The sequence below is a fragment of the Gopherus evgoodei genome, chromosome 4 (genome assembly GCF_007399415.2).
Source record: "Gopherus evgoodei ecotype Sinaloan lineage chromosome 4, rGopEvg1_v1.p, whole genome shotgun sequence".
NCBI lineage: Eukaryota > Metazoa > Chordata > Testudines > Testudinidae > Gopherus > Gopherus evgoodei.
The window spans coordinates 66,339,907-66,482,764 of record NC_044325.1 but is presented as its reverse complement, the minus strand read 5'-3'; the positions used below and the strand labels follow the sequence as shown (position 1 = coordinate 66,482,764).

Here is a 142,858-nt window from a genome sequence, read left to right as displayed (position 1 = left end):
TTGACCTTTGAGAAGTCTGAACACTTCCATTTTTTGCAGTAGTCTTTGGATTTCCACAGGGAGAGAAACCTCAGGGTAGAGAAGTGCTTTTTCTTTGTCCCATTATGATGGGGTGTACTAACCCCATACTGGCCCAGCAGGGGTTAACTACTCACTGGGGGCTCAAGAGGCCACACCTTCTCACCCTTGCTGAGCATGCTCCAGCTGGTAGTAGGGTATAAAAGGAAGCGGCTCAGCTCAGTATGGCCTGACTGAGGAGGTGAGTGGATGCAGGCTGTGAGTTCTGCTAGGAATTCCCTAGATTGTAAAGGCTCAACACACTGAGTCCACTGCAGGACCCCAATCAACTGGAGACAGGTGGCTACGGCCTGTGGGGGAACTGCTGGAGCTGGAACCAAGAGTAGGAAGTGGCCTAGTGAATTTGTTTGTTGAGATAGGACCCTGAATCTGAAATCAGCACTATTGGTTCTACAGGGCCCTGGGTTGGACTTGGCAGAGTAGGGTGAGCTTGGGTCCTACCCTTTCCAGCACATACTATGGGTTGTGGTGACTGCTTGAGGAGTTAAGCACTATTGCCAGATACAATGAATACAAGGTGCTAGTATCTGAGACTATGGCCCTGGACAATTGACTTAAGCTGCTAGGCCTTGCCTCCCAGAAGGTGAAGGGCTGTAGTCTCTGAGAGGGGGCAAGGGCCCCCCCTCTATGGTCTGATGCTCCATGATAGCCATTAAATATTCAGGCTTTGCTGAGATGTAAACTTTAGAAAATCACCATTTCTCTTCTCTTGCTCTCATTCCTCAGGGAAAATTCTGGCAGCATGTCAAAATAACACAACCATTCTGAAGTGCCAGGCTCATGCCACCACCAAAGCAGGTGGAGGCAGCACATACTTTACTGGCAATTAAATCTCCAGAAGCTGCTACAGCAGCTGTATTAGGGGTGTGGGGGAAGAGCTTGGCCTGAGATTCCCCCATTAACACCCCCTGCAGACTCAGGAAATGGCCCAAACAATCCATCTCTCCCCTGCCCCCCAGCTGCTCTCCTTCCAAACACTTTCAGGCCTGGCAGATCATTTCCTTCCTGCCAAGAAGTCATCTTCTGCTGCCAGCTATTGTAGGACTAGATTCACAAAGGGATTCAGGGATGTAACTGTTTAATTGGGTGCCTAAATCCAAAATTTAGGCACCATTGACTACCAAGCAGCTGCCACCTAAACCTGCAGGGGCCTAAACTTCTGCTGGTGGGCGTACACAAAACTGTTTGTGTCTTGACACAGCAGAGCCGCTTAGCACCCAAGCTCACGCCTAAACCCCAGGAGGTTTCTCAAACTAGACTTTCCCCACTTATCTCCCGGTGGAGCCAGATCCTGTAGGCATGCTCAGAGCACTCATAACCCCACAAATGAAAGCTGAGATGAGGTCAGGAATTTTTCAGGCTAGTAGGTGTGTTTGTATACCCTGTGGTTAGGGCACTCATCTAGGATGTAGAAGATCCAGATTTGAATCCTCCCTCTGCCTGTTTTAGAGCACAGACTTGAATCCAAGTTTCCTATATCCCAGGTGAGTGACCTATTGGCTATAACCAGGTGAGGGCTGGTCTCTGTCCATCCCCCATCTTCCCCCTTGCCCTGAGAAAGAGCTTCTGTGCCTATCTCCAGGAGAAGGCTCGCAGCTGTGAATCCTCAGTGGCAGTAGGCTTCTTCCTCTGCCCTGTTAGTTGGGTACCAAAGGCCTAGATCTGTGGTAGGTTGATGCTTAAGTCCCTTTATGGACATGGGTCTTAGCCCCACTGCTTTCCTCTGTGTGTTACTGCTGGATAGCTTCAGTGACTCCTTGCTGGCTTTTGTAAATCCCCTTGCTGGCTTTTTGTAAATCCCCAGTCTGCCTGACTGTCCTCACAGAAGACATGGGCACCTAAGCCAGGCCTGGCCCTGTAAATTCCATTGGGAGGCAGAGCCCTAGGATCTGGAACATCTAAGTCCCCTTTGATAGTCTAACCCTTATTTCTTTAGCTCAAGTGGTAGAAGTATATACTAATTTGTTCTGGTTCAAACCCTGATGGTGATGCATGAGGGAAAGATTCTTCCAGCTTGCAAGGGTTGGGTCAAGGCGCTCGCTTCGGGCGGTGTGTGGATGAGTCAGTAGGTCAGCTGCATGTTGTTGGGGAGGCCTGATTTGTGGTTGCGGCACTGCCCACTCTGTACTTCCAATCTCCAGTGGAGGACCCAGCACTCAGCCTGTCAGCTGATAGCCCGGGCCACTGGATGGAATAGGGCTCAGGCCTCCTGAGTGCATGCTGAGTATGGCCCACAGCCTCCTGGCTGGGGCAAGCAACAAGAGTCTGGGCATAAGCAAGCAAATCTATAGTCCTCGGCCTCCTGGTGGAGGAAATCAACAATAGCCCGGGGCAGGCCTCCTGGTCTAAGGTGAGGATGCAGCAAGTCTCACGTGGGGGCCAGCAACTGGGGGATAGGGAGAGCTTTGTGCATCCTGCTCCACCAGGTCCAGCCCAGTGCCCTAGCCATGGCCCGTGATCCCACCATGGTGTCAGCAAGGGAACATAAAATTGCTGCATCATGTCCTGACAGCACAACTGTACCCAAATCTGGTTTCCCTGTGCTACTTCCCACCCACTTCTGCTAACACTGCTCTGTTGCTGCCAGACTGGCTCACAGCCCTTCCTCTGGTATCTCCTTAGTGCCTTCCATTTCCTGGGACTGTAGGGTGCCGGTTTACTGTGTGGCTGGTCCTGGACCTTACTGAGGATTCACCACTCTAGTAAGGATATCTGTCTGTAACTGAGCTGCAGGGCTCTACTCTTATACTTCCTGCTTCACCCCTGCACTTCCTGCAAGGGAGGTGGGGTTGGGTTAGCTGTGCCCACCAGGAAAAGTGTAAGGCAATGGTTCTCAAACATTTGTACTGGTGACCCCTTTCATACAGCAAGCCTCTGAGTCTGACTCCCCCATATAAATTAAATATATCATTTTTTATATTAAATGCTATTATAAATGCTGGCAGCAAAGCAGGCTTTGGGGGCAGAGGATGATAGCTTGAGACCACCTACAGAGTAACCTTGTGACCCCTTGATGGGTCAAGACCCCCACTTTGAGAACCCCTGATGTAAGGGTTCCTCCCTCTTGGGGCAAGAGGGAGGCCAGTCTGCCTCACTACACAGCTGCGCACAACAAAATTTGTTTTTACCTTTTTCCTTTAAAAAAAAAACCAAAACAAATAACTTAGGAAATTACATACAAAATACACGTTAAAAGAACATTCTTTAGGTTCCAAAGTCAAGCACTCAAAAGTTAAAATTAAGCACCTAAAGATGCACATGCCTAATCTGATTGCTGTCACCCTTGACCTTTTCCATCCTTCCATTTCTCATTCTTTGTAATATGACGAAATGGGGTATCATATAAAATTGGATTGTAAACTACTAGGGCAAGAGCTGTACCATTCTATGTGTCAATTCCATGAAAGTGGACCAATTTCATTACCAAACATACTTTATACATATTCAATATATTTAGACATCAACATGGAAAAAAGTAGGCTTTTACCAATCTAAGTGTCAAGTTTCTCCTTACGTTGTTTGCTAATGTTTGCCTGCTATTTTCAGTGCCTTATCAATATTATTTTGTAAATATTTGATCCATAACTTTTCTTATTGTATGTTAAAGAAACAATGTCCTCAAATGATGACAGCCGTTGTTTGCAAAGTAAAATTGAAAATGAGGCACTTTCTTCTAGCACACTCATTCTCTTCTCTCCCCTCTCTCCCTTCCTCCTCAGCCAAGCACTATCCTGTCAGCTCAGATGTGTACGTAGCAATCGCACAATTATTTGTGTTTTACCTGCTTTCTTCTTCCTTAGCTGGTTCCATTAAACTCAGTGTTTTTTGTACTACAGTGCTCTGACTTGATCTGTCTGTCCGTAAATCTCTCCTCACCTTCACTACTGATCCTGCAGTACCAATCACAGAGGGAAGCCTTCAGCCAATGACAACGTTTGACTCCACCGTCTCTGAAAGGACTCTGGGAAATTGAGTTCTTCTTTAGTCAGCGGTTGGTCGGAATGCCAATTTGCTTGTAAAGATTAACTGCAAAGGACAATATGGCGTGACATGTTTATTAGTGTGATGCCCAGAGAATTGCTGTCAGGGTGGGGATGGAGAAGGTATTTGGAAAACAAACAGCTGGCAAACATCTACAAGCCTGCATTTTTTATTTAAGTGCTGGCAGTATCACCAGAATGGTAGCTGACAATCCTATGGGCAAACCCACAATTTATTTATAGAGCAATTACACTAGAGGCAAACTTTTCCTGCCTGCCCTAGAGGTCCCTCCTTTACAGTCAGATGGGAATTGAGTTCACATGATCATTCAGTTATTAGTATCTCTACTGTGATTACCAGTGAGTTCCATATTTGGTAGTAGTTCTTATAATGTGGTCACTTGTTCACTAGGAAATGGACTGTGTCCCTACCAACAATTCATTTCATATAAGCCACAAAACCTCTTTCAGAGTGTAACAAGTTTGGTCATCACTGACCTGGGTTAGACTCAGTTCCCTGGATCAGGTTTATACTTTAAAAAAAGAAAATGTGGTGGTGATTGGCAAATTTCTCCCACCTTTTAATGGTTTGACTGACTCCTATGACAGTTTCTGATGTAATCAAAAGCCTCATAATGGGATCTAAAGTTAGATTTCATCTCCTCACTCTAAGACAACTAAAACTGCAATCCTTACTCTTTTGGAGACCATTTTCTGTAAACAGACCGACATATGGAGATTTAATATTTTAACTTATTATTAAGCTTTGTTGTTCTTTGTAAAGTAGGAAACCAGGCACTGTTTAGTGAAATCTAATAAAAGTAAATAAATGTGTCAATGCTATGCCCCCATACAATCTGACAAAGGCTGGAAAAGTATGATGATAAAACCTGCACAACCTATTTTTAGATTGTGTAGTTAGATTAACTTTTACATTGCCTCATCATGTGCCACAATTAAATGAAAGGGACTGTCTATAGCACAATGTTCACTCTTTTTACAAAACTATAAATTTTGTACAAGACGTGCATTGTGAGGTATCAGCTGAAAACTCACAATCTGCTGTGCATTATTGTCCTGATAAAATATGTGTATCAGCATTGGATGCAGCATTATAAGATTCTTACGCCTAGGGAACTTCTGTATATAAAAATTCTACACACGTTATTTTAAACGTCTGCATGTTTTATGTCAAAACACTATATATTCATGCCAGTTTCAATTATTTGGATAATTTATTTCAAAATACCTGTCAGCGTGTATGTCTGTATCAATTTAGACACCTGACATGATAGAGTAGCTCATTGATGACGTTCTGGTGTAAGGATAGCACTGTGATGGCCTCATGTCACAATACAATGAGGTGAAGTTCTGTCACGACATCACCGGGATGATGCAACAAGATGATGTCACCTCCGCCCACCACCACAACCGGCTCCAAGAGTGACGCCATCTCTCTGCCCCGCAAGGTTGTAATGACGCGTGAATACTACGTAAGAGAAGCTCCTCCCCCGTTCCCTTCCCCGACGCCGGAGGCAGTGACACAACTCAGTAGCCGCGCCCTGGCGCGGAAGGGGCGAGGTCAGCTCAGCGCGCGCTCGCTCCCTGCTGCAGGATGGCTGCTCCGCGGCGCTGGTGGCGGGGACTCCGCTTGGTGCCGGTGGCGGCCCTGCTGTTGCTGCTGCTCCCGGGCCCAGACCCGGCCGGCGCCGCCCAGCTCTCCAGGTGGCGGCTGCCGGTGCCTATGGTGAGAGCGGGCGCGGGGGGGGGTCGCTCCATCCCGGATCCCGGGGGAGGGGCAGATCCGGGAAGCGGAGCCCGGGAGGGACGGGACGTTGCCCCGCCTTATCCCCGGGCGGGAGGGGGCTGCGGTGCGGCGGGCCCCAACGCAGGGAGAGGCGGAGGTGTCGCTGGGGGTGTCCCGGCGAAGCGCCGCCAGGAGGGCAGTGGGCTTGCGCGGGGCTGTCTGCTCGCTTGCTCGCTCCACTGTTGGGTTTTTTCCTGGGGCAGGAGAGTCTTGCCATTGTCTTTGCTCAGGAACGTGTTCCTAGACTTAAAGGTGACCTTCAAAAGGGAACAGAGTTGGGCTTGTTGGGCCCCTTTTTCTTTCGATTTGTGTAGAAGGGCCGAAAACTTAGATTGATTTATTTTTTGGCCCCTCTTGTTTTGCATTTGTGTAGCCCGGAAGACACTCCGATGCCTTTGGTGCTAGTGAAATGACCTCAAAAGAGTCTAGAAAGCGGAAACTGCATTTGAGAAGAAGAAGGTTTTCTTATCAGATTGCTGAACTGTGTTTTATATCTGTTTAACGTTAGTGATTAAAAGCTCTTGGTGAAAGGACATTTCTATTAAAGAATCAGCTTTTCTCCACTGTCAGCCAAGTTGTGAAAACTAACAGTTCATATCCTCTGAGAAATTAGAGAGGATCACAGCTCCTGTTAGTTTTAGGGCTAAAACTCTTTTTTAAAAAAACAAAACCTAGACCCTTTTTATAGATCACAAAGAAGCAAAGTCTGATTTAAATAAAACACCTTTGCACGAGCTCCTTTGTAGTTATGGCTGGATATGTTGGAATTGGGGGTGTAAGAATCATAAATACTAAATCAGTTAGGCTAGTTCTTGCAAGAGTTTGGGTTCTCTTGACTGTTGTGCTTGAAATTCTGGGTGAAAGAAAGCAGTGTTTACTTAAATGATCTAATGCTATTCGATTGTCTTCATTGTCTCTCTACTTGTTTGTCTTTGCAGGGGAAGAAGTTTTTTCATTTTGGAAAGGTTCTCTTCAGCAACACTACAATTTTCCTGAAGTGTAAGTGCTTTTGTTGGATGAGTCTGTTATGCTAGTCTCTACTCAACCTAGTAGTCGTCACAATGTAGTAATACTTGGATGAAAGTGCTCATAAAACTGTGATCTATTTCTATTAATATCTAGAGATATTAAACTGGTTACATTGGTAGATGATCTGCTAGCCATGGATTAAAATCTTGTGCCCATACTGATACTGTTAGATCTGTTAGCAGCTTTTGACACCTTTGATTAAGAGGTGGTGTTAACTTGCTGCAAATTGCAGTAGGAGTGGATGGTGCTGCTCTTGGGTGGCTTCTTTCTTTCCTGGCTAAATATTTCCAGAAAGTGATATGGGAAAGTTGCTTCTCTTTCCTTTGGGTATCATAATATGGACTTCTGCAGGGATCTGTCTTGTCTTCCCTCCTATTGAATGTGTGGGGCTGTTGGGAGGGTTAGTCAGAAGATATGGGCTGCTGTGTTTTCAGTATGCTGATGACATTCAGCTCTGACACTGTCTCCTGATATAGCCATGATAGGCCAGTGTCGGAGGAAGATTGGGGTAGTGGTGGAAGCCAGCTGGCTGATGCTCAATTTAGATAAGACAGATACAGTTGGTGAGTTGAGGGAAGCAATTGGATAATATGGTGAAGATGATTTCTCTTCCTTTGACTGAGTGTGTGTTCCTGCCATTTGTTTACCCGCCTTCATTGGGAATAGTATGGGGTCTTCAGGTGCTGTTAGATGATCAAATAGCAGCAATGTCCAAGAGAGCTTTTTACCATCTGTGTGTGGCCAGGAGACTAAGGTTGTTTTTTTGTTTTTGTTTTTGTTTTCAAATGCAATTCCTCTTGCAGTGATCTTTGTCAGTTCAAAACTGGATTATTCCATTGACTCTGCATAGGGCTATAGTTGAGGTCAATCTAGAAATGTAAGATTGTGTAGAGTGCAGCAACCTGCATATTAACTGGTGGTACTTGGTGGCAGCACATGTTACTGTTGCTCCAAGATGTGCCCTGGCTACCTACTGGTTTCCAGATGGAAGATGTTGGTTTTGATGTAACAAGTCTTGTGACTTGATACTCTGATACTTGAGAAGACCACCTCTCCTTGTGCTATATTGCTACATTTGCAATCAATGGATCCATTTGATTCATAGATTCCAAGCCCAGAAGGGACCATCATCATCATCTGATCTGACCTCCTGTATAACACAGGAACTGTGGAACTTCCCCAAAATAATTCACAGATCATATATTTTAGAAAAACATCCAGTTTTGATTTAAAAATGGTCATTGATGGAGAATCCATCACGACCTACGGTAAATTGTTCCAGTGGTTAAATTATCCTTAGTTAAAAATTTACGCTTTGATCTGACTCCACTTTGATTTAAATGAGATGGCTGATGATAGTGTTCTTTGTGAGAGGCCATCATCTCAGGAGTAGGCTTTCCCCACTAATCTAAAATGACCCAAAGTTCTATTGAACTTCATAGCACCCTGCAAGATGGTTGTTACGCAGGCTGCTGTGGAGGCAAGCCTTGGAAATAAATCAGATATGTGGGTGAGAGGAATGGCTGGTGTTTTAAAAATTTAAGGCATGGGGGTCTAGAGCCTTAGTGCTTGACCCTCTTTATTTCTGTATAAATCTTATTATAATTATTATTTATTTGCATTACAGTAGTGTGTAGAAATCAGGGCTGGAAGTCAGATTGTGAAGCATTTGCAATTGCAATAAATGAGCAGGCAAAAGGCAGGAGGGAAACCAGAGGCGTATAGGAATGAAATTTTGTCCATGGTCACACAACAGGTCAGTGGCAGAGCTGTCAATAGAATCCAGGATACATCTATCCTGACTCCAAGTCCAGTGCCCTGTCCGCTGGACCATGCTGTATCTTCTCAAACACAAAGTAAAGCCTCGCAATTCCCCAGTGAGGACTCTTGTCTTACAGATGGGTAAACTGAGGTGTAGGGAGCTTACCCTGAGCTATACTGTTTGTACCTAAGGGTTAAATTTTTGTGTATTTTGAGTGTGTAGTCTTTGTGAGGGGTTAGTACTGCTGCCATTTAGTTTGGTGCTCGCAGCTTTACAAGAATTGTCTCATTTGCTTTAACACTCTGTTTCACTGTGTTGAATAATTTCATACGTCTTCAGTCACCCAAATGGAATCCTGTAACATCAGAATGAATGGAATTCTAGTCTCTATATGGGTCACTTTGTGTTCTTTTGAACAATAGTTTCTGTCTCAGAAGAACTCATTTTCTGCTCTTCTGCTGCTGGTCCCTTGTTTGAATAAGCATATTATTCTTCATTGTTTATTGTAGCTGGGCAGAGGAGTAACATTATATATGATACTAGTCCATTAATAGCTGGGGAAAACCTGGCATATGAGGACTTGTTATGTTTTTTTCTGTCTTGTTTTTCTTGTAGTTGAAGGAGACGAGAAGGCTTGTGATCCCTTGCAGGGTTACAATGTTACCTGGTACTTTAGACGTTCTGATTGCTACAATGAAGTCTCCAACTTTGGGGTAAGAATCATATGGAACTGCATGGTTTTTGTTTTTGTTTTTTAAAGTCATGGTGGCTTAGTACAGGGGTGGCCAAGGTGTGGCTTCAGAGCCACATGCGGCTCTTCAGATGGTAATATGCGGCTCCTTGTTTAGGCACCTACTCCGGGGCTGGAGCTACAGGCGCCAGCTTTCCAATGTGCTGCGGGTTGCTCACTGCTCAACCCCTGGCTCTGCCACAGGCCTTGTCCCCACTCCACCCCTTCCAGCCCCTCCTGCATGCCAAGAAACAGCTGATCAGGAGGTGTGGGGAGGGAGTAAGGAGGTGCTGATCAGCAGGGCAGCCACTGGGCGGGAGGCACTGGGAGTGGGAGAGGGCAGGGTGGAGCTGATGTGGGGCTGCTGATGTATTACTGTGGCTCCTTGCCAATGTACATTGGTAAACTCTGGCTCTTCAGGCTCAGGTTGGCCACCCCGGCTTAGTGGATTTGAGCTTGGATACTTCATTTATATCTCATTCCTGTCAGTCTGCTGTTCTGAGGAAGGCATCTGTACTCTGGTGGTAACAGACTCCTCCGTAACTGGGAAATGCTGAGGGCATGATCTAAAGCTTATTGAATTCAGGGGGAGCCTTTCTATTGACTTCAGTGGATTTTGGATCAGGCCAGTAGCTCTTGAGTGCTTACACTAATTTTCTTCATCTAGATGCAGAGGATAAAAAAGCAGCTAGAAAAACCCAAACAAACCCATCAACTCTGATTAAAAACTCAAACACTTAATATTCAGTACAAAAAATTATTAGAGAATTTAGCACGCCAAGGTCAGCAAATACCTAAACTGAGGTTTTATTCAGCCTTAATTCTTCCCCCATTGCATATGCTACTTACAAGTCTGTACATTATATAAATGCAGACTGTTTCTCAAATACAGTAGAATATACAACTTTCTACAACTTAGATACTACTTCGTGATCGTTTTCTTGTTTACTTAATTTTCATTCTCAGGTTCATAAAATGTACTGAATATAACTTATGTTAAACTCTCTCTTCTGTCTAAGGTATTTTAATAATTTAGGCTTCCGTGTTGCAGATTTATGCTTCTCCTCTAAATTTAAGCATATAAGTAATGCCACTGATTCCATCCCTATTACTCATGTACTTAAAATTAACCACAGGTGTAAATGTTTGCAGGCTTGAGGCCTTAACAGCCATGTTGACTTTTTTTTTTTAAACCAGTGGTACAACCTTATTTCAGGTACAGTTGATTATTAAGCAAGTTAGCTCTGAACTTAGGTTCGTTTTATATGGTAACAAATGGTCACTATTAGTATTATATAATATATGCTGTATATTTCTAGTTTACAGTGCAACTTTCATGAAAATAACTTTGTAGACTGACTTGCATTCAGTTCTGTATATATATAATTGTGTAAGATTGTTTAAAAAATCATGGAACAACTAGTTGCCACTCTCTGGTTAGAGACTGGAGAGTTCAATTCTGAAATGTGTTTTGATCCCCGTTCTAAGTTTACATGGAAGGGGTTTTTACTATAAATATCTTTGTAATTAATTTGGGTGGATTAATTTTGTATGGACAGGATGGGAAATACTGTTTTTGGTTTAGATGTCCTATTCTCTTCACAGATGTTTGTACATTAAGAGAGATTGTCTTGCTTTCCAGTTTTTCTAGCTGCTGAGAAAAATCATTTGATATATCAAATGCCAAAACATACATTATATTATGTCTGACAGGATGATCAAGCCGCGTCTTATTTTGGAGCCACTGCTGAAGCGCATACGGGTTGGTCAGGATCCTACGCCATGGCTTCACTCTTCTTCCCCAACTGTTCTGAGCTTTTCAAACCACAGGTATGATGTTGGTAACGGCTTTGTAATCCCACCATGTTCTCTCGTACCACATTCAGAGGAAAGGATTGGGATGATTCTTACTGGAACAGTTGGCCTTATTGCAACTACAGGTGCTGCCTTAGCTGATGAGTCCATATCCCCTGTCTTAAAGAGGAGATTATGTATCTTTGTGTGTGTATAACAAATAACAAACAACCAAACAAATTATAACCATAATTTTTGTTCTGGTTTATTTAATGTTTACGGTTCAAAGTCTGCGCCCAAAAAGCAGACCTAAATGGTGGAGTTTTCCATATTGGCAACACTGTGTCTACTTCATATTGGGGAATGGCAGAGCTCACTGCTGGGAAGGTTGTGGGTGTGTCCATGCACAGTCAGAGTGGGTGCTGCTTTTGGGGGGCTATGGGAAATACACAGCAAACTGGGCTTTGCATTCGGTGCTGAGTAATGCCCTCAGCTTTTTTGCCAGATGAGTGATCAAGACTAACATTTAAATGAATGTAAATTTAAAGAGTAGGTGGATAGGTAGATTATATAACACATTGTCAATAAATTAGACACTTAAAGCAACTAAAGTCCACGTAGTGAAAGGGCAAAAGAGTGCTTAAAGCATAAGACCAAACAAGGGAGGGGAAAGAGGAGGGCCCAAGTGGGCAGTGACACGTGGCGGTATGTGCTCGTGGAAATGAATAAAGGGGGAGTGTACAAATACATGCCCTACACCAGTTGTATCTTGCCACGGGAATCTGCACAACTCTATTAATACCAAATGTTAGTAAATGTACTGTTTGTTTAACAGTTTGTACATAGAGATTTCAAGGAGAAGTGTGCAGCGTGCCATCTGTATTAGACTGTTCCCAGTTGAAACAAAGGACATTCTAAAGCGAAGTTTCCTGGTGTTCACTAAACTGTTGAATCTGGCATACAAATTAAGCAATGAGGCATAGTTAAAGGCGACTGGAAAAGGATTTTTAAAAAATCATTTGTGCTCTTTTAACTACTTTGATGTATAAAGATGGCTTGAAACACATTTTAAAATACATTGACAGTTCTGATATTTCTAAATGTAAAAGCAGGCAACTGTTTTTTCTGCTTTTACTGGAAGAGCTCTTATGCATCTCAGCTGTGTATTAGGAGGCCATATATTAATTGAATGGCCAAGGTGGTAAGGTTGGGATTTTCAAAAGACCATAAGGGTATGTCTACATTACAGTAAAACACTTCATCGCTGGTCTATGTCAGCTGACTCAGGCTGCTGGGCTTATAAAATTGCAGTGTAGATCTTCAGGCTTGGGCTGGAGGCTGAGCTTGAATGTCTACACTGCAGTTTTGTAGCCCCGCAGCCCAAGCACCCCAAGCATAAGTCAGCTGACACAACCAGCCATGGATGTATTATTGCAGTGTAGACATATACCCTATGTGACTTTTCCTTCAGTGCCTTTGAAATCACAACTGAAATCTTGAACAAAGACATCCTTTCTCCCAGTGTGTATCACCTAATAAATGATTGTAAACAGTCTGACAAAGACTCTTTTCCCACTCAGTTGCTTAGCTTTCAGGGTCTTCTAAAGTAGTAGTTTCATTAGTTCTGTAGTCGCTGTTCTGTCTTTCTGGGTAGTCAAGATCGGAATTTCTTATGTGAAAAACAAGCAGCAAAAAAAAAATCTGCAAATACAACCCAACTAAACACACCCTTTCAGGACTCTTTTATGCATAAAGAAGTAAAACGGCTTGGGTCCACCTTTTTTCTTCGTGAGTTACCTCTCATTGGGAGGTGCCTAGAACTCTCTCTAAGTGATGCACATTTTATTATCGGAATTAACTTCTTTATTCCCCAGATTAAATCTGTCGGTCCATTTCTAAAAAATTAAATGTGTTGTATTTAGTAATTCCATCTCCTGAAAGGGCTAGTCTAAACAAGTGCACAAAAATTTATCTCAGCTGTGGAGAGAGTTTAGGTTAGGGAAATGAGAGAAGGGCTTCTCTCTGTAAGTTAACCCTCTGTTGCAGTTTTTCAGAATGTGCGTGCTTTCTTGTAATCTAATTTTAACAGCAGAAGCACTGCTGGTATAACTTGTCTTTATGTTTCTAAGAAAGTGTTTATATATATATATAATTTTTTTTTTATCCTAAAGATTTTCTATAAGGAGTATATTCCCCTAGAACGCCTCTCAGATGAAAAACAAGAGGTAATTCTTTTTCTTTGGTGTACATGATTTTTAAAGGGGATTGATGATATGGGTGGATGGGAAGCTTTTGGAATCTTGATTAATATGCCACTTTTTATGTCTTTAAGAGTTTAAAAGATAAGGAGAATGCAACAAACCACACAGTGGTGGCGGAGAAAACTGTAAGTATCTGAGGATTTTAGGCATAAGAGTAGTGTGGAATCTAGGAGCTCTAAATAAATTTTTTTATATTTGCACACATTCTTTTTAGTGTGTATTAATAATAGTGCTATTAATTTTGCTACACTGAATTTTATAGAAGCTAGATATCTTTCAGCCTTGTTACAGTGTAATAATTATGTGGAACGTAGGTAATTTGTTCTAGGTGTTTCACATTCTTCATATGAAATGTTTAGTTCTTTTAAGTTCATGTTCTCTCTGGATTCCATTAAAGGTCAGACTGGTTTTATCAGAAATAAAATTAAATACAGTAGTTAGATTTAAATTTTTAACACGCTAATATTGGTATATAATCTGTGTCAGCCTTAACAGATTTTATCATTGATAATTTTGTCTTATCAGATATCTGATTTATTGGCAGATCTGAGTTGTAAGCATGAGGGATGTCCACAGCCAATAGTAATTTCTACAGCAAATGATCAATATGGAAAGTTCTTATTCCATCTCAATAACCTTTGCTGTTTAATGTTATACAATTTGAATTGCTACCATCAAAGCCAAAGAACTTGGTATAGTTCTGTTGTTGCTGTTGCATTCGGAGAGTAAGAAGCAGAATAGTCTTGGTGAATGTGTTAGTTAGTGGAGCAAAACCCAGGAAAGAGACTCTTTTCTGACATCACTGTAGCTTTTGTGATAGTCTGTCTGATTAGCTTTACTAACTTTTAGTGCACTGCATATAAACCACATTTTTTTTTTTAGAAGCCTGGTCGTAGTGTATTACAACTGTGAGAACAGTTTGGAGATTGAATGAAAAGTATTAATATATGTCCACTTGGTGGACATCTCTCATCATGTTATGTAGTCATATTCATATATTTCCCAGCATAAGGGCTTTGGGGGAGAACATTGTGGTTGTAGCCTCATCTGTGAATACTGTGCTTGCTTAAAATCTTTTCAGGAGTCTTATCAGAAGATGTTAGTTTTGAATTGAGCTGATTTGCTCCGTGTACACATCTGGAAGCTTGTTTTTCAGGCAAGGAATGCTGTTATCCAAACCCGGAAAGATGGGCCATATATCTTCATTGTGCAAATTGGGATTTCAGCCTTGAAGGAGTCTAGTATCAACGTGAAAAGGAGGGAGATAATGGCACCCTCCTCTGATCCAAAAGAGAGTCTCTTTACAAGTAAGCTGCATATAGCCATCTTTCATTCTCTTATTTATTTTTGACTTATTGAATGTTCTTATCAGACATTCTTTAGGTGCTTTTATGTAATATATACGATGCAGCCCACTGTCAGTTTAAAGACTTCCAACTTCTATCTCACACACAATTACATTCTCCATTACAGCTCCCCTCAGCCTAAGGCAATAGATGAGCCATGCATGGTATCAGGAGGATAACAGCTTTCGGCTTTGTCAAACTAATGGTGGAAACTATTGAGTTGTCAGTAAGACCCAGGGTTGTGAGTTCAATCCTTGAGGGGGCAATTTGGGGATTGGTCCTGCTTTGAGCAGGGGATTGGACTAGATGATCTCCTGAGGTCCCTTCCAACCCTAATAATCTATGATTCTATGATTCTAATTCAGTTCTGAGCGGCAAAGTGTCCTGTGGCACCTTATAGACTAACAGACGTATTGGAGCATAAGCTTTCGTGGGTGAATACCCACTTTGTCGGATGCATGTGACATGTATCCAACGAAGAGGGTATTCACCCACAAAAGCTCATGCTCCAATACTGCATCTGACGAAGTGGGTATTCACCCACGGAAGCTCATGCTCCAATACATCTGTTAGTCTATAAGGTGCCACAGGACTCTTTGCTGCTTTTACATGGCTACCCCTCTGATACTTCAGTTCTGAGTATTGTCCCTCCATGTAAGGATCTTGGAAGAACTCCCAACTAATGTAGTTGTTTATAGTAACACACTTAAGTAGCCAGGCCTCAACTGATGTGGAGCATTGCAAGATCAAAATTAACACCTTGCAGTTGCTACTAGCAGTGATTTGGAACCATGTGCACACCTTTGAGGAAATGCTAAACTCTTTAGCATATCTTACATTAAAATGTTATTGGCATAGCAATTGTTTTAGAAGTGGCTACAGAGCATAGGCAATTAGGAAAAATAAGGAAATTCAAAATTAAGGCTTAAATGTAGTCTTGAACTTGCCCTAGTCTGCACAGGCTCTTTGTAGCACAAATTAATATAATTTACTTTTCACTAATGAAGACTACTATGTATAGTGGGCATGTCATTTTGAATATACCTCTACCCTGATGATATACTGGCCCCGGGAGCCAAAAAATCTTACTGTGTTATAGGTGAAACCGTGTTATATCGAACTTGCTTTGATCCGCTGGAGCATGCAGACACCCCCCCACTCCCCCGGGAGCACTGCTTTTCCACGTTATATCCAAATTCGCGTTATATCGGGGTAGAGGTGTACAAGCATGTAAAATTCATTGTTTTATATAAGGCTTAATCTTTTTTTGTGATTTGAAGTACAAATTACAATTAAGACATACATGCTGCACTATTTGGTTCCTGTTCAAACCAGTTGGATTGTCTTTTGACAGTGACTGTGGAACTGAAGGGTCCATATGAGTACCTCTCTCTTGCAGACTATCCTCTCATGATTGTAAGTAAAGCTGGCTTTCTTTAGTTCGCCTACAGAGTTGACATAAATCCCAGTAAAATTTTTTCTTGAGCAGTGTAGTCAATCATGGTGACTTAGTGGCTCAGCATGAATAAAGAACATTGTTGTTCATGTATTTTCCCTACTCTGCAAAGTTCAGGAATTAGCATGCTCTAGTATTTTTTTTTTTCTTATCGAAGTGCTATAACATAGCTGCTGTAGACTAGTCATGCCACAGGGCAACAGTATCATTAGTATAGTTATCCACTCATGAATTGCAACTTTCAGTATATACTCTCCTATCTTAGCTCATCTGGGGAAACTCACTGTTCTTTGTTTTTGCTTAATGTTACCATTTTGTGTGTCATTGCTTTCTCTGCTCTTTAGTGGTAGGCACTCCCTACTGTTCTTCGCTGCCACCAGTGACAGAATAACAGCTTGTAGCTGACTCAGTTCTTAGTTGTTTCTTTCCAGGAGGTGAAGTGATTTCCTGCTGGCTGAAGAAGTAAAGGGACTTAAACAAAATTTTCATCCCCCTTTATAGAGACCTTGGGAAAAGACTGATAAAAAGTAATGTCTTTAGTCTGATTGTAGTGATCTCTGCTACTGGGTGGGGGTAAGCAGTAGTCTCTGGTTGTGATTGAGATGCTGCACGCTTCACATTCTGCAGAAGTAGAAAGCATCCAGCGGAACTTTCTAAGGCTCATTTAACCTGTGTGAGTGAACCAATGTGAGAGATCCAGGAAAAGGGCCTTTAAGTCTAGAGGGCACCTGTGACGGAGGGCCTTGACTGAAGCTGCTGTGGCTAGGTCCTTCTCTTTGAATTGTATGCCTAACCTGGACATGAAATCCTATCCTGATCAGAAAGTGTGTTGAGGTTCTGCAGTTTCTCTCTCAATGGCCTAGTTTAAAAACCAGTTCACTGCAGGGAGAGACTGCAGTTGTCCCCATGCTGTCCCACTTCTTTGTTCTGGCCATGTAGCTGATCCATATTGAGTGGCCATTTGTTTTATGTGTTTTATTGTCTTCATCCTCATCTTTCTTGCACATTGAGCCTCAATGCTCTATTTGGAGTTTGCCAAGATCTGGTTGGTGTTCTGAAGTTTCTAATCCATCAAATAACTTATGAAATCTGTTTTTCAACCTGTCAAGTTTGCTTCTATGCAATGCATGTCTGAAAGATCTTGATGACTTTACTTAAGTCTCTTAAACAAGTCACTTTGGAAACATAGCAGAGTGTTAGTTTGAACACTCTTTTGTGATTAATTTCTGAGGCTTTTTTTAGGTCCTATGTCTTACTCGCCTCTTTTGAATGACCTCAGATTTGGTCAAAAACTGTTTATTTGCTGGCCTCATGTGTCAAAAGGTGACTTTGGGACTGGGGGAAATGATCAGACAGATCTGTAATGAAAAGCAAGTCTCTTTCCTAACTGGGAGGGAAGAGTTCCAGTAATCATCCCATAACTTGTGCTTTACAGAATGGTATGAGAAATAAACCTACCTGTTACATTAAATCTTTCCAGGAAAGTTTCTGAAATGTCCCTTAAGGGTGGCAGAGAAGTTTGAAACTACAAGAACAAACAGGTTCAAGGGGGTAATATTTCTTGGTGTTTGGGGGATGATTTGTACAAGCGCAGATTCTAATAGCAGTTTTTGTAGACTAGTGATATGTGCTTTACTCCTTTGGCAGAATCAGCCGAGAATAAGTTGCGAAACTCTTCTTGTATAAGAATGGAATCCTTCAAACTCAATTACATTGATTCCATCTGCTGGCAGTGAGAAATTAGTACCATGCCTCCAGACTGCTACAGAACGCCAGGAAAGAAATGTGAAATGTCTATATCCAGCTACTGTGGAAAGTTTAAAAAAAACAACATAAAAAGACTTTTTTTTAACTTTCCACAGTAGTTGGATATAGACATTTCACAAGCTGCTGTGCTTTATCAAGAAAATATAGCTGTATTAAATCCATGCACTGTCCTTCCATGGAAATGGTTTTGGGTCTAACCATTCTATTAATCCCTTCCTTGTTTCCCTCCTGATATAATAGTTTTTCATGGTGATGTGTATCGTGTACGTGTTCTTTGGAGTTCTGTGGCTTGCATGGTCAGCCTGTTATTGGCGGGACCTCCTGAGGATCCAGTTCTGGATTGGTGCAGTTATCTTCCTGGGAATGCTGGAGAAAGCAGTCTTCTATGCAGAATTCCAGAACATCCGCTACACAGGAGAATCGGGTATGTACCAAGGACAACTTATAATTATGGATATATCTACACTGCAATCAGAAGTGTGACGCAGCACATGTCAACATCCTGAGGCAGCTTTGATTTAGCCAGTTGAATAATTCTAGCAGTGGAGCTGTACAAGCCCTTCTGTGACCCTAGATATGTATTTGATCAACCAGTATGTGCTGCTGTGGCTTTGCTGTTCTTGTTTGAGCTAGCTAGATCAGACAGTAGCTCTACATATTCTGCAGTCACTCCTCTGATAGTAGTGTAGTCATACCCATTGTCATGGGCAGGGTAAGGTGGTAATGATTCAGTTGAATATATAACTAATTAGGTAGTGTATATTCAATAACTATTTGATTAGTTGGGCACCTCAGAACAAGGAATAAGTAGCCAATGTTTTTGGATTCTGTTCCTAATTGTGCCTCGGGCTCTCTGGATGAGCTCTGGAAAGTTGTTAAACTGAAGTCTTCAGTCTTCATTGTCTCATCTGTAAAAAGGGTATAATACCCACTTCATAGGGATAATTGAATCCTGTTTCTAAAGTGCTTTGATCTTCTCTGAGACTTAAATTCAGCATGCTACGTAGGATATGTCTGTATAGGAAAATCTTGCTAACAATAAGGATAGTTAAGCACTGGAGCAGGTTGCCTAGGGAGGTAGTGGGATCCTTGTCATTGGAGGTTTTTAAAAACAGATTAGAAAATATCTGTCATGGGTGGTCTAGGTATACTTCTTCCTGCCCCAGTGTGGAGGGAAGGACTAGATAACTCTGAGTTTCCTTCCAGCCCGACATTTCTATGACTCTCTAATGTAGTGTATTAGAAAATACTTCAAAAACATTTTAGGATCTGACTTAAACTAATTTAAAGCTGATACTTGTGCTGTTCTCTAACACATAAGGATGTAAGGGTGATCAGAAGTTTGTGCTATAGTACATCAAAAAGCTTTAAAACACAAGGTAATAGATCACAAATGCCAAATCTAGATGCAGCAAGTTGAGTTATAGACAGAGCTGGCTTGTGAATTAATGGGTTGTGTGACTTGCTTTGGGATATGACATTTCACCTATCTAGATCACTAATTATAATCTGGCTCAGGCTGGTAGCAACCAAAATTACTGTGCCAACTCACTGTCAGATTGCAGCTGAAGCTGATTGGAGTGTGTTGGGTTCTAGGTGGGATGTGCTAGCACAGGGCTTCCCACCAAGATCTTAAAGAAGCATCTGAGCGAGTGAAACTACAACATGGTCTTAAAGAATTTTTACATGCAGCTGTCCTGATCCACGACCTAGAGCAGGGGTCTCAAACTCAAATCACCACGAGGGCCACATGAGGACTAGTACATTGGCCTGAGGGCCGCATTACTGACACCTCCCCCCGCTGTCCTCAGCCCTGCCCCCACTCCATGCCTTCTATGAGGCTGTGACTGTTCCCACCCCTTCACTGCCCCCATTTCAACCCCTTCCCCGAAATCCCCACCCCATCTCACCACCTTCCTTCTCAGGGGGTACAGGAGGGGTGTGGCAGAGGCTCAGGGCAGGGAGTTGGGGTGTTGGGGGCAGGAGGGATGAGGGGTGCGGAAGGGGGTCAGGGTGCAGGAGGGGTGTGGCAGGGGGCTCAGGGCAGGGAGTTGGGGTATGGGGTGCGGGAGGGGTGAGGGGTGTGGAGGGGGGTCAGGGCAGGGTATCGGGATGTGGTGGGGGCTTAGGGCAGTGGGTTGGGGTGCAGGAGGGGTGCGGCAGGGGGTCGGGTGCAGGGTGCGGCAAGTGGCTCAGGGAAGGGGATTGGGGTGCAACGGGTTCAGGGCAGGGGGTTGGGTGCAGGGTGCAGCAGGTGGCTCAGGGAAGGGGGTTGGAGTGCAGCAGGGGGCTCAGGGCAGGGGTGCAGGGTGCGACAGGGGGCTCAGGGCAGTGGGTTGGGGTGCAGGAGGGGTGTGGCAGGGGGTCGGAGTGTGGCAAGGGGCTCAGGGCAGGGGGTTTGACTGCAGGAGGGGCATGGGGTGGGCTCTGGCCCGGCGTGCACTGGGGGCAGGGCAGGCTCCCTGCTTGCCTGCCTGCTGCTGCTCCGGGAAGTGGCTGGAATTGCTCCAGGAAATGGCTGGCTGGAACGTAGGGGAGTAGGGGCACATGGGCGTGTGTTGCTGTTGCTTCAGGCACTGCCCCCAGCAGCTCCCATTGGCCGGGAATGGGGAACCGTGGCCAGTGGGAGCTGCTGAGGGCGGTGCCTGAAGCAACAGCAACACACGCCCCTGCGCCTCTCCTGCCTGCCCTGCCCCCCAGTGCGCGCTGGGCCAGAGCTGCTCTCGGTAAATGCTGGGGGGGCACGAGGACCTCGTGGGCTGCAGAAAATAACCTTGCGGGCCAAATGCAGCCCGTGGGCTCGTGTTTGAGACCCCTGACGTAGAGGATCTTGTTGGTTGGTTACTTGGGATGCTATTAATGCCTAGGAGATGCTTAAGAGCTATATCCAAAATATTTGCAAGAAGGAATGGGAAAGGGCATTAGCATATTTTGGTTTCCGCATGAATTAAGATCTTTAGGTATTCAGTCTGATTTAATGACTTGTGTATACCCTCTGGTGAGGTATGGGACTGAAATAACATTCTCTGCTAGAAGATACTTAAAGGTAGGTTCTGTCTTATCTATCTTATGTAGACCATATGCATACAAACATTTTTTGAGGGGAAAAAGGTGTCTCAGTAACTCCTTTGGTGCTGAATGAAGTATTCAGCTCTTACTGGAAGCTTGCTCCAGCAATAGATAACAAAAAGATTAAGAACACTGATACATTTTAATTTGCCTGCGTTTCTAGGAATAGTCTTGACCACTGTATTGTTGCTCTTACCTGCAGCACTTATTCAGAACCTGAATTATATGTTTACTAACCAAGTTTCTTGTGCTTTGTGGTTGGTAGTCCAAGGTGCACTGATACTTGCAGAGCTGCTTTCTGCAGTGAAACGTTCACTGGCTCGAACTCTGGTCATCATTGTCAGCCTGGGATACGGGATAGTTAAGTGAGTAACAGCCTCATCTCATGTTACAGGCTGAACATGTTTCTTTAAAGTGGTTAAATGACATTTGAATGTTGTTAGCAAACTTTGAAAATGGATGCTGCAGTGAGACAAAATGAAGTAAAATGTTAAATAAAAAAACTATTGGAACCAAGAATGGAAAGAGAATTTTAGAGAGAAGGCAGAAATCTTTCTGTAGTTCAACACTCTTCTTTTTTTAAAATAGGCAAATTAGAGACCCTGTCAGTGAGGGAGCTGACCTATCTACTGAAAAATGACATTTTGTAATGCATATGATCTTAATTAAATATTAATGTTAAAAATTAACCCTGTTTAAAAAAAAAAAGTAGCTGCTGACAGCACTAAGTAATGGATTCTGTTAACATTGTTACACTCCATGCTGTAGTCAGGTGCGCGCGAAGGCTGTGTGCATGCGTGATCAGGAACTAATATGCAGTGAATATAATTGAGTACAAAGGGCTCAGTGTCCAGGAGAGGGAAAATATCGGCAAGTGGGTGAGTTATGGGGAATGGTAGAAGTGTGATCATTAAAAATATTTTTTTAAACGCTTTAAATGTGGATAGTGACGGGACTAAAACAGGTGGAGATAACTCTGTTTTGTGCATTTGCTGAATCTTCTTGGGGTGGGAGGAAGTATGGAGATGAGTGGGTGGGGACAGCTTTAGATACCCACTAGGGGGAATATGCAGTTCTGGTTCTGATCTTTTTTAAACTAGAAAGGATGCAACAAATGCAAAAGGATTAAATAAGACCTATGATGAAGGACCAATGGCACTGAAATGCAGGGCTTTGGAGCTGTGCTGCAGCTCCGCTCCAGCTCCGGGCAAAAACCTGCAGCTCCACTGCTCTAGAGCTGCTCCGGGCTCTGCTGCAAAGCCCTGCTAAAATGAGTGTAATCTAGAAGGGAGAGAACATGGGAGACAAAGCTTGTCATAGAGATCAGAATAACTCTATACATTAATAAAAGTATTTCAGAAGATGGTAGAACCAGGATTAAAGGAAGCCAAGAAAGGAAAACGTTAAGCTAGATTTTGGGGATGTTATGGTTCTTAGACTAGACTGAAATTAATCCATTATCTCTCACAATGAAAGAGTCTAAAACTCTATTGAATGTTCAAAAAGCGGTTAGAGAAGACTACTTGTGTATGTATATTATAAATTCCCATGAAGTATGAGACAAACTTTTTCTGTCTGAAATTAAGTCTGTCTTGAGGTGGTTTTTATCTTGCACATAGTGTGTGAAACTTTCATTGTACTGTACTCTTAAAATCACACCTTTAAATTCAAGCCTGGACAAAACTATGAACTTAGAGCACCGTGACAAAATAACTTCTTAGATCTATAACTTGTGATGAGAAACCTTGAATCGTGTGCCTTTTTTGCCCAGGTGTGTGTGTTATCTTCTTTCACTTTTTTTATATTTCCCTGCAGGCCTCGTCTTGGAGTCACTCTTCACAAAGTAGTTACGGCTGGAGTGCTCTATTTATTATTTTCTGGCATGGAAGGTGTCCTTAGAGTCACAGGGGTCAGTAGACTCATACCTGTGTTTTCATATGTGCCATAGATGTAGCAATTGTTGGTCTTGTGTGATTACATATACTGTAATGTAGTGAAGGATCCTTGGGCTGTGCTATAATAGGGAAATTTGGAGAATGAAGTTCCCAGTGCCTTAGGTGGGGAGAGAGGACGGTTGTGGAATGTTGTTGAGAAGGCTTTATTTTTCCAGCTGTTTTCCTGCCGTGTCTACTCCCCAAAATTTAATTCTCTGCGATGGAAAATAATTTTGGTGCTTTGACGATAAGTGGGTTTTTTTGGGTCCAGAATTGACAAAGTTTTGTATTTGTGCCTAGTAGTCAAGGGAGGTTTCACTGGGCCTTGTGCAGGGAAAAAACCACGCTGGCAAATAGAAATGGCAGCTCCTTGCAGATTTTTCAAGGTGCATATTTTAATAGCCCGATGAAGACTATTTTAATTCTTAAAGATTTTATTGCACGTAGTCATTTTTTAGGTCAATGGAGTTCGGCTTCACAAGGGCAATATCAGTCCTGCAGTGGCATTGCTGCTTTTCACACTCTAAAACTTATCAGAAGAGTCTCTGGCTTTGGTTTTGCACCTGTGATTGAATTCTTGGGACTGCTTATTTTGACTTTGTCTCTCATTTGGTACCCTTTCAGCTTTTCTACGGCGCTATGGCTCTGATAGCTAACTTCGGTCTATCAGTGATTGATGCCTGTATTATTTTATGGATATCCTTTCAGAAGTTGCCCAATATGACTAATTTTTCTAGGAAATGTTCAGTGCCTGGTGCAGAGACCAGTACAAGTGAATTTAACAAAATAACATCCTGAATGAATTTGTGTATATGTGAGAGGATTGTTGATCACATCTTGTATGTTGTCTCCTAGTGGATTCCATCAACTTGTGCCATTTTGTTTAAGTTTGGTGCTCAACAGTGGAATATGTAGTCTTTGGCACCAACACAGTATCTGCAAAGATCTATAACAAACTTTTTGTAAGAACTGTTGTTGCAGCGCAGCACCATCAATGAGTCCGCTCATTAGCGGTGCCTTTTCAATGAGTTACTCGCCTGACTCTAAAAACTTATTCCTTGCCATATCAGTCGCTTGTGGGGATCAGAACTGTGTGTGGCCTTGTCTGCTTTTAACTCTGCTACAAAATACTCTGTCCCTTGTGGTGAACACTAATTCAAACCCTCTGCTTCAACAGCAAAGCATATAGGGGCTTCATAGCTTTCCAGTTCTGTATTTATGTTCTTTGATGGTAAAATGATAACCTGGAACTGAATGCTTGATGATTTTGGTGTGTGCTTTTCTTTCCCAATCATCTTGTTCTCACTGGGTCTTTCTCTTTATCTCTAGGCACAGAATGATCTTGCCTCCTTGGCTTTTATTCCCCTGGCTTTCCTAGATACTGCCCTCTGCTGGTGGATATCCTTCTCCACTGTTTAATTTGGTGCAGTGTTTTTTCTTTGGAGTTTGGTCTTCAGGGAGTCTTTCTGCAGCATACATTTTTGCCATCTTTTTGTCGAACAGCTGCCGTAGGCCCTGTGGCGTAAAGGTTCAGGTAAGCTCTATTTCCATAACTCGTGTAACAAAATTTAAATTGCCAACAGAGGTTTGTGAATTGGTTTTGAAACAGGTCCTAGTCCTTACCATAGTGAACATGTAGTTTTTGTGTTATGGTGTTCTCTGATTATTTATGTGATTTTACTCTAAAGTTGTATAGAAGCAGTAGTCAGAACAGCAGTTTTTGGACTGTGGTCTGTCTTGACCTTACTGAGGGTGTGTTTTGGTTTTTTGGGGGTGGTTTGGTTTTGGGTTTTTGGTTTCGTTTTAAACTGTTAGAAAACTCCTTTATTTTGACAACATTAGTGCTAAAATGTCTTCTCAGAACTTGCAGATCTTGTGCAGTAGTTTTGGGGACAAGAAAGAGTTGAGTTAACTTTTTAAGCAGTTTTCTGAATAATTTTTCTAAACCTCTTCCCAGCCTCCTCTTCCAAGTTTGCCGTTTGTCTTCTGCTGCGCTGAGACCCCTTTGAGTTTAGGACTTGGCTAGGTTTAGTATAAGCTCCTGAAACTACCAAACCTGAAAAATTAGGATATGCCAAAGTTCACCATTCTCTTTCCAGGCCAGGGCAACCCCCTTGTTCCTCTTACAATTGTCAGTTTTTTGTCTAAACACATGTTTGATTATTGTACAATTAAGATCGCAGGCAAGGTAGGTAAAGACAAACATGGATGTGCTGTCCATTTATATTAATCTCATGAACAGGTTTTAAACTTATTTTTCTCTTCTCAAAATGCATGTAAAGTTTTCCCGCAAGTATGAGCTACTATAGTGTAGTTGCAGTGTAGTTGTGGAAATTTTGCATCAGGTTAGCTTACTGATGTGGTGATATCAGAGTACTAGGCCTGGCTGCCTCTGTATGACCACCTACTGCTGCTGTGCGGGAGGGCTGGGTCACTGTGGTTGTGCTGTTGTTAGAAAGGATTGCCGGGGCGCTATGTCTGCATGGCATGACAGTGTTGCTTGAGCTGTGTATAAAAGCTGTATCCTACTTGTTATCAAGAACTTGATTCTTAAGCTTGCTTTCCTTGACTTGCCATACATATTCATCAGCCTGACCCAAACGATGAAGCTGCTGAAACTTCGGAGGAACATTGTGAAACTCTCTCTTTACCGGCACTTCACCAACACTCTTATCTTAGCAGTGGCAGGTGAGCTGTGGATTCCATTCCTCACTCAATAGTCCACTTTCCAGGTATTATCGGGCTGGTTTTGTTTACTAAAGCTCTTCTTTGGATCAGTTTATTGGCCTTTGGCATTTCAGCGTTCGCTCTTGAACACTCAGCCTTGCATAGTGGTGGGCTTCTGCCAATTTTTTTCTCTCTACCCATAAACAGTAGCTTCAAATTAGCATTTATCTGAATAAGCTTAAAAGTATTTTGGAGTTTTTCATTATGGTTCCCTTTCCTCTCTCACCTCCTCTCCCCAGACATCCTCATGCTTCATAGCAGCTGCATCCCATTCTGAAATCTGCTGCTGAGATAGGGAGTGGCTTCCTCCAAAACTGCAGTACCACTTTGTACTGGTTATTAGGGGATTTTAAGATGTGTTATGGCTCTACCATGCTGACAGCTTAATCTTTGAGCAAAGTGGTTTCATGAAAAAGAACATTGCTCATTTTAGAAAGGAGGGGGATGGGAAATTGCAATTTAAAGTTTGTACCTATTTGCATCAAATAAAATCCAACTAACATCAATAACATACCTAATAATGCTACCAGACTCCCTATTTTTCTCACCCACCATAAACCCTATTCAGGCAGTCAGCAGATTACTTTTAAATCAAGTGTCATAAGGGACTGAGATTTTGAAACCTGTTTTACAAAATGTGACCATTAAATAGATGGGTTTGGCTGACATTCTTGGCAGCATCTGAAACTAAGTCTCTCCAAAGTACAACCAGTATGAAAAAACCCAACCCATTCTTTAAAGCCCACTATGGGGAACGCTTAGCTTCTGCATTAAAACTTGCTTTTGGTCCAGGGTGATAAGATCTAAATTCCAAGAATGGTGGATGGCAGGCTTGGTTACTTTAAAATATTTTGTACTTGTAATTGATCATAGAGACCTGATGTCTTTGAATGCCAGTATCCTAATCTGTCTCTCTAGAAGAAGGAAAGTAACATGAAAATGGGAAGTGGAGATTTGAGGTTTAGCTTAGACTTTTTTATGTGAGGTATATTTTTTTCATTCTTGAAGAGATAGCATATAGTACTTGAAGCCTCTGAGCTGAAATATCTTGACTTGTCATAAGGTCAGTTTCCGATTGGGTTAACCTAACTTTTAATTTTTTCCGAAGGCTGATAAATTGAGTTACGTGCAGTTCACTCTGAAGGTCTTTGAAATGAAACTTTTTAAAAACAAGGTTCTGCTGATACTGTATAATCATTAGATTCCTTGGCCTTTTTCAGAAAATTGAGGGGTTTTCTTTGTGTAAGTCAGCAATCTGTCATGCAGTGTATTGTGTTCTAATTGATTGCAAGTATGCTTGCTTCAGGTGACTAAAAGCAGCAAAGAGTCCTGTGGCACCTTATAGACTAACGGATGTATTGGAGCATGAGCTCTGACTTCACCCACTTCGTCGGAGCTCATGCTCAAAACATCTGTTAGTCTATAAGGTGCCACAGGACTCTGCTGCTTTTACAGATCCAGACTAACACAGCTACCCCTCTGATACTTGAGGTTACTATTCACTGTTGCTGTGGATGTAGCTTCTAAAGAACTTTAGATTTCATAAATGTTAAACTGTTACATTGTCTAGAATGCTGCTAGAAGGAAGTTACGTAATTCTTCAAAAAATAGTCCCATGGGGAAGAAGGAAGTAGTGGGAATCATTCCCTGCCATGTCTTGGACAAGGTGTTGAAAGCATGCCTTGGGGGAGACAAGAACACTGAATTCAGCTCTTAATTTCAGTGGCTGAATTAACTGATGTGAAATGACTTCCGGAGAATCTTTGTCCCTTTGTGACTGGAAGAAAAGGATGTAACAGGAAAAGTTACAGTAAATTGTTGATGATTTTAAAAGACTTTTGTCTTTGAAGTCCCAGGGGAGTGATTACTTAGTTCTTAAATACTCTAGTGATAGAAAAACTAAGAGGTAACAAGCTTCATGCATTCACATCTGACTTACCAGTTTTACCAAGTGTTCTTTTTTTGCCTTCAGCATCTATTGTATTTATCATCTGGACCACCATGAAGTTCAGGCTGGTGGATTGTCAGCTGGTGAGTTTGCATCTTATACCCAAGTGGTTTCCATGATTACTACTTCCTTTCTTAAAATCTGGATTTAGAGGTAAAGGAAGTGAGGTTGGGGAAGCTGGCAAATGCGCTTCCTGTAGAGTACCTTTCATGCGGAGGAGCATATAGTGAAGTCTTAATACATGGAAATTTGCACCCTATGGGAAGCCATTTAGTACAAAACAGCAACTTTACTCCTTATCACAGGTGTTTCTAGTTCATCAGTTTGAAAAAAAGAAAAAAAAAGACTAAGGGCCTGGATTCTCTCTGTTCCTGGCATATTTTACTTCTCGTACTTTTCTTGACAGGACTGGCAGGAGCTGTGGGTGGATGATGCCATCTGGCGACTGTTGTTCTCAATGATCCTTTTTGTCATCATGGTTCTGTGGAGGCCGTCTGCCAACAACCAAAGGTTTAATGCGTCTTATCTTTCTTAAAGTAATCTTGAATTCTTAAAGTCAAGTCTGTCCAAAGAAAGCATTTCCAGCAGTCCTGGTGTACTACATGGTCACTTGCTAAACTTTTCTGCAGGCTCTGTGAGCCATGTGCGTGTGTATATAGGGATTGAGAAGGAAGTATAGTTCATGTTGTCTTCTCCTGACCTCAAAAAGTGGAATTGGCATTTGTAGATTTATAGGCTCTCCTTAGTGACATTTATTTGAAAAAGAACGGTATGAGTACTTAAATTACCTCAGCTTGTGGTTGATCAAAAATCTAACTTACAATTAGAGTGAACTGTCCAGAATAGTCAACTGCTAAAAATGGCAAGATAATCAGTCTCTTCAAAATGACATTTATGTAAGACATTTTGACTTTGTGCATCTATCTCATGGTTCCGTCATTCTTTTCCTCTTCTCCAAAGGTTTGCTTTCTCACCGTTGTCTGAGGAAGATGAAGATGAACAGAAAGAGCCCATGTTAAAGGAAAGCTTTGGTAATGTTGGAATTATTAATATGGGAGACCGCCAGACACTAATTTAACCATAAATTCCTTTATTAAATCCAAAGGCCAAATGGTGTGTTATACAATTGCTCTAAACATACGTAACAGCCTAAAAGTAAGCAGTCACTACACCCAATACAGTAACAAAGTATTCATAAGCATGTTATGAGTATACTTACAAAAAGGCCAGACCTAGAGAAAATGGTTTTATCCTGTTGTGCTCCTGCGTGATCAGGTAGGAGTCTGACAAAGATGCTTCAGATTCATAGCTTTTCTTTATACCCTTCAGTTAGTTTTAGCAAAAGTCCATTTTGAAGCAGTTTCGCCTTGCTTCTTTCCTTCCTCCAAGGCCTTCCTTTATCTCCTTCCCGCAGTCCTTGCTCACCAGCAGAACAGTGGGAAGGTTTGTGTTTGTTTCTCTTAAGACTTTTTTTTTTGTTTGTCTTGTTACTGCAGCTCTTTATTTTATTAGTTAGTTTTTGAACCATACTTCCTTCAAACACTACGAGTAATACTATGTATTATTCTCATGGCTGCCTTTTACTTGCTGATTAGAGCCCCTTTCTTACTGGTCACAAACCTGAAAGCAAATCTATTATTTTTTCAACCAAACTTAAGCTGACTTTTTAATTCTTTTAATTTCATAACTATCCCTAAAAGGTAGGAACAGAATTTTTCAGATTTTCCTTTCTGTGGGGTGGGGGGGAAGGAATCTTAATGCTGAATTAATCAAGAACAGGTATAGCAGCACTGTCACAAGCAGTGTAAACTTCTGTATGGTGCCACTAAACTTAACCCTAGCCTTCGAGGAACCCACCCACTAAATGCTCAGTCTCTACATGGCCTGTTCAGTCTTTGACTTCTTAGATTAAACTGCCAATAGGGGCACTCGTGTAATCTTATCCACTAGGAACTGGACTGAGATGAACAACTTATTTAATGTAGGCAGCTAGCCTTCAGATGGTGGGGACTTCCAGATGCTACTGCTGGACAGCAAACTAAGATGGGTTTGAAATGATGATTGAAGCCCTGAACCCTCCAGTCCTAATCATTTTGCATTTCAGAAGGCCCACAGAAAAGGTGGGGGAGCTGGTTCTACAGGAACAGTGAAATGTATAATGCATAGAGTAGACTGAAAAAGGATCCTTTTATCATTGTTATCGTAGGTGTTCACTGAGCTTCACTTTGAGCTTGCCTAGACAGTGCTGCAATGCACAGTAAGGGGAGTGATTTCTAAAGTGTGTGAATGCGGTGTGCACTAAAGTTCCCTGGAGCGCTTTTAATATAGTGCTGTTTTCACTCCCACCTAGGGAGCATTGTTACACCATGCAGACCAATCCTTAGTATTGTTTGTTAAAAACATATATGAATTTTTCTGAGAAGTTACTTTTGGTACCTGGAAAGGGACTCTCCTTTTAAATAGGTAGCATGCCCTTTCCTCTAAATAATGATCTTTGGTTTCAGTGAAGTATTCCTAATAGATATGCAATCTACAGTTTACATACTGACCTAGTTTAATCATCCCATTTCTATCTTGTCTCCCCTTTGCAGAGGGAATGAAAATGAGAAGTACAAAACAAGAACCAAATGGAAATACGAAAGCAAACAAAGCTGTGAGTATGCTCTTCCCACCCTGGCCCTATCACTAGGTAAAGGTAATGACCGATCACTCAGTTGCCACTTAAATAGGAGCTCTGTAACAGGATCAGACTAAGTATCTGTGTTTGTCCTTTCCAAGAAGTGTGAGTGATTTGAGTGAAAACATGGTAATTATGGTGCTTGTGAACAGATTTTGAGTCTTGGCTTTCTGGTAAATCAGAATTCAGTATGTGCTTTGAGAACTTGCACATAATATATTAGAGACAAAACTGTTTCATATTACACCAAGTTCTCTGAAACTGGCTAATTAAGCCTTGTGTAGTGAGTCTCTCAGGTTCTGAGATTGCTTCAAAACAGAAAAATACATGGAAGCAGAAATGGATTCAAAGGGAATTGACACTACTTACCCTATGTCTTCAAATTCTGTATGCTTTTCAGTCAGATTCATGACCACCTGAGGTGCATGTATATCTTTTGAGTGCTTTTAAGTCATCTGCCTTTTCCACATGTGACCCTGTAAAACTCAGGATTTATTCACAATGAGGAGGCAGAAAATGCATTACGAAGTTTTCTCAAAAGCCTTTTGAGTGGAGCTCATTTTTGTCTAAAGCATGCATAAATTGTAGAACGCTGATGCCCCCTGAAATCTGTTTTGCTTTGGCAATAATAATGAGTTCCTCAAACTCTTGAGTCAGCAGCAAGGACATTCAAATAAAGATGACTTCTAATTCACAGATAACCTTAATGTTAGGATAAAACTGCCCGTTGTTTTCTGTTCTGCAAAAAAGCAAAGTAGAAATATATTCAGTGCTCAAACATCCTAAGTAATATTACATATCACAGATCAAAATGTCAGTTCATACAAATGAACAATCCTACTAGTGCTATAAAAATGCTAATAGTCTCAACAAAAATTAGGAAGATTACATTAACATATGGTATACTCTTTAATCTTTTAAATCCAACATTATGAATCATATTTGTTTTTTAATACAATGTTTTATTAATTATTGTAGCATTTTAAGTTAGTTCTTGGCTGAGTAGGCACTGCTTAAAATTGCTGAAAAATATGTTTAAAAAATATATTGTGACTTCCCTGATCCTCTGAACTTGATTCCTTAATTCAAAAATAACAGTTTGCATTTCTTGTGTGAGCAACCACTGTAGTTAATGCTGAGCTTTTCGGGTAGGCTAGAGGAAATGTATTCATTTGCAAACTCCTTCAAAGAATCTTGTAATTTGATTCATTTCTGTGCTTCTAGCAGGAAGATGATCTGAAGTGGGTAGAAGAGAATGTTCCTTCTTCAGTGACTGATGTGTGAGTATCTGTACTGTGACAAGCAGTAGTAGCTGCATTGGAGTCAAAAGCACTAGAAGTATAGTTAGAATGTGGGCAGTTCTGATGCTGGCTCTGTCTGGGCAAGTGCTGAACCCTTTCTGGAGCTGGCCTCTGACTTTAAGGGTTTGTCTACGCAGCATACTAAGTGTAAATTTTTAGCCATGTGTGTACTTAAAGTTTATAATTTTTTTTTTTTAATCCAAAACTGTACCTCCTTTAAATCTTGGTGTTTGTCCTTCTCTTGCTGCTGTAGTGAAATTATCCTTAAATGTAATGCATATGCTGAAATGTAGACTCGGAACTTCTTAAATGTTCACTGTAGTTGGTAATGGTAGGTACAAACAGTCCCTTATGAGGATTTGACCTCAGGTTGAAAATCAAGAGTACTACAAGTGAGGTTACATGGAACAAGTAAGTCTCTGGTTCAGTATTTTGGTTTGATTTTAAGCATTCAACATTTTTTTTTTTTTTTTTTTAATCAGTAGAGGTCTCACACACAGGTAAAATCCTAGTTAAAGGACCAAGACATTTAAAAGATATAGGGCAGAGCTGACACATTCTTGTGCTCTCTGGATGGAGAAATCTGTGATTCTGACAATGAGTAGTGATACTTGTATGATAGAAACTTGTTCCTATTTTGGCTTCTGTATACCACCTCATGACTATGAATAATGAACTGAAGTCACTTTTAGCTGCCTGTGATTTGAATCCCATGTCTAATGACTTATTTGATTTTTTGGGGGAGGGGTGGAGGTGGGGGGGAGTTAAAACCAGATTAGCTTCCCTCAGTAGTGTGCTCTGGATGTACACTTGAGTGTTTTTCCTAATATAATATAAATTGTGGATAACTTTTATTCAGTTTGGTAATTGACAATGTCCGAGCCTTCTGTTTAGTGCCACTTGACACTGGCAGTATGGAAGCCCACTGTACACAACTGGTATTACTTCTGCCTTAATAAAGTGATTTTTACAATTTTAAAAACTTTGGTATTCTATGCCTAAAATTATCTTTGTTAAATCATATGTAAACCATGATGGATAATAGCTTAAAATTCTGATACTGGCATTCCAGTAGAAGGCTCAGATCCTGGATTTAAATACACATCTCTGTTTACAAAAATGCAATTCAGTTTATATATGATAGAATATTAAGTTTCAGAATACTACACTGAGGAAAAGAGGTGTATCTTGTGAAAATTTGTCATAATTTGCCTCGGATTTGTCTTTATAGAATGAGTAAGGATTTTCTTTTTTAAAACACTCTAATCAGAGGACACTGAAAGCTAGTAAAAGGCAAGATACTCCTCTCCACCATATAAAGTAAATAAGAGGCTATGAAAGACACTTGCATTTTACTTGAGAGTTTTTGAAAGTTGACATCTTCTGGCTGATTTCAAGTGATGATGGGAATTTGAGACCTGAACAGTGAAAGCAGAACTTAGAAACTGATTTTGGTATTTGATGATACTACTTGGGCCCCATCTCACTCTGTTCCTCCAGTTCTCTAATTTTAGCAGAAAGGTGGTCCTCTTCTCCATCATAACCTACTCCCGCTCAAAAAGCTAGAGGTGTTAAAACTGACATTGATATTTTCAGTCATTTAGTGCCCTGGGTCTGTGTAACAATCTGTGTTTTTTTTTTTTTTTTTTTTTTTTTTTTTTTTTTTTTTTTTTTTACTGCAGTGCTCTCCCAGCCCTTCTGGATTCAGATGAGGTCAGTAAACAAGCCTTCAGCACAAATTGAAGTCTTATGACATGCCAAGGGTGTCATGAGTCTTTCATTAAAGAGGTTGACTTGGCCTGTTAGAACTGAGCTCTGTTTCTATAAATGCAGCAGGAAAGGGGAGAAAGTACTGATGTTATAACTGAATGAAATACAATAATTTGCCCTAAATATGAACAGTATAAACTAGTGTTCCGCCAAAAGACGTCCAAGAATGGTAGAACCTGTGCAGCAGATTGCAATTTATTATGAAACAATTGTTTTAAATGCAAATGATTTAAAATACTAAGCACTCCCTTCATGCAGTAGTGCCGTGCATGTTTACTTAAAGTAAAGCTGCATTTCCCCGTCTCCTTCCACATTTGTGTGTGAATTCCAGTAATATGTGTTGTAGCAAAACAGCTCAGTTTCTGGCTCTGCAGATGCCATTACATAAATTAGCAGCTGTTTCTAGAACAGTGATCCCCAGATTGAGGGACAGTTGGACCTCGGCCAGCCCCGGTGGGGAGGGAGCACCATGCTTCCAGCCTCACTCTGCCTCCAGCTTCACTTCTCTCCCACTCATTCAGCCTCAGTCCTACTCTGCTTCCAGGCCTGGGCCAGCCCCTGTGGAGGGGTAGGGGAGAGTGCCAGGCTTCCAGCTCCTTTGCTATGATTCCCTCTTTGCCCCCAGCCAAGCTCTGCCTCTAGCCCCAGGTCCTCCCCCATCCACAGCTCTGCCTTCAGCCCAAGCTCCGTTGCTGGGGAAGCCTTGGCGGTGCTGTAATGGAGGGCAGGTGTAGACAGATTCCATTAATGCAGGGGTTCCCAAACTTGGTTTGCAGCTTGTTCAGGGTAAGTCCCTGGCAGGCCGCAATGCCATGTTTGCCTGAGCATCCACAGGTACGGCCATTTGCAGCTCCCAGCAGCCACAGTTTGCTGTTCCCAGCCAACGGGAGCTGCGGGAAATGGTGCCTCTGGCCGTGGTTCGCCATTCCCAGCCAATGGGAGCTGTGGAAAGTAGCATGGGCCAGGCCACGGCTTTCCACAGCTCCCATTGGCTGGCTGAGAACAGTGAACTGCGGCCACTGGGAGCTGCAAGCAGCTGTACCTGTGGAAAGTGTGGCCTGGCCTGCGCTGTTTCCCACAGCTCTCATTGGCTGGGAACAGCAAACTGTGGCTGCTGGGAGCTGCAAATGGCCGTACCTGCGGATGCTCGGGCAAACATGGCATTGTGGCCTGCCAGGGGCTTACCCTGAACAAGCCACAAACCAAGTTTGGGAACTCCTGCATTAATGGTAAGGGCGGGGGCAGTCTGGAAAAGTTTGTGCACTACTGTTCTAGAAGTATTAACCAAAACTCAACCTTCATTTGCATGTTGCTTTTGGGGAAATAAAGGGTTAATATGTGAAATCTATGCCTCGTTGAATTAATATAAAATCGGTCACCTCAATAATGCTATGAATGTTAATGAGTTGATTACATTCTTGACAAATGTGTGCTCTCTACTATATCTGGAACCACTAGGCAAAAATTGTTCTTGCTTAAGAGGACTTAATGAGAGAGATGATGGATTACTATAGGACTTCACAAATTATTTGGCGAATAGTTTTTTCCTTGTCTTTAGCGCACGTTTTTCTTTCCGCCTTTTTGTAGTATTAGATGAATTCCAAACTTTAAGGCTTGATTAAGAATGCCCTTTTCACATATTTGGGAGTGACAAAACACAAACCTCCTGCTAGTTAGGGAAAAACGCATTATGTCGGTATTTGAGTGTGCTTCTCTCTAACCAGCATACGAAGTTCTGTTATGTGTACATGACAGGTTTCTTCACACATTCAGAGTTAATGATGTAATGATCTGACCTAAACAGAGACTGAGTAGTAGTTATAATCAGAAAGGTAACTTTGCCCCATATGTGCAGTTAGATTTCTGACTGAACAAATTTATATCTTGTCAAAATTTGAGCACTCTTTTTATATAGCTCTTATTTCGTGTATAACCGCTGTTCTGCAGTGCATGTATGTATCTATAAACATGTGAAGAGTGGGCTCTTAGTTCTGAGTGATGTAAACACAGACAAAAATTACAAACTTCAATGACCTTTTTTTGAATTTTTCAGGAAAGAATGATTACACACTTTGAAAGATCCAAAATGGAGTGAAGAAGCAGCTTATTGAAAGTCCTATTTCTCGTAGGCTGCCCAGTGGATCAGGTGCATCCTGCTGATCTCTCTCTCTTGATCTTCACCTTTAGAACTGGACTCTGTATTTGAATGAGGGCATCTTACACAGTTCACTGTGGAAGAGGTTCACAAGGACATTGTGATAAACCTTTGGAAATGTTTGAATTAACGGTGTTGCTGCAAATTTGGATTTTTAAGTGATTTAAATGTGTGTTCCAGCACCTTCTGTAACTTTCTTCAGATATTTAATCTGTCAAACTAAAAGTCCTAACATCTGACTGAGGGACTATGAATTCAATGTTACAATTAACTTCTACAGGTCAACTACCTGTTTTTGGTGGAGGGTATAGAAGTTGGTGAAGAGTTATTTTAGAACAAGCTTCCCATTTTATTGGAAATAATGGCTAATAGATGGAGACTGCACAGCTGGCTTAGAAGGAGAGGAGTTTTTTGAGTAAGAAGCCCCAGTAATTGAAAGAAACCAGTTAAGATACCAAAAAGGAAATATTTGAAAAAGTTACAATATTGATGTTTTTAACAAAACCAAGTGCAATTTTATTAACACTGTGTAGGAAAGATTTTCTATTTTAAATGTCATTGACCTAGGAGCAACAGTTGCATAACTTTAGCATTTGTTGTTGTGGCACATCTCATTGCCGGCAATGTGGTGGATGCCTGAAAAATGACTTACCCGTACCTTCAAAGTGTTGCGTGGCCTAATAAAAACTTCCTGCAACACTTTGCTAATGTTTGTCTGACTATGAAGTTAAGCAAATATTAACTAGATATTTCAGTAGAAATCTACTCTGTGCAAGTGACCTGTCTGCCAAGAGGTCCATACTCATCCATGAGAAGATGGCACCATCTCCCAGAAGGAGCAAGTTCTGCTTTCCCTTGCAGGCAAAAGCTTTGCGGGTTTTGATGCTAATATGTTCTGCTAGGATATTTCTGCTCCTGGGGTCTATTAGGGGAGAGGGCAGGGGGAGTTTAAAAAGTCACTTGTTACATAAGTGGTTTAGTGATCAGTTTTCCTATCTAGTCCATTCCTATGGCCAACAGGTGCTCTTTGTTCATTTGATCGATATCTGAGTTGCAGATTTCTGTTCTGTACAGAATGTTGTTCTCACTTTTAAAAAGTGGGGAAAAAAGTCTGTGCTTTTGGTTTTTTAATCATCTTTCATACTTTCTAGCCTGGAAGTTTCACTTGGCAATAATTTACTTGTGCATGCCCATTGTAGGCCACAGGTTTGCATGTGTAAGTGGCACAAGTATGAGTGAGGCTATATTATCTTTACTACTGATAATGACAGGAGGCAGCAACAGCTTGACTTACATCCCATGTGGAGTTTGCAGGTTTTTACTTGTAAATTGAGCACATTTGATTCAGAAATTGAGGTAATATGTAATACTCAAAGTGCCCTTGAGAGAGCTGCTTTTGTGGAGGAGAACTGCACTAAAATCTTAAAACTCATAGACTTTAGATGAGCACAATGGTCCTTCTGACCTTAGTCTGACCTCCTGCACATTGCAGGCCACAGAATCTCACCCATCCACTCCTGTAATAGACCATAACCTGTCTCTGAGTTACTGAAGTCCTCAAATAATGATTTAAAGACTTCAAGTTACAGGGCCTCAGCCATTTACTCTAGTTTAAATCAGCAAGTAAACCATGCCTAATGCTGCAGAGGAAGGCAAAAAACCTACAGGGTCTTTGCCAATCTGAACAAGAGGAAAATTCCTTCGTGACCCCAAATACGGCAATCAGTTGGACACTGAGCATGTCAGCAAGATTCACCTGCCAGACACCTGGGAAAGAATTCTTTGTAGTAACTCAGAGCCCTTTCCATCTAGTATTTCCATCCCTGGATATTTGGTAGTAGTAGTTGCAGATGGGCCACATGCCATTGTTGGCAGTCCCATAATACCATCCCCTCCATAAACTTACCAAGCTCAGTCTTTGAAGCCAATTAGGTTTTTTGCCCACACTGCTCCCCGTGGAAGGCTGTTCCAGAACTTCACTCCTCTGACGGTTAGAAACCATCATCTAATTTCAAGCCTAAACTTGCTGATGGCAAGTTTATATCCATTTGTTCTTTTGTCAACATTGGTGCTTAACTTAAATAACTTCTCTCCCTCCCTGGTATTTATCCCTCTGATGTATTTATAGAGAGTGATCATATCTCCTCTCAGCCTTTGGTTAGACTAAACAAGCCAAGTTCTTTGAGTCTCTTCTCATAAAGTAGGTTTTCCCTTCCTCTGATCATCCTGGTAGCTCTTCTCTGTACCTGTTCTGGTCTGAATTCATCTTAAACATGGGAGACAAGAATTGCACGCAGTATTCCTGATGAAGTCTCACCAGTGCCTTGTACAATAGCAGTAACACTTCCCTGTCCCTATTGGAAATGCCTCACCTGATGCATCCTAGGTTTGCATTAGCGTTTTTCACGGCCACTTCACATTGGTAGCTCATAGTCATCCTGTGATCAATTCTTACAACCGGGTCTTTTTTTCCTTTTTCACCTCCAACTGATAAGTCCTCTGCTTACAGCAGAAATTCTTGTTGTTAGTCCCTAAGTTCATGACTTTGCACTATTAAATTTCATCCTATTTCTGTTTCTTCAGTTTTCAAGGTTGTCCAGATCTTCTTGTATGATACTCCAGTCTTCCTTCCAGTTTTGCCATCTGCAAATTTTATTAGATCACTCCCACTTTTTATGCCAAGGTTATGAATGAAAATATTAAATAAAATTGGTCCCAAGATGGATCCTTCAAGAACTCCACAAGTAAGCTCCCTCCAGCCTGACAGTTCCCCTTTCAGTATGACCCATTGTAGTCTCCCCTTTAACCAATTAAATATCCACCGTTTAGTTCTCATATTAATCAGTCTTCAATTTAATTTATAATTTCCCATGTGGAGCTGTATCAAATGCCTTACTGAAATCCAGGTAGATTCAATCTACTGCATTTCCTTTGTCTAGAAAATGTTTTATCTTAGAGAGAGCAAACCATGTAAAACCATGTTCGCATGTTTTGTAACACCATAGTCACATGCTTTCATTGGACATTTTCCTCATCCAGCAGTCTACCCTCACAGCTTCCATCTGTGAGTCTTGAGTTTTCCCTTCTGCCTTCTCTCGCCTTCCATTCATCTGCTTGAATACCCTTTGAAACTCAACCATGGTTTACACCTGCATCTCCAAACCCTGGATCTTCTCTTCCATCAACTCTATCAGGCGGCACTTCATACAAATGAAGTTTTTGGGCTCTTTGGGTACCCACTCCAGGATAACATACATCCTGCAGCGTCCATATCCAGTCATCTTCACTGTTTCTTCCATTCCTTGGATCACTACCATTGCTGCCTTTGTGTCTGTCATAGCATTCCCGCCTAAACTCCTGTCAAGGAGGAAAAAGCCCTGCAAGCTCAAAATACCACACTCCCTCTCCCAGACTCCATTTTCTGCTCTATTTGCTATCTTCTGCTGCTGACTGGCTGCTTGGCTGCCTTTATAGGCCTGCTAATCAGGGCTCTATTATGATCAAAGGCTCCGCTTCTCTCCTGGCACTCTGTCCCTACCAGCCTCTGAAAACTGAAAAACAGAAAGCAAACTAGCAAACAAACAGACTCTCTCAAGAATTTAATCTCTGCCCTTAAGAAAGAGGTCCTTGCCTCCCTCCTGTCTCTAACAGCTCTACACTCAAATTCCTCTGTTTTTTGGCTCTGTTTGCTGGCTTCTATGGTGCTGCTAACTGGCTCTTCTGTGCTAGTCTTCATATTTTCTTTAACTCTTGTTTAATATTAAAAGTGAATGGAACAAAGAATCATCACCTGCCCTGGAACTGCAACATGTAGATGGTTGTGTGTGTGTGTGTTTTTAACAAAATCTTGGCCGGGGCATTGGAAGGACTTAACTCAGTTTGATTCCTTTTGCTGAGCAGCTTTGCTTTGTGATGGGAAATGGACAGAAAATATTCTTTGTTCTTCAAAAGAGTTGCAAGGAACTTGGCTTCTTTAAACAATAATCAAACTCTAGTTTGCTATTTCCCTTTTAACTTTCAGGTGCCTGCTATCTTCTTTACCTCTTCTCTGAATCCTTCAAATAATTGTCCAATTCCCTGTTATAAATGAAGATCAGTAATAATGGTGATGTCACTTGTTGGTTTAAAAGCTCTTGAGATGGTTGTTCAGAACATATATTTGAATTTTGAATCTAAGCTAAGAGGTATTTCAAACATCTTTCAAAATTGGTAAAACTGGCTAGGTGTGCAAGAGGTTTAAGAGTAGAATAAATATAGCAGAGAGCGCATACTATCAGCCAACATGTATGCTGGGCTCTTGATCCATGCTGTTACTCGACTCTTCTCAAGCAGTAGATTGATTCAGTATTGAACCTGTCTCTCCATCCTGTGGATGGATACTACACCTAATCAACAAAATGCACACTGTGTTTCAGTATGTATTCCAGGGGCGGCTCCAGGCACCAGCGCAGCAAGCGCGTGCTTGGGGCGGCAAGCTGCAGGGGGCGGCGTGCCACTCGCTGTGAGGATGGGAGTCAGGCAGCCTTCGGTAATGTTTCTGTGGGAAGTCTGCCAGTCCCGCAGCTTCGGTGGCAATTTGGTGGAGGGTGCTGAAGGCACGGCCTGTTAGATCACTTGCAGGAAAGGCTGCTGAATCTGCGTCGACAGTGGACCGCCCGCAGGCATGCCGCCGAAGACTGCCTGACTGCCATGCTTGGGGTGGCAAAAAACATAAGAGCCGCCCTGATGTATTCTACACAATTTCTTGCTCTCGGCTACTTTCCCTTTTTTGTTTTGGTTTCCTATATATTTCAGGGGTGAGAATCCATTTCCTCTCATGAAATAGCTTAATGCTATGGGCTCAGCTATACCACCTTATATTTGAGAGTAGTCTTATGAGAAGTAGGGCACTTCACAATGCAAGTGCTTACTCGTGAGGGAATTCTGCACCAAAAAAATAAAAATTCTGCACACAGTATTTTAAAATTCTGCAAATTTTATTTGTTAAATGTGGAGGCTCCAGTATGGCATTGGGGGCTACAGGTGGGAGATCCCTGTGCAGCTCCCTGCTGGGACACAGACTCAGTGATGAGGCTGCCCCTAACTGTGACACAGCACAAGTGCCAAGCCTACCCCTCTCTGCTAGGTTCACCAGCTTGGGGTTGACAGGCTCAGCAAGGCAGGAACCGAATGTGTGGGGGATCCAAGTGTGGGTTAAGAGGGTTTTCTGTGGAGCAGTCTGGGTGGCTCAGCGGGGGTTACGGGTGTGTGGGGGATCTGGATGCACAGGGGCTTGAGGGGGCGGTTCTGGGACTCTGCAGGGGCATCCAGGTGAAGGTGGTTGGGGCTCAGTGTGGGGGAGTGTCTGGATGTTGTGGGGATAGAGCTTGGCAAGGGGATATGGATGTGGGGGGTTCAGTGGGGAATCCAGACGCAGTTGGTTGGGGGAGTGGAGGGGAAGAGCCGGGTACAGTGGCTCATCAGCGTGGTCTAGGTGCAGAGGAAGTAGAGCTCATTTGGGGAGGTGGGGGTTCTGAGTGTGGTGGGGGTGAGGCTTGATGGGAGGGTCTGGGTATGACGGGGGTCTGCATATACAGGGGTTGGGTGGATGAGAGAGCAGCTCCCTGTTCATGGATCCCTCCTTCTGTAGCTGAGGAGCTATGAATATAGGAAGGAGGTGTGGAGGAGGAAAGGGGAGTTTGCAGAGCTTCCTGCAGCTGGGGCAAATTATGGGAATGGGAATGGGCCTGACCTGGAGGGGAACAGGAAGTCTCATCTTGCCCAGCCCACCCGGGACTAGCAGCTGAGCCCAGCGCAGGGTAGGAGCCACCAACCAGGTCTTTCCCAGTCCCGCCTCCCTCCCCATAGTGATTTACTTCTCTGCTGGCTGCCCTGGGCCCCCAAAACATACTGCTGGGGAGAGTCACATGACTGCTTTTGTGGCTTCCCTTTGCTTTCTGGTCAGAAAGTCAGTCATTTTTCTGTGGCGAAGCAAAGAAATCTGCAGGGGACATAAATTGTGCACGTACACAGCGGTGCACAATTCCCCCAGGAGTAAAGTGGGGCACTATAAACTATGACTTCACAAAAGAAGAAGCTAAAATCCTGTAAAATTGTTAATTAACTTTAATTACATTTTCTGACTGCACAAAAGCAGTAGTGATTAAAAACCAACTATGTATTCACTCTTTAAAAATACAGGTTAGATTTAAAGCACAAGGCACAGATGGTTTAATTTGAAGACTTAAAAGGCAACGGGGTGCGAGAGAAGATGCAAGATACATTTTCTTCCAATGCTGTTTGAGAGCAAAGTGGTCCAGGGGCTAGAACAAGGCGTAGAAATCAAGACTGCTATGGGGTTTTTAAAAGCCTTGCCACTGATTTCCTCTGTGATGTTGGGCAACTTTTTAAGCTCTATTGTTTTTAACCTGTTTGTAAAATGGAGATAATATCTAAGAACAGTACATGTATTAAATAGGTCAGTAAAGAATATCTGAATAGCCTTTGTTCACAAGTATATTATCTTACTCTTTTTCAAAAAAGGGTTTTTCTGACCTAACACAAATGCCCTTATTTTATCAGAAATTTGACAGATTAACATTTAAGTGAATGGAGAGGAACAATAGATCAGTTAGAACAGCAGTTTCCAAATTGTAGGGCATGCCCCCTTTTGGTGGGGGGGGGGTAAGGTAGCGTATAGCAGGGTCAGATCCCATTAGGGGTGGGGAGAGAGCACCACCAGCAGCAGCAGCAGCGGTGCCATTCTGCCCCCAGATTAGTTCTGACAACAGGCCAGCTCAGCCTCTAGTCCCAGCTCCTCCCTTATCCCCAGTTCAGGGCCCAGCTCCACCTTCAGCCCAAGCTGAGTCAATTTTGCAGTAATGAGGTAGGTGGTATGACAGGAAAAGTTTGGGTACCACCGAGGGTGACAAAAGTAGCACATAAAATGAGTGACTGTGAGGAAGAAGGTATGAGTCAGGATCTGATGAAGGTGGGAGAAGCTTGGTAGAATTAGATGGAGAGACTAGGGTCATATGGTGAAGTGAAGAACCAGCCCAGTCTTGAGGGAAAGAGAATGAATAAGGCTCGCATAAAATTGTTGAAGAGGGTGATAGTGACTGAGTTTGGCTTCCACCATATGAAGTAAAGGGTACAATTATATCATAGGGCTTGTCTACATCACAAAGTTGCAGCGCTGGTGAGGGGGTTACAGCGCTGCAACTTAGGAGGTGTACACATCTGCAGGGCATCACCAGCGCTGCAACTCCCTGTTTGCAGCGCTGGCCGTACTCCCGTTTTGTCTCGGGTGTAGAGGATCCAGTGCTGGTGATCCAGCGCTGGTAATCAAGTGTAGACACTTACCAGCGCTTTTCTTGACCTCCGTGGAATAAGCAGGTATCCCAGCATACCTGAGGAAGCCTCTGGTAATCAAGCTGGTCTCCTTCCCCGGTTTGCTCTCGCGTTCCCCGAGCAAGCAGGTCTCCTTCCCTGCGGTTTGCAGAGTGGTTCGGGGAACGTGAGAGCAAACCGCGGCGAAGCTGGTCTCCTTCCCTGGTTTGCTCTCGCGTTCCCCGAACAAGCAGGTCTCCTTCCCTGCGGTTTGCAGAGTGGTTCGGGGAACGCGAGAGCAAACGGCGGCGAAGCTGGTCTCCTTCCCTGGTTTGCTCTCGCGTTCCCCGAACAAGCAGGTCTCCTTCCCTGCGGTTTGCAGAGTGGTTCGGGGAACGCGAGAGCAAACCGCGGCGAAGCTGGTCTCCTTCCCCGGTTTGCTCTCGCGTTCCCCGAACCTCCGTGCAAGCAGGTCTCCTTCCCTGCGGTTTGCAGGGTGGTTCAGGGAACGCGAGAGCAAACCGCGGCGAAGCTGGTCTCCTTCCCCGGTTTGCTCTCGCGTTCCCCAACCTCCGTGCAAGCAGGTCTCCTTCCCTGCGGTTTGCAGGGGGGTTCGGGGAACGCGAGAGCAAACCGCGGCGAAGCTGGTCTCCTTCCCCGGTTTGCTCTCGCGTTCCCCAACCTCCGTGCAAGCAGGTCTCCTTCCCTGCGGTTTGCAGGGGGGTTCGGGGAACGCGAGAGCAAACCGCGGCGAAGCTGGTCTCCTTCCCCGGTTTGCTCTCGCGTTCCCCGAACCCCCCTTGAAGCCGCCCAACAGCGCTGCAGTATGGCCACATCTAACACCACTTGCAGTGCTGGTTGCTGTAAGTGTGGCCACTCTGCAGCGCTGGCCCTATACAGCTGTACTAATACAGCTGTAACAACCAGCGCTGCAAAATTTTAGATGTAGACATACCCATAAATACTGTAGATACATAAAGTGATGATACATGCTTACTGATAGTACAGAAGTCAAAGGGAGTAATACGTTTTTCAGTACAGTAACATCACTACTATTCTCACTTTAACTGCCAGAGGCAGTAAAAAGTAGAGTGACAAATGGTTGCAAATGCATGACATGATTATATTATCAGATTGTAAGCTTCATTTTATTAAGCCTGATACTCTTAAGCTTTATTCATTTTCTACTGTAAACTGTGAGGGAAAGGAGAAAAGATCCTCTGCTTGATGGCCCAACTGATCTCAGCAAATTGATAAGTGGCGCTTTTGAAGCATAGACACAGCCTCCCCCTTGGTGTTTTAGCTCTAGGGAAGCAGATGATGCTGAGACCATGAACACGCACATCTAGGAGTGCTGGAAAGGAATTGCCCTTTTTTAAATTTTAGTTTGGTCTTAGTGTGAGATGGTCATGCTTACACAGGTGACTCTAATAGCTCCTGTTACAGGGTGGTATGCACTCTTTCGCCACCACCCGGTAGGCTCTTGGTACCTTAAAAGTTGGGGAAAGGGTCAAAAGTAAACATCAGCTTGAACTCCCTGTGCCAGCGCTTGTGTTTTAACTGGATGCCTTCCTGCGTGCCCCAGTATTTGCTGCTTCATGGCCATCGGCTGCAAGGATTTTGGCTGGATGATTCTGCCAAGCTGAGCAGCAGTGAAGGAGCGAGCATTGTACCTATTTAAGGAGGCAGCAGCCTTCGGTGTTTCTACCCCCCCGCCCCATACCTATTAAGAGGGACGGGACGGGACATTCACGGCTCTCAGGGGCTGGGTTCGTGGCCGCTTGGCTCGCGCTGCAGCGAGCAGGTTGCACATTACTCCTGGTGAACGGCGGGTTTGCTTTGTGGTCATGCCGCTGAGAAGTGACAGTCACAGCGCACAGATTAGCTCTGAGCTGCGGGGCGGGGGAGAGGGGCTGAGCCGGGCAGCGGGCGGCCCCCCAAGTGCATGGGCAGTGCCTGGGCGGGGGGAGAGCGAGGGGCAGGCCGGGGTGATTCTTCTCCTGATGGGGGGAGGGGAGGGCCCTGGAGCGGAGTCCAGGGGAGGCGCCTCTAAGGGGCGCAGGCCTTGCGGGTGAGGGGAGCAGCCGTGAACGGGCGGCACCCACGGCACGAGGCCGCAGGCTCGGGAAGGGGGTGATGCCTGTGGCGGGAAAGGAGCCTGGGGCGGAGCTTACCCTGCGGAAGAGGTGGAACTTGTGGGCGGGGCTCCAGTAGGGAAGCAGAACGGGCTGGGCGCGGGGCCTGCTGGGAAGGGTTGGGATCAGCTGGGCCTGTACTTGGGGCAGCGGGGGCCCAGTAGGGGGGCGACGCAGCATCTTCCCGTGGGCGCGGCTGAGGTGGCGCTACCAGCCCGCAGCGAGCGCGGAGAGCTGCCGCCATGCACGACGCCTTCGAGCCGGTGCCGATCCTGGAGAAGCTGCCGCTGCAGATAGACTGTCTGGCGGCCTGGGGTGAGCGGCGGGGCGGGGCGGCCCCCGGGCTTTTAGGGGGTCCCTCTCTCAGGGACCCCGCGGCGGGGTGGGTGGGGGCTGCGGACTCCGCTCGAAGGAGTCCTGGGGACCGTGCGGCGGGCGGACGGGGTGGTCACCCCGCCTGCCCCCGGGACCAGCTCCGAGCCCCGACCCGCTTGTGACTTCGCGTCCTGACCGCCGTCGCTGAGCCTGCTGCCTCGGAGACCCGCGTCTCCAAAGCCCCTGTGACCACCGCGCCGCCGTCAGCCCCTCGGCGTGCTGCGGCTGTTCCTGTCCGCGGGGTTCCCCAGGAGAAGGGCTCGAAGCTCTTTCTAAAAACACACGCTCTGGTGAATTTTGGGATCTCTATAAACCACTTGCGTGACCCACCTTGAGCGTGGCTCAGGTACAGTGACCAGATGTCTCGAATTTTGGGTCTTTTTCTTATATAGGCTCCTATTGCCCCCCACCGACCCCCGTCCCGATTTGCTGTCTGGTTACCCTAGGCTCGGGGCTACTGCCCGCGGGGATTGAGCCCCCGTTACAGGGAACAGAGAGAGTGGGGACTGAAGTTGGGCTCAAGTGGGATTTGTAGTTTCCACCCATCAAAACTATTTTTTTAAGGGTAGTAGAAGTGACACACTTTGGTCTTAAACTGCAGCAAGGGAGATTTAGGTTGGACATTAGGAAAAAGTTCCTAACTGTCAGGGTGGTTAAACACTGGAATAGGTTGCCTAGGGAAGTTGTGGAATCTCCCTCTCTGGAGATATTTAAGAGTAGGTTAGATAAATGTCTATTAGGGATGGTCTAGACAGTATTTGGTCCTGCCATGAGGGCAGGGGACTGGACTCGATGACCTCTCGAGGTCCCTTCCAGTCCTAGAGTCTATGAGTCTGCCTATGAGTCTGTTTTTCAAACATTTGGGTGAACTGACTGATCCGGTTGTGCTCAGTTTGTATCAGTGTCTCTGACACTTGAACAGGTTTGTTTCTTGTGGGATGGAATTTTTTGTTCTTGTCTTGTGCGTCCTCCTCCATGTTTTCTTTCTCCATTGTTTAAATGTGAGTGTGAATGGTAGAAAATGTGTTGTAGTATAACACAAGAAGTGTCACTTTGCCTTGCCCTACCTGGTGTGTTTTATTTGTGAATAAACCCATACTTTGTGTCTTAAATACAAAACAATCTGACCTGGTGGGTTAGAACTGTTACCTAAGGCTATGTGTATACTTTGGGACTACGGACATAGCTACAGCACCGTAGCTATGCTGACGAAAAGTTAGTGTAGATACAATCTTTGCTGGCAGAAGGGGATTTTCCATTGGTATAGGTAACCCCGCCCCCAAGTGAGGTTAGCTAGGTTGATGGAAATTTTTTTCCATTGAACTAGCAGCATCTACCTTGGGACTTAGCTATGTTGCTCAGAGCTATGCCAACCTATGTCGACTCAAATTTTAAGTGTAGATCAGACCTAAGTGACAATTCATGTAACTATTATTACTGTAGATGGTGCAGTGAATACTTACAGTAGTATAAAATGGTCCACTATAAATGATTTAGCTAGTTTCTTCGTGTAGATGGCTTGTTACTATAGCAAAAGCTGTGATATTAACGAAGTTTAGCAAGCAGACAGTTCATAGCAAATTTGTGTTAGTGATACCTAGGTGAATAGGTTTTCTTTATCATGCACCTTTGACTGCCTCATGTATACGCTAATCATATTTTTCTGGGACTCTTTCTAATACTAAACCGTTGGAGCAATTTCAAATACATGTTATATTATGGAACAAAACCTTTCATGTAAAAGATTAACTTTGTCAGAAACTTGGCTTGTTTTTGATTTAAGCCTTAAAAATAAAACACTGAGACTTAAATTCTGTAGCTAAATTGAATATATTCCTTACAGTGGCATTGAAATTGAGCAACTTTATTGCAAAACAAATTTATTTATTTATTTATTGAGCCAGCACAGTCTTGTGGAATAGAGATGTACTTCCACTTTTGACTTAATTCTTGATTATATAGGAGAAGAGGAGGCTCAGGGGAAGCAAGATCTTGTTAAATCACAAGTAGCTTTGAGAAATATGGTGTGAAAAAGAGAGAGGTAAATTTCATATGTTTAGTAAAGTTTTCCCTGTTATGAAGCTGAAGATTAATTGAAATTTAATTTACAAGATTTTTGTGAATGAGTTGCACAGCAATGCATATTAGAAGGCTTTGAATCTAAATAATATACCAAAGTGTGTGTGTGTGGAATAACAGTGGATTTTTCAAGTGTTCTGCTTTGTAAATCCAAGATGACTTTTAAGTGTCACAGGAACTCAAATACTGTTTCTTGGTAACTAATATAATCACTTCAGTGGCCCACTGAATAATTCATGTGGGCCACTGTGACTTCCAAATGTTTAACTACTGTGTTCAGAGTCAGAACTCACAAATGGTAGTATCTAACTTTGTCTTGCTCCATCCAGTTTTTCACTGTGTAGAGCAATAAGTTGGGAGGAACACCGGGCATCTATATGCAGCAGCCAATGCTTGAAAAGTAGTTTATCTTCTGTTTATGTATATTTATGAAGAATGTGGAGCTCTCTCCCTTTTACTGTACTTCATTATGAGTAGTGCCCTACCAAATTCACAGTCCATTTTGGTCAATTTCATAATCATAGGATTTAAAAACTGAAATTTCATGATTTCTGCTATTTAAATCTGAAATTTCATGGTGTTGTAATTGTAGGGGTCGTGACCCGAAAAGGAGTCGTGGGGGGATTGCAAGGTTATTGTAGTGAGGGTTGTGGTACTGCTACCCTTACTTCTGCACTGCTGCTGGCGGCAGTGCTGCCTTCAGGGTTGGGTAACTGGAGAGCGGCAGCTGCTACCTAGGATCCCAGCTTGGAAGGCAGAGCCTCCTCAAGTGGCAGCACAGAAGTAAGGACGGCATGTTATGGTATTGCCACCCTTACTTCTGCGCTGTTGCCTGCAGAGCTGGGCCCTCAGTCAACAGCTGCCACTCTCCGGCTGCCCAGCTCTGAAGGCAGTGCAGAAGTAAGGGTGACAATACCGTGACTCCTCTAAAATAACCTTGTGGAAACCCCGCCCCCCTCCACCTGCAACTGCCTTTTGAGTCAGGAATTCCAATTTGAGAAACATTGGCCTCCCCTGTGAAATCTATATAATATGGGGTAAAAGCACACAAAAGACCAGTTTTCATGGTCCATGACATGCTTTTCCAAGGCTGTGAATTTGATTGGGCCCTAATTATGAGCAAGTAGGCTCCTGTGTCAGGGCTGTGTTTCATACTTCCTGATCCCTGGAAATGTTTGTTTCCCAGAACAAAGGTTACTCCATGTTTAAGCACTTCCTCTAGGACAGGAGTGGGCAAACTACAGTCCAGGGGTCGCATCCAGCCTTTCAGATGTTTTAATCAGGCCCTTGAACTCCTTCCAGCGAGTGGGGGTTGGGGGCTTGCTCTGCACGACTTCCAGAAGCAGCGGCATGTTCACCCTCCGCCTCCTATGTGTACGGGCAGCCAGGGGGTTCCTCATACTGCCCCCTCTGCAAGCGCTGCCCCTGCAGCTCCCAATGGCTAGCAAACAGGGCCAATGGCAGCTGCAGGGATGGCATCTGCATATGGGGCAGCGTGCAGAGCTGTCTGGCTGTGCCTCCATGTATGAGCTAGAGGGGGGACAAGCCGCTGCTTCAGGTAAGCGCCACCTGGAGCCTGCACCCCTTCCTCCCCACCCTCCAAACTCATCGATCCCACCCTCCTGCACCCCAGAGCCCACACCCCCTCCTGCACCCCACCCTCAATTTCATGAGCATTCATGGCCCACCATACAATTTCCATGCCCAGATGTGGCCCTTGGGCCAAAAAGTTTGCCTGCCCCTGCTCTAGGGAAACAATGGAAGAGCCATGCACGTTGTCCAGCTGAAATTTGCCTTTGTATGTTTTGGACCATTCAACAATGGGCTTCAGTTTAAGAAGATGAGAATTTTCCGATTTAATTTTAGCTGAGAGTCGTATTCTTTTTGGTACTGATAAAAATTATCTTATCTTATAGAGGAGTGGCTGCTCGTTGGCACCAAACAAGGGCATCTTCTCCTTTACAGGATCAGGAAGGATATAGGTGAGCTTGTACAAACAAAGCCAAGCTTTTGTGCAATATTATGCCAATGTATCATTCTCAGCTCTTCAGTGACTCTAATAATATTGGTACCCTGGTACATTTAGTATACTAAACAGCAGACTTTGTCACCTATAGCTTAAAAAATGTTTATACAGGGCCACTGCACTATGTACAGATCTTCCTTTCCTTTCCTTTTCCTTCTCTGTTTACTGTCTTATAGAGTTTACCATCTGCTTTGAAAATTACCCTTTCTCTCACGATTCAACCAAAGCTAATACTAATCTCTGAACTATAATGGTTTCCACATTTGTATTTACAGTAAATTAGTGTAATGTGCATGAATACAATATCCACCATGCATAAACTCTAACAGAATCTAGTGAATAGATCAGATTGGCAATGCAGTGAAAGGGCACCTTAATTAAAAGGCGAGGGCCACCATCTTGATCAATATACATAATAAAATTAAACCTGGTTCTGAATCTTAACATTCTAATCTAGACCAAAAAGTACTCCCCTCTCTGTCTCTTGAGGAAGCGGTCACAAGTGGCCTTCGTCCATTCTGGTGATGTCACAAAGAACGGCTATTGTATTTAGAATCAGATATAAAATTACTTATGTTAAACAGATTTATATATCAGCTATTTGCCAGTTATAATATGCAAAATGCTATACTATTAAGTGTACCTAATTTAATAGCTCATTGGATTAAAAAGTAAAAAGGTGTGGCACATCTGCCCCAAATTACACCTGCTCTCAGAAGGATACTATTTCTGTTGTAGCCACTTGGATTACTAAACGCTAATTCCAGCTCATTTTTCCTAGCCTCCATAGGCAGTCTGTTTCAATAGATCATGCTGACTTGGGTTGCTAGTGTCTTTTGTCTCACTTGGTAAATTTCTCCCCCTTTTTGCATCAATACCAGGAGAGGTTACGTCATCAGAAAGTGGCTGTAAGTTTGTATCCATAAAACTCCTTTTAAACCTTTGTAGTGAAGTGTTTTATTCTTTGTCCATCTTGCAGTGATGTGCTTCCTGGAGATCTGAGTTGCTGGTATTTGATTGGCTGGGAAAAAAGGTGCTTTAGGGCTGTCTTCGTAACTTGGGGTTTTAAAATATTTATATTAGGATCTGAGATTACAAGGCAAGGATTTAGCTAATGATGGGACCTTCAGATTTACTGGCTTCTTGAAGTTAAACCACGTTTTTGAAATCCCCAGCTAGATATGTATGACAACCTCAGGTCCCCCAAACTGTTTTAAGTAAAAGGAAGCACATGCCTTTTATAAGACATGCAATCTTCTGGCATTAGCTGCTTAATTCGATATCTTCTATAATTTTGTGGGATTTAGAGTAAAGGTTTATGCAGTAATAAATCTAAAGGCAGCTGTGATTTTTATGTCACTCGTTAATCTCTGCTTGGTAGGTTGCAACAGATTTGAAGTGACACTAGAGAAATCCAACAAGAACTTCTCAAAAAAGATTCAGCAGGTAGGAAATGGCAGTTGTTGACATTGGGAAAAATTGCCAGTGCCACTAAGAGGGTGCAATGTGAAGTACTTTAACCTGGTATCTCCAAAAGGCTTTTTTTTTAAACAGTAAACTTTGTTGGGAGTAGCACAGACTAGCCTAATTGTGCATTTGTTCACAGTCTCTTCCTACAGTAGAAAGGAACTTGGTTTGGTGGTTACAGCAGATGACTTAGAGTTAGGGCTCCTGGGTTCTTTTCCTGACTCACTGAATGACTGTGACCTCCAGCAAATCATATATATTTGTATGATGGAGATAATACATCACTGTCTGACCTGGTGAGAGAATTAATGAAGTAAAGCACTTGATCTCCTTAGATGAAACATGCTATTAAAGTGCAAATATTGTTTTGGCTATTAGAGGCTGGAATCTAGAATAGCTGTGTACTGACTTGCTGTCAGTTTCATTACCATTTTAATTTTGATGTGAGCACACTGAATGTATCACTGCAATAGAGCACCTTACCTTTTCACTGGAGAAGAACAATAGTTTTTAAGGAATAATTTACATCCTTTTATTGGTAAGGCACCAGAACATGATTAAATCTTGTTAAAGGGATCTATGTTTTTTTCTCACTAGGAAAGGATATAAACAATGTAAGCTAGCTTTATCAGCCATTTCATGAGTATAGATGTGGGATTGTACAGTAGCTGGAGGAATGCTACACAGAAAGTAACAGTACCCCATCTTCGTTGCCTTATGTGGGTAAATAAAACTATTTGCATAGACTAATTAAATCTCTGTCCAAGTTGAGGGGTGGGAGGTAGGGAAGAGTATTTGGCTTGTAGAGATGTTGCTTTAATACAATTCTCTTTTCAGATTCATGTTGTTTCCCAGTTTAAAATTCTGGTCAGTTTGTTAGGTAAGTGAAGAATATGTTTTAGTATTTAATTCTTTTTTTTTTTTTTTGGTGCAATTACTTGGCTGAGCATGAACCCCGCTCGTCCCCTCCCCCCCCAGTACAGACTATCTGTTTGTTGTACCAAGGAAAGTGAATAATTCACACTCACCTACTCTAAGGCTTATTCTTAAAACAGTTTGCCACCTTCTTGATTTGGGTGATCCTTCACACCTGCATAAGGGTCTAGTTGTTGAAAAGTCATTGGGTCTAGAATTCAGGCCTCTAATTTGCAGGGAAGTGTTATGCATTATAGGTTAAGAAGCAGCTGGGCCTCTCTTAAGCCAGTAAAGACATCTGGGGAACAGACCACTAATATTCAAATAACTTATGCAAGAATTTTGAATATTTTGAGTACTGTATGTTGGGTGAACTTATTCTTGAATTATGATCTTCCTTGTTTCTTTTTACTTATGATACAACTCCCTCCTTTTTGACCTCCAAGTCCCAGCTCTCCCGACTCCAGCATGTGTAGAATGCTGCTGCCTGCGTTCTCGTGCGTACAAAAACTTGACCACACCAGCTCCAACTTTCAACTCTATTCACCTCCCACAAATTTCAGAAGCCAGTTCAAAATGGTCCTTTTTTAAATATAAGAGCTTCCATCATGAACTTGCTGTGGCCTGCTTTCTCTTCTGTCCTACTTCCACTTTGTTTGCTTGTTAGCACCCATTCTTGGTTCTTTCATGCAGTCTTGCCACGGTTGGTGTGAGAGTCTTCTGCAACCCAGAAACCTTTTTGTCTCTGCCTCACTGATTGTTTTCAAATTGTCTGGGTGGGAAAAAACCCGTCCCCTTCCTGTCCTGAAACTCTTAATTTCTCTCACTAGTTTGGATCTGCTTTGTAAACATACTTAAATTTTTATAAAGTGTTTTGTGATAGTTTGTGTAAATTAAAAATGAGTTGCATGTTTTAAATTATTGAACAAATAATTAGGAATTTTGTCTATAACAGAAAATAACATTTATGTCCATGACCTGTTGACATTTCAACAAATCACCACAGTCTCGAAGGCAAAAGGTGCATCTCTGTTCACCTGTGACTTACAGGTAAGTGGAGGCAGGTTAATGTTGCAAGCGTTCTGACAAAGTCTCAAAACAAGGAGTAACTTTCAAATTTCTCAGAGGGTTTGGTATGTTACATTTAAAATGAAAATAACTTTATATTATATGAGAAATTAGGAGATGTTGGGGTTCAACACTTCTGAAAATCAGGCTGCTTATTTACATATTTAATGATGGACTTAAGAACTTCACTCCAGGACCAAGTTTTAAAATTGTTGGTCTTGGTCCCTCCCTCTACTTTGTAAGAGTACACTTGGTTGTAATTTCGGCCTTTCACCCATTGATTCAAGACTCAACTGAATTTTCATCCTAAGTGATGAGATTTTTAAAGGGCTCTTCAAGTGCTTTTTTCATTTGGAAGTCGTCCCCATCTTGGGACTTAAAATAGGGCTTACAAAGATAATGGAACCACCATTTGAGTGATTTCTTTGAATTTCCATTTCACCATCTTTCTCTGAAGATTGCTTCTGGTAACAATTACGTTAACCTAAAGTGTCTTGGAGACGCTAATAGCTGATTCAGTCTATATAATGTTCCATAAGGATAAGGTGATCCTTCATCCAGGTCCTATGGTCTTATAAAAATGGTCTCTTATTTACACGTAAATCAGTTAATCAATTTACCTGTACTTTGGTCCCCAAGCCTTGCTCATAGCTAGAGGAGACTTAAGTTGATGGTATACCTCTAGTGCTTTGATTTTACTCTTCAGAGACCAAGCTCCCTGTGTAAAGGCAAGCCAAAACTTTTGCCCAGTGATAAACATTTTCTCATAATTATTTAGTCTTGGGCTTCTAGTGTTAACATATAGCTAATGCTAAATCTTATAAAACATGCAAATCCAAGCGTTACAAAGTGTCATCTTATAATTGGATGTACTTTTTGTATGTGGGTATCTGACATAGCATGTACTTGCAGTGATGCTTGTCAATAAACTGTTCTAATTAATTAGTATACAAAACATAGGCCCTTAGATCATATTTGTTCATTAATATGATCATGTCTCCCTTTCTTTAACTGCCTTGTTCCCCACTCCTTCACCATATAAGTGTCAAGTTTTTTGTCTTTACATTCAAGGTCCTGACTAATGCCAATTTCTAATGCTTATCTGTCCTTGTCTTTTTCATATTGCCGCAGTCCTTTCCACTTCACCAGTAATATTATTATTTTCCACCTGCTGTCTTTTTCTCTCATCCTGCTTAACTCCATGTGGAACCCCTCTTGGAGCTGATATGTAAGGCACTGCCCTCTTCATATTCATATTCCTACCATGATGCTGTCAAGCAATTAATTAACTAATGTTGAGGTGGAAGGGAAACTGGGGACAGCAAAACAACATTGACCACTTAGAGTAGGAGAAACAGTACAAACAACTTCTCTCGTTGACTGAAGGGTCTTGGGGAAAGACAGTGCCTTTCTTTGTTTGTACAGCACCGAGCACCTTGTGGGAGTTACAGGAAAAATAGTGGGAGTAGATGGCTGAATAGTGGGCAATGGGAATTGGTGGTTTTCACCTCTCCAGATCTAGCTCAGGATAGTAGTGACTGAACTATTACCATCTTGAAGGCTGGCTGGTTGACTGCATTAAAGGGTTTGGTGCATCTTGTCCATGGAGAAATGGGACAGGTGTCCTCATTGCATAAACCACCATCACAATGTGCAGTCTCTGTAGAAAGGTAGTCTATGCCTGTTCATTCAGTCTTTGGCCTATCTTTTTTTGTATAGAGGCGGTCTCACCAAAATAAGGTTGAGGTACAGTAGCAAGTGTGGGTAAGCTTATATTGCTGCTACCAAGTTCAGTCTCCAGAGCTGTTATCCTGGTAGCTTTCATTAACAGTAGAGTTCTTGATAAAAGATCTATTGTGGCTTAGATTTATCTTGCGTTAATTTATTTCAGAATACAAAGAATCTTTCTTCTGGCCACATGCACATCTGAACTCAAGTTCAGCACCTTAATTGACATCCACTTTGGGTTTGGCCCAGTGAGAAAATAGTCCATGGTGACCCGATGGGAGCATGAAAGTTTACTCAGCTGCAACTTAGCTCTTCCATTGGCCAGCTGTGCTGTAGGTTTAGAATTATTTATTGCCCTATATTATCTTCCTTATGTACCTTCTAATCCTAATGCATGTGAGGCTGTCTGTTTTCACAGCACTCTGATACGGGGGAGGAGGTGCTGAGGATGTGCGTGGCAGTGCGGAAGAAGCTACAACTGTATTTCTGGAAGGACAGGGAGTTCTATGAGCTACAGGTGAGAGAGTGGTGTGGGAATCGCTAGACTGTACGGGAGCCCTTGCCATAGTATTAAATTGTTTTTAATACCCCAGTTTAATCAGCAGTATAATTGAGAATCAGTGCTAGGTTCTGCTTCCATGGTGCACTTGATAGTGGGGGTGCTGTATGGTTTAACGAAGCAGCAATTGAAAGCAAAGTGTTGATACCATTGAAATAATGGATTGGGAGCTAGATATGGATAAAAATCACCAGGAACCAAATGACTGACTCCTTTCTTGAAGATGATGGGTAATGATAGAAAGATACAATTTGTATGCAATCCTAATTGTCCTCTGCATTCTAGCTCTGGTCCACTTTGAGACCCAATTAAATAACTGTTCAAAAAGATCGCACTGTCTAGTTGCAGAATGCCCTGCTGCTGTGCAGAAAACTGGAGTTGAGACATTCTAGCTGAATGCTATCGTTCCCTGGGCAGGAAGGGTTGGAAGTGATTCTAAAGTAGACTTCACTTCTTAAACAGATATAGCCTGCCCTTTCCTGCAGCAAACATGTTAGTGAGAATTATTTTGCAGTAATATCTAATGTTCGAGGACCCTACTAGCTACAGAACTGCAATCTTAAAAGAAACCTTTCCTACTGTGTAAGAGAGAAGAAAGGTTTATGTGCTCCGTGTTACTGTACTGTCTCTCCCGCAATTAAATATGAAACACACTTTCCAGGCCACAGGTTAACAGGGGCCACGGGAAGGCATAGTTAGCTCCTAAGGCAGCCAATGTGACTTATTTTCCTTTCATCCTTCAGGGAGACTTCAGTGTGCCGGATGTGCCCAAGTCTATGGCATGGTGTGAAAATTCTATCTGTGTAGGTTTCAAGAGAGACTATTATCTGATAAGGGTAAGAACAGGACTTTGAACTGAGTGTGTAAGGGATGTTAATCATTTTAGGGAGAGTACATAGACTGCTCCCAGGGAGGGAGGATTCAGAGTGTGAGATAGACACTGTTTATCATAAAAATGTGCCATTTTTGACATGCTGTCTTTCAGCTTACACCTTCTTCCGCAAAAGCATGCATGGTCCTTTAAATTGCCTGTCTTTCTGAAAGAAAAACACTATCTTGCTGTTGCAAGTAATGCCTAAGATTAGTTTAACTGAATTAAATTAAGAAAACATTTTTTCATCTGGGCAGCACTTTAACTCAGTTCCATAGTTTCCCTTTTGTTTGGTGTATTTACACCTCAACATAATAGGGTAAAATATTTTAAAGATAAAACCCTACTGAATAGGTTTTTTTAAAGTGAGGTTATTCAAAGGGCAGAGTAACTTCGCCAAAATTATTTTAGTCCTTTAGCTGAAATTAAACTTCTTCAATTTGACAACATCCCTTTAAATACCAAATTCATCCACTGTTAATTATTTCATATTCCACAACAAGGCTGAAGTGAAATAGTGCCTTCTATTTGTTGGTTAATTTGACAGAAACATTAACAATAGTCATAACTATTACCATTACTTTAATTTTCCATCTTTATAATTTTATGCTGATACTTTAGGAAAATGGAGTCCATAACTATGGTACTGTCACTTAAATAAGGCCCATACGTGAATGAGAAGGGAGTTCAAGGAAAATCCATGGACTACTGCACACTTTTACTGACATCAGTATTATCATGCTGTACAGACTGTACGCCTTGGTGACTAAATAACAAGATCATCCAGTTACAGTACCCAATTAGCAATGGGAACAGGCTTCCCCAAATTAAGAGAGAAACACAAATTTATTTTTAAATTGTAATGCTAACAAGTAATATTTTGATACATACAAAAGATGACCTACGAATTAGCCTTCAAAACTACCTTCTTGTGTTAGTGGATATTTTGAGACTCATGTATCACTCTTTCCAAAAAATATACTATCAAGTCTGTCTTTTCATCAAGTAGTCTTCTACAGTTTTGAGATGACAACTCCACAGTGAAAACTGAATGACCTTTTCCCTCCCCCTGTTCCTCTCACAGGTGGATGGAAAAGGGTCCATCAAAGAACTGTTCCCCACAGGGAAGCAGCTTGAACCATTGGTGGCTCCCTTAGCAGACGGAAAAGTTGCAGTTGGTCAAGATGATCTAACGGTAGTACTTAACGAAGAAGGGATTTGTACTCAGAAAGGTGCCTTGAATTGGACAGACATTCCCATAGCTATGGGTGAGAACTAGAAGTTGGTTTTCCTTGCTGTAACCCAACCAGGATTTGTCAGCTTTCTGTTCCTTATGAATGGAGCAGATTTAAGCTTACTAGCTTAATGTATGAGGCTTTGATTGTGTTGTGCTGGTTTTAGTCATCTGAGTGCTGGCTAGCATGACCCATTGATTAGAGCAGAGAGGCATGGGTTATATTTCTATCTCCACTTCCTTGCTCTCAACTTCTGTGCCTTCAGTTTCTTTTTCAGGACAGTGGGATAACCCCATCTTTGTAAAGTGCTTTGAGATCTACAGATAAGACAGTACATATGTGCCACTTGTTTTTGTAATTTAAAACCTGATTTTTGGCTTTTGTGAGCAGTTGAGTACTGCAGAATTTGCATGTGATGAGAGAGAAGTGTCAAGGAAAACCCGGGGGTGGGTGAGAGAGAGAAATTAACAGCAATTCCTTACTATCAGTAAGCTCATTGATGGATTTGGGGGATGGGTGAGAAGGGCGTAATGTACTGAGAATTTCTGGAGAGAAGTTATGTAGTAAGTTGTTGTGGCCCTTTCCAGGGTATATTGGAGAAATCCGTCTGATGCATGCTTGTTTTATCTCCCAAACAGAACATCAGCCTCCATACATCATTGCAGTGCTACCAAGGTATGTGGAGATTCGCACTTTTGAACCCCGGCTGCTGGTGCAGAGTATTGAGCTGCAAAGACCACGCTTCATCACCTCTGGAGGGTACAAGAGCACTTCCTTTTTCATCTCTCCCTATACCTAGTCTTTCTTTCTTTGACAGCTTGTGTATTGTGCCTTTCCATACAATTAGAAATATAACTCTGGTAAACTAACATCATGAGTTGATCATGTTGTCTCTTCTCTGACCGGTGGAGTCAGAAGTTGTCAACAGCTCGTAGCCAGAACCTTAATAATCTGCCCCTCTTGCCCCTACACTATGCTGTGTTAACCTTAGGGTTATTGGATAAGGGACACTGTTCTCTTGTGTTCTACTGCTTTCTTGCAACTCGTCACTCTGCAGTGGCTAATATAGACAGAATACTTGTATCCTTATTGCTTAGTTATGTGACCTGTTTTGATTTAATCTAACCTGGTGATTAGGGGGGTATAACTGCCCTTTCTTCTTTTTTATTATACAAGGAAGCTAGAAGCACTGTCAAGTTTGCACAAAACTTTCTCTGGGAATTTTTTTTTTAAAGGCTTAAGATTAACAAATGTCTGTGATTGTGGGGTGGGGGCTGGGGAGGCTCATGTTCTGAGCACAACACAGGGAGCTAGAAGATCCTTAATTCTGTTCTGAGTCCCTCCGACCTTCACTAAGCCACTTAAAGTTTCTCAGTTTCTCGATCTGTAAAGTAAAAGGTAATGCTTACCTGCCTCACATGAGTATTGAGGATTAATTGGGTGTTTAAGTTGCTCTGAATATGAAAAGTAGATGTTATTCAAGGCAGCATCACTTGACTTTGACAGTAAATACGTATAAACTGATCTCTCATGACTTTCAAGGGCATAGTGGGGGTTCCCTTGCTCTCTAGTAGAACCTTTGATTCCTGTTTCAAGCTTGATTATAGGGGTGGCTGCAGTAGTGCCTTGATGACAAGCTTCTTGTGGAAATGGAATACTGTGACCTTTTATGACGGTACCCAGGATTGTGAGGCACTTCACTGTTGCGCTTAGCATGAAGTAGTCTCGTCTATGTATGCGTGATCAGCCCCCGAAACCACCATCAGCTTCTGAAAGCATAAGCAGTACCTCCTAGGCCTCTGCAGACCTCACTTTCTCTGTACAGGTAGCAACAGGCACACCACAACCCCAAATACTCAATGTTCCCTGCAGCATCCAGCCTCTATCCATTGAATACTCAGACTCACCAGGTCTGCTATTCCCAAACACCAGCTTTTAAGATTTAACTCAAGATGAGCACATTGCTTAACACTATTATACTTAAACTTATTCTTGTTTTCATTATAAATATATATATTATCAATGACTAGAGATTTAAGTAAATGAGTAAGAATATTGGAAACAAATGGTTTACATATAAAACAAAATTGTAACATGCTTTCTAGAGACTAATCTTAACTAACCAAATTACTCTCTTGTCCAAGGAAATTTCTCACTCAAAGTTCTCTTCAGTGTTTTCAGCCAAGCCTGGTTGAGATTCCTTTTGCATGAAGCAAAAGCACTGTCCTTTTACTTCCTCAGTAAAGGATGCCTGGGCATCCTTTTGTACCCCCAAATATACACAAGCTAGCCTTTGATAAGCACCTCAAGATAAGGGTCTCCTCCTTTTAGTTCCTTTCTGAAGTTCTTTCTTGCAATCCAGCTGCAGGTGTCTAATTGCAGCTGTAGACATACCCTGAGAGTCCTCAGGAATTCATAGTGGTTGTTTAATCGTTTTCTGTTTTGCCTTCACCACTATGTTTAGCAGGGAAAGGAGAACTTGAGTAACCTCACAACTTTAGTATATCTGGTTAAACCATACATGTGTTAACCAGGACTGACTATTCTTGCAAGATGTGGGATAGAGTTCTTGCCTCACTTACATCTTGGTAACCTGTCTTTTCTCTTCCAATTATAGTACGAATATTGTGTATGTGGCCAGCAATCATTTTGTTTGGCGTCTCCTTCCAGTCTCCATAGCAACCCAGATCCAGCAGCTTCTCCAAGACAAGCAGTTTGAATTGGCTCTGCAGTTGGCGGTAAGTTGTCTTCTTTAGTGGTGTGGGTAGAATACACTATTTGTGTTGCTGGGTATAGAATCATGGGCCAGTCCCTGTAGTCTGTTTGGTAACTGCTGCCACTAAGCACTGTTGCAAGTCCTGGGGTCTTAACCTACTTGATGTTTACTTCACACACACACTCTCTAGTTCCTCTTGATTAACCCTTTAGCCATTTAACAACTTCCTGTCTCTGGGTTCTACTCTGCTATCCAATGCTGCCCATCCTTGACAAGCTGTCTGTTTTTAGAAGTTTAGGCACTTTTGGTAACCTGTTCAGTCCTGGATTTTCCCATTCTCTTCAATGAATTTCAAGCTTAATACTGTCAATGTTTTTCTTCTCCATTCTCTTTATATTTAAGCACAAGAATTCTTCCTATTATTCCTGGGTTTGTATTTGTGTAGGAAATGAAAGATGATTCAGACAGTGAAAAGCAACAACAGATTCATCACATTAAGAACCTTTATGCCTTTAACCTCTTCTGCCAGAAGCGCTTCGATGAATCCATGCAGGTTTTTGCCAAGCTCGGTACAGGTAACTTGGTATAGCCTGGGGTTGGAGAATGTGGGTGAGGGGAGACTACAGTAAATCTCACCAGAAATTGATGCTAGTGCTGATCTTGATTTAGTTTGAGAACAAGTAGTGTCCTCTTGTGCAGCCTGAAGATTAGTTTGTTGGTTAGATGCTGAAACCACCCTCCCCCCCACTACTCCACAAAAAATGTTGCAGGTTGGAATAGAAGTATAAGGGGCATCTGTATGCTTGCACGTTCCTTCACTCTGAGGTATGAGCACCAGCCACTGCTAAAAATCAGTGAGCCCCTACCTGTTTTTCTGCTTGATGGACATTTCATAGAATGGAATAAGAATGAAGTGAGTGAATGTCAAAAGTTCCTGAATAGTCAATTTTCAGCTAAAGACATGACTTTCAGTGAGTCTTAGGCTCCTAAGTCACTTGGGAGTTAGGACCTTTTGAAATCTGCTCCTGGGACCAGAGGAACGGATCAGGAGCCAGGAGGGTCCTAAATTCTAATCTAAGTAATGAACTTTAGAGTTCGTAAACTGTGTGAAACTGATCCTTACTTAGTAATGGGAACTGCTGGTCAGGTCTGTTCTTGTAATCTTTTCAGAAGCTCATTGGATTTATTACAACGGTGTCTTGTTCTAGGAGCCTTTTGCAACCAGCAGTATTACTAATTCACGGTCCTGCCATTGAATCTCATTATTAGTGCTGGGGTTCTGCACTAAGCCGTAGCAACAGAATGAATATTGTGGGTCGGGGAAGGCATGAACTTACGAGTTCTGCTCCTGCTCTGTCTATCTCCCTCTTGCCTCACTTAACTTCTGCTTCCATTTCCCTGTGTGTAAAATGGAGATACTTGATTAGTGATTTAATAGTGTAGAGACAATTATTTTTAAAGCACCAGGAAGATGAAACTACTAAGTGTTGGGGGTTTGTCTATGATCAACTGCACTTATTACTGGAAAGCTATATAATATTGGTGTTTTGAAAAACAAGATGCTATGAAACTTACAAATACTGTGTTGTTTTTTTGCTTAGATCCCACTCATGTGATGGGTCTGTATCCTGACTTGCTGCCCACTGATTACAGGAAACAGTTGCAGTATCCTAATCCTCTGCCTGTGCTCTCTGGGGCTGAGCTGGAGAAAGCACACTTAGCACTCATAGACTATCTAACTCAGGTAAATGCTGTTAATATGTACTTCTAGGGGAATTTGGCTTCTGATGCCCAGTCCTGACCCCGTGACTTCAGTAAGGGGGTATTGCATAGCAGGGAGATGTATCAGAAGAATACAGTGCTGGATTTGGAGCATACCCCAAATGTATCTGGTAGCTATGCTTTCCCTCTCACTGGTTCCCATGGGCTGCTATATGTTCTCTCGCTTGAATCCTTCTGCTTAATAGACTGACTGGATAGCTCGTGTCTCTACTTATATTTTTGCTGTATAATTAAACTTCTCTATTGATTTTAAGAAATTAGAACGCTGTTTAATGCCTCTAGCTTTTTTAAAAAAGTCTCCATTCATGCTCGCTATTTTGAGGGTTTCCTTCACTTTTTTTCTTAACTTTACAACATTCAAATGTCAAATTGGCCCTTTTCTGGATTTCTTAATAAATATTAACATATTTATTAAGACGAAGTGGGTATTCACCCACTAAAGCTCATGCTCCTATAAGTTAGTCTATAAGGTGCCACAGGACTCTTTGCTGCTTTTACATGAACATTTATGTACCTTTATTACAGTGAACAAGTTGGCAGTAAACGTTTTTTAAAAATACACATTGAATCTTTCTGAGGAGCCAAAAATAGATGGTTTTAGTGTGTCCAAAAATTATTGTTAGATATTTGTGTAACATAGGACTAAAGCAATGGACAAGAGAACTATTAAGTGAGCATTCTGATAGTCAAATTAATGCTGCAAAGCTCATCTGTTTTCTTGGGACTTGGAGACGTGCTGGGATGAGAATCTTCCCGTCTTTGGCTGGAGTCGGGAACCACACAAACGTCCAGCCTTGGAACCTCTATTTCTTAGTGACTTTTTTAGTTGTATATAGTTAATTAGTGTTAGCTTTCGGTTTAAGTATTTTTCTGGTAGTGGTCTCACCGGGATTTAAACACTGTGCAGAGGAGCAATCTCCAACGATCCCCATGCACAGTGCTTGCTGTGCTTTAGTTACTAATACCCTGTCTCTACCAGTGGCCTCCATGCAATCTGGGACACTTCTTGCTTGCAGAGGTACAACTCTTCATCTTGTTCTAAAGCAAGATCACTGGGCAAGTCTGTGCCTGTTACAGGCCCAGGAACTGGTGGAGTCTTCCCGGCACGAAGCCTCCAGAGTTGTCCAGGTCCATCAGTCCTGGAGCTGGATCCATCTCGGGCACGGTTAACTGCTTCATCTTCGTCCCTGGACAGTTCCATGGTGCCTGGTTCTTCCTCTTCTTCAGTACCAGAGGATTTCAAGACCTACCAGGGCCTCTTGTGATGTGTGGCTGCTTCCCTAGCTATTCAGGCAGAGTTCCTGCAGGCAAACACCCATAAGCTGTTGGACATCCTGCAGCTGTCTGCTCCTGGGAGGGTCACCCTCTCTATTAATGATGTGCTCTGAGAGCCTGCTAATGTTCTCTAAAACATGCTGACTTTGATAGCACCAGCTGCGGAGCACATGGAGAAGTGCTAGTTCATTCTGGTGCAGGGATTTGAGGGTTTTTACTCTTGTCCGGCCCCAAATTCCCTGGTTGTAACTGCAATGAATGATAGAGCTCGGCAGGGCAGATTTAAGTCCACTCCCAGGCTTAAGGACTCTAAACAAATGGACCTGATGGGTAGGAAGATTTACACCTTCTCTTCCTTGAAGATGTGCCTTGCTAATCAGCAGCCATTGCTGTCCAAATATGATTTTGTGAACTGGACGGCTGTGTCTAAGATTGCAGGCCAGCTGCCTGAAGCCTTGAGAGAGGAATTTTGGGCCTTTATCACTGAAGGATACTGGGTGGCTAAGACTTTGTTGGAGTCCATGCTGAATGTCGTGGCTACTTTGGCCAGAGTGGCCTCAGTGGTGACCATGAGAAGGATATCTCGGCTGCAGAATTTGGGCACACTCCTGATGTGCAGCAAGCCATAGGGGATTTGCCCTTTGGAGGCCTAGTGCTTTTTTTGGACAAAATGGATGACTCTACATTCCTTCAAGGACTTTAGGGCTACATTATGTTCTTTGGGGGTGTACACACTGGCAGTGCAGAAGCACCAGTTCAGTGGTCATCAGCAGCAGTATTGTCTGCTGCACACGCTTGGTCAGCCTTTCCCTCCTCCAAGACAGTGGGGTTACCCAGAAAGTGGCATAGGTCCCAGAGGAAGAGGCATTTGGCTCAGGGGTGTGGCCAGTCCACATGCCTTCCCCAGGCATCCCCCAGCCACCCATTTTGACTCCTTGGTTCGGGACAGTGTTCCGGTCGTTGCTCCGTTCTCCCTGCCCTCTAATTTGGGGACAGGCTGGCTCGCTTTCACAATGCTTGGGACCAATCACAGCTGGGTCCTAAGCATGATCAGATTGGGCTGTGCCATCCAGTTCCTTCTATTCCCCCCCACCCCCTCTTCAGGGATCCCTCTCACAAGATGCTCTACTGACTTTGGGAGCAGTGAAGCGGGTTCTGCTAAAACACTGGGGTCAGGGCTTTTATTACCAGTACTTTCTGGTGCCCAGATCCAAGGGAGAGGTAAGACCCATTCTTGACACTTGTGGCCTTGACACATATCAGATACTTGAGGCTCTCAATGGTCACTATCGAGCATCTTCCCCGTGTTGTCTCAGAATGACTGGTTTGCTGCTAAGGACCTTCAGGATGCCTGCTTTCCTGTGGCAATTCTACCGAGCCACAGAAAATTCCTTTGATTAGTCTCAGCGGAGCTCAATTTTCAGTATATGGTGTTTCCCTTTAGTCTCTCTTCAGGTGTTTTTTTACCAAATGCATGGTTGTGGTGACTGAATACCTCAGGAGGAAAAGAATCCACATCTCCCCATACTTGAATAATTGGCTACTGAGAGGCAAGTCCAGCGAGGAAATCTTTTATGTCAACACTATGCTGCTCTTGTTAGACTGTCTGGTCTCATCTTAAATGCCAGGAAGTCATCTTTGGTTCTCACTCAGAAAATTGGGACCCTAATAGACTCTACAAGGTTCAGAGCATTTTTGCTGACTAATCACTTTCAGGTGATTTGCCAACTGTTCCTCAATCTGCGATGTCAGCCTTTCATGACAGTTTGGATGTGCCTGAGGCTCTTGAGCTGTGTTTCTGCTTACACACAGGTGGTCCAGTTTGCAAAGTTGTCTTCACCCCCTTCAGAAGTAGTTCAGAACAGCTTACTGACAGATTGGTCCGTCTCCCTCCACTGGTCCTAGTCTCAGTGCAGTGCTTGATGCTTTCCAAGAATGCTTATCAGGGCATTCCTTTCGTCTGGCCCTTACCAACAAAACCATTGTCACTCGTGTCTCCCTGATGGGCTGGGGAGTGCATCTAGGATTGCTGCAAGTTCAAGGTCTGAGGTTGGAGCAGGAATCCACTGCCTATCAATGTGCTGGAGCTTTGGGCCATCTGTAATGTATGCCATGCTTTTCTGGACCATTATAGAGGCTTAGTGCAGAGGTTCTCAAACTTTTGTACTGGTGACCCCTTTCAAATAGCAAGCCTCTGAGTATGACCCCCACGCTTATAAACTAAAAATACTTTAAAACCATTATAAATGCTGGAGGTAAAGTGGGGTTTGGGGTGGAGGCTGACAGCTCGTGACCACCAGAGGGGTCCCATCCCCCAGTTTGAGAACCCCTGGCTTAGTGGTTCACATACATCATCGTGGTGGTATTGTCACTATTATGTTAACAAGCAAGGGGGAACATTCTCCAGGATGCTATGCCAAGAAGCAGCCAGCTTTTGGTAGTTCTGCATTGAGGAGAGTATCATTCTGATAACTGACCATTTACTTGGGGGCCAGAATCATCTTGCTCACCATCTCAGCAGGTATTCTTCCCTGAGTCACAAATAACCCGGAAGATACTTGCCTTAGTGACTATCTTTGCAGCTTGGGGCATTCCGATAATCGATCTGTTTGCTACAAGGGAGAAAGGAAACATCTGTTCTTTTCTCTAAGGGAGCCAATCTGGGCTCCATGTCTGATGCTTTCCATCTCAGCCGGGAGTTGTCTCTTTTGTATGCTTTTCCCTGATCCTGCTCATCCTCAAGCTAAAGGTGGACCTGACCAAGCTCATTCTCATAGCTCCGGCGTGGCCGAGGCAGTGCTGGTTCTCAGACTTTCTTGCACTGTCAGTTCAGCCTCCCATACCCCTTCCCCTCCATCCCATCCTACTCTCAGAGAATCATGGTCACACCTTACCAACCAAATAGCTTTCTTTGACAGGGTAATAAGTCTTGTAGATAGGGAGGAAGAGGTAGACGTGGTGTATCTTGACTTTATTAAGGCCTTTGATACTGTCTCTCTTGACCTCATAAACAAAGTAGGAAAATACAACCTAGATGGAGCTTCTATAAGGTGGGTGCAAAACTACTCTCTGGGAATGGTTTTCCAACCAGTTATCATTGGTTCACAGTCAAGCTGAAAAGGCATAATGAGGGGGGTCTAGCAGTGATCAATTTTAGGTCTGGTTCTGTTCAATATCTTCATTAATGATTTAGATAACGGCATACAGCGTACACTTACAAAGTTTGCAGATGTTACCAAGTTGGGAGGGGTTGCAGGTGCTTTTGAGGATAGGATTAAAATTCAAAACGATCTGGACAAACTGGAGAAATGGTCTGAAGTAAATAGGATGAAATTCAATAAAGACAAATGCGAAGTACTGCACTTAGGCAGGAACAATCAGTTGCACACATACAAAATAGGAAATGACTGCCTAGGAAGGAGCACTGCAGAAAGGTTTCTGGGGGTCATCATGGACCACAAGCCAAATGTGAGTCAACAGTACTGTTGTCCTCCACCCCCCACCCCCAAAAAAACCAAAACAAAACAAAAAAAGGGCAAATATTCTGGGATGTATTAGCAGGAATGTTGCAGGCAGGACATGAAGGTAATTCTTCCGCTCTACTCCACGCTGACTCGGTCTCAACTGGAGTATTGTGTCCAGTTCTGGGCACCACATTTCAAGAAAGATGTGGACAAATTGGAGAAAGTCCAGAGAAGAGCAACACCAATGATGAATGATAAAGCCCTAGATAACATGACCTATGAGGGAAGATTGAAAAAATTGGGTTTTATTCTGGAGAAGAGAAGACTGAGAGGGGAGACGTAATAGTTTTCAAGTACATAAATGGTGGTTACAAGGAGGAGGGAGAAAACTGGCTTTTAACCTTTGAGGATAGGACAAGAAGCAAAGGGCTTAATTTAAACTGTCATGGGATAGGTCCTCTTATGGATCGGTAACTGGTTAAAAGATAGGAAACAAAGGGTGGGAATAAATGGTCAGTTTTCAGAATGGAGAGAAGTAAATAGTGGTGTCCCCCAGCGGTCTTTCTGGGACCAGTCCTGTTCAACATACTCACAAATGATCTGGAAAAAGGGGTAAACAGTGAGGGGACAAAATTTGCAGATAGTTAAATCCCAGGCAGACTGCGAATTGCTACAAAAGGATGTCTCAAAACTGGGTGACTGGGAAACAAAATGGCAGATGAAATTCAGTGTTAAGTTCAAAGTAATGCACATAGGTAAACATAACTCCAACTACACACATAAAATGATGGGGGTCTAAAGTAGCTGTTATCACTCAAGAAAGAGATCTTGGAGTCATTGTGGATAGTTCTTTGAAAACATCCACTCAATGTGCAGCAGCAGTCAAAAAACCTAGCAAAATGTGGGGAATCATTAAGAAGGGGCTAGATAAGAGAGAAAATATCCTATTGCTTCTGTATAAATCCATGGTACACCCACATCTTGAATACTGCGTCCAGATGTGGTCACCCCATCTCTAAAAAGATAGTGTATTGGAATTGGAAAAGATTCAGAAAAGGGCAACAAAATGATTAGGAGTATGAAATGGCTTCCGTATGAGAAGAGATTAATAAGACTGGGACTTCTCAGCTTGGAAAAGAGATTAAGGGGAGGATATGATAGTAGGTCTATAAAACCATGACTGGTTTGGAGAAAGGAAGTGTTAAATAGGGAAGTGTTGTTTACTCCTCATAACACACCAACTAGGGGTCACCAAATGAAATTAATAAGCAGCAGTTCTAAAACAAACAAAAGGAAGTATTTCTTCACACGAAGCACAGTCAACCTGTGGAACTCCTTCACAACATCCTCTGGAAAGGCCAAGACTATAACAGGATTCAAAAACAGAACTAGGTGAATTCATGGAGCTTAGAATGGAAGAATCCCATGCACTGCTACAGACTAGGAACTGAGTGGCTTGGCAGCAGTTCTGCAGAAAAAGACCTAGGGGTTACAATGGACGAGAAGCTGGATATGAGTCAACAGTGTGCCCTTGTTACCAAGAAGGCTAATGGCATTTTGGGCTGTATAAGTAGGGGCATGATCACTCCCCTCTATTCAGCATTGGTGAGGCCTCATCTGGAGTACTATGTCCAGTTTTGGGCCCCACACTACAAGAAGGATTTGGAAAAATTGGAAAGAATTCAGTGGAGGGCAACAAAAATGATTAGGGGGTTGGAGCACATGACCCATGAGGAGAGGCTGAGGGAACTGGGATTGTTTAGCCCGCAGAAGAGAAGAACGAGGAGGGATTTGATAGCTGCTTTCAACCGCACCTCTACCTTGATATAATGCTGTCCTTGGGAGCCAAGAAATCTTACCATGTTATAGGTGAAACTGTTATATTGAACTTGCTTTGATCCTCCAGAATGCGCAGCCTCCCTCCCCCCCCCGGAGCACTGCTTTACTACGTTATATCTGAATTTGTGTTATATCGGGGTAGAGGTGTACCTCAAAGGGGGTTCCTAAAGAGGATGGAACTAGACTGTTTTCAGTGGTTGGATATTAGGAAAAATTTATTTCACTAGGAGGGTGGTAAAGCACTGGAATGGGTTACCTAGGGAGCTGGAAGAATCTCCTTCCTTAGAGGTTTTTAAGGTCAGGCTTGATGAAGCCCTGGCTGGGATGGGGATTTGTCCTGCTTTGAGCAGGGGGCTGGACTAGATGACCTCCTGAGGTCCCTTCCAACCCTGATATTATATGGCTATTAGCCAGGATGGGCAGGGATGGTGTCCCTAGCCTCTGTTTGCCGGAAGCTGGGAATGGGCGACAGGGGATGGATCACTCGCTGATTGCCTGCTCTGTTCATTCTCTCTGGGGCACCTGGCTTTGGTCACTGTCAGAAGGCAGGATACTGGGCTAGATGGACCTTTGGTCTGACCTAGTATGGCTGTTCTTATGTTATGTTAAATTGGACATTAGGAAAAACTTCCTACTGTCAGGATAGTTAAGCACTAATAAATTGTCTAGGGAGATTGTGGCATCTCCATCATTACAGTTTTTAAAGAGCAGGTTAGACAAACACCTGTCAGATGGTCTAGACCAGTGGTTCCCAAACTTCTTCCGCCGCTTGTGCGGGGAAAGCCCCTGGTGGGCCCGAACTGTTTGTGTACCTGCCCCGTCTACAGGTTCGGCTGATCGCGGCTCCCAGGGGCTGCGGTTCGCTGCTCCAGGCCAATGGGAGCTGCTGGAAGTGGTGCGGGCCAAGGGACATACTGGCCGCCACTTCCAGCAGCTCCCATTGGCCTGGAGCAGCGAACCGCAGCCCCTGGGAGCCGCAATCAGCCAAACCTGTGGATGCGGCAGGTACACAAAGCGGCCGGGCCCGCCAGGGTCTTTCCCTGCACAAGTGGTGGAACAAGTTTGGGAATCACTGGTCTAGATAATACTTGGTCCTGCTATAAGAGCAGGGGACAGGACTAGATGACCTCTCAATGTCCCTTTCAGTCCTATGATTCTACGATTCTGTACTCAACTCCCTGCATCTCCTGGTTTGGCTGCTTCATTGCTGAATGAGGAGAAAGTGTGGTATTTGGCAGCTGTTGAACAGATCCTAGTCAACAAATGAAAGCCCTCTACTGGAATGGCCTATTCAGCTAAATGGAAGCAGTTTTTGGTGTGCTCATCAGCCCTCAAAATTCAACTGACCATGTCTTGAATAGGAGCCAGCTTGGAGTACTCGCTGCACCTTCTGGCATTGTGCTTGGTTTGTTGAGAGTACCTCTGGCAGAAATATCAGCATTTCATCCCTCCACTCAAGGAAGATCAGTCTTCTCCAATGCCATGATACCTAGATTCTTATAAGGCTTCGTCTCCATCTTCAAGTCCATGAGCTTAGTCCTCTATGGGACTGTAAAATGGTCCTAGTGGCTTTAATGAGACTTCCATTTGAGCCCCTGGCATCTTGCCTTTCTGTTTTTGTGTCAGATGGCTGTGATTCTGATAGCAATTAACACCTGCAAGGAGAGTTTGAGAGTTGCAGACTCTGGTGGTGGAGCCTCCTTATTTTCAGTTTTGTAAGGACAAAGTGACTTCTTATGACTACATCCAACATTTTGTCAGTTCCATTTGAACCAGGCAGTATATTTACCTCTTTTCTTTCCTGAGCTGCGGTCATCTCCGGAAGAGCAGCGTCTTGACACATGGATGTCAGGTGATGTCTAGCCTTCTGTCTGAACAGGAATAAACCATTTTGTGCTTCCCTTTACCTGTTTGTCTTATGCAGATTGTATGGAGGGGTAAGCAGTCTCTTCAGATTATCTCTAAATGGATAACATCCTGTATCAAGGCTTCACATTAAATAGCTTCAGCTGTGCCTCCTCAGCAGATGTGAGCTTGTTCTGTGAGAGCACAAGGAACATCTATAGAATTCCTCAGTGATGTCTCAATAGTGGACATTTACAGGGCTGTTACATGGTCATCCATACATTTGTGAACCTTTATGCCATTACTGCATCTTCCAGGGACGATGCAAGTTTTGATAGGGTGATTCTTGTTTAGGTAGATTCTGAGCCCTGCCTCCTGGGGGTGGATACTGCTTCTGAGGCAGCTAAGTTGAATACACACAGCTGTATAAAAACATAAGAATGGCCATACTGGGTCAGACCAAAGGTCCATCCAGCCCAGTATCCTGTCTGCTGACGGACCAATGCCAGGTGGCCCAGAGGGAGTGAACCTAACAGGTAATGATCAAGTGATCTCTCTCCTGCCATCCATCTCCACCCTCTGACAAACAGAGGCTAGGGACACCATTCCTTATCCATCCTGGCTAATAACCATTAATGGATTTAACCTCCAAGAATTTATCTAGTTCTCTTTTAAACCCTGTTATAGTCCTAGCCTTCACAACGTCCTCAGGCAAGGAGGTATCTCAGGCATATCTACTCAAAGGAGAAATGTTTACTGTAACTGTGGTTCTTCAATATATGATGCAGACATGCATTCCATAACCCACCCTCCATCCCCTCTGCATTGGACTCTAGTCTCTGAATATTTGATGCAAAGGAATTGAGGGGAATTGGGGCAGTGCTGTCTCGTATAGCTGGGGGGTTGGGGGAGTGTGTGCCTGTGGCCACGAAGTGAGTGCTGCCCTCTATGGGTACTACTAGGCAAAATTTTCAGGTGTCTGCGTACACCTAGTACACTGGAGCTGAAGTGGAACATACATCTGCATCTCAAAGAACCACAGTTGCAGTAACTGTTTCTTATGATTTTACACCTGGTCAGAAGTGTGTTTTTAGCAATTTAATGTAACTGTAGATTGTTTGTTAAAATTGGAAGAGGACCCAGACTGCAGTATTGGTGTTTCTTGTACATAGTGTAAATTTTAAACATACTGTCAATAACTTTGGTTGATAGCTAAAAAAACTAACTACATAGTGATTTATAGGATCAAGAAAGTTTGGTAAAGATTAAAAACCAGAACTTCAGCTAGCGTGGAATCAGTGGAGCTATACCAGCTGAGAATTTGGCTGGTTTCTGTAACTACTTACAGTGCTGACAAACTTTGATAGTTTACTTTCCTAGACTTAAATAATTAAAAGTAGTGACTAAATATTACTTTTTATATTTATAGATTTATTCTCACTAGTTTGTGACATACTGGCCTTTTAAAGATAGATGGTGAAAGACATCACCAAAAGGAGCTGGACATCTGTGCTTTTTTCTTAAACAAATGTCAAATCTTAAATTTTCATAAAACTTGGTTAATGTAGATTAACAGTAGGCTTCTCAGATTAATTGGAGGTATAAAATTAGTATACATTGGGGACTACTCCTGTCATGGTGTGATATCATGGAAGGTGAAATTAGTTGAGGCCCTAGAGCTAAAAGTTCCCTGGCATAAACTGGGAAGGACTGGAGGCAGGCTGTTTTCAGGAAGTGATCATCAGTTCTGTATTGCCCTTCCTCTTTGACCACTAGAGAACAAATATATTGGCCAATAGATTACACTGCAGATGACACTTATTTGCCCAGGCTTTTCCTGGACGAGAGGGTTGGCAGAGCAAGCGGAAGTGGGTGGTGGCAGAACTTTGTTTGTGGGGACACTTTAGCTCTGGACACTAGTTCCAATTTTATGGGTTTTAGAAATTAAATCTTTTAAATGCACCCAGAGTTATGGATGGACACATCATAAATCTAAATTGAGATGCTTGCGGAGGGACAGTTGCTGGGTGTGTGTAATGCATTATAATTAAGAAGGTTTAGGTTGGCCTATGTTTTTTCCTTTGGAATGGTATTAGCAGGATGGTGGAATAAAATCCATACTTTTAAAAATCTCATTCTGTGTTCTGCAGAAAAGAAGTCAGCTGGTAAAGAAGTTAAATGACTCAGACCACCAGTCCAGCACCTCACCCCTCATGGAAGGAACACCCACCATCAAATCCAAAAAGAAGTTGCTCCAAATCATTGACACCACCTTGCTCAAGTGTTACCTACATGTGAGTTCCCTGCCTAACCCAGCAAGCCTTTAAAAAGTAAACTCCATTAAGAGTTTAGGGTGGGGAAAATTGGAAGATAGGAAAAAGAATAGTTTCATCTGAGGTTGTTGAAGTGAACATCTGTCCTTCATGGACTAAAGTGCTTGTGGAACTTAATTTCATATCATCTTATTTCTTCGTTAGCAGTAGACAGCTTCACCGAACTTGGCAAGCGTATCTATTTACTTCCCTGGATTTGCAAGGTTGCCTTTCCTTAAAGAGGAATGTTCTGTCTTGAAGTATAAGAAGTACCTACATATTTGTAAGCATCCTTGTCTCTCATTGCTGTGCTTAACTAGATGGAGACAGTTGTCTGAGACCATTACTCCTGAAGTTAATTTTCCTCAACAGCTGGCCTCCACCATAGTGAGTAAAGAAGTGCTGGTATATAGGCCACTGGCTGTCTGCTTGCTCACTGACCACCAAAGTTAAACTGCATGTAAAATGGACAGAGTAGAGGACTCCCTTTCAAATGTTAAAATCCCACTTCTTATGCCATAATAGATACTTTCTCTTTTCTGGATCTCCTCCCCTTCCTTGTTCTTGATTATAGTGTTGGACACTATGAGCCTGAGTACACAGTTCATGAATCTGAAACCTCTAAATGCCCTTGCCTTGCTTGCAGACAAATGTAGCTCTGGTAGCACCGTTGCTACGTCTGGAGAACAATCACTGCCACATAGAAGAGAGTGAGCATGTACTGAAGAAGGCACACAAGTACAGTGAGCTGATAATACTGTATGAGAAGAAAGGGCTGCATGAAAAAGGTAAGTGAGGAAGGAAGAGGCGTGAATAGAGTGCACACTTCTGCTACGCATCTTAACCCATCTCTTGCTGATGAGTCAGTTTATCCATTCTTAACAGTATTTCAGAATGGCCTACCCATTGTAGCAGTCTCTTGATTAAATAATTTGACTGAAGTATTTATCCCTGCTAATTGCCTAGAGTGTGTCCTTGCCAAGAGCTGCTTTTGGAGCAAAAAGTTGACATGTAAAAATCATTTTTTCTGTTCTGCTGCAATGGTTAACCTAATGGGGAGCACACTTTGTTGGCCTGCTCTCCCAGGAGCACGAGTTCTCAGTGAATGCAGGAAGCTGCTTTCTAAATTTAAGGATAATCCCCACGGCATTGACCTCTTACTTCTACTAAAAGCTCTGCAGGTGCTAGTGGATCAATCAAAGAAAGCCAACTCACCTTTGAAGGGCCATGAAAGAACAGTGCAGTATCTACAGCATTTGGGTGAGTGCAGACCAGGGGTAAGTGGGAATCTCTTTTTTTTTTAAAGGGATGTCTCTAACCCTTACTACCTAGATTATTTTTTGTGAATTTTCATAAATTGCAGAGATGCCAACCATCCATATTTTCTGTAATCCTCCCAGTTTGTACATGTGGTTACAAAATTACTAATTCTGGCTTAAATCTATGAATTTTGCAAACACACACATTTTTATATGTATAACATAAAGTGTGTGCATGCATCAGTCACTCACTACCACTCATTCAGATGAACACCACAAATAGTGCCATGGCTGCAAGGGGCTTTCTGCTCCAGCGCCCCTGTGGTGCAGTAAGGGCCTGACAGAAAGCAAACCATGGTGATTTTGAATGGGTTAGGGTGCTGTTGGGTTATGGTAATGCGCTCTTGGTACCTAGAACGCGCCAGGGAGTCCACATAGGGCAGTTAAAGTGCAACATGCAACATGAGGCTTGGGCAATGGATCGGCTTGTTTTCTGGCAGACCCTTACTGCACAATCTGTGGGGGAAAAAAGCCAGAGGGGCAGAAGAAGGCAGAGGAAGAGAGGGCACATGACAGGAGGATCATCCTGGGAAGGAGGTCCAGGCCTGGGCTGGCCCAAGGTAGTGAAGGACCCTAGGCAGTGTAAGAGGGCAGCTTTCTTAAGGCCAATATTCTCCTTCTGCCTGTTTTTGATGGAAGGACACAAACAGGAGGGGGCAGCTCTTGGCCACAGATGGAGATGGGGGCAGAGGTCTCTGTTTCTAGGGGGGAGGCACGAGGGAAAAAGAGGTCATGACTATGCAAAGGAAGGAACCCCATATAAACGTGCATGCTTCCGTGGGGGTGGCCCCTTAGGAAAATTTTGGTTGCATCTCTGATGGTGGGGGGGGGGGGAAGTATGTGTGTGGGGGGGAGATATTGCCATGGGAGGAAGCAAGCATGCCTGGGGTGTGTGTGTGTGTTGGGGGGGGGTTGTTGGGTATGCTGCAGTGACGTGCCCCAAAGTTCACCAGCCACCACTGTTAATAAAAATGGCTGGTGTGGGTGATTTAAAAATGTGTCGAGATGTGACCAAAGTCATGGTCTGATCTGGTTGTGGCTATTGATGTTTGTTACTAAATATCACTTCATCTTGAATATTCTTATTACTCTGATATGCACAAAAGCGCTTCTAATATGGATTAGATGCCTTTAGGTGCTACTCCATCTGTATTTGGCTTCCCAATTTTGGCAGTTGGCACAGGTCCAATCAACTTTCCTATTCCTCCCTAACTTTTTGTCATAAACATCCCTAAGACACAGAGCAAGGTTGGCATCTCGAGATTATACAGTCAGAAGTGTTATGACCATCTAGTCTGATATAGTATAGGCTTTAGGACTTCCATGAAATAATTCCTTTTTAAAGTAGAGAATATTTTTTTAGAAAAACTTAAAAATTTCCAGTGATGAAGAATCCACCACAACCCCTGGCAAGTTGTTCCAATAGTTAATTACTCTTTTATTTTAAAAGAGCATCTTTGTCTAAATTTTGTTACTTCAGTTTCCAGCCATTGGATCTTGTTTTTCTTGTGATTGTATAAGTCTAATGATACCATAGTATTTGGCTGACTTGATTTTTCAAGCAGGAGCTAGCTGAATAGCAAACGGGGGCCTTAGCACAGAATTTGCTCTCTATAATTCAAGCTCTGTTTTTTCTTAAATCAAACTTCTAGCACCTCAGGTTGTGAAAATACTTCACTATGCAAATCACTGCTCGTGTGGGAACTGGTTCTTCAAATAGTGGTGAGTGTTATTACTTTTGGTTCTTGTTCCAGGCACAGAAAACTTGCACTTGGTGTTCCTCTATTCCACATGGGTGCTCAGAGACTTTCCTGATGATGGTTTGAAGGTAAGAGTTGCTACATTAGATGTATCTTTCATCTGGCTATTTGATACCATTAGTATAGCACAGTTTGTTTGTCCTTGTCCTCAGAAGCCTGGGTAGAGATTGAAATCCAATTATTATCATTGAACTCCACTGCGATGCCTAGTTTTTCACTTACATTCAGTGCAGATATTAAAGAACCTTATCTTTCTGGTAGTGGAAGGAGGTAGATAGGAATGCTCTGTTTCCTTATATAGCCTTCTACCTGAACATGAGCATGTGGGAATAGTTTCACTACAACTAAAGCTTCACATCTATGCAGTTCCCTCTGCACAGGGGGCTTTTGCTGTAACCAGCAATACGGACCCTATGTAATGTTACAATTAAATAATGTATTTTGTGGTTGCACACAGTTTGATATGGTATATTTTAAATACCAGCTATAAATTACTCGTGTTTTTCATTCCTTCTCTGCTGCAGCTTCTGGTGGTAGAATACAAGCTTAAGTGCACTTTTTAATAGGCAATGTATATGATACATAGGGTAGCAATGGAGAATGTTGCTGCTTATTCCATATACAAGGCAGTGCCAAGTGGGTGAATCTGCTGCTATCATTCTTCAGAGAGCTCCCACATCTGATTTGAGGGCTTGTGTGTTGCAATATCTCTGATCCTTCTGCCTCAGAAAAATGAGATTACACTCTACATTTAAGAATCAGTCCCTGAATAGAAATTTTGTTTGGCAGATATTTACAGAAGACCTTCCTGAAGTAGAATCCTTGCCTCGAGACAAAGTACTCAACTTCTTGATAGAAAGCTTTAAAAGCCTGGCTATCCCTTACCTGGTAAGAACTTGTTGTGAAAAAAGTGCTGCTAATCTAAGATATCTATATCAAGCTTCTGCTCTTGAGTGTTGATCTGAATGTTGTGAAGAATACTAAGTTCAACATGAGGTGAAATAAACAAAATATACAGTTGTTAGGAGGTGGAAGTGAGGGGGATATGAGAGCCATTTTTGACATTCCTAAGTGGTGGTCAGTGGAGATAAGTGTGCAACTGTTGATAGACTGCACTGAATCACTTTCCGAAGGAAGAGGAAGTTTTTTTTTCTTTTTTTGATGAACTCGGGAACTGTGTGTTTATGTTCACAGGAACACATCATCCATGTTTGGGAGGAGACGGGCTCAGAATTCCACAATTGTCTGATCCAGCTGTACTGTGAGAAGGTGCAGGGATTAATGAAGGAATATCTCAGCTCCTTCCCTGCAGGTACTTCTAACCATGCTCTGCCTTACCTTGCAACAGGCAGTGGCCCAGGAAGGGGAGATTGCAGAGTACACTGGCTAGACATTGCCTTAAAAGTCTCTTGGAAATGTAGGGGTCAAATGGACCTCAACCCGTTATCTGGTCCATCCTTTTTGCTGAGGCAGGATCGTGTATACCTGATAGATGTTTGTGTAACCTGTTTTTTAAAAACCTGCAGAGATGGATTCCACTGCCCTCCCCCCCCTTTTTTTTATTTTGAATCCTGTTTCAGTGCCTAACTATTCTTACAGCTTACAATATCTGGCCTAAATCTCCCTTGCTGCAGATTAAGGCCATTACTACTTGTCCTGCCTTCAGTGGACACAGAGAACAGTTATCATCATCCTCTTTATAACAGACCATAACATACTTGATGATTGTTGTCAGGCTCTCCCTCAGTCTGCTTTTCTCAAGACAAAACACGCCAAGTTTTTTTTAACTTTTTTCCTCATAGGTCAGGTTTTCTAAACCTTTTTATCATTTTTGTTGCACTCCTCTGAACTCTCTACCATTTATCCACATCATTTTTAAAGTATGAGACCAATTCTACAATTTATCCAGGTCCTTCTGAATTCCAATCCTGTCCTCCAAAATGCTTGCAACCCCTCCCATCTTGGTGTCGTCCACAGAAACAAACTATTATTCATGTCACCAATGATTTCAATTATAGGTTCTCTTTGCTAGTGCATTTCCTAGGGAAAAGAACACAGCATGCTTCTAGTATGGGATGAAGGGAGTACAATAGTGGTGAACTAACATGGAGCTTATAGTTTCATATGTTAAAGGAAATTCTAGGAAACAATGAGAAATTTCCACCACCACCCCCCCGCCATGGTTATGTGGAATTGATACTATTCTTTCCTGAATTCTGGGGTTTGGGAAAGAGAGGCTTTCTGCTTCATTATCAAGTGATCCAAAAAAGGAGACCATAGTCCTCCAACTCCTTAAGAAGAACAGGAGTACTTGTGGCACCTTAGAAACTAACAAATTTATTTGAGCGTAAGCTTTCATGGGCTACAGCCCACTTCATCAGATGCATAGAATGGAACAAATAGTAAGACGTATATATATACCTACAGAGAACATGAAAAGGTGGAAGTAGCTATACCAACTGTAAGAGGCTAATTAATTAAGATGAGGTATTATCAGCAGGAGGGAAAAAACTTTTTGTAGTGATAATCAAGATGGCCCATTTTAGGCAGTTGACGAGGAGGTGCGAGGCTACTTAACATGGGGAAATAGATTCAATATATGTAATGACCCAGCCACTCCCAGTCTCTAGTCAAACCCAAGTTAATGGGGTATAGTTTGCATATTAATTCAAGCTCAGCAGTTTCTCGTTGGAGTCTGTTTTTGAAGCTTTTCTGTTGCAAAATTGTCACCTTTTAAGTCTGCTACTAGTGATCAAAGAGGTTGAAGTGTTCTCCTACTGGGTTTTGAATGTTATGATTCCTGATGTCAGATTTGTGTCCGTTATTCTTTTTTGCGTAGAGACTGTCCGGTTTGGCCAATGTACATGGCAAAGGGGCATTGCTGGCACATGATGGCATATATGTTCTTTTTGTGAATACAGACTAACACGGTTGCTACTCTGAAACTCCCTAAGAGTTATTCATGCATCTTTTATTGCACATGGTCCTCAGTGCATGGGGTATTGTAAACAACATTTGACTTCTTGCACAATAGTTTGGTGAAAATGCCCTGTCTCCCTGTTCCCTTATGTTACTATGGGAGAACTCATATAACATTAACTCTGACAGATTTCTCCCCCTCACAGATAAAATTCCAGTGCCTGCTGGAGAGGAGGAAGGAGACCTGGGGGAGTATCGGAGAAAGCTGCTCTGTTTTCTTGAGATTTCTAGCTGCTATGAACCTAGTCGTCTCATCAGTGATTTCCCCTTTGATGGTGTGTGCTAGTCATGCTCTAGCTTCCTTCAGCTTGAGATCTATTTAGATACATGTTGCACAGCAACATTTTTCTGTAATCTCCTCCTTCCTTTTTATAAAATTATAGTAACTGAAATGGAAAAGAGCTGTTAGGCAGTAGTTGCCAATCATTGTTGCATGCGCCAGTGTTGGCTGTTTGGGCTTTGTGACTGGTAGTGGGATTCCCCTCTGGGACTGGGGTGGGAGAAGACTAGATGATTGACTGACTTTTTTTAAATTTATACTGTAACGTGTAGATGAGCTTGGATTGCTCCAGACCAGTAATGGCCCTTGAAGCATCCTATGGGCATTGTTAAGAATCCCAAGCATGTTCAATGAAAAAGGTGGTGGGGGGCACTGGCAAAAATAGTTCAGGAGCTAGTAAAGTGATAGTGTTTGACCTGGATAGATCATCGCGTTAGTAGTCTCTGACCTTCTCTTCATGCCACAATTTATATTTTTCTCCTGCTTTTCACGCCTATCCCCATGTCATCCAGTTCTTTGGTCTGTTGTAATGGAGCTTGAATATTCCCTTCTCTGTGGCAGGCCTGATTATTTCTTTGTGATGTTCCCCTCTAGGCCTCCTAGAAGAACGTGCCCTGCTGTTGGGTCGTATGGGGAAGCATGAACAAGCCCTCATTATCTATGTCCACATTCTGAAGGATACCAAAATGGCTGAACTGTAAGCCTCTCCCTCAATGTCCAGTTCTGTGTTTTGTTTTGTTTTTTAAATAGCTTCTCCAACCGTTGCTGCTTCATGTCTCTGTGAGTGGGGTGGGGTTGTTAAATGTTATATGTGCACTTAGAACAAGATAGGTATTGTAACATTTTTGATCTCTCATACCTGCCACACTTGTTAGTTGGGATTCTGTGCGCCTTGTGATCACAGCTAGCATCCCCACATTTCTTGAGGCTTGGCCTTCCCATGCTGTTGCATTTGTAAGTGCCTCAAGCCAAGTACCTGTTTCTTTACTTGGGCTCCCATCAGTCTTGAATAGCAGAGCAGTCACTCACAGGCTTCTAGTTTTTCACCCTGTAATATAAGCACTTCCTGTTGTCTCTTAGCTTGTCCCCGGAGGCTAGGGGAAAGCATACAACAGAAGCAGAGGAAGCACTGTCATAATAGTTCCATTTTTTTGGCAGCAGGCAGGAGAGCGGGGTTAGCTGGGAGGGGTGGATAACTTGCATGAAAAGGGAAGGTGGTGAGGGGGATGGGTATGGAGTGAAACTGAGGTTAAGAAACTGGGAAAGTGGGAGGGCTGGAGCAAACAGGCATTCAGCACATGGCAGAGAAATTTCAGTCAGCACTGTGGAAAGTTCTCTGAATGACTGCAGGTCCATGCCTTGGCTGCTTTTGCAGTTGCTCCTGTGGGCTGTAGTTCCTTGCATCTTTCCTCTGCAGTTTTTCCCTGGAGTCTCCTGGTGAGGGAGAGGTAGGTCCCCATTTGAGTCTAGGTGGTGCTATGGAAGGGGTGGCTGAGCTAGGGCCACTTTTTGCCCTCTCTCCCACCCCCGTGCAGTATCCCTGCTTTGTCTGCTGCTGCAGCTACTCCTACTAGGTGGAATCTATGGCTGATTCCTCTCTGTGTTTTTGAACAAATTCAAAGCATTTGGATGAAAATACACCTAACTAGCACCTAGATATTGGCAGGTGGGCTTCAAAGGGTTTCTTTGTACTCCTCACTTAAAGTCGTCCCGGTTAATCTTGTTTCGTTGTTATGATGCTGATCAATTAGGGAACGTGCTCGTTTAAAGTTGTGCAATGCTCCCTCATAGCGTCATTTGGCAGCCATCTGCTTTGTTCACTGCTTGCAGGAAGAGCAGCCCATTGCAGCTAGCTAGTGGAGGCTTGACACCAGAATGGACCGGCAGCCCCCCTATGAGCTCCTTGCTCCCCTAAGTTCCCTGTGCAGTAGCTGTCCCTCCCCCCACTGACATGTGCTGTTCCTGCCCTGTGCCTTGGAGCTGTTCTCCAGAGCCTCTTGCTTGCTGTGGGTCGGGGGGGGGGGGGGCCGGGCGGAAGGAGGCAGAAGAGGGGGCCAATGTCAGGGTGTCCCCCTTTCCCCTGCTCCTGAATCCAGTTTACTCCATCTTCCACAGAGCAGTGGGAGCATATGACAGGGCTCTGGATGGAGGGAGCTTCCTGGCAGCAGCTGCTATTTCAACTTGCTGATCTACTTAAAAAGGCAGTATACTTAGTGTGAGGTCAGCGTACTTAAAGGGGCAATGCGCATCTCTCTCTCTCTCTCTCTCATATACATGGTGTGTGTTTGTCTGACTTGCTGTCTCTCCAGGGCCGGCTCCAGGGGTTTTGCTGCCCCAAGCAGCCCCCCACCCCCCAAAAAAAATAAAATTAAAAAAAGCCGTGATCGCAATCTGCGGCAATTCAGCCAGAGGTTCTTCACTCCGAACGGGAGTGAGGGACCCTCCGCCGAATTGCTGCCGAATCCCTGAAAGTGCCACCCCGAGCTCCTGCTTGATAAGCTGGTGCCTGGAGCTGGCCCTGTGTCTCCCTTCCCTCCATTCGTGCTGCCTTGTAGAGTGTGAAGCTGCGTTAACGAGTTAACCCTTGAGGGCTCAGCCAATTGCTAGTTCATCATTTAGCAGTAAGGCATTTCCTGGGAAATATCCCACCCTATGACTTCACCACCTCAACCAAGCTTCACAATCATCATTGCTGTGTACCAGTAATAAATTGTTTAAAACTCTGTGTGTGTGTGTGTGTGTGTGTGTTGAGGTCTTTTTTTTTTGTCTGGTTGAAAAAAATTTCCCTGGAACCTAACCCCCTGTATTTACATCAATTCTTATGGGGAAATTGGATTCGCTTAACATTGTTTCAAGTAAAGTCACATTTTTCAGGAACATAACTCCTCACTTAACATTGTAGTTACTGTAGCTAGACATGGGGGCTGTTAAACCTAACTTTGTGCATTCCTCTTTGGGTAACACCTATTGGGAGGCATTCACGCTGCTGTGTGCTGATCAGGCACCTCTTTCTTGTATTTTAAATTCTGTTACCATTCATTGGCCTGTTACCCCTAGGATTTATCCATTTATTTCCTTGGCTGCACTGATAGTCAACCTAAGTCAAGTTTCTCAGATATTTTTGTTTTACACCCCAGAACTCTATTTCAAAGTTAAATATCTTGGATTGAGACAAGTATTTTAAAAAAGTTTTAAAATCTCCCCTTTTCACCAGCATCGCATAGTTGAAAATGAAAAGTGCCCCTTGTAAATGCTCTGCTCTGCTCTACTCTACTTTTTAGTACATGTTCTGTGTTGCTGAGGCTGTCCAAACTGTTAATACGTATAGCCTGTGTGGATGTATTGGTTTACAAGACAGTCCCACACTTCATTCATTTCACGTCTGTTGTAGGTACTGCCATAAACACTATGACAGAAGCAAAGATGGCAACAAAGATGTGAGTAGCTTTATGTCCATATTCTTGTTGTTGTTGATGTGAGTGATATATGAATTATAACTATTGTCTCCATATTCGGCCAATTTAAAGTAGACCTATGTTTGCTCAGAACTTCTCGGGGGCAGGGTCCTCTATATCATCTTCTGCTATTGAGGAACTTGAGGTACATTTTTTCGCAACTTCTCTCCTATTTGGAATGTTGTCAGGTTGTAGGAAATGACTGAACTTTTTCATTGGCCAACAATTCATCCAGCTCTGTCCCTCTGGGCTGTGTTGATGCTGCTAACAAGAATAAAAAGTAATAAAACTTGCTACTTGCTACAGACAGCAGATGAGTCATTCTACAGTGTGTATTCAAAGGAGGTTCAAATTTTAATATCTAAAACTTGTTCTGTGCTGAAGGCTTGGAAATTAATCAATGCACAAACTTCTTGAGGAGACAAGCTGCTTAATGCTAATAAATTTTAAATCGGTGTCAAAATTCCTACTTGCCAGTGCTATGGTGTATTGCAGAGTTAGCCCTGTAGTGGTTAGAGTTCAGTGGTGTCTGTCTGATATACTTCAGTCTTTATTGGGTGAAACAGGTGTATCTGGCTCTGCTCCGGATGTATCTATCGCCACCTAGTGTTCATTGCTTGGGGCCAATCAAGATGGAACTGTTGGAGCCTCAAGCCAATCTCCAGGCTGCCCTGCAGGTTTTAGAATTGCACCACAGCAAATTAGATACTACCAAGGTAAGGATTCCTTATTTTATAGGTGGTGGTATGGATAGTTGCTATATCTTGAATTACAATGAAACACAGAGTTAAGGGTAGGCCCTGGGAACAGATCCTAAAAGTATCTGGACCAAAAAGAAATAGGACTGAGATTTTTTTTTTCCCCTACCATACCCCTTCATCTTTCTTACAACTTGTCCTTGTCCCTTCTAGGCTATAAACCTGCTCCCAGCAAATACTCAAATTAGTGAGATTCGAATCTTCCTAGAAAAAGTCCTTGAAGAAAATGCCCAGAAGAAACGATTCAACCAAGTACTCAAAAATCTTCTCCATGCAGAATTCCTGAGGGTTTGTACCCACCTCTTTCATCCTCATTTATCAGATTTATTTTTCAAAAGTTCTGTTAAATGGAAAGACTGTAAACAAAAAACAAAAAAAAATTGAACTCTTCATTACCAGTACAGGAAACTTGTCCTCTAGATGGTGGTGTAGTGTAGTGTAGCCAAGATTACCAAATGCACACTAATCAGAACTCTGGCATTTCAGGATAGTGGGAAACTAATGGTAGTTAAAAATACTAATCCTTCTGTCTATTCAGACTAGAAAGGTGGCTGAGATGCAGCATTGCACTGATTACCACATTTCCATTCTCCTACAGGTTCAGGAGGAGAGGATTTTGCATCAGCAGGTGAAGTGTATCATCACAGAGGAAAAAGTGTGCACTGTGTGTAAAAAGAAGATAGGAAATAGGTGAGTAATACTTCCTAGGAGAGCATTATTTCTAAAGAGGCTTGTGGTACAAAAACAAATTAGTCTGGCTTATTTTTGAAGAGAAGTAAGGATGTATAAATCCAGGAGCAAACAACTGAGGGAGAACTTTCAGAAGTGTACAATGAATTGGAAACTGTAATCTTAGAGTGGCTGGAAAAAATGCCAAACCTCTTGATGCCTATGACAAAAAAATAAACTGCAAAAATAACTTCTCTTGGATTTTCAAGCCTCCAGCACAGACACAGTAAATCAATTTCAAGTTTCATGAGGCTTTTCTTCCAAGATTGATGGAGCAAGTAGTTGATATGCTGACATCACCTGAGATGTTGACTGCAGAGCTCAGAACTCTGTGCAGAGTGGATGATAAGCACTATAAAAAGTTTGTTTTTACATCCTGGAATCTGAAAGCTCTGTGGTTGCACATGGCTTCTTTATATAAGTCTCTATAGGTGGGGTCTCAGTTTTGAAAGTATAATGTATATAATATAAAGGCTTTGTAAATCTGAAACCTTAAGTGTGGTGATGGCTGCGTTGTGCCTCCAGAATCAACCTGCACCTTTATGTGCCAATGGTGTTAATACATCTGAGCAGCAGCAATAGTTTTATTGGTGTCAAAACTTCCAATAATTCTTCTCCCACTATTTTCATCCCTGGAGTTTTCAGGAAGCAATCAGCCTGATGTGGAGCAGAGACTTTGATGTTTCCTTCGCTCACCCTGTTCAGTGCGTCAGCTCCAAACTAAATCTTATATCACCTAACAACCTTTAGTTGCTGTTACTGGTAGTGGGATTAATCCCCTCTAAAACATGACTGATATTCAGAATCTGGTGGGGAATAGATCTCTCTGCTTGCTGCTTTAATGAGCACAGTTAGCTGTCTCTAGAGCACTGAATTATTGGTATGCATTCATCCAGTTTTCCCTGTTAAGTATGATCTTGAAGTACTGGGTGAAGATATAGGGTTAGTATATACTATATGCTTCATTTTGGTCAAGTTGGATCCTGCCAGACTTAGAAAAGTGAACATGTTAAAATCACACTTTGTGGTTCCAAACTTACTCAGCTAACGGGCATTTTTGAGTCACACTGCTGTAAATTCCAGCTAAGTTCTTTGCTTGGGACATCGTCAACAAAACTGATGCTATAATTGAAACTTTAGTGAGGAATTCTCTTCATTAAGAAATTAAGAAATGTAGTCACTTTTCTGACTGTAACAAAAATCAAGCTTGTATAGTGAACAGGGAAGACTGTATTGATTATACTGACATGTGATCTTGTGTGGTATTCTGTTTCTTCGCAGTGCATTTGCCCGATACCCTAATGCAGTAGTTGTGCACTACTTCTGCTCCAAAGAAGTCAGTACGGCAGACACCTGAAACATGTTGCCATACATTAGATGGACTGCATTAGCCACGACACCCGCATGAAATACAGAAGTGAAGACTTGTTTAGGAAAAGTTGATGCTCTGGAGTTTTGAGGCATGTTGCTAGGAACATCTTACAAATAGCTTGTACCCAGCATGTCTCTGGAATGACTCTACCTATAACTTGGCAGTACTGACTTATTCGAAAATTGACGTTTTTAGCTGTTAAATTGCTGGCAACTATATATACCTCTTAACATACCAAGATGAGGAAGAATGGAAATTGATCAGCAATGAGTTTATATTGCACTCCAAACCTTGCAGGCTATTTTCTGAACACCTCTATGGTGTTTACCAATGACGGCATGTTTTAAAGTAAAAAATTTTCTATTCAGGTAAAAACTTCTTTATCTGACCTTGTTTGTGGCTCACTCTAATATTCCTCAGAAGGCCAAATCCTTGAAAAGTCACTGCAACGGTTTTAACGTTGTATTGAAATCTACTTTTATTCACCAAGTTGGGGGGGGAGAGGGAGCAAGCAAGAGGATGAGAGGCTGTGGTGCCTGATACTTGAACAATTGTGTCTGACTTCACCTTTCTCCCAATGTTGGGAATAACTAGATGTTGAACAAAGGAATTTTTATCTTTGATGCCTAGAGTGCTTATCAACTCACCTTGTGATACACAGAAGTTCCACAGGGGTTAGTCACACACTATAGGCTTCACTGGTAAGCATTTATTTTTCCCTTTTTGATTTTAGTTTGTTAGAGGTATGTAAATATGAATTAGCTCACACTGTTTGCACTGTGTACAGTCACTTCCAACATGAGTGGATGCTTTTGAGAAGCAGCAACAATTGTCTGAAGAAGGGAAGCTCTCACTTGCACTTGTACCAAAAAGAACACTCCCTAAAAGTAACACTTGACAGGGACTGAAATGTATCTCTTGCTTGAGCTTCTAGAGCGCATTTGAGATCCCTGTGTATGTAAATAGCTCTTCAGTCTCTAGTTCTCTCCCCAGAATTAAAGTAAAATATAGACTGCATTTTGATGTCTCTGAGGGCTTTAGATCAACTCCCAGGCTGGTATTGTTTTTTTTAAAAATATGTTTACTTTGCCCGAGGATTCTAAATACACAAAACTGGATGCAGTATATTTCTTCATAGTCTGTAATACTTTTGTCTAAATTTTCCATGAACTTTAATCTGTAGCAGAGTTGATATAAGAATACTTGCATGTTCACTTACTGTACAAAGAATCTGAGCAGCAGTGAACAAAGGCAGCAGTAGCACATGGTTCAGTGTAATTGAATGTGGGTAATAACATCTCAGTTTAGCCATACTTCTGTAATTAAGTATTAAATGATATGGAACATGGCACACAATTATTATACTCCTTTTCTTTTAAAATTTATCATACTCCCCAAACAAAGAGTTGAGAAAATAAAATTTTAAAAACAAAAATTCATCTGCCCAGAATGTCATTGAATTTCACTGTTTACGTGTTTAAGTCCTTTTTTTTTAAACACTTTTTTAGCAACAGGTCTTCTGTAGGATATAAATGATCCTACCTCACCTTCGAACTCTGAGAATACCAGACCCTGGTTATATAGCCTACTCCTTCTGCCATCTGTTTTTTTTCTTTTTTCTTTTCAAGGCTATGGTTGCCAATAACCTTCGATGTCTTGGGTAATACTGCGGGTGGTGCCTTTCTGTAGAGGTTAGGGGAGTTACTTTTTAAACTTACTATTTGAACAAGAGAACATACTACATGCTTGTATTCAATTTGCACATATTCTGTACAGTGTTTTATATACTAGTTCAGGTACAACAGGAAGATGTTTTGGGAGTTGACAGTGAAAGAAGGATATCTATCAAGGCCCTACAGTTTTTGCGTACAAAAGTCAAGACCTTTCTGATATTGGTAAGAAGGATAGGTAATTCAGACTGCTGCCAGTAAATCTGCACACACTCTCACAGTTGGGGTCAGTAGTGTACTCTTCTTTCATGGTGATGCTGTTGTGCCTCTGTTCAGCTTTTTTGCATACATTTGCAGAGGTGAGGTGTGTGCTGCAATTCTACTGTCTGTTCTCATCCCATGGTTTAGATTTACTAACCATATGGAAGTTTTGTTTAAAGCAATATATTGTAATAAATATTCTGAACCAGTCTGTTCATTTTATTGTGTGGATGATAGTTACTAGCTGAGCTGCTCTGGATTTACATATTATTTCTTTCTTTTGAGTTCAGATTTAAATAGCTGAAATCATGAATTATATGATTTTTAAACCCCTATGACTGTGAAATTGACCAAAATGGACAGTGAACTTGGTAGGACCCTATTTGTTGCCAGTACTGTGGTATTTAAGGATATAGAGGAATCAAAATGGTGAATTTTCAGACCAGTGCAGGGATTTCAGTATAAGTAGTGTGGGGATAGTCTAAACTCCAAGTTCTGATGAGTAGCCAGAAAAACATTTCTGGAAACTCCTTCCCCTCCACCATTGAATCAAATTTCTGTTCACAATAGAATATTTCGAATCTTGGAGTAAAATGTAATCACCACCAAAGATGATGAAAAATTGGTTGTCAGTAGATTAATTGCAATCAGTATCCACAGTTACTGTGTAAAATATAAAAGGGCAGGACAGATTTTGCCATAAATATGTATTATCTAAAATAAGAGAAGAGCAAGAAATAATCCATCTTTTTTTGTAGTTTATTCACTTCTGTAGGAATACTTAGTATCATTAAGAGTTACAGGATAGGGTCCTGTTAATTTAAAGATAATGACATTTTGGCTCTTAAACATTTTTATTTCAAGTTGCAATGAAGTGGGAAACTCCATTATCTATGGAAGCTGCATAAATTTCAAACCCCGTAGACAGATTCAGTGGCTTTGCTTGCTGTTCAAGGAGTCTATTGCTGAAAGCAGGTGTCAGCTGCAAGATTCTGTAGGGCAGGGATAGTCCGTAGGTGGACTATGGGCCAAATTGGGACCACCAGATGCTTTCGTATGGACTAGGAAATCTTATTTACTTAATAAAAACAATGATAAAATAAATAAATGATATTATTATTTGCGCTGGAACCTGGACCTTGACTATACCTTGACCAAGAAATTTGGACCTTGACAAAAAATACATTCTTATGTCTTTCTAATTTATATATTTGTGCATAATCAGCCCTAATACTGAAAACAATCTCTGTTCACAGTGGTTGTGCAGGATTGGGTTTTTTTAATAGGAATTGCCGCTCTTGGACTTATTCTGACTGTTGCATAGTAAAATATTGGGCAGAACCCTTTTTAGACATCTATTTTGGAAGGAGTGGTGGAGTGTTTATCCAGCAAAGCAGTTTTACACCAGTTTCTCCTCTCACTCAAGTACATCACCTCCACCAAATATCTTATCTGGTTCCACCCATCCAAGAATTCCAACATTCCAAGCATGTCAGCATTCCTTGAAACACAATCCCTCCAGTGATAACTTGTTGCAATGCTACTTGTTTTTTACAGCTACTGCAAATCTTGTCATGTCTAATTGTGTAATTTGGTGAAAATAAACCATGATTTGGCTGGATTTATTCCTTGCAAACATCTGGAAGATAAGGTGATAAGTAACAGCATGGATTTGTCAAGAACAAATCGTGTCAAACCAACATGATAGCTTTCTTTGACAACATAACAAATCTTGTGGGTGGGGGGAAGCAGTTGACATGGTATATCTTGACTTTACTAAAGCTTTTGATAGTGTCTCACATGACCTCGTAAACAAACTAGGGAAATGCAACCTTGATGGAGCTACTAAAAAAGTGGGTGCAAAAAAACTGGATAGAAAACCATTCCCAGAGAGTTATAAGTGGTTCACAGTCATGCTGGAAGTGTATAATGAGGGGGGTCCTTCAGGGATCAGTTCTGGGTCTGGATTTGTTCAATATCTTCATCAATGATTTAGATAATGGTATAAAGAGTACACTCAAAGTTTGTGGATGATTCTAGGCTGGGAGGGGTTGCAAGTGCTTTGGAGGATAGGATTAAAATTCAAAATGATCTGGACAAACTGGAGAAATAGTCTGAAGTAAATAGGATGAAATTCAGTAAGGACAAATGCAGAGTACTCCATTTAGGAAGGAACAATCAGTCGCACACATACGAAATGGGAAATGACTGCCTAGAAAGGAGTACTGTGGAAAGGGATCTGGGAGCATAGCCCCGACTCCATGCTAAGCACCCTGTCCCACTTCCATCTCTTCTCCTGGGTGCACTGCCTTGTCCTGCTTCTCCCCGCTCCCTCCCAGCACTTGTGCCACGAAACAGCTGATTTGTGCTACAAATGCTGCGGGGGGGGGGGGAGGAGGGGGAATGTGGTGTGCTTGAGGAAGAGGTGGGGCCAGGATTTGGGGAAGGGGTCCAATAGGGGCAGGGAGGGGGTAGAGTAGGGGCGGGGACTTTGGGGCAGGGGTGGGGAAAGGGTGGAGTCAGGGCAGGGCCGCGGGTGCGATGGGGTGCGAGCTCCCATCGGTGCCAGGGAAAATTGGCACCTATGACTGGGAGTCATAGTGAACCACAAGCTAAAAATGAGTCAACAGTGTAACACTTGCTAAAAAACGAACATAATTCTGGGATGTATTAGCAGGAGTGTTGTAAGCAAAGACATGAAGGTAATTCTTCTGCTCTACTCCACACTGACTAGGTCTCAACTGGAGTATTGTGTCCAGTTCTGGGCACCACATTTCAGGAAAGATGTGGACAAATTGGAAAAAGTCCAGAGAAGAGCAACAAAAATGATTAAAGGTCTAGAAAACATGACCTATGAGGGAAGATTTGAAAAAAAAAATTGGGTTTGTTTAGTCTGGAAAAGAGAAGACAAAGGGAACACAACAGTTTCCAAGTAGATAAAACGATGTTAAAAAGAGAAGGGAGAAGAATTATTGTTGTTAACCTCTGAGCATAGGACAAGAAACAATGGACTTAAATTGCAGCAAGGGAGGTTTAAGTTGGATGTTAGGGAAAGCTTTCTGTCAGGGTGGTTAAGCACTGGAATAAATTGCCTAGGGAGGTTGTGGAATCTCCATCACTGGAGATTTTTAAGAGCAGGCTGGACAAACAGCTGTCAGGGATGGTCTAGATAATATTTAGTCTTGCCATGAGTGCAGGGGACTGGACTAGATAACCTTTCAAGGTCCCTTCCAGTTCTGTGATTCAAAGCCATGGTGCTAATTGCTCAGGCTTCCATTATCTTTCAGGCACTTACAAATGTGTATTGCTCAGTTTGTCCTATTATTTTACTAGGGAATTAAATTAAATTCAGGACAAAGCCAGGTGGCTTGAAGTTTGGCTTTACAGTGTACGAGGTTTCCTTGGTTCTCTCTACCTTTTCAAAATGAATTGCCAGTAGCTCAGAAAATTCATTAACAAATACCCTTAAAGCCTTTGGATAAAATCTGAAACTACTGAGTGTTTATATTTTTTCCAAAGTATTCTACTACCTATTTTTAATAATTTTTACAGCATCTAATCCAATGCTTATGGAAGTCAATGGCAGTGGGTGTTGGATTGGGTCCATACTGAGAAAGGACCAAACTGTGCCTGCGTTGCCCACCAAAGTAATCTCATGAAGTCAAAGAGTTTTACTTACATGGGAAAAGTGAGCAGAATTTGGCCCAAGGTCTTAATTCCATTCTAATGGTCCAAACCCCTCTTGATTTTTATTTGCAGTAAATTTGTTTTTTTGTTTTTTTTTAAATCCCAAACTTCAGTGTCTCAGCTATTAACAACTGTTGTTTTTAACTAATAATTTCCTCTGCCATCTCCATCGTTATCCGACCCCCTATAATAGATGTAAATATCTTCCTTACCCCCTTAATTCTTTGGATTCTTAACTTTGATTGTTATCTAGACTTTCTTTGTTCCCTTCCATCAGAGGATCTCAAAGCACTTTGCAGACACTAATTAACTGTGACATAAGGATTTCTCTGCATTTCAACAGACCCGGAAATTGAAGCCCAGAGAAGTCGTGACTTGCCCAAAGTCACAGAACAAGTTTGTGGCAGAGTCTGGAAGAAAACATCGCGCTTCTTGTCAAATCCTCTTTCCGTTTGCTTGATCTGCTGTATTTGCCACCCTTCTGTTTTACTGCTAGTGTTTGGGAAAACCTGTCAGTGAGGCTGTAAACCGGATTGTTCGGCAGCTCCAAGCAACGCCCCCGCTCCCCGCGATTGCTTCTCCCTGTTGGAGCAGAGCTGTGTGTGTAACTCAGGACAGAGCTGCCGCAGTTCAGAGGAGCGAGGAGAAGCAGCCGGTCAGATTCCAGAGACTTGGTGTTTTCACTCCTGTTTGTTTAGCTCAGGGTTTGGGAAGGTCTCCCATGTTCCGGGCTGTGCTGCTTAGCCGGGTGTCACCCCGCATGTTCCCACTTCTGGCTGCCGTGCTGTTCCAGAGAAAAGAGAGGAAGGATAGTGGGCTCTCTCACTGGCGGGTAATGTAAACTTTTGCCCTTCCTTTGCGCTAAGGGCCATCACCCACATGATAAAGAAGCAACTAAAAGTTATGACACATGCATAAAAGCAGCCCTGAAACAGGGTGAGCAGAGCACCGCCTTTGTCCTGTGTGGGAGAAGCTACCTAAAGCTGAGAGTGAAGGCGATGACAGTGACTGGGCTTAGCTGCTCCTTCCTAGGCCTGGTCTACACTACGCGTTTAAACCGATTTTAGCAGCGTTAAACATATTTAATGCTGTACCCGTCCACACTACGAGGCCCTTTATATCGATATAAAGGGCTCTTTAAATCGGTTTCTGTACTCCTCCCCGACGAGAGGAGTAGCGCTAAAATCGGTATTACCATATTGCATTAGGGTTAGTGTGGCCACAAATCGACAGTATTGGCCTTCGGGTGGTATCCCACAGTGCACCACTGTGACCGCTCTGGACAGCAATCTGATTCGGATGCACTGGCCAGGTATACAGGAAAAGTCCCGCGAACTTTTGAATTTCATTTCCTGTTTGCAGGGCCGGCTTTAGGAAGTGTGGGGCCCAATTTGAACATTTTCCGCGGGACCCTGGCAGGGATGACTTTAAAAAAAAAAAGCCTTTCATTTCTTCCATGTATTATTTACTTTCCATAACTATATAAATAATACAATTATATATTATGTACATTGCATCATATATGCTGTTGATTGCTTATTAATGACTACCATCTCACATGTGGGTCCCTGCCACTCCCTGCAGGTGTGCACATGTGTGGGTCCCAGCTGCTCCCTGCCCCCCTCATTGAAGCAGGTGTGCAGGGTTACTGCCCTGGGAACTGCAGGGCAGCAGTGGACATGGGGCTGGTTGGAGGCAGGGCAGGGGCTGACTGGAGGTAGGGTCTATCTGCAGGCAGGGAAAGGGGTGCAGGGCTGGCTGGAGACAGGGGGGTGTAGGGTGGGCTGGCTTCAGGCAGGGCCGCAGGGGGATGCAGCAGGGGTTGGGAGGGCTGGAGACAGGAGTGCAGAACTGGTTGGCTTCAGGCAAGGGAGTGCAGCGGGGTTGGCTGGAGACAGGGCAGGGGGTTTGGGGCTGGGTGTGGGCAGGGTGTGCAGGGCTGGTGCAGGCAGGAGTGTGTGGGGGCTGGCTGGCTTTGGGCAGGGCCATAGGGGTGTGTGGCAGGGGGTTTGGCAGGGGCTGGCTGTGGGAACAGAGTGCAGAGCTGGCTGGGGGCAGGGCAGGGGGTACAGCAGAGGCAGCTGGAGCCCCGGCCCTTTAAATAGCCCCCAAGCCTCCCGCTATCCCAGGGCTCTGGGGATTATTTAAAGGGCCTGGGGCTACCCCGCCCCAGACCTTTTAAATAGCGGCGAGAGCCCTGGAGAATACATGGGGGTGGTGAGGCTCCGGCAGCTATTTAGAGGATGGGGTGGCAGAGGCAGCTGGAGCCCCATCCCTTTAAATAGCCCCCGGAACCTCCCGCTATCCCAGGGCTATGGGGGCTATTTAAAGGGCCCGGAGCTCCAGCCGGGAGAGCGGGGCTGCGGGGCGGCTTGTCACGCTCCGGCACCGGCTGGGGCTCCGGCTCTCGGCGCGGGGCCCGATTCCTGGGAATCGGCTAAATCTGCCTAAAGCCGGCCCTGCCTGTTTGGCCAGCTTGGAGCTCAGATCAGCACAGGTGACCACACAGAGCTCATCAGCACAGGTAGCAATGCAGTCTCCTGAGAATCAAAAAAGAGCTCCAGCATGGACCGCACGGGAGGTACTGGATCTGATCGCTATATGGGGAGAGGATTCAGTGCTAACAGAACTCTGTTCCAAAAGATGAAATGAAAAAATATTTGAAAAAATTTCCAAGGCTATGATGGAAAAAGGCCACACCAGGGACTCAGTGCAGTGCAGAGTGAACGTTAAGGAGCTCAGACAAGCCTACCAGAAAACCAAAGCAGCAAACGGAAAGTCTGGGTCAGGTCCGAAAACATGCCGCTTCTATGCTGAGCTGCATGCAATTTTAGGGGGCTTCCTAGATCAGAGTCTGTTTGGCAATGTATGGTGACATTTTAAAAAGTGCTCTCTGTGGCCTTAAATTGGCTCCCACTGAAGTCAGGGGTGGGGAAACTCCTATTGACTTCAGTGGGAGCCAATTTAAGGAAATACTTTTGCAAATCTCATCCATAGTCTATTTTGTCTATAAAGAAGCAGTGCAATTCTGTGCATTTCCATTTCTTTGCTCCCTGGGCTAACAGGAGTTTACAGTCTAAATCCAACAAAGTATGGCAAGGATTAGCCCAGACTAAGCCTCTGTCTAAACTACCAATACAGCCATGTCCCGTAACTTGGTAATTAGTTGTTTCTTACCTTGCAAGCAGAGTTCCAATATATAGTGCAGAGTGGCTGTTTAACCTTGTTTTACAGCTGCTGTTAAGATCCAGTCGGCACTACATATTAGAATCGGACTAGCTTTGTAACCAAGTTATGGGGTAGCCCACTTTTAACCAGGTTCCTTCATGTAGTTATATTTGTAGTGTAGATGGAGGAGGCAAAGAGCAAAAGTTACAGAAAAAATCATGAGATGTTTGCTATGTGCATGTCATTGTTGGTTCCTGTTTGATTTATATAAAACTATGATTTTGTTTTGTTTTTCAGTTTGCTCTTCCCAACTCTGTGTTTAAATATAAGGAAGTCAGGCAAGAGGCAGAATTGTTACTGAACATCAGTGCTTTGTGGTCTAATCAGGGGTGTGAAGCTGTCATTTTTGGAGACTTGCTAGTTTAAAATTTTAGCCAATACCTGCCACATTAACTATTTACGGGTGAAATGTTGCTATTGAGAATTAGAGGTGCACAGATGCTGTTCCTTTGTTTTATTCAGATTCAAACCCACTGAGTTTCACTTAAAAGGTTTCAGACTCATCCAAACTCAGCAAACCTGGCCATTTTCTGTGCTTGTTATGCTTAGCAATTCACTGAACCCAGAAGACCTGTCATGGGCCTGTCCACTGTGTTTTGTTATGAAACTCATTCCCTCCAAAAATGTGCTTATCCAGAGGCAGATTGAAAAGATGTAAGATTCACAGGACCTGAAATTGCCTCAAACAAAAGTGATGATTTAATCTTTAGGTTTGAATCTAAAAGCAGCAGAGTAAAGGTTGGTGTGTGCTTCGAAAATTGATTTTTTTTTCAGCACTAGTGAGAATCATTTTGGGGTGAAAATTGTTCAAGGGCCTACAAAAGGATACCCCACTGTGTGTGTGTGGGGGGGTGTCTCTGCATTGAACCCATATAAAATGGGGAAGGTGAAGGGTTCTACAGTGTGTTATAACCAGAACCACAAGATTTGTAGCTGTGTTAATCCTGTGGCTGGGAAGCCCCTCTTAGGGGACTGCAGAGGAGCTTCAGCAGATATTCCAGCCCACAGACTGGACAAGAGGCATCCAGTTCTTAGTTGCACAGGAGGGATAGCTTAGTGGTTTGAGCATTGGCTTGCTGAACCCAAGGTTGTGAGCTCAGTCCTTGAGAGGGCCACTTAGGGGTCTGGGGCAAATATCAGTCCTTGGTCCTGCTAGTGAAGGCAGGGGGCTGGAAGATCCCCTTTTGAGGTCCCTTCCAGTTCTAGGAGATAGGTAGATCTCTAATTATTATTTATTTTTTTAATTTTTAGTGGGAGGGTTGGGGGTGGTGGTGGGAGAATAAGAATTCCATCCTGGGCAATGTGAAGTCCCCTATGCAAAAGGGCCACTCATTCAGGGAAGTAAATTTCACCCAGGGTGCAATATGCCTAATATGGAGAAATGGCACATGTGCCATATACTCAATTCCAAGAGATGTCTCACACTTGAGTCTGTTGTACAAACACCCATTACTCATATAGAACAGCTGCTCTGCTAGGAACCAGCTACTCTTCCAGCCTGCCTGCCTCGCCCCTGGAATTCAGGTAGTGCATTTGGTGATGTCACATTTAATTTCTGGGTTTACTGTGCATGCTTATCTTGCAATGTGTTCTGACACCACCTTGCCTCTGATGAAATAAAACTGCATTAGACTCAGAAAGGTGCCAGTTTACTTAAAAGATGGGACTTGGAACAGACTTAGCTCTCATAGCTGGCAGAGATCTTTGCTATGTTCCTAAGTCTTTAATTTATGTTGTAGAAGTTCCTCTGTTTGGAGAATGTTGATTCAGCTGAGTGACTGTTGTTGACAAACATCTTTTCTCAGAGGCTCTTGGACAGGATCATTATCGTTGGGATTGCAACACATGGATTTATGCTGACATCCTTCAGAGTGAAGTGAAGGAGTGGGATGTGTGCTGGTGTTGTGTGCTCTCCCGGATGTCAATATTATGGAACCTTGTATCTCAAGTCAGGAGAGTTCAGTCACTCGTGATGACAGACATTTTTGCAACCACATCCTTACTGCATTTAACAGCCCATGGGGCAGTAGCAATTTTCCACCAGGGAGAAAGGAAAAATAACCTTGCATACAGCCATGTATCTCCTTCCTTAAACTTGTAGACCAAGTATTGGGAAGGTAGAGAGGTGGGTGGTTTAGGTAGAGAGGTTAGTTTGGGATACTGAAAGAAAAAAAACCTATTAAGAAAAGCTTCAAAAACAAAATGTGTTTAACCTGGGGGAGGGGAGAAGAAGATCTAATTATGGCTCTGATGTATGTTACACTAAAAAAAAATTATAAGAATGTTAAGGTTACAAAGACAAACACTCAAAACTTAGGAAATGTCACTACTAACATTGTCTGTGCAACCTTAGTTTGCCGCCCTTGTTTGCAATAGTCTTTAATTACATGATCACTTAGTATATTTCCACTGGACCCCTGCCTCATTCAGTGCACTGAATATTTTATTTTATCTTCATAGTTCAGTATTTGTCCCATTCAAACCCTGCTCTGAAGACAGAATTATTAATCTCCTGATAGGCTTTTCTATGGTGCTCGTCACTATAGTATCCGAGTGCTTCACATACAACTTATTTTCACAACACCCTTGTGAGGTAAGCTAGGGAAGAAATCTTCTCCTTAGTAACCATCTGTAAAATGGGGATATGTCTACACTACCAAAAAAACCACCCCAAAACAAAACAAAAAAAGACCCATGGCAGCGAGTCTCAAAACCCAGGACAACTGACTTGTGGTCAATATAGCAATGTAGCTCAAGAGTTCTGTACAAATAAATGGGACACGCTAAGTTAGGAGGAAGGTTTTAAAAATTAACTTAATATCTCATTTATAGCTCAGCAGTAATAGGGTTAATTAAGCTATTTGAAACTGAGCTCTAACAACAGTGAGCCCTAAAGAGTTCTTCTTTCTTTTCTGACTGTCAGTTTGACCCTAAAAAAGATCACTTTTACCTGTGGTGAGATGGGAATTCATTTAATTCTCAGCCTCCCTTCACTGGGGTGCTCTGTCTCTGTCCTTCACCCACCTTATTCAGAGATACCACCTTATGTCTTCGAGTTCTCAATTTCAGATAGTTCTTATATTTCAAAACTGAGATTTACCTATTGTGGACCCCTGTGTGGGTTGTTCCACTTCATTCCCTTATCTTGATATTTGCATGTTTGTGGAAGGTGTGCTGAGGCCGAGTTTAACACAGAACCTGCTTGTCTTTACAGCGTGAGAAGCATCCTTACTACAACCTCACAGTAAAAGTCCTCAGAGCCAGAAACATCCAGGGTACAGATTTGTGTAAGTACTTGACCAATGTTGTGCAGACTCATGTTTTACACAATGCACAAGTGTAACATAGCCCAGATTTCCTCTGGTTGATGTAACACTGCATCCCTACAGCTTGTGTGTTTTTCTAAAATATCTGCTCTAGGAATTACTTGGGGGAAGTTCTCTGACCTGTGTTACACAGGAGGTCAGACTAGGTGATGACAGTGGTCATTTCTGACCTGGGAATCTATGAATTGGCCGTTTTCAGTATATATTCACATAAAACTTTTTCCTACTAAAATGTATTTATATATTTTCAAGGACTGAAATAGAGCCAGGATTCAAATTAGTACCTCTTATGTCTCTGCTCCCTGTGCACATCCAGACATGGCCTTCACTGTGTTCTTTCACACAGTCTCACCACAGTGGCTGTCAGAGCCTTCTACCCTGCAACTCTTGCCTTCCTGCATCTATCTGCATCAACTTTCCATCTTAGTTCGAGCCTCTGTACAACTGTTTTCTCCCTGGACTACAATCCCCCTTTTCTTTCTCCCTTTGTTATGCTTACTCTTTAACTCTGTAAAGTCTTTGAGGACACAATGTGCATGAATGATGCTAAAAGTAAAGCTGTTCTGTGCCCTCTCATCCATTTTTGTTTCTCATATTTTGATTACTTTTTCCTTCCCCTTTTTTAATATTTGCTTTTACAGCCCCCTGACTTTTAAAATCCCCTTAGCCATTTTGGGTTTACTGTGTTTTCTTAATTAGTGTGGATTTTGAGGTAGTCTGTTTTAGATTCATATGTAACATCCAATACTAAATGTATTTAAATATTGAGTATCTATACAGCTAAAGCTACGATAATGCTGAAGTGCTGGATTCTGTAATAACGCCATAAGTTGGTAGTCCACCACTGATGAGGATGACGATATTGTGGCAATTCTCATTTATGACTACACATATGACTCCGCAGTTTGAATCCTGATGGACAGAGTTGGCTGCACTGAGGGTGTGGGAAGTCTGTATCTATGATATTTGATGATGCAGCTCTGTGGCGCCTTTCTCCAGGCTGCACGTGATAATTTAATCAATCCCGCTCAAACTTATCACATGCTGATCTGTCAGAGACCTCCAGTGAGCCTGTTCTGAGCCATTTGCTCAAGTTCTTTGAGTTTGATGCCAGCCCACTGGAGACTGCCCTTCAGATTATCTTTGAAGTGCTTATACGAATGATCCTTCTTTCTTTGGCCCTGACTCAACTCCCCATACAAGATCTGTTTTGGGAGATGGTGGTCTTCCATTCTGATGACATGCCCTGTCCACCTAAGTTGTGCTCTCAATAACATTTCCTCATTGCTGGTTATGTTTGCTCTCTCAAGGACCTTAATATTGGTCACTCTGTTCTAACAGTGAATGCTCATTATTGAGTGGAGGGATCACATATGAAATCGCTCAAGCTGTTTAATGTGACGTCTGTAAAGAGTCCGTGTCTCAGATCCATATAGGAGAGACATTAGATCCATTGCACTGTAGATCTTCAATTTGGTGGAGAGATGGATGTTGTGTTGGTTAACAACTTTTGTTTGAAGTTGGACAAGGGCCTGGCTGGCTTTACTAATTCTGGAGGAAATTTCCTAATCAAAGGAGCCATCACTTGAGATGCTGCTGCCCAGATACTTGAACTGATTCACATTTTTCAACTGTGTGCCTTGGATGAAGATGGCTGGAACGGGGGCATTGGAATGAGCTGCTGGTTGGAACAAGACCTCTGTCTTCCCAAGACTGATGGTGAGACCAAAGAGCTGGGATGCTTCAGGAAATCTATCAATGTTGACCTGAAGGTCGTCTTGTCTATGAACCATCAAGGTGCAGTCATCTGCAAAAAGTGCCTCGATGAGAAGCCTCTCCAGGTCTTAGCAGTGAGTTTTTGAAGATCAAAGAGGGAGCTATCGAGTCAGTAGTGGGATGTATAGCCCCCTGATCCAAGTCCCTTGTTGCATGGTTGAGAACACAAGCAAAGAACAAGTTGAACAGCACTGGTGCAAGTATGCAGCCTTGCTTCACTCCATTTGAGATTTCAAATGCTTCGGAAAAGTCACCACTGGTGAGGACTTGAACTGTTATGTGGTCATTGAACAGAGATGATTTGTATGAAATTTCTTGGGCAGCTTGGTTTATGTAGAATAGCACATAGACCCTCTGTGTTGATCGAATCAAAAACTTTGGTCAAATCGATTGAAAACTGCATACAGGTCCCTGTTCTTCTCTAAACATTTTTCCTGGACCTGCCTTACAACAAAGATAATGTCATAGTGCTATGACCTAGTCTAAAACTACACTGTGCTTCTGGCAGATTCTCCTCAGATATGTTTGCAATGACTCTGTTAAGTAGAATGCAAGCCAGTATTTTGCCTGCTGTACAGAGGAGAACAATGTCCTTTTAGTTTCCACAATTAGCTCTGATGCCTTTGTTTTTGAACAGTGATATGATAATAAGCATCTTTGAAGTCTTGTGGCATTTCTTCTTCCTCCCAAATGCTACTCAGGATGTCATGGAACACCTTGATAGCCTTTGGGCCTGCTCCTTTATATAATTCTGCTGGGATACTATCCTTTCCAGATTCTTTGCCAGAATTCAGTTGTTTGTTGGCTTTTATAACTTCCTCAACTGATGGAGGGAGATCGAGATCCTCTTTGATGGGTCTCTCAGGTAAATGGTCAAGGACACATCGATTGACTGTGGGTGGTCTGTTGAGTAGACTGCTGCAGTGTTCAGCCCATCTCTGTATGATCCTCTCTCTGTCTTTGTCAAGTCCTTATTATGATTGATTGTTGAAGTGGATTGAATCAGCCATCCAAAATTATTTGACTTCATTGGGGAAGGGGTGGAGCCTGGCTGGAGGGTATTCCGGCTGGAGGACTAGAACTGTTCCCTTTTGGGAATGGGGAAAAGGGGAAGTTCGAAGTCCTTAAGCCATGTCTATGGGAACATGAAGCTATCTGGGAGTGCCTTGCTGTGGAGGATAAACCACAGGGTGAAGGCAGATGGTGGTTGTGTAGGTTTGGTGAGGCAGTATAGTAGTAAAAGAATTATTCCCCCAAATCTTCAGTTTAATATAGCTTGTATTTAATTGAAGCTCCATTGTTTGACATTGTACCTTGGCTAGTTGCACAGTCCAGAAAGTGAAGCCATTATAGTGAAACAAGGACGTTAGCAAAAAGAATTTCAGATGAAAGCCATGTTTCCTGGGCAAGCTGCAGGGTTTAAAAGGCCAAGATATGACTCATGTAGAAAGGCCGGAACAGACTTTTACTCCAGGCTGGATTATGTGGGAATTTAAAGAAAATGTATTGCCTGAACAAGTTTCTTTCTATGCTGCATCCTGTTTTCAGGAATACCTGGAAAAAATCTATAGGTTCTCATGGCTTCATATATGTTAAGAAGACATTTGAGACAGTTGTGAGGATATCTAATCTAGATTATTACCCACTGAGTTCTATCACATGACCTTTCCAGCTCTTAGTAGCGTGTCTCTCTGACAGAATTCACAAACCTATGAAATCCTGATTGTGAAAGCAGGATTAGATCACGTGGTTGGATCTAAGTGTCAGAATTTCCTGTGGTATAGGTACTTTATGGAAGAGATTTCCTAATGTTTTGATGGTTTCTCTGGAAGAGATTTCCTAACGTTTCCCAGTTAAAAGGAACACACAGGATTTAACTTGTTTGGATTACCCTCTTAACTCAGCACTAGTGTCTTTATGCAGTCTTCATGGTCTGTGTTAGGGACAACAGAAAACCAGTGCATGTTACGCAACCTGAGTGTTGCACTTTACCTTAGTACACTAGAATTAGATTTATTCTAGTGCCATATTCTGATACTCTTGTTGCACTCAGAAACATGGTTTGATTTTTGGCATTAGGCTTCTGGGGCATGGATCCCACTGCACATGAAAGCAAGGTGTTCTATTCATGGTATAAGCTAATATACTTAAAGAATGGCAGAGTGAGATCTTTTCCTCTACTGTTCAAATAACAGTAAAATAATTTCAGAAGAAGAAACCTCTTTGGAGCGCTAGCTCTTTTTCCAGCAGTGGCCCTTTGAAGAAGGGGTTTAACACTGGGACATACCTGAAAAATGAACTATTTCTGTGACAAGAAATTCAATTTGCTGCTGTTGAAAATATTTGTCTCTTAGTGAGGGTACTCTCCCAGCCAGTCCAGCTTTTTTTTTTCTGATTAATTCTGCACAATCTTGTGACGTGATAGAATATAGAAAGCAATGATACATACCTGATTAGAATTGTTCTGATATCTTTCTTCTGTACTTTTCATTCCAGTGTCCAAGGCAGACTGCTTTGTGAAATTACGTCTACCAACTGCATCTTCAATCACTTATCAAACTCAGGTTGTTGACAACTCCAGTAATCCAGAGTGGAATGAAACCTTCCAGTACAGAATCCACAGTGCTGTCAAGGTGAGGGAGAGCCTTTTGATCTGGAGAAGATCAGATTATCTGGTGCTTGAGGGGTGGCAGGATCTTGAATTTAAAAATATCAAAGGTTCTTTATTACAAAAAAAAAAAAGTCATTTCATGTAAAGTGTCTCACATGAGCCTGCAAGTGCCCTTTGCTTGCAACACCCAAACATGTTCTCCAAGTCCCTGCATAGTCACCAAAAGAGATGATTCATAACTGCTCACACTCTTGAAAATCACAGCTAATTAGAGAGAAGGATTATTTTTCTCTAGTACCATCTGATGCATTTTGGGGGAAAAAGAGTTTTATGAATATTATATTCAGGGCTGCCAGCGGTGGGGGGGGGGGCAAGTGGGACATTTTGCCCTGGGCCCCACAGGAGCCCCCACGAGACTATAGAATACCATATTATTGCAACTTTTTTTTTATTGAAGGGGCTCCCAAAATTGCTTTGCCCCAGGCCCTCTGAATCCTCTGGTCAGCCCTGATTATATTTGTATTATTGTAGTGTCTAGGAGCCCCAGTCATGGACCAGGACCCCATTGTGCTAGGCACAATACAATCGCAGAACAAAAAGAGTTCCTGCCCCAAAGAGCTTATAATCAAAGCATAAAGCAAGACAGACAGACCAGGGAATATAAGGAACCAATGAGACAATATTGGTCACCATCATAGACAGTGATCAAGCAATCTGATACTGACCCCATAAAGTTTCTGGAAATTCCTTGATAATGCAGGTAAACTTTCCTGGGCTATTCATTCTCCCACCCGGAGGCTATTGTCTTCTCATGGTTTGTCCTAATGTCCTAGTCACCAGGGTAGTATCGCTGTGTGGGCAAGAATGCTGGGATCAACTAAATTCAAATAAGTTTGTGATATATGAGTTGACTATGAGTTTGTTTTACTGGCTGCAATAATTCCAGTATTACAGAAATACAGAATTAAAAGTCGTGAGAGGAGAGAGAGTAAATTTGTCACATATTGACAAAGCTGGACAGTGTAGCATGAATGATGAAAACTTTTCAAATTCGTCCATGTCAGTGCTCTATGTTGACACTAGTGATAGCTAAATAAGGATATTATTTTTTAAAAGATGGTGGCATCTCTTTAAAAAAATACCCACCAAAACCCTCTCTGCAGAAATTAGTTAACAGATACTGATTCCCAGTTGGACCAGGCCTGTGTCATGGTTGTTTATGGCTGTTGGGAGCGTGAGTTGGGTTGATAAATGACTCTGACAAGTTGGCAGAAAGTTACAAACAGGTAGGAGTTAGGTTACCAAAATAAAAGTAATAAAATAACAAAGAACTTTATATTCCCCCCTAATTCATGAGGACACTTAAATTCTGGCTGCTACTGCTAAATCGAAGCTGGAGCATTTCTGTAGTTTAGCAGTCTCCTTGAAACATGCACAGGCCAGTTATAGGCAACTGTACTTTGTGTACAACTAGTGCACCCATCTGTTAATCCCAGCTGGGCTTGCCTCTGCCCAGTAGCAGTGATGGTCAGGAAGTTTATTGGTTGCTCCTGAATCACCCTGAAAGGGAAGAAACTGCTATCCTTTCCTCAGGCAAACCAATGCTGAGTTAAGAAATTCCAAAGAAGTTGGGTCCTGTGTGTTCCTTTTAACTGGGAAACATTAGGAAACCTCTTCCAGAGGAACCATCGAAACATTAGGAAATCTCTTCCAGAAAAAACATCCCACGTACGGACTAACAAAGCCACATCCTCCACTGTGTCATGAGTTCTTTGGAACAGGGCAAATTCTATAAATGGGGAAAGATAAAATTGTTGCAGAAGGACTCTTAATTTTTCAGGCCTCTAAAAGGGTATATTATAAATAACAGAGAGTAAACCAAATAGCAATACTAAGTAATTTGTATCACTTTCATCCATCAGCTTGCTTTTGTTAACATGAATATGGCCCTTTGTTTATCAGCTATGTACAGAGAGAGAGAAAGAACCAAGTGTGTCTATCTTCCCTTCTCCAACCCATTCCTTGAATACTCTTTTGTTCTGTTTTGTTTTAGAACGTTCTGGAGTTGTCTCTCTTCGATGAAGATGTCCTGATAAATGATGAACTTACTTCTATTGTCTTTGATGTGGGGGGTATAAAGCCAGGCCAACCTTTAAAGCGCACTTTCAAGTTAAACCCAGAGGTTGGTAACATTCACCCTGTGACCAAATACCTTTACAGATCTGTTCAATACAGCCACACAGAGGTTCACACTGGGAGAAATCTCTCCACATTTGCAGCAATTGTGGAGTGCTTTTGAGAATGGTTATAAGGGTTTTGGTTTCTCTTGGCAGCCATTTTGGTGACAGTTGACATTATTTGGAACACTGATATTAGATGCTTCCCCGTACATGTTAAACAAAGGGCCAGGGCCAGCTCCAGGCCCTTGGGGTGGGGCAGGGTGGAGCTCGGGTTTTTTTTTTTTTGGTTTGGCCGGCCAGTGCTGGAGGGTTTTTTTGGTTTGTTTGTTTTTGTTTCAGCCAGGCGGTGCAGCGCTCGGGGGTGGGGGCAGGGGGCTTGGGTGGCGTGGCATTTGGTGGGGTGGGTGGCGCAGCGTTCGGAGGGGGCGGAGGGCTTGGGCAGCGCAGTGTTTGGGGGGCAGGGTTTTGGGTTGCTCGGCGTTCGGGGGTCTTGGGCGGCACGGTGTTTGGGGGGGCGGGGAGCTTGGGTTGTGCGGTGTGGTGTTTGGGGGGGCAGGGGGCTTGGGTGGCACTGCGCTCTTTTTTTTACTTGGGATGGCAAAAAGTTAGAGCCGGCCCTGCAAAGGGACCACTTCTCTTTTGCACACTTCCTTTTCTGGCTGGTATCCTGAATGTTATATCACTGGCCATGCACTCTTCATTCTTCAGGCTTTACATTCTCTGCGGTCCAGCAACTGTAGAGTATGACACAGTTGCACGTTTGAGCAGGTCTGATATTTATTCACTAAGCACCAGTATTACACATGCACAATACTTACTCTTCTCTTTTCCACCAATTGACTAAAACTCGTCCAGTGGAATCCAGTGTAACCAGGAGTTTAGATTCTAGAGCAAGTTGCTGACTAGTTATCCCACATCTGTGTGGACTTCTGTATAGATAGAACTAGAGATGTTTTGGTCCAAAACCACAAGTCCCTACCACTTAACGATAAAAGGAGAGTCTCTCTTGGGTATAGAAGGATTCGTATCCTCTGTGGGCCAAGACAAGCAGTACAGCATGTAGGCAATATCTATTGTGTTACAAGAGCTGCTATCATGTTGGCTCAGAACTGCCATTTTATAAGAAGTATCTTAATTTCCCTGGCAAAGATGTATTCTGATTGACCCAGTGTATTGAAGTAATTATAAAATATTGGGGAAAATATATTAAGCTAGTTTACATGCAAATACAGCCACCCTACATTTTCAAAAGTCACTAGTGATTTTGGTGTTTACGTTTTTGGGTGCCCAGCTAGAGACAATTCAAAGGGGCCCCTGTATTTCAAAAAGTGCTGAGCACCCACCCTCTGAAAATGAGGTCCCTTTAAGGTGTCTCAAATTGGATTCCCAAAAATTAATTCACTCAAAATCACTAGTCGCTTATGAAAACATAGGCTAGCATATCTATATAGGCATTTTTAGTTTGCAAGGATCAAATATTCTTTGCTGCAAAGGCTACCTCTCAATTTTAACAAGTTGAAAACTTAAGAATAACCACTGTCCCCATGTTTAAAATCTGGAATTGCTACATTCAGTCAAATTTGCAGATTTTGCATGTGCTGGAGATGTAAGCGCTCTTCAACTACTATTGGTCCAGTTACTTTGGTTCCAATCTTATCGTTCTGCAACAAGATATCCCATCCATGGTCATTGCCTCAGCCAAGTTATACCCAATAGGCCTAGGTGTAGACAAACCAATTTCTGCCTTCTTTAAGAAATGTGTGTATGCTAACTTCTTCAATGCTATTCAAACGGATCCTACTTAGAAGCTGGAATGGCTGAGTTCAGAGGCAAACTTACCTGTGCACACTGTTAGTGAGGAGTAATGATCCTTCATCTAGGCAACCTAGATGATGTGTAGTAGTCTATGCTCTATCTACATAGAAGCTGAGATCACATGATCGTGGAGAACCTTTTGTAACACTTCTATCCCTCCTTTCCCAGAGCCTGATTATGTGGTCTTGGCCACTAATTGCGATCCTGAAAAACTGAGTAGTGGATCTGGAACTGAAAATTAGTGCCCCAGGGAGAAGTGCTCAATACAGTTGAGTTAGAAGCTACATTTATTTCCTGATTAGTTATGTTTTTGTAATCTGTTACTGAATGCTCGCTGAGTGCTGTGAATGGGAGATGGCCAAAGTCTGCAGAAGGCTGTTAAAGACAGCAATGAACTCAGAGTGCAAATTGCTGAAGAAATGAAACTAAACATAGGTAGCCCAAATGTAGCTATAATCGGTTATGCTGCCATATGGGTACTGGAGTTCAAAAGGGCTTCATAGAAAAAAGTAGGGACAAATTTGAGAGCAAAGTTCACCTTGTTCCCCTATAACCTGTTTACGTATATAGTACTTAGCTTGTTCAAGTTCAAAGTATTGTTCAGCACTAAATATTAGCAAGGTGCTTGTGTAGACAAACTATTAGTTTGCAGCAAGCTGTAGTGTGAAACTACCTCAGATTAGCCTACTGTGCACCAACTGTCCACGTGCATACTACCTGCTACCCGCACACTGTAAGTTCCCTAGTGCACTTTCACCTACTCCAAATTCACTGGGGAACTTTTAGCACGTAGGAGCAGGGTCCACAAAGACAGTTAGTGCAAGGTAGATTTACACCCCAGTTTGCCACACACTAGCCGTTCATCTATACAAGTCCTAAATAATCCTATTGTCCCACCTGTAAAATGAGTTAGTAAGTAATATCCCTATTTGCCATATCAGAAAACAGGCACAGCAAGGTTAAGGCAGACATTTTCAAAAATTGCTTCTGATTCTAGGTTTTTCTATTTTGGGGTGCCCAGCTTGAGACATATAGGACCTGATTTTCAGAAGTGCTGAGCACCCAGACAAAGTTGATGGGAGTTGTGGGCACTCATCACTTCTGAAAATCAGACTCTGGATGCCTAGATATTGAGATACCTAAAATTAGCAGCTGCTTTTGAAACTGTTGAAATAAGTGACATGCCCATGGACACAACAATCAAGATTAGGATTCAAGAGTTCAGCTCCTAAGCCCATGATCAGTTTGCGAGACAATGTCACCTCTCCTAAACCACTAAAAAAAAAAAAGAAAAATCCTTGTACAGTCCCACTGCTTTGACAACAGTTTCACTCTAGCCCTCTTTCTGTACTTGCTTTCTTCCTTCCTCTGGATAAACTTCTAATTTCTCCCATTCAAAGCATTCTACAGCTCTGTCCCACATAAATTTGTCCTGCTTTTTTCCCAACACACTCCCGTCTGTTGTCTTTTCTTTTGCCCTCTCCTGGTAGATCTTTTTGACTACCCTACGCCAATGAACCAAATTACTTTAATGCAGGGGATGCAGTTTTAAGTAGCTGATTTAAATGAGGTTGAGGATTAGTAAAACTTATTTGAAAATTTGTGCTGTTATAACTTTAGATTACATTTTATAATGATTTAAATTATAAATGTTATTTTTTTTAAATGCCACTATTGGTAGAGTGTCCTAGTTGATGTCTACAGAACTGCTATAGTCCAAGATCAGTATATTGAAAACTAAAGCCTTGATGTTGGTAACACTTAAGCAGTTATGGAGCGTTATTTGTATGAATTGACTTCAATGGGATTAGTCATGTGCTTTTGGGGATAGGGTAAAAGATATCTCACCCACCTTCTCTCTCATTTTTTCTTGGTCACACTTCTGAATATAATTGCACTTTTAAAAAAAAAAGCAAACAATCTCTAGAGTATATAACCTAACGTGAAGATTGCCTTATAGGCAAAGCTGCTGGGTGAACCTGGATCTGCTTCATATTCTTTCTATTGGTCAAAGATTATCTTGTTCTGTGTCTGATTTTTTTTGTAAAGGCTCAGGAGGAGTTGGATGTAGAGTTCTACTTAGAAAAATGGTGAGTCTGATCATCTAAGTACACTGCTCAATGTAAATGTGCATTGTTAATGCATTATTTTAGAATACAGTGATGGTCTCCCACCTCTTACAACTCTTTGCATGATTTCTGAGGTATAAATGCCTTTAAGGCTATGGCGTCCTCAGCCTTAGGGCACTGGCACAGTGCTCTGGAATATTATTTTGCTGGAATCTTGTTGCTGCAGCATTGCAATAAGGGAAATCTCAGTATTGGAGACTATCTGCCATTGCTGTGGTGAAGCTCATGTTGATGAAGTCTTAGCTTACAATGGAAGGTAACTGCAATAATTCCTGTAATACAATTAACAGTACACCTGCCTATCCAGAATACCTTTTTTATGTTTGGTCTCTTTTCGTTTGAGACCAGCCTCCCTTCTGGAAACTGAGGTGCGAATCTGCGTGTGTGCGTGACAGCTGCACAAAGCCAGGAAGCAGTTTCTCCTTTTAATAGTACATTTTTTTCCATTGCCCTATGAAACGTTTACTGAGCTGCCATTCTCAGTGTCTAATTACAGATCGTGAGCACACAAGGTGCCTCCAAGCACTCAGTATGGAAAGGGAGGTGTGAGGGGCATCAAAATGAGGGACCAATGGGAAATTAAAATTAAAAACTCATTCATATTTACCCTTTACTTTCACAGCTCAGATGCCCCTACTGAGATCCTCACTAATGGTGTCCTTGTGGTGAGTGAATGGAGATAATTGGTTATCCGTTACAGAATTGTTACTTAAAGCAGCTTTCAGTGGTTAAACAGGGGATGAGCACTTCAAAATTAGAGGGTCCTCAAAATCCATGCATCTCATTTCCTCTACTTTACATGTGTCCCTTCTTGCATTTGTTTATATAAAAAATATTTAATCTGGATTTCCAGACATTAGAGTACTGTCCTGTGATGGGGGTTATTTTTTTCCAGTGGGGCAGATGGCTTCATAGCCAAGAAAGGATGATGCTGTTTCAAAACAATGCCTTTGCACTGTCAGTGGGTATTTTGAGGACCCCTCTATCCTCCAATCCTTGACACTTACCTGCCCCCCGCTTTCCTGTGCTCCTTTGTACTTTTGTAATATGCAAGTTCAGCATACATTCTTTCCAGTCATTTCTTATTAGTAAGTGTAAACGGGATACATCACTGCAGCATTGACTGCTGAATCTGAAATTTGAAGCCAGAGGGCCCGATCTCAGGCAATTTCTCTAAGTCTTCAGAGAAAACGGTAGTATGAAAATGGTATCTTATATAGTGAAGAATCCCAGTCACAGATGAGGGATGGAGGGAGGGGCTGGTTAGCTAAGGAAATTAACAGAATAGGAGGATATGAAGTGGAGTTGATCCAAAAAAATTAGGCTGAAGCATTTTCTATTGGAGAATGTAGTGTCACTCAAATTGAAAGCTGTGTGAAATCATGCTGATTTCACTGAAATTTCATCTTGAAGAAAAATTGAGTGTAAAAGTGTGGACGGAAGAAATGTTTTGATCAAATCAGAAATGAAATATATTTAAGAAATTTCTTTCATGGAGAATTGTGAAATTTTTGGGTTTTATTCTGATTTAGAAAGAAGCCAAACTCTGAAATCTCAAAATTCTTCCCAAAATGGAATTTCCATCCTCTGCACAGTTCTAATATGGAGCCTTTGCTTCTAGGTCACTGACTGTAAGTCAGCCTAGGTAAATTGTGACTGAAAATAACTGTTGAGGCTACATAATAGCCTGTACATGAACTGAATGGGTGGGAATCAGTTCATTTCCTAGTGCAGTCATTTGCAAATCTTTTCATTCTATAGGCCACTTCATAAGAGCGTGGACCTACACCTCCCAGCATGTCAGTCTTCCATTTAAGCAACTGCTTGGTTCAATGTGTTAGGGAAGTGTGATTCCCAGCTCACGTAGACGTATCTGCACTCACTGTGCTCAGGCTAGCACGCTGAAAATGGCAGCGTAGCCTGGGTAGCATGAGTGGTGGCTTGGCCTTTCCATTTCAGTCTGTACCCAGGTGGTCTGGGCGGGTATGTATTCACCTGTGCTACCCTGGCTATGCTGCTATTTCCAGCATGCTATTTTGAGCAAAACTAGAACGGATACTTCTGCATGAACTGGGAATCACACCTTCCAGTTCAAAGGTAGACATGTACCCTGTCTGTGGGGACCAGTAGAGTTATGGAGGAATGTTGGTGTTTTAATAAAATTTAATGAGCAAAGTTCACATCAGTGAAGTCCCTTGTTCACAGACTCATCTGAGAAGTCAAGGACTGAATGAAGTGGGAAACTGACCTCCTCTCTCTTCACATGGTCACTCAAAGGCAGGGTTTTGCGACTACAGTGTAAGAGGTGTTTGCATAGGCAGAAATGGTGCAGTTTCTGTGAATAGTGGGATGGGTGGCAAGCAGTTTTTTCCTTCTGTGCAAAGCTGTCTGTTTGCTCAGCTTGTATTTCAGTTTCATTCTGATTTGGATCTAAATACAAATCAAGCCAGCTTTTAGTTTCCCCAAAGTTGTGGAAGGGAAAGAGATTGAAGCATATATATATATACTTCAAAGAGAGAGAGAGAGATCTGAACACAAAGCACATTCTTAGTAAGTTTAAATAAAAAATAGAAAAAAAGTCTGTGTATTCTGACAGTCTGTAGCTGTGTGTAGGAAGTTATGGTGTAGGGAAGTGATTTTCCATTCAGAAACAACAACAATCCTTGCCCTACAAACCCTGTCCATTTGAAGGAACAAATCTGCCCCCCAAACCTTTGTTTTGCTACAGGATCAATGCTCTAAACCATTTCCTATTGTCACTGGATTATGCTTCAGAGGGGAAATGAAGCGAACCTCATAACCAGAGCAGTGTTTTGTTTTTCAAATAGGCTCATCCCTGCCTGTGTCTCCAAGGTGTAATCAACAAAGATGAGAAGTCAAAGCAGAGTGAAAAGGGTACGTCTGCTTGTGTATTTCAAGGAAGAGCTACTCTATTGCTCGCTCTTTAGCACATCCATCCCATCCTGGAGGAAGTTTGGATCCTCATCTGAATTTTGCCTCTTGCCATCCAATTCTAAGGAGCTTTGCTTCACTGTTGCTGTAACATATTGTTGTCTACTACTTTCTTTCAAGAAGTGGCTTTTTAATAAATCTGTTAAAAAAAATAAAAATGGAATGATATTGCATCTTTTCCATAAAGTGTCCTATGAAAGAAAATTTGGGGGCTTTAGTTTTTGTCTCTGTGGTCTGGCTGTCATTTCTAATAACATTGTCTAGTTTTCAATGTGTGTTTCAGTGACTGTTCTGACCTAAGTTTCTCATTCCTACTGTCAGGGAGCTGTCAGATCAAGCTATCAATGCTGGGGGCCTATGAGAAACAGTTGTGCGTTCCTTGCAGAGTGGACAATGATCAAGATTTTGGGACGCCATTTGTCTTTCATGTAGATAAAGAAATGTGTCCAGACCTGGAGGTGGAATTGGAGCAAACGATAACTGTCTTACAGGTGAGCATCTGTGCTGACCTCTACGTAGGCTACTAACCACTTTTGGAACAAATCCATTCCGAAGCAAGGTGTCTCTTGGCCCATGAAATAGATCGAAGAGTAATTTGCACTGATTTATGGTTATGATCATTATGCCAGGAATTTCTTTAGAGGGAAACCAATTTCTAGTTTGCCATTGTACAGTAGTTAGATACTGGTGTTGAAAGCAGTTTTCTCATAGAGTACTGACAATTATAGATGGGGATGGTAGTGCAGTTATATTCCCACATGGTGCCCGGGCACCAGCAATATTCAGAGCCCAGCTCCACCAATATTTGGGGCCAGGTGTCCCCCGCTCCCCTGGCCCCACCTGCCACCCCCCCACGCCTCCCCCAAGTGTCCCCTGGCCCCCTCTTGCCTTCCCGGGCCAGCGAGCAGAATGTCCCTGTCTCTTCCGTGCAGCTCCATGCTGCCTCCCTGCAGCATCTGCTGCCACAAGGTCCTAGTGCCCCCCATCTCGACTGCCAGGGCAGACTGACTCGGAGCCTGCCCTTCCACTTCAGACTCTTCCCTTTTCCAGTGGGACCCCCACCAGCACAGGCGGCCCCCCGCCTGCAGTCACCGCTCCTGCCCCACGCTGGGCAAGGAGGCAGCCCCATCCCTCACCCCCAGTGAAGCTACAGTAGGGGCAATAGCAGGGGAGGAGGCACATGCAGCACCCTCCAGCATGGGGGAGGCGAGGGAGATTCCTGGACCTGACAGAGGCCCTAGAAGCACATGCAGTGACAGTGGTGGGGGTGAATGTGCTGCTGGAGGGGTGGAGAAGAGGGGCTCCTCCCCTAGAGCTCGCTGCTGCCAGCAGGGAAAGGGCTGGGGGGAGTCCTCTCTGGTCCCTGTCCCGGAGCAGCCTGCCTACACCCCAAACTCATCCCCAGCCCTGCCTCACCCCACACCCCCAGCCAGAGCTTTCACCTCACCACCATACCCTCAACACTCTATCCTAGCCCTGAGCCCCTCCAACACCCCAAACCTCTTATCCCCAGTCTCAGCCAGAGCCCTCAGCACCCTGCACTGCAACCCTCTCCCCATCCCTGAGCCTCTCTAACACCCCAAACCTCCCAGCCTCAGACAGAACCCTCACACCCCACGCTCCTACTCTCACCTTGAGCCCCTCCCACACCCCAAACCCCTCATTGCCAGCCCAGGCAGAGCCCTCACCCCCTATACCCCTACTCTCACCCTGAGCCCCTCCCATACACCTAACCCTCATCTGCAGCCACAGCCCAGACCCCTGCACCCCCTCCCTCCACACCCCCTCCCATCCAAAAACTGCCTCCCACAACCTGGATCCCAATCACCTGCCCCACCCTAGGGCCTGCACCCAAGACCTCCTCCCCCACCCAAACTCCCTCTCAGAGCCTTGGGCAGGTGGGTGGTGGTGGTGGAGTTTTGGTGGGGATGGATTCTGGGCACCACTAAAATTTCTACAAACCTGCCCCCCTGGTGCTGCCTATTATGAAAGTTCCCTGACACTACCCATTATAAGATCCTCTTTTCAGTGGCCTATAACTTTTGTCAGACTTTAGTTGTTCAGTCTGAAATTTTCCATGCTGGGTATCAGCCTTAGGGTGGATTCTTTTAGAAAATTTCAGACAAAGCAATTTAGCTGTTTCTGAGAACAAGGTAAGGGAAAAAATATGTTTTTGCCCACATGAAAAAAAAAATTAAAAATATTCTGGAGACCTTTTCTTTGAACAGTTGTAGTGCTCCCATGCTTTTCACAAGGGACATTAAATTTGGCAGTGGATGGTCTGTGTCTCAGGCTGTGCCTTTTGCCATCCCTGTGAAAATCCACCTACATTTGGCCAAGTTATAGGCCTTTTAGAAATCGGAGTTTGCACGTGCTCTGAGACTTTTTTGATATTAAACAGCTAAAATCTCCAGAGATTCCATCCTCACTGGGCATTGTTGAGCCTCTCACAGCTACTAGTGCTGACTAGATTGCACATGCATCTTCCCCACTGTGTGACTGAGCATACTCCCTACAGCCCAAGGCTACAGGGGCAAAAATCGACTTATCCCGTGTGTATGGGTGCTTTCAGTGAGTCTGGGCACTGAGACTAAGAGCAAGGAAGCCTCTCTCCTTTATGCTGTCAGTGACTCCTTCCCTGCTGGCACCCTAGCGATGTGGAGGAGGAAGCCATCTGATTTGAATGTAGAGGGGATAAAAGTGGGTGGGAAAGGAGTAGACTGGAACAAGAAGTCTGGTGAGACTGGGCCTGGAATGGCTGAAGAAAAAGGTGGAAGTGAATGAGACAGAGGCGGAATGGGAAAAAAAAAGTATGTGATTGTGTAATTATTAAAGACTGTGTCACATGCAGTGGGGGTGAATTAAAGTTATATGTATGATCTTAACTTTTAAGTGCTTGAATTTCCATCCTTAATAAAGTTATTTCAACGTTGTGGGTGTGGGTATGTACACCCCCGCTAACCCCACCCACCCACACTAGTGCGGTATAGAATAAAGATTTTATCAGCATGAATTTAGTTGCCCAAATAATTAACATCAAACCTTTATGCTATTCTATCATATATTAGGCGTGTGATATGTGCTATGGAAAAACTATTTTACAATTTTTAAACACAAATATTTTTCTATTGGGATTGGTGTTTTGAATCCCTCCCTTGTAAAACAAGGTGCTTCAGTTATCATGAATCAAATTCTGTAGGAAGTGAAGGAACTTTGCTTTACTGACTATGTAAAAAATGAACCTCCGAAAAATAACTAAAATAGCTTTTCTAGACAAATTGTCATGACTCTAGAGTCTGATATCAATGGACCTTCCAGGGCTAGAATGAAGTGCTGTTTGAAACACGTCACAATATACTGGACTTTAAACCCATTAGGAATGCAGCACTGCATATTGCCCATTACTGGCCTCAGACCATGCTAACTGTTTTGGAGGAAAATTCCCCATTTAGGGGCAAGAGACACATTTTTGGGACAGGTTGATTTTAAAAAGAGAGCAGTTAGATTTTTGAAGTTATTTAGAGGTTTGGAATGATGGAAATAGTCCCAAGAAAAAAGGCTTGGTGGACAGAGAGCCTGTAAGGTGCTCAAAAGTACATGATATTATAAGACCTTCTTCTAAAGAGTTGTAGTGAGTTGCAGTATGTGAATAACTCCACTTTGTGACAGTTCTGGTTCTATATTTTCACAGGCAAAATGACTATTTTAATGAAAACTATTTTTCGGTGACTGTAGAATTACTCTTTTTTGTTACTAGGATGAAATAAGCTCTGATCTGGAAAAGCACACTACAATTCTGGGACAGGGAACTGTACCAGTTAAATCACTTCCTGTTGGACAGAAAGTAGACATGGCTGTTCCTTTAGGAGAGGTAATCCACTAATATTTTTGCGTGTATTTTAATACTCTTGGGATAAAGATTCCAACATTTAGAAGTAGGCATTTTTAAAGTTTGGGACTAAAAGCCAGTGTTGCCATAACTGAAGATTTAATTGAACTCTTGACATCTACCAGGTTTTGCTGTAATTTTTAAAATTAACACCTCAAGAAGATGGCATTTACTGGAATGCCGTCATAGAGTTAATCACTGCAGACTGTTCAACACAGTTATTCTCAGATGTGCTATTTTCAGGGCTGATTCCTGCAAATAAGCATCAGTGCCCATCAGTTTGCAGAAGTAAGGGAAAAATTAAATAGACTGTGAAAGAGAGGAAAGAAAAACCAAAAGTGCACAAGTGGAATAATACTTGCACTCTTCCCCTGTCCTTCAACTTTATATTACTCCAATGTAACAGCTTTTAAGACAAGTCTATTTGCACTAAAACAGTCACAGGGAGAAAATAAGGTGTGCTGTGTATTTGCTTTTGCTGGTGGAAGTGCTTATCTTGCATAATATTTGATAATAATGGTGAAGGCATTCTCCATGCCCTATTAGTGGACGCACCTGTGAAACTACCTTTGGTTCAGGATTTATTATATTTTTCCAGGGACAAAGTTTGGATCTGAGTGTGAAGGCTGAAAAGAGGTAAGTATGTTCTTTGCAGAGCCTATGATAAGGAAATACTTTACTCTCACAGTGAATGATCTGGGTGACTGTGTTAACTGCTCCGAAAGCACATTCATTTTACTAGAGGCTTTCTTGGGTTTGAATGAAAAAATAAAATCTTGTTGGATATTTTTCTTCTTCTAACCAAATTCTATTTTGATTTTCACTGTGAAATTATTCTTTGTTGCACTTGTAGCAGGAAAGGGCCTGAAATCTGAACAAATTTTTCATAAATTCCTAGGGATTAGGCCTCAAAAATGAACAGCTAAATGTGTATTATTACCACTAATGTGCCCAAAATATGCTGGGAGCTGTACAGACAAAGAGCTTTACAATCTAAAATAAAATTAAAATAAAAAAAAAAGTTGAGGAAAGGATTAGTGCCTAGAAGCAAAACAGATCAGGGTGAGGGGTAGATAGATTCATGTTTTGTTCTATTATATTTTTTTTTATATTTTATAAGCTCTTCCTAATTGCCTCTTAACATAGCTATGATTAGTTTCTGATCCAACCCTCGTCTACAAACCCATAGTAAGATGTTTTCTTCTCTTAAACCGACTAAAATCCTTTCAAAACTATCATCTTAATCCTGACGACTCCTTTGCTGTACTTCTCACAGTGAATCCAGCCTTTCAACCTGCATCCTCCCCCTACCTCCCTCTGAGACTCTTTCCCTAGGCTAAAGGCCTCCCCCAGCCCCTGCCCAGTTATCTCTTTCTTTAAACCAATCATAACTTTAATTTTATTTGTACAAAACTATCAAATCCTGGTCTTTGGACACTGCAGGACTAACTACAAACTAAAATAGTGAGGATGAGTAAAGTTCACTTTTAACCAAAAAATGCTCTTCTGTTTTTTAATGGAATATTGGTTGTCATGTTTTGTGTTTGATACAGTGATTTGACTGTAAGCCTAGAATATTTGCTTAGAGAAGATTACCACACAACCTTTTTCAAGGGGTTTCAAACCCTTTAGATTTATGAAAACTCCTAATTTCTTTTTAACCCCTGTTTCTGTAATCAGTACTTGGGATCTTGATGTACGCCTTGGTTTTGGCCTCTGTGAAGAAGAGAGAGAATTTTTGGACAAGAGGAAGAAAATAGTTTCTCAGGCACTAATGAAGACACTTAAGTTAAGAGAAGCCCCTGGGAAAGATGAGGTATGAAGCACAGTGTTTAGAGATGACTGTAGAGCCACTATGACTGGTAATCATTTAAACATTTAGGGCTCTTTGCAGGTAAGCAACAGGACTTTCCTCCATTCATGGAACATTCACAGCATAGCCCAGGATGAGTTTCTCTTTAGAGACCAAGAATTTTGAGTCCTAGATTTTGGTATGTTTTCAGACTTTTTTGTTTTTTGTAGGTGTTCCTTTTCTGGAACAAAAAGTAATTTTAACAAAAAACCAAAAACATTTCCAAAAGGGTTGATGAACATTTCTGGGGTTTGAGGTTCCAGAATTTCTTTGGATTCTCTTATCTAGAACTACTGCATCATGTGCTGTCAGGATGTTAAAATAAAGCCAGCCTTTGTACCCAGCAAAGCTCATGGTTGTAACCTGCCCCCCAGTTTGAGGGAATTAGAACTGTATGAAAGGGCAGAAGGAATGTCTGTGTACATAGTGCCTGGTACAATAGTCCTGATCTCTGCTTGGGATCTTAGGTACTAGTGCTACAGAAATGATTAATATATTTTTTGCTTATAACAGTGTAGGTTTGATGTGCTATTGCAAGGCGTGTGATTAAATGACTAGCATTTGGGGAACATAATATACATCACACCTCTTTTCAGCAAATGGACAACTTCTAGACAATACTATGATCTTTATGATCTATATCACTAAAATATCAGTCATGATTAACTTTATACTGGAATTTAATCAGCATATTAACAGGAATATAACCATTCCTGTGTTTTTAAGGGTCTCGTCCTTACATAAGTAAAGAGTAAATAAATATAAAATTAAACAGCAGATCAAAAATTAACTCAGAATGTGTCATTCTCTGGTTTCTCGCCCCTCTGCAGGTCCCAGTGGTAGCAGTTTTGGGATCAGGTGGTGGGACTAGAGCACTGACATCATTCTATGGCAGCCTGTCAGGGCTTCAGCAGCTCGGCCTTTTGGACAGTACAATGTATCTGTGTGGAATTTCAGGTTCTACTTGGTGCGTAATATGCAATGGTGGCCCCTGAAACTTCTAGCTGGATAGGGTTTGTGTAGCTCCAAGTGAGATGTTAGATTTAATGCATGTAATCTTTAAGAAACAGTAAGTCCAATATATTGCTATTGTCTATCAGATGTTGACAGTCATAATGTTCTGGGTGGTTAAAAAAAGAGTTTAATTACTATTTTTATACCTACAGCAGTGGGTCTAGTAGAAGCTATATAATTGCATTACAGAAAGAAAACACTTTGGGGGAGATTTTCAAAAGTACAAAGAGGAAGTAGATGCTCAGCTCCCATTGAGGGTTGAATACTTAACTCCCATTTGCACTTCCAAAATTCACGCCCTTTATGGAAAAGTTATGGAAAATAACTTAATGTAAATAAATATGTACTGCTCCTCATCTAAAACTCTAGCTTATACATTGGTGTAGAGAGGTTTGCGAAGCCAGATTCTCTGCTGTGCAGAGAAGGAAGCCAGTTACCCTGGCTCTGTTTGGAACCCCATACAGTACCTAGCTTTCAGGGCTGTTCTGAGGATGAGTAGCTAATGCTAATTAGTATACAAACATTAGCTAAATCTGCTCTCCAGAACAACCCTGAGTGGTAGATGAGCTGACAGAGTGATAACAGTGAGGTTGGTCTCAGGTTCCTCAGCGTATTTTAGAACTTAGAACTCCATCTCATAATGCTTATTAGCTTTAGCATTTAGTCTTCTTGGTTGTCAGAGTTCTACAGTGCTCAGTTCAATACTGCAATAGTAACAATACTTAGCTGGAATTTGATGTTTAATATCATTCACTGATCTTGACGTAAATGTTTTTCAGGTGTTTGTCTGCACTGTATCAAGACACAGACTGGTCCTGTAAGGACCTCCAAGGTGCAATCAGCAATGCCAGGGATAATGTATCTAGTAGCAAAGCAGGGGCATTTTCGTCAGAACGATTGAAATATTACTTCCAGGAGCTGAACTCAATGGAGAATGGTGGACGGAAAGTCTCTTTCACAGACTTGTGGGGCCTTATTATAGAGTATTTTCTGTATCAGAAGGTAAAGAATTCTAGACTCTGAAGTTTATTGCTGTTTGCCTTCAAATTAGGACGTCAACATATCCACCTATTTGTGCTCTGGAAAATGATTTCTCTTTGTATATGCTTAAATTGTATAGAATTGTTCTGGGGATTAGAGAAGTCTTGGGAGAAACATGGGAGTTTTTTGCCTCAGTTTTCCTATCTATAAAATGGGGATAATGATATTTACCTAATGTATAAAGCACTTTGAGCTCTATAGATGAAAAATGCTATGTAAGAGCTAGGTATTTATTTGAAATTACTTTGCAAGCCATTCATTTGACAGCCATTTGGAATGTTAAGGCTCAGAAAATGTGGTGACATATGTTTAGCAATATGTTTTTTAAAAAACCAAATGTAAAGTGATACAGTTAGGTGAAATCACAATTTGGAATCTGATTAAAACAGCCATTAACTAGTGAAGAATGCCTGTAAAATTCAAAATATCTAGGCCATGTAAATATTCTAGTAAAATATAATGAGCCCTACACTGGGGAGAAAGGAGCTTCAGAGCCTGTGATATGGTTATAGATGAGGTTGGAAAGTGAGAGAGCTCCAGAATACAGGAGCATGGGGCTAGATGGCTCTAGCAGAGCACCAAAAATATTAAGCTTTTTTTCTTTTCCTGTTATAACCAGGAAGACTTGTCAAAGCTGTCTGACCAACAGGAAGCAGTGAAGAGGGCACAGAACCCCTATCCCATCTATGCAGCAATCAATGTGAGGCCCAATATTAGCGATGATGACTTTGCAGGTATAAATGAGACAGGTTTATTTTTCTATTTTAAAATCTGTAAATAACTCCTCCTCACTGAGACTTAATCCCCTTTTCATCTCCACCTTTCCCCATTCCCTGAAGCTTGGATAATGAGCATGAGACATGAGGTGCTGATTAGCCAGTATTTGAGAGCCCATTAGCTAATATATCAAACTGGACACTGCTTGGCAAAGTTTACCTGTGTTCTCCATAGCTATATCACTGAAGATCTACTCCTGAGGGAATTCTGCACCAAAAATAAAAAATTATGCGCACAATATTTAAAAATTCTGCAAATCTTATTTGTCAAATAAATGTGATTCCAGCATGGCAATGGGGAGCACAGGCCGCTGGCTGCATTGAGGTGGGAGATCACCCTGAAGCTCCCAGATCCCCCAGTACAGGGACTCAGCAGTGAGGCTGCACCTGACCTTGACACAGTGCAAGAACCGGGCTTGCCCCAGAAACACCCTGGGGCCCTGCCCCTCTGTGCCAGACCCACCAGGTGTGGGTAGGCAGGCTCAGCCTAGCAGGATCCAAGTGTAGAGGGGCTTAGTGTGAGAGGGGATCCATGTGTGGGGTTAGAGGTTTCTGTGTTGGGGCAATTTGGGTTTGGGCAGCTCAGTGGGAGATCTGATGTACAGGGGCTTGTTGGGGTAGGGGCAGTGGGACTCTTCAGGGGATCCAGATGATGGGGGCTCAGTGGGGGAAGGGAGCTCTGGGTGTGGGGAGATGTGGCTTGGCAGGGGTCTGGGTGTGGGGGCTCAGTGGGGGGGTTCAGGTGCTGGGGAACTGGGGCTTGATGGGATGGGTAGCCAGGTGGAGCTCAGTGGGGTGGGGGTCTGGGTGTGATGGGCTTGTCAGAAGGGTCCAGGTATAGGAGGTAGGGCTTGTCAGAGTGAGCGTTTGATGGGCCTGCTTAACGGGGGAGCCCCAGCTGCTTCCGAGGGGATGCCGCATGCCGGGCTCTCGCTTCCCCCTCGTGATTCCCCATCCCCCTCCCCTCAGTCCCACATTCCCCTCCCCTGCCCTATTCCACCCCCTTCCTTCCCCATTGCCTCTTCCCCTAACCCCCCCACTCCCTCCACCCCTGCTTACTCAGCCCCACTGCGAGCACTCACTGTTGCACAGATGACAGGAAGGCTCCCAGCACACAGAAGGGGAGCGCAACTGGCACTAGAACCCAGGAGGCTGCGTTCAGATACCACTGTTAAGTTCTGGCATGGCTTGATAATGCTCTGTGCTATTGTTTTTAAATAGCGGCATGCTATTTCACAACTTAATGACACCAAAAAGAAATATTTAAAAATTGCTGCTCAGAAAAATCAATCTAAAAAATGTGGAATTGCTGGTGAACTTCAACTAATGTTTTCATCATTGAACAACGTGAGAGTGGGAGTAGCCTAGGGCTGGCTGACCACATTGTAAGGTTTCCTCATGGACCAACTTGGGAGATAATTGATTAGGACTGGGTGGTTAACCAGTTAACAAGGGGATTCAGTATGTTAGCACAGAACTGTTAAATGGGAGAAAGTAGGGGAAGGCTGGAAGGACGGGCAAAGAAGCTCAGGATCTCAGACGGGTGAGATTTCTCCCCCCTTCACCTCCCTTTCCTGTGCCACGGGGGTGCTTTGAAGCTGTCCTTTATGGTGATGGGACATGAAGCTGCATAAGATGTTGTAAAAAAGTACACTGTGGTGAACTTAGGTAAATGTGTGAGAGGGCTGCTTGCAAAGAGAAATCCAGGGTGAGGGAACCCATTCTGTGACAAACATCTGGACAGTCAAGTTGCTCTCATTGCCATAATTGTAAGATATAAAGAAAAATCCTAAATTGTGGTATAGCTAAGGAGCTCTTATCTGAGAGGGTTACACCTCCCCAGTTCTAGATGTTAAATTCTTTTTCTCTTCCTCTCTGTATCCAAACATGTGCTAATGCTGAATAGCTGAGTTTGGTGCAGGGACTATTCATGGGGACTAGGCTAAGGAATTCACCAACCCAGGCCATAGAGCAGAAGTGGAGGTACTCTTTGGTGGCTGCTGCAGCCCTGAGATATCAATTGTTCCTGCTGCTTTTGTGCCCCTACTCTGGAAGGGGCAATGGCTAGTGGATCTGCATACCAGTGGTTTGATTAGTCCCCAAACCTTGCTGCGCAGGGAGTTCCTACAGATCCTTTCTGGAAGATCCAACTGTCTGTTCCCCCAAGACAGCCACACTAATTCTACTATATATGGGGTTTTATGAGGAAGAAATTGCTGATAGGTGATCCTGGAAGAAGAGAGACTCTTCTTTAACCACTCTTATAAGAAAAGGATAATGAGACTATGCACTTCAGAGTGTTCCTGAGATAACTGTTGATCTGCTGTCTTACTCTCAGAATGGTGTGAGTTCACTCCCTATGAGGTTGGATTCCGGAAGTATGGCGCCTTTGTCCGAGCAGAAGACTTTGACAGTGAGTTCTTCATGGGCCGGCTGGTCCGGAAACGTCCAGAGCCCAGGATCTGCTATCTGCAGGGTATGCTCTAATGTGGCTGGTTTTGAAAGGGAAATAGAAAATCTTCATTTAGTGTCAGAACTGGCTCATGCCTCAGTTTCCCCCTTTCTCAGTTAAACAAACCACCATAACTGGTGCTCTTGAAGTACTCACCCCTTCTTGGCATCTGACTTTTTAATATAAAATAACAGTTTAACTCTAACTCAAAAGTAGAATCTCTCAGATTTTTTCTCAAGGTTTAGCAGTCCATTATACCCCCATGGGTATTGCTAATACTCTTGTTGGGGTATTGCTCCTGATAAGGGTTGCAAACTTTCTAATTGCACAAAACTCAACACTCCTGCCCTGCCCCCACTCACTCCATCTCCCCTCCCTCCATCGTTTGCTCTCCTCTTTCTCACTCATTTTCACTGGCCTGGGGCAGGGGGTTTGGGTGCAGGAGAGGGGTGAGGGTTCTGGCTGGGGGTGCAGGCTATGGGTGGGACCAGAAATGAGAGGTCCAGGGTGTGGGAGAGGGCTCTGGGCTGGGGAAAGGGGTTGGAGTGCTGGAATTTGAGGACTCTGGCTGGGAGGTGCAGGATCTGGGGCGGGGCTGGGGCACAGGGGTTCGGAGTGCGGGAGGGAGTGCAGGCTCCAGATGAGGGTGTGGGCTCTGGTGTGCACCAGGGATGAGGCGTTTGGAGTGAAGGAGAGGGCTAGGGTCTGGGGCAGGGGGTTGGGGAGTGTGTGTGGGGGTGCAGGCTCTGCCTGGGGGTGTGGGCTCTGGGAAGGGGCTGTGGATGAGGGGTTTGAGGTGCAGGAGAGGGCTAAGGGCAGGGGATTGGAGGATGGGGGAGTGTGGGGATAGGGCTCTGGGAAGAGTTTGCGTGTGGGAGGGGACTCTGGGCTGGGGTAGGGGATTGGGGTGCGGGGTCCAGGGGTGCTTACTGCAGCTCCCAGGAATACTAGGTCCCCGTGGCCCTAGGCACATGGGTGGCCAGGGAGGCTCAGCTCGCTGCCCTAACACCCACAAGCACCACCCCTGCAGCTCCCATTGATTGCGGTTCCTGACCAATGGGAGCTACGGAGCCAGCACTCGGGCCAGGGGCAGCCTATGGAGCCTCCCTGGTCACCCATGCGCCTAGAGGCTGCAAGGACCTGGCAGCCTCTTCCAGGAGCTGTTTGGAGCTAGGGCAAGCCCCTGCTGCACCGCCGACTGGACTTTTAGTGGCCCTTTTCTACCGGGCATTCCTGTCAAAAACCAGACACCTGGCAACTCTACTCCTGCTCCAGCTAGACCTTTCCCTCTGGCTTGTAGGAAGAGTGTCTTCCCCACTGAACTCAGACCAGGGTCTCCTCTGGTCCCCTGCATGTGACTTCCTGCTCCCTGCAAGGTTCTCTCCTCTTACCCTTCTGTCATGGCTTCAGGTCTCTCTCAGCGCATATTGTACTTACTGAGCTAACAAGCTTACACTAATTGTGAGCTCATCTGTGAGAAAGCAGATAAAAGTTTATGAAATGTTCCAGTCACATAGAACAATTAATGTTGATGGGAAAGGTGTAAAAGGGAGACTGGCGGTAACTGATTTAGTCCAAACAAAAAGGCCTCCTGATATAACTCCAGGGCTATGTTAAGATCATGTCTAGTAGATGAGAAATGTGGGCCTGGAAATCAATGAACCAAAATGGGTGTGTTGGAAATTCAGCCTAATTGGTGGACAATAACTGAAAGGATGGGCTATCCTGCCCTTCTCTTCCTTTAGGGGTCCTTAAAAGATAAGACTTTGGGGGGCAGGGGAAATCAAGCATAATTGCTAACTGAAAGAAGAGGAAGGAGGAGTGAGCTTCACTATCCTGGCCTGCCACCTCCATTGACTCCAGGGACCCAGAGGTTCACAGTGACACCGTTGGGCCTTTGTTGTCCTGATCCAGAGAGATTCTACCAGACCGGGCCAAGAGAGGGACCTCAATGACATTGCTACCTCTATTGGCTCTGGCTGAATCCCAAACACTCACTGGGATATGAGACTGTCTCCTCACCACCTCTTGTGTCCTTTTCCTTCCCTGCCTTATTTCTTTTATTTCCTACCCATTTCTTTTTTCCTACTGTCTGAGTCCGGCTTAGCTGGCTAAGACTATATTTTGCAACACTGTTGTGAGCCTTTGACAAAAGTTGCAGTTGTTCTCTAAGCAGCTGGATGCTGGTACAAGTTTGCCAGGTCTTGGAATGGCTGATAAGGGCATGTGCTGTGGCTGTATTTCTCCAGCAATGCAGTTGCAAATGGATGCAACATCAGAGACAGAATTTGCATTTTGCATCTCTACTATTCTTTTCTCTCCCCTTTTGTGTGTGTTTATCTTGTTTTCTCTTTAGCAAACAGGACTGAACTTCAATAACAGTTCCGGCCTAACTCAATTAACATCTCTTTTCCCCAAAAGGGACAGTTATTACTATCCTTAATATCATCAAAAAGACTGTCAAACAAAGGGTTTTCCTTATAAAATCTCTCTATAGCTAAAGGAAAAGGGGATAAGAGTTATGGTTAAAAAAAAGCCTTAATACTTTACATTTCAAATGCTTTACCTGTTTTTCCTTCTTTTCTATATCTTTAATAAAAGGTTGAAAGTCTGTTTAATGATGTGTTTTCCATGGTGCTAAGCAAGCACTCTCTCTACCAAATTCTGAACCTTGTTTAAAACTCTTTATTGTTGGACAGTTTCAGGGTTGTGTTAACACCTTTGACTCCTTGGGCCCATATATGCCATCAAAATTAACATGACATATCCCAGATATCTCTTTTGGGAGTACCCCAGACTGGGCCTCTCTGTAGAGATGTCTCCTTTAGGTCTTCCCTAGTTTCCCTTTCTCTGATAGAGTAGACTCCCTCGTACAGGATGGTACTATCCCTGAACTACCATTACCTGATGCCTGCCCACCTGACCCAACCACTGCCCGACGCTCAACCCATCACTTTGGAAAGGGATAATTAGGCATAGGGCTCAACTTCTCTTACAGGGACAGCCCACTCGGTAACAGGCAGTGACCCGATGGTAGAACCTCTATTGACTGCACTGAATTTAAGAAGCCTATGAAGGTGCTAAATCCTTCTTTATTTCTGTCTCCACTAATCGTTCCTCTGTCTATAGGAATGTGGGGCAGTGCCTTTGCCGCAAGTCTGGATGATGTCTTTCTGAAGATGGTTGGTTCAGGACTGAGCTTTCTAGATTCTTTGAAAGATGTAATCAGAGTCATAGGTAAGGCCATTCAGTACCCCGTAAAATAGTCAGTTTTTGTTTAAAAACTGGTTTTCCTAGCGGTTTATTTTCAGAACGATCACATTAATATAACTCCAGAATTTAAGAAGTCCTGTGGAATGTCCAAGGACAGACAAGCCTCAGCTGGGCTGGATCGTTAACACAGTTTCTCTAAAGCTGCATTCCACTTTCCTCTGTCATGTAGTTTCTCTCAACAATATGGCCTATATTTACACAGTAGATTAAATAATAATGGTCACCATTAACTTCTCTCTCGTGCCCCACCTCCTTACCTGGTTCCATTGACTACAATATTTTGTGACATTCCTGGGCAGTAGGAAAGTGTTGTTACTCCTGTTTTACAGATAGGGAACTGTGGCACAGAAGTGCAGAGAGGTTAAGTGGCTTGTCCAAGGTCATATAGGAAGCTGATGGTAGATCTGGGAATTGAGTCCCAGTCCTGTATCCAAACTACAAAGAGAAGGAGGAAGATCCAGTGGTTAGAGTGTTAGCTGGGGACTTGAGAGACCTGAGTTCAATTCCCTTCTTGGCCATAGACTTACCCTGAAACATTGGGCAAGTCACTCTGGGCCTCAGTTCTACATCTGTGCAGGGGGGATAATAGCACTTCCCTATCTCAAAGCAGTGCTGTGAGGATAAATGCATTAAAGACTGTGAGGTGCATAGGTATTATGGTGATGGAGAGAGGTCTATAAATACCTTCAATAGGCAGGTAGAAAGACCATCCTTTCTCTCACACTGCATTTGTCATACCACAGTGTTAGGTTTCACTACACTACTTCCCATTTGTAGCCATAAGAAATATTGTTGTGAGTGTTCAGTATTTCTAGTGACTGTTGTCCCCATAAGAGAGCATATCCATGATCATATGCCAAGTTTTCATTGACATCAGTTTGGAATGGCTACATGAGTCATGAGTAAGATTTGAAAGACATCCTAAATGACGAAACTTCAGTATAGACTCAGTTAATTTGGATCTCAGACTAATACGTTTTTACAGTGCCCATATATGTAGGGGGCAAAACAGTCATATGACAATAGTTTGAACTTTCATTTGTGAAAAGATTAGTATCTTGAAATGCTAGGCTTCAATGAGCATGCTTTTAAATATATTCTGATCTTTGTCATGGCTTGTGTTATAGATGATTGCCAAAGATTCCATTTTCGGGAAGCCACTCGGTTAAAGACTCGTCTGGTTATACCAGGGGGACCCTTATTACAAATTTTCCAGGATTTCTTCAAGTCCCGTGTCACCTCTGGGGAAACCTTCAACTTCATGCAAGGCTTGTACCTTCACAGGAATTATGTCAACAACAGGCATTTTGTAGCCTGGAAAGGTAGCCATTTTGAAATAAATCAGACTGTGTTTTGAATATTCTGTTAATATTTTAAAAAACGTGCATAACTTTAGCATTTTGGGCCAAATTCTTTGCTAGTATAAAGTTTGGAATAGCTCCATTGAAGTCAGTGGAGTGCTGCCAATTTACACCAGCAACAGAAAATTTGATACAGTCGGAGAACTTGTTGGCTATGAAATAATATCATCCAGCTGGTGATACAGACCTGTTTTCACTTTGCTTCTGGAATATCCAGAGTGCAGGTCTGATTTTGGTGTGGGAGTACAGAACATGTATTAGAAGTTTCTCCTTAAAGTCTCAGTGGTTGTTTAATGTCCTCATTTCCAAAGTTTCCCCCATATTTTTGATAACTAAGGTGATTTTTTTTTGGGGTGGTGGGGTCTGCTAGGTACACACCTTGATGCTTTTCCCAACCAGCTGACTCCCATGGAAGACAGCCTGTACCTGGTGGATGGTGGTTTTTCGATCAACTCTCCCTTTCCCGTGGTGCTCCAGCCAGAAAGAGATGTAGATGTCATCCTGTCATTTAACTACTCTTGGGATGCTCCTTTTGAGGTGAGCAGCATTAGACAGGGAAAGAAGCATGGAAACATACATTTTTCATGATAACATGGATCAGTCCAAGATGTTTGAATAGAAAGTCTCCTGAAGTAGGACACATTGTAATAATTCTAAGGCCACTCAAGACTTCAGTTGTCAGACCAGGCAATTCACTGTGAACTTCATGTCACAACATGAATTTCATATATGGAACTTCACAGTGACAATGGTGGTAAAATGCCAGTCTTTCTGCTTAAAAAGCATAGGCCCCTAAGACTTTACCTAAAGGTGAATCTCCATTAACAGTATAAGACTTGTGGCACACTATTCTGCATTCTTATTCCATTTAGTAGAATGCACTGTTACTTGGGAAGATGAGGTGGCAGTGATTTTTTGTGTGCTAACAGTAGGCTATTTGTGCTGTATACAAATGTATGTTCACAAAATATTACATGCAGCTAGTCAAATTCAATATATATAATCTTGAAATGATTCAATTTTAATTTGTAGTATATTTTAAGGGACATAATTTATTTCCAAGTATTTTTATTTTTATTGATTTTAATATTTTTCCTAGGACCATCAAGTCTAGTTGCTGTTCAAAATATGTCTACAGAAACTGAGCTCCATCAGATTCAGTAATAAAATCCTAATATTAGTCAACACCATATTTTATTGCCAGAAAAAGGTGACAGCAACACAGTGTATTACTCGTCTACGAGCCCATCATAGGATACACTGTTAACTTTTCTTTGCTGTAATTTTTGAATTTTAATTATGAAAGCATTTTATTTGTTTTTAATGAAGTGAGAAATCTGAATCCAATCCTTCTAAGTCTAACTATATGTTTGGCTATGTAAAATGATAGTGACAGACTAACTTTTCTGTTATATTATGAAAGTGTTTTTTAAAAACTTGCTAAATGTAATAATACTTAAGAAGTCGTCTACACATTTGCAGAACTTTAAAAATATGTAATGATTTTTCATAATACTCCTGTCAGGTAACTTATCTCCATTTTACAGATGAGGAAACCGAGGGAGAGAGGTTAAATGACTTGCTCTAGGTCAGAGAGGAAGCCAATGAAAAAGTTCCCAAACTTGTGATTTAGAACATGCTGCCTCTACTTTATAAAATATTTGCTACATAACATACATTAATTATGAAATTGAATAGTTTATAGTAGTGCCATAAATATAATTGTTAGAAGGGAAATATTCTCTCTTTTTCTGTTTTTCTCTGGGTAAAACAGGACCTAACGTTTGACTTTTGTTCTGTGACCACAGGTTTTACAGTTGACTCAGAAATACTGTGAAGAACAGGAAATCCCCTTTCCACAAATCATCTTGAGTGAGGAAGATGAGAAGAAGCCAAAAGAATGTTACATGTTTGTGGATGATGAAAACCCTAAAGCTCCCATAGTGCTTCACTTCCCACTGGTGAATGATACATTCCGGAAATACAAAGCACCGGGTAAGAGAATGTGCATCAAGATCCTTAAGATTTAGGTATTCAGGTATGATTAGCCAGCTAGAATGTGAGACTGGCTGAACTTTCCTAACCAGAAAATGTATGCAGTTATAGCTATATTGGTCCTAGGATATCAGAGAGACAACGTGGGTGAGGTTAATATCTTCTATTGGACCCATTTATGTGGGTGAGAGAGACAAGCTTTTGAGCTTACACAGAGCTCTTCTTTGGGACTCGGACCTGCCCTGAAGAATAAAAGATAGAAAATATTATCAATAAGAGATACTACCTCACCCACCTTGTTTCTCTAACCATAAAATATCACAACTTTCCCTTACCTAGTTCCCTGCAACCTATTGAGCTCTATTACTTTTTTGCAGAAAGAGCATCAGAAGTGTTTCATTTTGGTGAAGGGAGGAACAGGGCTGTCCCAAAAGCTATGTAAAGTGTGAGGGAATCTAAATAGACAATTATTTGCTCCTTTATGAACCAACCCCTTCCTTACCAAGTAGTTCTGCCACATATAATTGCTAGATGTAGATGTAGATGTGAACTAATATTTGTGGGGTTTATCCTGATGGTGTGATGGTCACTGTATTTGCATTATAAAGAGGTCTGAAATACAATCAGTTAGCATTGCCTCAAGGATTATAATTTAGGAATTCCCAGCCATTTTTCTACCTGAGAACCTGAAACACCTTTCATAGAACCCCATTACTCATTTTAAAATCAAGTTTAGTTACAACAGAAGGTTTGGGGGCCTTTTTCTATATTATGGTAATGTGTTAAAGCCGAAGTGGCCCTGTCTACATTAGGGTGTTAAAAACATGTTTTAAAAACACACCTGTTATCCTAATGTGGGCGGCCCCTTCCAGGAAGAATTAACTTTGTTACTTTGAAGTCAGGTTAGTGTTTCTCACCTCAAAATTATAGCTTAATCCTGTAGTGTGCAATACTGTGATTTAGTGCAACAAAACAATTTTTTTCTCTTTAATCTGTGTTTTTGGAGGGTGGTGGAAGTATGAAGTGGAGATGGTACTTTGGCTCAAAGTTTGAAAGCTAGAGTATTGTGACCCTACTCTGAGGTGCTGAAATCTCTTCTCATGCAATTCCCGACTAGGAGAGTGAGCAGAAGTTAACACCTGCTTAGCTGATCTGTGACCTTCATTGGTGATTCAATGAAAGGTTTCTAGTAAGACTTTCACAGTTTATTTTTCTCTGGTTGCAGGAATAGAACGTGAGTCAGAAGATGAGAAATCCTTTGGTGATTTTGTCATTGAGGGAAAAGACTCTCCTTACCGTACGCTAAACTTCACCTTTGAGCCCTATGACTTTGACAGGCTGGTGGAAGTGAACTGCTACAATGTTCTGAACAACAAGGACATACTCCTAACGGCCCTAAATTTGGCTCTGAGCAGGAGGAAGCTGAAGAAGGGCAATGGGCAATGAGAACCTTCTTGGCATAGGACATGGATGGACTGCAGTGCACCAAAGGAATATGGTTCAAGTAGTACTCCTGAGGGAATTCTCTGCCACTGTGCATGCATAATTAATAAGCCATGCATATTTTTAATTTTTTATGCAGAAAAAAGCTTTTTCCGGAAAGTTTCTGCAGTTGTGCCTTTTCCCCATCAGAGAGCACTGTGGCGATAGAACAGAGCAGCAGCTCCTGGCCAGCTAGGGAAGAGAGAGCACCTGCAGAGCCTTCTTCACAGCACCTGTTGGGCCAGGTCAGGAGACAGGGCTATGGGGAGAAAGACAATTTGGGGCTGCTGGGGCTCAGACAGGGGCTCATAATGGCTAGTGGAGGAGGACAGAGTGGGGCACAGGGTGAATGGGAGTGCAGGGTCACGGGGGGAGGCAGGTGCAGGGCTACATGGGGAAAGGGGGTGGGGATGCAGGGCTACATAGCGACAGGGAGGTGGCTGATTTGGGGGCTCAGAGACATTTGGGAGGCAGTGCAGGGCCACATGGAGATGTAGGGGAGTGGGCATCTGAGTGGGGGTGGAGAAACACACGTAGATAGGGTGTGCAAGGACACATGGGGACAGGGGCAGATGTGCCTGAGAATACAGGTCAGTCAGGGTCTGCGTGGGGGAAGCTCCCTAACAATCTCTTCCTGTCCTCCCCAAAAAACCTATTCCATACTTTTTTAACCCCTACCCAACAACCCACCAAGTTTACACTCAGGTTCCTTCCAGCAATTTACTTCCCTCTCCCTCACCTTCTCCGTTAGCCCCAACCCCAAGCCTTTGCTCTGCTTCTGAGGGGTGCAGGAAAAACAGTTATATATTGTAGTTCAAATGAATTATTACTCAGAGTTATGTATTAATATCCCTAGTAAGGAATCTTTCTCAAAATAACATTTTCTGAATCTCTTTTGTTTGTTGTCTGTATTGTTACAGACATACTTGCTGACAGATATTTCGAAATAAATGACCAAAAATAATTGAAAGTGGTGTGATTATACTGTTATAATGACAAATAAAATATGTAGAATTTTAAAATATTATGCACAGAATTTTTAATTTTTTTGGTGCAGAATTCCCCCAGGAGTAAAGTAGGAATGCTGAAGGGTAAAGTAGCTGCAAGCCACTTTCATTTGAGTGGGAGAAGCACAGTAAATTCCCTACATTTCACACTGAAATCTTACACTAGATATGGTGCAACTGCCCTCACGCCTAAACAAAAACCCCCACAAAACTCCCCCAAACCTCTTTTGTACTCCACTACAGTCTGTAAAACCCAAAGAGATGACAATAGTTGTCTTTCATTGCCAAATGTTCGGTACTGAGAAACCAAACTAGGTGTACGTTTTGAGGGGAATGGAGTTCCTCTCTTGATATTCAGCACAGTCACAGATGCATCAAAGTTCCTGCTGTGCAGGGTGGTACGGATGCTTATGTGAAGTGAACAATCCTGATCTGATGATGCATGTTTTTAGTTATGGGCCTCTGGGGAGAAGAGGATGCTGAAGTGTGGGTGATGTAGACAAGTGAACACTGGGGACTAGATTGGTTGAGGCCACAAAACTTCTTCTGTATTGTGACCCATCTAGGATTTGAGGCCAGGTTGCCAGAGGTGAGTTGTTAGTAGAAGTCCAATCAGGAACTGTGCCGAGTCCTGGAGAAAGATACTGGTTTGTTGGCAGACACTCCTCTGCTCAAGGCATGGATAAAGTGGGCACATTCCTCTGCACAGCCTAACTCAGTCTATACCAGAGTTCCTTGTAAAATCTGCTGCATGTAATACTTCAAGTGTTGATTTTGACCAATAAAACACCTAGATGGCTCGGTCCTAGCAACTTCAGAGACAGTCTCTCCCTTTGTGATACCAGAGCAATTGCTCTAACTCCTCTGTAATGTAATTGGGAAAGCACTGGGAGTTCTTAGGAAAGGATCTTTGACTCTGGAAATTGCTTCCTGCTGCTGCAACTTGGCTCACCAGAGCCTGGAATTGGTGATCTTCAGATGCTGCAAGAACTCATCGGTTTGTTTTCCTCAGACTTTTCCTGGGACGGAGAAAGGGAGGCTATTTTTATACAGATGGGTAGATTTAGGGAGGTCTATTTTGTTTTAAGATATTTGGGTCAAGGCCTTGTTTAGAATTTTATTTTGTGTGTGTGTGTGTATGTGTGTGTGTGTGTGTGTGTGTGTGTGTGTGTGTGTGTGTGTGTGTGTGTGTGTGTGTGTGTTAGAGGAATAATGTGATAGGTGCAACTACTAAATGTGAATAAATAAAATAAATGTGAACTGCTGCTGTTATATTGTGGGCAGTGCCAGGTTTACAATGGTGCCAGTGGCTCCATGGAGCTGGGCCCGTGCTCAGAAGGGGCCCCGGCCTACTCCACTTGCACTGCGCCTCAAGACCTTGCGCCTCCACCGACCCACCACTTGCTCATCTTGGCCTGCCTGCCAGCTGGCCAAGGGCTCCTCTACACCCCTTGGCCCCACCCCCTCGCTCCTCTCTGCCCCCTGGCAGGATCCCAGTGCACCTCGCTCCAGGCCTGTGGGGCCCTGCCTGTCTCCCCAGAGCTGAGCTGCCTGGGACTGGTGCAGAAGCCTGGCCAGTCTCTGCCTGGGGGGGCAGACTGTGGGGGGTTGGCTGGGCCCCTCCAGGCTCTAGAGGGAGTCTGGCCGGGGCAGGGCTTGGCCTGGCTGATCACACCATTCCTGAAGGGACAGAGAAATTCCTGGCCCCGGGACCAGCCCTGGCTGCACTGCCAGCTCAGCCCAGCAGACGCAGTCACCTCCCAGCGGGGCTGGTGAGTGCAGCCGGAAGGCAGAGCATGAGGGAGTGGGTCTCTGGGTTGTGTGCTGGGCTGTGAGGGGGTGGGGAAGGGGTGTGTGTGTGTGTGTGTGTGTTGGGGCAATAGGGAGCAGGGGTTCTGTGGGGGGTGCTGGACAGTTGTGGTGCGACTGTAGGCAGGGGTGGTGGTGTGCAGGGCTCTGAGCATTTCTGGTGGAGGTCGGGGGGGCGCTGGTCATAGGGAGTTGGGGAGGATGTTGGGTGGGGTGGGTCTCTGTGGTGTGGCATGGGCCAGCCCCCTGAGGGGAAGGGACATGCTGGCATCACAGGGCCACTGTGCATCTGGCAACTGGCGATTTGTAAATAGTGCCCTTGCACTGGGCTGGGCAGAGTGGGGCTGCTCCTGTCATGCCAGGCCCGTCTGGCCCCTCGGTCTGGGAACTGACCTCCCTACGTCATGCTCCATTGCCTCAATGGGGGCCCACAAATATGTTTGGTGCCAGGCCCACAAAAGTTTAATTTGGCCCTGATTGTGGGGTGGAATTACCTCATTTTGCAGAGAATTTTTAAGATGTGACTTTCAGGGCACATCTAATCAAAACAAAGTTTTTGGGGAATAACCACTATTCACATGTATGGTGTTTACTTTGAACTGAATGTACTGATTGTGTATTTGAACTGTCATGACAGAAGTTTGATGTCCCCATTCAAAGCAGACCGTAGTGTAGTTGTAACTTTTCAAGAACATTTTGCTACTTAATTTCTATAAAGAAAAGGATATTTTCTGTATTTCCTTTTAATTAAACAAAATTTTTTTTGCTAACATGCCGCTTCTTAGGCCACAAGGCTGAAGTGGAGGGTTTTTTCCTTTACTGATTGATGCTTGTTCAACTTAAACTGGAGGAGAAAGAACTATCCTTAAGTGCCTTCTGGTCAAAGGTAAGTAATAACAGTAAATAGAATAAAACTTAGCTCTTACGATAATACTTTTCATCAGTAGATCTCAAGGCCCTTTAGGAAGAAGGGTCAGTATCAATATCCCCATTTTACAGATAGGGAAGGTCAGTAGCAGAACCAGGACTTGAACCTGGGTCTCTTGAGTCTCAGTCCAGTGCTCTATTCACTAGGGAGTACTGTTCAAATGTAATATAATTATAAAAATATAATCAATCTGTACTCCAGGAGTCTTGCTTTTTAGAGTTCAGGGTACTAAATAACTGCAGTTCTGAGCTGTTAAACTTCCTTCCTACCAGGCTGCATCCTCAACTCTTATGTCCTTTTCTCCAGCTGAGGCATGATGAGAATCACCAATTCAGTGCTACCTCTTTTCATTATTTCCGATGCAGAGTGGCTGTTTTCTTTGCAGGATTGGGAAGTGTATCATGTTTTTTATCATCAATTACTTTAGAAGATTATTTTTATTATTGTTTTCTACATAAGTTTATACATATTCTTGACTGGGCTTTGAGAGAGCCTTACATCCAGGTTAGGCCTTGTGATGTTTGGTCTAGGGAAGGCAGGATACTTCCCTCTCCAAACTGGACCTTTTTCTTCCTTTGCAAATCTTAAATAAACCAGTGTCTGTTTCTTGCAGTTTTCCCTTTCTCCCAGCAGGTGCTCAGGTACCATGGTGAGGGAGGATATAGATAAACCTAGATTGATATAAATGGGAAGGCAACAAGTACTGTCCTCAAAGCTAGGTCTCCCCAGGCTTCCTAAACACTTCACATACCCACTCTCCACTCCGGAGCAGCAGGACTTCGTGTCTGAAGCAAGGGTCCTTATGCTCCTGTTGTTCAGTAAATTAGCACATAAGCACTTCATGTAGGACTCCATCACATTTTTGTAGAAAGATAAATCCTTCTCTGCAGACCTTGGGCTGCAGAACACTCTGCAACATATACTGGTATGCTGTCCTGTCTCTTTAAACAGCTTCCTGTTCCGCAGGAAGAGCAACTCTGGAACTGGGTTATTCAGTAGAATTCACCCTGCAGGGCAGGAGAGATTTTAAAGGGCCAGATGTATTGTGCACAATTCTGGATCTTTGTAGGTTGTCTCGGGGGGAGGATAAATCCATGATGCAGCATCTGGGTATGTTCTAAATATAACTTTTATTTATACCAGCATCCCAGTCCTGGCAGGTGAGTGGAGTCAAAGAGCATGCAAGCAATCTCTTCTCTCAGGAATCCCAGCTCAGTTCCCAGAGAGCAATTATGCTAGAAGAATTGACTATACATAAAAGCAGAGAGCAAACACTGCTGCTCACACAGCTCCCTCTACCCGGAACCTTGCATAACTCAGACTAACTGTACAGCCATTACCAAATATTTGCTCACACGCTAAGTAAGAGAACTTGAAAGACTGTAATAATGCCACCCGATACCTTCCATAACCATAGGAAACCTGCTGTTCTTGATGATTCTCACTGTCCCTAAAAGATTATTTGATTTTAGTAAGGCTTTTGACATAGTCTCAAATGACATCCTTGTCAGATAAACTAGGAAAATGTGGTTTAGATGAAATTACTATAAGGTGGGTATAAACTGGTTGAAAGAGTGTTGTCAAAGAGTCAAGGGCAGCTCCAGGCACCAGCACGCCAAGCGTGTACTTGAGGCTGCAAGCCACGGGGGGCGCTCTGTCGGTCACCACAAGGGCGGCACGCAGGCTGCCTTCAGTGGCATGCCTGCGGAGGGTCCACTGGTCCCGCAGCTTCGGCGGACCTCCCGCAGGCTGCTGCCGAATCCACGGGACTGGGGACCTCCCGCAGCCAAGCCGCTGAAGGCAGCCTGCCTGCTGTGCTTGGGGCGGCAAAATGCCTAGAGCTGCCCATGCAAAGAGTACTTAATGGTTTGTTCTCAAACTGGGAGGGTGTACCTACTGGGGTTCCACAGGGTTCAGTCCTGGGTCCATTGCTAATCAATATTTGCATTAATGACTTGAATAATCGAGTGGAGAGTGTGCTTATAAAATTTGAAGATGACACCAAGCTGGAAGGGGTTTCAAGCACTTTGGAGGGGACAGCATTAGAAGTCAACAGGAGCATGGCAATTTAGAGAATTGGTCTGAATTCAACATGATGGAAGTCAATGGAGCCAAGTGCAAAGTACTACACTTAGGAAGGAAAAAGCAAATGCATAGCTACAAAATGGGGAATAACTGGCTAGACAATAGTATTACTGGAAAGGATCTGGGAGTCATAGTGGATCACAAATTGAATGTGAGTCAAAAATGTGATGCAGCTGCAAAAAAGGCTAATATCATTTTCGGGTGTATTAATAGAAGTGTTGTATGGGAGATAGTGGAGATAATTGTCCTGCTATACTCGGCACTGGTGAGGCTTCACTGGAGTACAGTGTCTGCTTCTGGGCTCCACACTTTAGGAAAGATGGGGACAGATTAGAAAGGGTCCAGAGGAGAGCAACAAAAATGATACAAGGTTTAGAAAATCCGACGGAGGAGGAAAGGTTAAAAAACTGGGCCTGTTTAGTCTTAAGAAAAGAAGACTGAGGGGGGACCCGACAAGTCTCAAATATGTTATGGGCTATTGTAAAGAGGACGGTGATCAATTGTTTTCCATGCCCACTGAAGGTAAGGCAAGAAGTAATGGGTTTAATCTGCAGCAAGAGAGATTTAGGTTAGAGAGTAGGAAAACCTTTCTAACTAAAAGGGTAGTTCAACTTTGGAACAGGCTTCCAAGGGAGGTTGTGGAATCCACATCACTGGAGGTTTTTAAAAACAAGTTGGACAAACACCTGTCAGGGATGGGCTCGGTTTACCTTCTTGAAGTCCCTTCCTGCTCTACATTTCTATGATTCTGTAGAGGCCAATACACTGCAGTCGTCTTATGTCTGTGTCTGTATATTACAAACAGCTAGTTTGGGCATCAGGATCCTTATTTTCCTTTCCTTATATTGCTCCCAGGAATTTGAGGAAGGGATGTTATAAAACACTGCTGTTCAATGTTAGATACTGGCAGCATGCCAACAGCACTCAGGCTGCCTTAGGAAATAGAAATTGTAGTACTAGATCTGTACCCTGGTAAATACCATCTGCAAAGCTCTGTTTACTCTATGATCCTAAAGCTGCAGAACTTGCTGTGGAATCTCATTGTGACAGTTTGGATATCAGCATTGTTAACTATCTCCCCTCATTCATTTTTGAGACTAATTCAGCTAATGTGCTTATGGCATGATCGCTCATTCCTCGAGGAAAACAGAAGACCTCAGAAAAAAAAGCACTAGTTGGCATTCATAAGGTAGCGGAACTTTCACCCCAGATTAATATTCTCACTCATGCATATAGGAAGTGATACAGAGGTACAAAACAGGAAAATCCCAATTATTTTTTTTAACTGTCTGGGAAGGGCTTTGAGCTAGCAACACTACCACTTTCTCTGTCTGTATGCCCTGGCTTTTTTTACAGCAGTGGAAGATAAACAGGTTTGGTAGAGCTAGGGACCAAGGTAGGAAATCAGACTGCAAGAACCAGGAGATGGAAAGCCATTTTATTTGGGCACTCATTTGCTGATGGACCCTCAATCTGTCACCGCTGGTCCTTGCTAATTAGAGCAGAGCTGTTGGTATGGGCTCCTTTGTTGTGTGTTTGTTTCATCAAACCCACAGCAACAACAACTGTTTTAATATGTTGTATTTATTTTTTTTTGATTAACTGTTGCAGACTATTTGTGTGTGTGTATATGTATTACACATATACAAGAATAAGTTAAAGGAACACTAAGATTGTAAAGACAAGCACTCAAAAGTTAAGAAATGACTGAATGAAGGTTGCCCATGAGATCTTAAAGTGGCCCCCTTGTAGGTGTGCAATTATAATAGTCATTAGTGAGATGATCTCATTTTATGTTTTTCTCACATGGTCCCTGCCTCATTCAATGCACTGGATGGATGGTGCTCATTTAATGAGCTGCTATTCAATATTTTCTTTTCTCATTATTCAATGAATGACATCAGATCTTATTTACTGCACAGTGTTCAAACCCTGTTCTGAAGACAGAATCAATTTCCTCATGGCTTTTTTTATGGTGGTCGTCACTGCAGTAGCAGAGTGCTTCACAAACATTATTTGATTTATCTTCACAACACCTCTGCCAGGCGAAGGCTATAGTTATCCTCATTTTACAGGTGGGGAGCTGAGGCACAGAGTTTAAAGTCAAAAGAGTCCACTAGATTGGGTGCCTCATCTGAGATGCCTAGGGACCTGGTCTTTTAGAGAACTTAGCACTATATATGTTCAATCCACAGCCCTCATTGACTACAGTTGCAGCTGTGAGCGTTCAGCACTTCTGCAAATCAGACCCCAGGGTTTCCAGTCAGGCATTCAGGAGAGGAGAAACACAATTTGTGACCACCTGGTGTATAGTATGGTTGAAGTGATTTGCCCAGCATCAAAATTCTGTGACTGAAGCAAAAATAGAATCCAATGATCTAAGCCAGCATTGAACTGAGGGACTGGGTGGACCCTGCGGCTCTTGGTCATCGCATAGGTATGCCCACCTTGCATATTCCCTTTCTCCAGGAGGTGAGGGCAGCCTTGCTTCCTGCTTCTCTTGCTTTCTTTGAGCAGGTCCTCTGGGTGGCTGCTCCCTGCCCACCCCTCTAGAACTCACCATTGGGCCCCTGTCCTGTCAGCCTCTCTGGCCACCCTCAACAGGCCACCTGTGCTAGCTGCCCAACATCCAGCCGGTCTGCTGCTGAACTGTGCCCAGAGAACATCTGTATGTGATCTTGCTTCATACCATCCCCTTCCTTGCCCTTGTTGTTAGAGGGCTTTCCCTTCAACCTCTCCCCTGGTTCTTGTCATGCAGACAGAAAGCAGAAGACCAGAAGTCTGAAGTGCAGGCAATTCGATGTTTATTGAGGTTACTTCCAAGCAAACACATCCATAGCTCTACAGATGGGCAGAATCTGTTCCCCAGTGTTCTGTTCCCAGCTCTGATGCCACAGAGCCTTTATTCCATGTCCTCCTTCCCCATTCCCAATTCCCCATTACCTATTTACCCCCACCTCCTCCTTAGCAGGCCCAAATATACCTTCAGTGCAGGCCCCTAGTCACACGCTTTACAACTTATGGTCATGTTCCATTTGGAAGGGTCATAAGTTGGGGTCTTCGTCCCATCCCTTTTGTACCCATGGGAGGGGTAAGGAGTGAGGTTGTGCTCTGGCCAAGGCCAGACCTTTCTTCGACTTTTAGTGTTTCTTATGCCTCCCCCGCAACCTTCCCTTTCCCTCCTAACTGGTTACTTGGTCTTGCCTGGAGATAAAGAGTTGAGGCAATCTTTAAGTGTGCGCTCATATACTACATTCTCACCATGCCCAGTAACACTTTAACTGCTCTTATCTATTTCCATTATATTAAAAAACCCATCTGGTTTAGGCAAAAGCAACATTTATAGTATCTGTCTTTGTTTTTTGTAAGAATCCCTTTGTTCACACATATTAGTATAAGATATGAGTATCAAAAAGTCAAACCCAAAATTCTATCCCAGGCTAACAAACAGGCTTATATGCTAACACTTGTGTCCCATCCTGACATCATGTGGGGGACCTGCTGCTGTCTGAGGAAGGTGAGGGACTCTGGTGGGCCAGTCTGTACTCTGCTCTGGTCCCAGGGCCCACTGGAGATATTAGCTGGCAGTTCCTCCATGTGGCCATGGCCACGGGCATGTACTTGGGAGTTTGTGAACTGTACCCTGACACCTGTCCCTTTTGTGGCAAGAGGGAGATGCTAGCATACATATATGTAGGATGTGTCAGGTTGAAGCCCCTCTTCTGACTCCTCCAGAACCTCTTACTGAGGTTCTAGCTGCACTTTTCCCTGCAACTCCTGATTGATGCACCTTCAATCTGTGGCCTCACAAATCGTGGGACCTCCTTGTTAACCTCTTCCTGGCACTGGCTAAGATGGTGGTCCATCACACCAGGAGTAGGAAGCATGAAGTAGAGATGCTCTGTGAGTGTGGGGTCTATTTTAATTCCTTGGTTCAATCAAGTTTCCTGCCAGAGTTGGGCAGTGAGTGCTGTCCAAGGTCCTCTGATTTTCAACTTTGACCTCACTCCTGTTCCTGTTTTTTCATTTGTTGTCCCACGTTTTCACTTGTGGCCTGGGCTTAGAGGTTCCTCCCCCTTAGCTAAGGGGGCAAGCCTTTAGTTTTGGATGGCCTTAGACCTGCCTGTCTCAGATCAGCAAATAATATACATGGTCCTACTTCTGCAACAATTGAGGCAGGGGTTCTCTGGGAAATAGCATCCTTTATTGCAGGGGTTCTCAGCCTTTTTCTTTTGGAGGTGCCCTCCCCCAATATGTTATAAAAATTTCACAGTCTGCCTGTGCCACAACAACTGTTTTTCTGCATATAAAAGCCAGGGCCAGCATTAGGGGTTAGCAAGCAGGGCAATTGCCTGAGGCTCACACCACAGAGAGACCTGTGAAGCTAAGTTGCTCAGGTTTTGGCTTCAGCTCCAGGACGTGGAGTTTCGGCTTTCTGCCATGGGCCCCAGCAAGTCTAATGCTGGCCCTGCTTGGCAGACTCTCTAAAACCTGCTCACATCCCCCACAGTGGGCCCTGGACCCCTGGTTGAGAACCACTGCTTTATTGTACAAACTTGATTTATCTCCAGAGCACTATCCAGCCTCTGCACTGAATGAGGCAAACATCTGTAGAAAAAAATAGTATGTGATCATGTAGTTAAAGAATGTGCATAATGCATATGCACAAGGGGTGTGAATTAAGGTAGCACAGTCTGGACATTCTGGACATTTTCTAACTTCTGAGTGATTGGCTTTGCAATTGGAATGTTATTTCAGTGTAGATTTTTGTGTGTAATTTCCTAGGTTTTTAAAACGAATCAAAATGCAAAATGTGCAGCTTGTCCTCAGCATGGGTCATCAGCAGAGCTGAAACCTTCACATCCGCTGCACGGCTCTCTGCCACTGAGCAAACCAAGTAACTGATAGCAATAGTGGATTGTCATCCTCTGCGTGTAGACCAGCATTAGAGGGGGATGAGACACACACTTTGCCAGTTGGTTTCACAGATGCTTGCTGACAGCAGAGGAATGTTAACAGTCAGGAATTTTGTGTTCCAGTCCAAGTTCTGTGGGTAGTGTATCTAATGGTCGTAGACCTTCTGCCCCATCCATTCCAGCCAGTGTCTGTCACTTTCCATGCCCAGTGTTAGCTCATCCCAATCTCCTCACATAGATGGTCCCAGTCTCCCGCCCCAAGTCCCTCATGCCAGTCTCCCTTGACCAGCCAGTCCCAATACCCTCTTCAGGGCTCCCTATTGGAGTTCCAGTCTTCTCTTCATCCCAGATTCCCTCTCTGGGTTCCTTGTCCAGCCAACTGCCTCCTCCCTCCCTAGGCTTCTCATCTAATCCATCTTCCAGCCCCACTCTCCTAGTTCCGGTCTCACTTGTAGATTCCTCATCTGACCTCAATCTCTCCCACCCCCACTCCAAGTTTCAGTCTCTCTTCTAGGCCCCTTGATGCTCCGTGAAGTAAACTTTTGCATTATTCCCAACAAAAAGAAACAATTTAGCATTCATTTTGATATCGCAATTCCTGGTTCAAGGAGAGCTAAAACACTTGTCTGTGCTTAAATGATCTCTGGTGCCAAACTTGACCTGTGCTGCTGTAGTTGGTAGTGGTGAGCCTCAGTTACAAAATTCAGCTCTGGAAGTGAGTCCATAATTGGGGGATTCCTGCCTGGTATTCTGATTTGAGTCTGATTTCCCCCCCTTTAGTAGATGCAGATTTACAAACTCAATTTTCCCAAGCATTATCCTACATTCTCTTGCTACATTTGTGTGGAAAAACTTCTCTCTTGTAATCCATCAATGCCTCACTGACAGATATAGCTTCCTTCTTTAAATAATAGCAAATTACAATTTGTTGCAAGGGTGTTGCTTTGGAATTTGTCCTTCTGAATTTGGGAGGCAGTGATATGTTATGATGAAAGAAAAAGGCTCCTCTTCACATCTAACCTGCAACACTTGCTTGTGTAGATGAAAGCAGAGTGCCAGTAATGTCTGATGTGCTGAACCATGATGGTTTTATCCTACGTACAAATGGGCACTACATGGAAACCACGTGAACCTTTTATTTATGATCAGCAGGTATAAAATGTGTAGGGCAAGTGTATTAACCCCATGTGCCATGCAGTATTCTCCCTTATGAGTCTGCGATGCTTGCAGAATTTACTATAAGGTGGTTTTAGTCCTAGTGTAAAGATCAGTTCTTAAAGTATCAAAAGTTGTACACAAGGTCTGCTTAGAGCAGTGGGAAACAATGGGGAACAAAACAAGTATCCTGCCCCTTTTCTAGCATTTTCAGTACAGTGATCTCAAAGTCCTTTATTGTCATAAATAAATTTTTCCTCAAAACACACCTAAGAAGTAAATAGGTATTACTGTTCTCATTTTACTGATTGTTTAACTGTGAATGCAGCTTATTGTACCACACAGATGACCGGAGCTGCCTCTTTCCGCCCAACATGTTTCTGGCTCATTTGGCCCCTGTCTCCAGCAGCTGGGGCGGTAGTGGGCCACCCCCTGCCCAGGCCCTGCTGCTGAGGACAGGGACTGAGCGATCCGGAGCCCCCTGTCTCCTTCCAGCATGCTGCTCTGCCCTTGTCTCTGGCAGCCAAGCCCGGGCAGGGAACGGGCCACTACTGCCTCCCAGTCAGGTGCTCTCAGGAAGAAGCAGCTCTGTCCCTCTCCCCATCTGGCTGCCAGGGAGAGTGGCGAACATGTCAGCAGGGAGGCACAGGAAGAGAAGGACAGAGCCCCTCTCTATCTCCCTGCCTCTGGCAGGCCAATCTGGGAGGACACTTGACCCTCCATACCACACCTCTGTTGTACCAAATGTGATACTTTGACTGTTACTGTGTCTGCTGTAATCCTTGTCAGGTTGCCTCATCATAGGTTTCTGTTATGAGCTTTGAGGACAGGGCCTGTCTTTTTATCATGTTGTATGTACAGCACCTAGCATAATGAGGCCCTAACCTATGACCACTGCAGCATCACAAAAGACATGATACTAATAATTTATTAACTGACTTGCCTG

General features: G+C 43.1%; 4 protein-coding genes across 17 annotated transcripts in view; 3 read left to right on the top strand and 1 right to left on the bottom strand.

The window, feature by feature from the left end:
- GANC (glucosidase alpha, neutral C) overlaps positions 1–5,520 on the bottom strand; it is a 50,818-nt gene extending 45,298 nt beyond the window's left edge. Inside the window, 2 exon segments of the mRNA XM_030559569.1 lie at positions 3,860–4,104; positions 5,308–5,520. Coding sequence (XP_030415429.1) covers positions 3,860–3,888 — 29 coding nt within the window. The 5' untranslated portion in view covers positions 3,889–4,104; positions 5,308–5,520.
- Positions 5,521–5,599: 79 nt separating this feature from the next.
- TMEM87A (transmembrane protein 87A) lies at positions 5,600–36,294 on the top strand. Of its 7 annotated transcripts, none has more exons than XM_030559572.1 (20): positions 5,600–5,805; positions 6,804–6,864; positions 9,272–9,369; positions 11,100–11,216; positions 13,352–13,405; positions 13,513–13,566; positions 14,586–14,748; positions 16,142–16,203; positions 18,251–18,434; positions 21,345–21,444; positions 22,895–22,988; positions 23,638–23,709; positions 25,593–25,701; positions 27,713–27,771; positions 28,095–28,198; positions 28,649–28,719; positions 30,280–30,341; positions 31,593–31,645; positions 33,349–33,379; positions 35,490–36,294. In XM_030559572.1, exons 1-20 carry the CDS (start codon positions 5,674–5,676, stop codon positions 35,529–35,531), a joined length of 1,722 nt encoding a protein of 573 aa, XP_030415432.1. In that variant the 5' UTR covers positions 5,600–5,673; the 3' UTR covers positions 35,532–36,294. The 7 variants fall into 7 exon arrangements, with proteins under 7 accessions (XP_030415432.1, XP_030415430.1, XP_030415436.1 ...); XM_030559570.1 differs by having other exon boundaries at positions 31,590–31,645; XM_030559576.1 differs by having other exon boundaries at positions 5,602–5,805; positions 14,598–14,748.
- An 8,844-nt stretch (positions 36,295–45,138) lies between these two features.
- On the top strand, positions 45,139–87,384 carry VPS39 (VPS39 subunit of HOPS complex). 8 transcript variants are annotated; one of them, XM_030559562.1, is made up of 26 exons: positions 45,139–45,349; positions 49,405–49,470; positions 50,396–50,422; positions 50,896–50,960; positions 51,819–51,861; positions 52,852–52,946; positions 55,111–55,209; positions 55,995–56,087; positions 57,207–57,390; positions 57,996–58,116; positions 59,975–60,095; positions 60,519–60,648; positions 61,675–61,817; positions 72,429–72,572; positions 73,237–73,378; positions 73,764–73,850; positions 75,664–75,737; positions 76,459–76,557; positions 76,864–76,981; positions 78,795–78,923; positions 79,523–79,625; positions 82,320–82,365; positions 82,950–83,099; positions 83,295–83,429; positions 83,740–83,831; positions 85,152–87,384. In XM_030559562.1, exons 1-26 carry the CDS (start codon positions 45,277–45,279, stop codon positions 85,225–85,227), a joined length of 2,655 nt encoding a protein of 884 aa, XP_030415422.1. In that variant the 5' UTR covers positions 45,139–45,276; the 3' UTR covers positions 85,228–87,384. The 8 variants fall into 8 exon arrangements, with proteins under 8 accessions (XP_030415422.1, XP_030415421.1, XP_030415424.1 ...); XM_030559561.1 differs by having other exon boundaries at positions 59,969–60,095; XM_030559567.1 differs by lacking the exon at positions 45,139–45,349 and adding an exon at positions 47,428–47,450 and having other exon boundaries at positions 59,969–60,095.
- A 3,881-nt stretch (positions 87,385–91,265) lies between these two features.
- Positions 91,266–130,994, top strand: LOC115650122 (cytosolic phospholipase A2 zeta-like). Its single transcript, XM_030559560.1, has 20 exons — positions 91,266–91,692; positions 97,303–97,375; positions 101,687–101,823; positions 103,855–103,983; positions 107,846–107,886; positions 108,548–108,590; positions 110,754–110,820; positions 111,199–111,368; positions 114,635–114,748; positions 115,365–115,402; positions 116,447–116,582; positions 117,449–117,585; positions 118,412–118,634; positions 119,293–119,407; positions 121,788–121,925; positions 125,031–125,138; positions 126,302–126,496; positions 126,906–127,072; positions 128,344–128,530; positions 129,756–130,994. The coding sequence occupies exons 1-20, from the start codon at positions 91,582–91,584 to the stop codon at positions 129,974–129,976; spliced, it is 2,550 nt and encodes an 849-aa protein (XP_030415420.1). The 5' UTR covers positions 91,266–91,581; the 3' UTR covers positions 129,977–130,994.
- Positions 130,995–142,858: the final 11,864 nt, after the last annotated feature.

Excerpts from the sequence above, each read along its gene's own strand:
- VPS39 (XM_030559561.1), top strand. The coding sequence starts at position 45,277 with ATGCACGACGCCTTCGAGCCGGTGCCGATCCTGGAGAAGCTGCCGCTG. Across the intron at positions 83,100-83,294 it reads GCAAATTAGATACTACCAAG|GCTATAAACCTGCTCCCAGC; the intron begins GTAAGGATTCCT and ends TGTCCCTTCTAG. Across the intron at positions 83,430-83,739 it reads TCCATGCAGAATTCCTGAGG|GTTCAGGAGGAGAGGATTTT; the intron begins GTTTGTACCCAC and ends ATTCTCCTACAG.
- LOC115650122 (XM_030559560.1), top strand. The coding sequence starts at position 91,582 with ATGTTCCGGGCTGTGCTGCTTAGCCGGGTGTCACCCCGCATGTTCCCA. Across the intron at positions 97,376-101,686 it reads CATCCAGGGTACAGATTTGT|TGTCCAAGGCAGACTGCTTT; the intron begins GTAAGTACTTGA and ends TTTTCATTCCAG. Across the intron at positions 101,824-103,854 it reads GAATCCACAGTGCTGTCAAG|AACGTTCTGGAGTTGTCTCT; the intron begins GTGAGGGAGAGC and ends GTTTTGTTTTAG.
- TMEM87A (XM_030559570.1), top strand. The coding sequence starts at position 5,674 with ATGGCTGCTCCGCGGCGCTGGTGGCGGGGACTCCGCTTGGTGCCGGTG. Across the intron at positions 28,199-28,648 it reads CCGTCTGCCAACAACCAAAG|GTTTGCTTTCTCACCGTTGT; the intron begins GTTTAATGCGTC and ends TCTTCTCCAAAG. Across the intron at positions 31,646-33,348 it reads CCTTCTTCAGTGACTGATGT|TGCTCTCCCAGCCCTTCTGG; the intron begins GTGAGTATCTGT and ends TTTTTACTGCAG.